Source organism: Dasypus novemcinctus, unplaced genomic scaffold (assembly GCF_030445035.2).
Source record: "Dasypus novemcinctus isolate mDasNov1 unplaced genomic scaffold, mDasNov1.1.hap2 scaffold_214, whole genome shotgun sequence".
In the NCBI taxonomy this organism is placed as follows: Eukaryota; Metazoa; Chordata; class Mammalia; order Cingulata; family Dasypodidae; genus Dasypus; species Dasypus novemcinctus.
In genome coordinates this window covers 3,179-147,357 of record NW_026688186.1, presented here as the reverse complement: position 1 = coordinate 147,357, position 144,179 = coordinate 3,179, and the positions used below count along the sequence as shown (strand labels likewise).

General features: G+C 43.8%; 1 long non-coding RNA gene across 3 annotated transcripts; it reads right to left on the bottom strand.

Annotated features, from left to right (window-relative positions):
- Positions 1–68,208: 68,208 nt before the first annotated feature.
- LOC131277642 (uncharacterized) lies at positions 68,209–124,255 on the bottom strand. 3 transcript variants are annotated; one of them, XR_011648208.1, is made up of 5 exons: positions 123,804–123,946; positions 111,268–111,353; positions 85,676–85,746; positions 84,194–84,311; positions 83,981–84,110 (listed from the first exon to the last, which is right to left on the bottom strand). It is a non-coding gene; the product is annotated as an uncharacterized lncRNA (long non-coding RNA). The 3 variants fall into 3 exon arrangements; XR_009184780.2 differs by lacking the exons at positions 83,981–84,110; positions 84,194–84,311; positions 85,676–85,746; positions 123,804–123,946 and adding exons at positions 68,209–68,704; positions 124,174–124,255; XR_009184779.1 differs by lacking the exons at positions 83,981–84,110; positions 84,194–84,311; positions 85,676–85,746 and adding an exon at positions 68,209–68,704 and having other exon boundaries at positions 123,804–123,938.
- Between the last annotated feature and the right edge of the window lie 19,924 nt (positions 124,256–144,179).

Here is a 144,179-nt window from a genome sequence, read left to right as displayed (position 1 = left end):
GTCTGAAATAAATAATCCATCTTGCAGGAAATATTAAAGGAAGATTTAGAGCCTGAAAGAAAAAGGAGGAGGCAGACTTGGCCCAGTGGTTAGGGCATCCGTCTACCACATGGGAGGTCCACGGTTCAAACCCTGGGCCTCCTTGACCCATGTGGAGCTGGCCCACGTGCAGTGCTGATTTGCTTAGGGAGTGCCATGCCACACAGGGGTGTCCCCTGTGTAGGTGAGCCCCATGCACAAGGAGTGCACCCCATAGGGAGAGCCACCTAGCACGAAGGAAAGTACAGCCTGCCCAGGAGTGGTGCCACATACACGGAGAGCTGACACATCAAGATGACACAATAAAAAGAAACAGATTCCTGTGCCGTTGACAACAACAGAAGCAAACAAAGAAGATGCAGCAAGTGGACACAGAGAACAGACAACCAGGGTGGGGGGGAGGGGAAAGAAATGAATAAATAAATCTTTTTTAAAAAAAGAAAGAAAAAGGAGAGAGAGACTTGGAGAAGAGTATAAAAGAATAATAGGAAGAAAAACCAAAGGAGTAAAAAGACAAACCAAAGTATAATAGGATATATGAAAACTGAAGGATAAAATGGTGTGGAAATCAATATTGCATTTACATAATATTATTGAATTTGAATGTATTAAACTCACCAATCAAAAGATATAGCTGATAGGATATATAAAAAAACATGAGCCATCCATATGCTGCTTACAAGAGACCCAACTTAGACAAAGATATTCCATGTAAATACTAACCAAAAAAGAGCAGGGGTAGCTGTACTATTATTGGACAAAACAAACTTTAAATGCAAAAAAAAAGTTATAAGAGATAGGGAAGGCCTTTAATTTTAATAATAAAAAGGAAAAATCGACCAGGAAGATATAACAGATATAAATATCTATGCACCTAACCAAAGTGCCCCAAAATACATGAGACAAACTCTGGCAAAGCTGAAGGGAGAAAAAGACATCTCTACAGTAATCATTGGGGACTTCAACACCCCACTCACATCATTAGCTAGAACAACTAGACAGAAGATCAACAAGGAAATAGAAAACTTAATATGATAAGCAAGTTAGACCTAACAGACATATAAAGAATGCTGCATCCAAACTCAGCAAGTTATCATTATTTTCACATGCCCATGGATTCATCTTGAGGAAAGACCACATGTTAGAACACAATGCAGCTCTCAAAATATAAAAAAACAAAGCACATTCTCAGATCATAAGGGAATGAAACTAGAAATCAATGAGACAAGAAAAAGGTAAATTCACAAATGTGTGGAGACTAAACAACACACTCCTAAATAAGCAGTGGGTCAAAGAAGAAATTGCAAGTGAAATCAGTAAACGTATTGAGACAAATGTGACAAAACAACTTATCAAAACTTATGGATGACGGGCGGGGCAAGACGGCATCTGAGTGAATGCACCTCATAATCTCTCCTACAAAGCAGCAGCTTAGTAAGGTCGGAGTCCTGCTGGACTGGGCTGTTTCAGGGACTAGCAGGGGAGGAAGTGTCTGGGTGTTGATTTGGTGAGACAGTGACAGAAGAGATTCTTGTGAGAGGTGGAACTTTGGGTTTCTGACACAGAGGTCAGAATTTGTAGGCATAACCCTTCCCCCTAGGGCTGGCAGCCTGGCTGCGGGGATCCCTGAAAACTCTGTTGTGCTGCAGGGTTCCCAAATCCTGAGTGGGCTGTTTCAGGAGCTAGCAGGGCAGGAAGTGCCTGCATGTAGATTTGGCGAGACAGTGACAGAAGAGATTCTTGTGAGAGGTGGAATTTTGGGTTTCTGACATGGAGGTCAGAAGTTGAGGGTGGGACCCCTCCCCCTAGGGCTGGTGGCCCAGCCACAGCAATCCCTGAAAACTTTGTTGTGCTGCAGTGTTCCAAGGCCCTGTGTTTACCAGATGCATGGTTCCCAGGTCTGTATCCCCTAAATCCTGGTAGCCCACGCTCCAGAGACTCACACACCTTGAGTCTGCAATATCATGGAATTCCCATTCCTGAATCCACTGTGGCCTGAGGTCCATCTGAGGTCCTTGATCACCCTAGATGTCCAGGTTTTTTGTTTTTTGGTTTTTGTTTTATCTCCTTGAGTGTGGAGGAGTGTATCAGCTGACTTGGGAAGAGTCTGCGAAGAAGGCAGAGGTGAATCTGCTGAGAAAGATGAATTTACCAAAACGTCCTGGGATAGGAAACTTGGTCTGGGAGAAGGTGGAGTCAGAAAATCAATTAGGCCTCCATTGGCACATCTAAGGGGGAGGGACTCTAGGACATGCTATCCAAGCTTCCAATAGAATATTTGCAATTTCTGGTGAGGTGTAGGTGCTCTCACGCTGGAAATAAAGAGTCATTGTCTTCTGTGCTGAGTTGGTTCAACAAGGACCCACTTAAATCTCCTACTGGACCTCTCAGGCAGCTTTCCTGCTGCCCTGGGAGAGAAGAGAGGAAGGGAGAAAGGGGGAATGTCAAATCCCTAGGCATTTTATTTAACTGCACAGAAGATTCCTAGCTTGAAACTTTGTTGTTGTTGTTTTTGTTTTTGTGTTGTTGTTTTTTTTTTTGTCGTGGTTGCTACTATTACATTGTCTCCTGGTTTTGTGTCCCATTTTATCCCACAAGGCCCTTTTTCATTTATTTAGTTTTTTCTCTTTTTCTTTTTCTTGCTTGTTTCCCCTCCTTTTCTTTGCCGCCCCCTTTTTTCCTCTTTTTCTTTTATTTTCTTTATATAATAGGTGCTGCAGGGAGCACTTCACATTTGCTGTGTTTTCTCATCCTCCATTTCCTCTTTTCTATATGCATTGATTTTGGCCACCTACACTATCCCCTTCCCTCTACATTGTTCTATCCTCCACCATCTACTGTCTCTCTTATATTCCACTTCCCATTCTTTGGCCCCCAAATCATCTGAATTTCTATTTCTAATACTTTATTCTGTTTTCTGTCTTTTATCCACTCTTTTTTTTCAAATGTATTTCTCACCCTTCCACTCCCACCTCGGTTGTCTGTTCTCGGTGTCTATTTTGCTGCATCTTCTTTGTCTACTTCTGTTGTTGTCAGTGGCACAGGAATCTGTGTTTCTTTTTTGCTTGCATCATCTTGTTGTGTCAGCTCTCTGTGTGTGCAGCACCATTCCTGGGCAGGATGCACTTACTTTCGCTCTGGGCAGCTCTCCTTATGGGGTGCACTCCTTGTGCAAGGGACTCCTCTATGCGGGGGGCACCCCTGTGTGGCACAACACTCCTTGCGTGCATCAGCACTGCACATTGGCCAGCACCACATGGGTCAAGGAGACCCGGGGTTTGAACCGTGGACCTCCCATGTGGTAGACGAATGCCCTAACCACTAGGCCAAGTCCGCCACCTATCCACTCTTGATATTGTCTTTCTTTTCTCTTTCTCTCTCTCATGAAAACACTGACCTGTTAACTCATACTATATTCCTCCCCATATGCAGTTGACTGTCTCATTATAGGTACTCTACTTACTGCTATAACTCTACACAACTTACATGAGTCTAATATCCATTCTGCTAGATCTCACATTGCTCTATTAACATTTATTACCAATACTACTTTATACATTTTCTTTTCTTACTCTTTTTCCTTTCCTTGGCCCTAATATTTTCCTTCAAATTGAACTTGCCCAGAAACAAGAAAATAGAGTAAGAAAAACAAAGAGACAAAGAGAAGACATAACACACACAAACAACACTAATTAATCCCCATGACTAGACAAAGAAGCTAAGGAACTGATTAAACTCATCAAGATAAAATGATAACCAGATGGCAACAAGAAACTACAAACCAAACAAATAATCAGAAAAACATGGCCAAATCCAATGAACAAACTAAAAAACAGGAAGAGGAGCAGAACATCGGATGTAATTAAAGATCTCAAAACACATATTAGAGACCAACTTAACGAAGTAAAGGAAGAGATTAACAATATGAAGAAAACACTAGGAGAAAATACAGAAGAAATTGCAGTCATATGCAAAAAAATAACAGATATGATGGTGATGAACATCACAGATCAAGAAATCAAAAATACACTCTCAGCAAACAGCAGCACATTAGAAGAGGCAGAGGAGAGAATTAGTGACATGGAAGACACTGCATCTGAAATCAAAGAGATAATAGAACTGAATAATAAAATGTTAGAAAAAATACAGCTGGGACTTAGGGACCTGAATGACAATGCAAAATACACAAACATATGTATTATAGGCATCCCAGAAGGAGAAGAGAAGGGAAGGGGGAAAGAATGGGTGTTGGAGGAAATAAAGGCTAAAAACTTCCCAAATCTACTTAAGGAGATGGATGTACATGTCCAGGAAGCAAAACACACCCCAAACACCATAAATCCCAAAGGCCTACCCCAAGACATGTACTTGTCAAATTTTCCAATGCTCAAGAAAGAAAAAATTCTAAAAGCAGTGAGAAAAGAGAACCATCACCTACAAGGGAGGCTCCATAATATTAAGTGCTTGCATAAAATAAACACAAAAATAAAATCTGGGGAAAAAAAAAGATTAAGTGCTGCTTTCTCATCTGAAACCATGGAGGCAAGAAGGCAGTGGTATGATATAGTCAAGGTACTAAAAGAAAAAAATTCCAACCAAGAATACTCTACCCAGCTAAGCTAGCATTCAAAAATGATGAAGAGTTCAAAATATTCACAGATAAACAGAAATTAAGAGTATGCCAACAAGAACCCTGCCCTTCAAGAAATACTAAAGGGAGTTCTGCAGGAACAAAGAAAAAAAGAGGAGAGGCAGGCTTGGAGGAGACTGTAAAAGCAACAAAAAAGACAAAAAGAGAAGGAAGAAAACAAAATATGACAAACAAAAGTCCAAACAAAATATGGTTAACATAAATAATTCCTTGAAAGTAATAACACTGAATGTCAATGGATTAAACTCACCTGTCAAAAGACTCAGACTGGAAGACTGAATAGGATATATGACCCATCTATATGCTGTCTACAAGAAACACATCCTAGACCCCAGATTCAAGGAGGTTGAAAGTGAATGGCTGGAAAACAATCTTACAAGCAAACAATAACCAAAAAAAGACAGGTGTAGCTATATTAATATCAGACAAAATAGACTTTAAATGTGAAACGATTGTGAGAGAAAAAGATGGATACTACATATTACTGAAAGGGATAATCTTTCAAGAAGAATGAACAATGATAAACATTTATGCTGCTAACAGGGCACCTCCAATTATGTGAGGCAAACACTGGAAAAACTAAGTGAAAGAATAGATGCCTCTACAATTATACTGGGGGACTTTAATACACCACTATCAACTTTGGACAGAACATCTCAAAAGAGAATCAATAAAGAAAACAAAAACTTTGAACAGTATATTACAGGTGCTGGACCTGACAGACATATACAGATCATTACACCAGAATACAGCAGGATATACATTTGTCTCAAGTGCACAGGGATCATTCTCCAAGATAGACCATATGTGAGGCCACAAAGAAAGTCTCAATGAATTCAGAAAGATCAAAATCATAAAAAAATAATTTCTCTGATCACAGTGGAGTGAAGCTGGAAATCTACAAGGACCAGACCCAGATTTCACACCAAGATATGGAAATTAAACAGCACACTCTTAGAAAAAGTTGGTGAAGGAGGAACTCTCAAAAGAAATTAACTACCTTGAAACTAATGAAAATGATAACACAACATACCAAAACTTATGAGATGCAGCAAAAGCAGTACTGAAAGGGAAATTTATAGCCATAAATTCATACATCAAAAAAGAAGAGCAAAAATGGAAGAACTAACTGCACATTTGGAGGAATTAGTAAAAAAAAACCAACAAAGTAACCCCACAGGAAGAAGAAAGAAAGAACAAAGATAAGAGCAGAACTAACTGGAATAGAAAATAAGTAAGCAATTGAAAAGATAAACAAAACCAGGAGCTGGTTCTTTGAGAAGATCAATAAAATTGACAAACCCTTAGTTCAACTAACAAAGAAAATAAGAGAGAAGATGCAAATACACAAAATAAGAAATGAGAAGGGAGATTATCACCACTGACCCCACAGAAATAAAGACGATCATGAGAGGATACTTTGAAAAACTATATTCCAACAAAAATGACAATTCAGAGGAAATGGACAAATTTCTAGAAACACATAAGCAGCCTATACTGATGAAAGAAGAAACTGACAAGCTCAACAAACCAATCACAAGAGATAGAATCAGTCACTAAAAACCTCCCAACTAAGAAGAGCCCTGGGCCAGACGGCTTCACTGGTTAATTCTACAAAACATTCCAGAAAGAAAAATGCCAATCTTGCTGAAACTCTTCCAAAAAATCGAAACAGAAGGAATATTACCTAACTCATTCTGTGATGCCAACATTATCCTAGTGCCAAAGCCAAAGAAAGACACCACAAGAAAGGAAAATTACAGACCAATTTCTCTAATGAACCTAGATGCAAAAATCCTCAACAAAATACTTGCTAACCATATTCAACAACACATTTAATGAATTATACACTGTGACCAAGTGAGATTCATTCCGGGTATGCAAGGATGGTTCAACATAAGAAAATCAATCAATGTAATACACCATATAAACAGATTGAACGGAAAAAAAATCACATGATTATATCTATAGATGCAGAGAAAGCATTTGACAAAATACAGCACACTTTCTTGAGGAAAACACTGCAAAAGATCAGAATATAAGGAAATTTTGAGAACATGATAAGGAGTATATATGAAAAACCCACAGCCAGGGAGTGGTGGGATGGGGGCAGTGGGGGTGAATGGGGACCTCATATTTTTTTAATGTAATATTTTTAAAAAATGAATTAATATATATATATATAGAAAATAAAAACCCACATCCAACATCATTTACAATGGTGAAATCCTAAAATCTTTCCCTCTAAGATCAGGAACAAGACAAGGATGCCCACTATCACCTCTTCTATTTAACATTGTCTTAGAAGTACTTACTCGAGCACTGAGGCAAGAACGAGATATAAAAGGTATTCAAATTGGAAAGGAAGAAGTCAAAATTTCATTATTTGCAGATATCATGATTCTATACATAGAAAACCCTGAGAAGTCTACAACAAAGCTTCTAGAACTCATAAATGAGCTTAGTAAAGTTGCAGGTTATAAGATCAATGCGCAAAAATCAGTAGCATTTCTGTACACCAATAATGAGCAAGCTCAGGAGGAAATCAAGAAACAAATACCATTTACAATAGTCGATACAAAAAAACAAATACCTAGGTTAAATTTAACTAAAGATGTAAAAAACTTATACACAGAGAACTACACAACACTGTTCAAGGAAATTAAAGAAGACCTAAATAAATGGAAGGATATTCACTGTTCATGGATAGGAAGACTAAATATTATTAACATGTCTATCCTTCCAAAACTGATCTACACATTCAATGGATTCCCAATAAAAAACAACACAGCCTTCTTTAAGGAACTAGAAAACCTAGCTATGAAATTTATTTGTGCGGTCACCCCTCGGCTGAAGTGTGGTTTGCTGGCCTGGCGGGGGAGCAGCCACGGTAGGCCTAATTCCGCTGCCCCCATAATAGGGTGGTTGGTCGGGCCCACCGCCACCCCTGAAGGAAGCTCGGGCATGGGCGCAGAGTGCCCATGGGTCTCCCCTTCTCGGCAGCCATGCTTCCGCGGCCGCCCCTCCTCCCGGATGGCGCCACCCAATGCCTTGTGGGGCGGCACCCTTCTTCTTCCTTCTCCCTGCGCAGGCGCAGGGCAGAAAATTCCAGTCTGCCCTTTTCCCCTCCCCCAACAGCAGCAACAGCCAGGCGTGGGCGGAAAAATCCAGTCTGCCCTTTTCCCCTCCCCCGACAGCAGCAACAGCCAGGCGGTGGGCGGAAAAATCCAGTCTGCCCTCCACCCCAGCAACAGCAGCCACCAATCCCTAAACCCTGCCCCTTCCCCCAGCAACAGCGACAGCCAATCCCTAACCACCACCCCTCCCCCGTCCAGTACCACCCACTGACCTTTCACCGGCAACCAATCAGAACAGGGCATGGCTTCGACCAATCAGCCTTCCCCAGCCCCTATAAAACTGTTGCCTCTCCCTCAATAAAGGGACTTGCGTGTTTACCTTGTCTCCGCGGTAGTTCTTCTGCCGTGCGCCCTCCAGTCCTGAGAGCCCCTGACAAGGGCCTGGCCTCCCTTGTCCCCAGTTCGTCGCCTGCTTCTCCGGGCGACCCCTTCGTCGCCGGCTTCGCCGGGCGACCCCGTCAGCCAAACCGCGCGACCCCTGTGAGACCGATCCCTCATCTGCTGCCAGACCGACCCCTCGTCCCAAGTGGGACCGACCCCTCGTCCCAAGCGGGACCGACCCCTCATCCAGAGCTGGACCGACCCCTCGTCCGCAGCCAGACCCCACCTCTACCGACCGAGCAAGCCGTCGCAATTTGGAAAGGAAAGAGTCCCCAAAAAGCCAAAGACATATTGAAAAAGAAAAATGAAATTGGAAGAATCACACTACCCAACTTCAAAACATTCTACAAAGCTACAGGAGTGAAAACAGCATGGTATTGGCACAAGGAGAGACACACAGACCAATGGAACCAAATTGAGAGTTCTGATAGAGATCCTCATATATATAGTCATATAATATTCGATAAAGCCACCAAACCCTCTCAACTGGGAGAGAATGGCCTATTCAACAAATGGTGCCTGGAGAACTGGATATCCATATGTAAAATAATGAAAGGATTACCAACTCACACCTTATACAAAAATCAACTCAAGATGGATCAAAGACCTAAATACAAGAACCAAGACCATAAAGACTTTGGAAAGCAGTGTAGGGAAGCATCTACAGGACCTTGTAATAGGAAATGGCTTCATGGGCTTCACACCAAAAGCACGAGTAGAAAAAGAACAAATAGATCAATGGGACTTCCTCAAAATTAAAGCCTTCTGTACCTCAATGGACTTTGTCAGGAAAGTGAAAGGAGAGCCTACATAATGGGAGAAAATATTTGGTAACCACATATCTGATAAGAGACTTATATCTTGCATATAAAAAGAACTCCTATAGGGGTTGAATGGGACCTTATATTTTTTTAATGTAATTTTTAAAAATAAATAATTAAAAAAAAAGAACTCCTATATCTTGAAAATAAAAAGACAAAAAGCCCATTTTAAAAATGGGGAAAAGATTTAAAAAGACACTTCTCCAAAGAAGACATACAAATGGCTAAAACACACATGAAAAAATGCTCCAAATCTCTAGCTATTAGGGAAATGCAAATCAAAACTACAATGAGATACCATCTTACTCCCATAAGATTGGCAGCTATGAAAAAAACGGAAGACTACAAATGCTGGAGAGGATGTGGAGGAATGGGAATAGTCATCCACTGCTGGTGGGAATGCAGAAGGATCCAGCCATTCTGGAGGACAGTTTGGCGGTTTCTCAAAAAACTAGGTATGGATTTGCCATATGACCAAGGAATTCCACAGCTAGGTATATACCCAGAAGAACTGAAAACAAGGACACAAACCAATATATGCACACCATGATCATAGCAGCATTGTTCACTATTGCCAAAAGCCAAATGCCCATCAAAAGATGAATGGATAAATAAAATTTGGTATATACATACAAGGAATACTATTCAGCTTTAAGAATGAATACACTACAAAGGGGGAAATGGAAAGGAGAAATGAGTTTATATGGCTACGAGTTTCTAAAAAAGAGTCTGGAGGCTGGCAGAAGGTTTGCCCTCATGCACAACTGAGCAGAGTCAGAGAGACAGATAAAGCAGATACAACCCCCAGATATTGGTTCCTTTGAGGGCTAAAGAGACCCATGGGAGTTATGGTCATGGCCGATGGGGTTAACTACCAGGGCAGATGGCCCCTCTTTGGAAATGGTGTTTATGTGTGATGAATCTGGACTCAGATGGGATCTCCCTTCATAAGACTTTCATGCTAATGTGCTGGAGGTGCAGTTAATGTTGGGGTTTAAGATATATTTAGGGGATTTGAATCTCTGGACTGACAATGTGATAGCCAGATCCTGAGCCTCAACAGACTCCAGCACCTACAATCTGATTTATTGGACTTACCACACTCAGCTAAGATGGAGGTGAAGAAGGACAACCACCACACCATGGAGCCTAGAGTGATTACAACTGAAAATGGGAGGATTGCATCCAGCATCCAGGTGGAATCTGAGCCTCCTCTTGACATAAAGGTGCAATGGACACAACCAATCCAGTGTCCACATAGAAGAGGTGGCATTGGATTGGGAAAAGTGGACATAATGGACAAAGGGTATGGGGAAAGGCAGGAAGAGATGAGAGGTGGAGGCGTCTTCGGGACATGGAGCTGCCCTGGATGGTGCTTCAGAGGTAATCACTGGACATTGTAAATCCTCACAGGGCCTACATGATGGAATAGAGGAGAGTATGGGCCATGATGTGAACCAATGTATATGAGGTGCAGAGGTGCCCAAAGATGTACTTACCAAATCCAATGGATGTGTCATGATGATGGGAACGAGTGTTGTTGGGGGGGCGGAGAGGGGGGGTGGGGGGGTGGGGTTGAATGGGACCTCACATATATATTTTTAATGTAATATTATTACAAAGTCAATAAAAAATAAAAAAATTTAAAAAAAAAAGAATGAATACACTACAAACACATGTGATAACATGGATGAATCTTGAGAACCTTATGTTTAGTGAAGAAACCCAGGCATTGAATAACAAATACTACATGACTTCAATGACATGAAATAAGTAAACAAAGCTGCCTCAGAGAGCTAGAGACTGGATGATAGGCTTTACAGGAAATTGGGGGTAGAGGAAGGATGTAAGCTGACACCTACATGGGTGAAATTTATAATAAACTGGAAGTATTTGTACAAGGAAGGGATAAAATGGGGGCATAGGGTACCTTTGGGTGGGGTTTTGTGGGCTAGAGGGGGACTAGGTATGGGAGAATGGGTAATATTGCCCAAGAAATTGAGGGGAGGCTGGGGGAAAATATGAACATAGGAGATTGTCAGATATTTGGTTGAGAGTATAATGCTGAGAAAACTCTTTCAAAAATATAATAAGGAAGGTTACCTGTTTAAGATGTTTAAAGGAGATAATCTGATACAGGACAGGTTCCTAGGGAGTGTGTGAGTGCTCATTTTGCCATAGTGAGTTATATCATTGGATAGAGACCCATATAATGAGAGTGAAGGTATACCCACATCCTGGGGAGGACTGATGTTCTCAAATAGAGGGAATTGTATCTCTCGAGAGGAATGGTGGCAGTTGAGCATGTCAAGTCCTCAACATTGTTGCAAGTATCTCTGAACATGGCCCTTTAAGCAATGAAGATTGACGGTAACTGTGAGCCCTGAGGGGAGGGGGAAAGAGGTATTCAATAGACGGAATCAATGTAGCTATGTGTGCAATAGAAGTGTTCACAAGATTATGGAAAGATGGATATAAGACATGTTAAATTACACCAAAAATGTAGAGGGGCTGATAGGCTAAAATGCAATTCATAACGTAAAACATAAGATAATTAAAAATTTAGAAAATTGTATAGTCTAAAATATAAACCACAATGTAAACCCAAATGTTACCATGTTTGAAAGCTATTGTCTCAGTATCTGTACACCAGTTTCAGTAAATATAGTATGAATATTAAAAAGATTATTGCTGTGGAAGGGAAAAGGTTTTATGTTGGATATGTTGGAGTACTCTATATTGTATATATGAACTACTGTGATCTAAAACGTTTGTGAAGATAAGCTTAATAATTAGGGGAAAAAAAGAAAAAGAAAGGACGTAGACACTAAGGAAAAGATGGAAGAAGTTACCATGCCAATTTGCATACAGGACAATACTTACTGCAGTGATGGAAGGCAAAACATCAAAAATAAAGCTTTTGCATTTTTTAATTTTTTGATACCCCAATTTATTTTTACCTTAATTTTTCTAAATTAATATGTACTCTATATCTAACCTTTAAACTCATCACTATATTCCATTTTACTATTAATGGAATGTGGCAATATATCATGCTTCATTTTGAAAAAGTTTTGGATCACAGAGAAGATCAACAATGGCAGGGGAGGAATACTGGTGTGGGATATTATTGACAGGGTTGGCAGGGATGTTATTGACAGGTTGGCAGGGAGTTCTCCAGGGCATATATCTAGGGTACATATAAATGTTTGGATATTTTCATAGTGGTTATAGTTAATAATGACAACTGAGGAAGTGCTGAGTTCCAAGCCAGGGGAGCTCTATCACATTTCCTAAAGGAATGGCATTAATCCCCCAAGTGCAACAGCAAAGACCAAAAAAGAAGGATGGTCCAACAATGAGCCCTTAATACTAATGACTATGCATATGAGCCTGTGCACCTGAAATAAGAACTAGATGCAGAGCTGCAGGGTGCCTAAGAGTTACCTCCTGAGAACCTCTCTGTTGCTCAAATGTGGCCAGTCTCAAAGACAAACTCAGCATGTAAATGCACTGCCTTCCCCCCAGCATGGGACATGACTCCCAGGGATGAGCCTCCCTGGTGCTGAGGGATTACTACTAAGTACCAGCTGATGATGTAACTAGAAAATGACCTTGAATAAAAGGGTCAACTCAGACCACAGAATATCTCAGCCTACATATAATATCAGGAGTTAAAAATGCTTTTGACCTTAAATAAAAGGGAAAATAGAAAGGACAAATGAGCTTATATGGCTATGGGTCTCCAAAAAACAGTTGTGATGTTATCAGAGGAGTCACACCTATGTACACCTCAGCAGAGTCCCAGAGACAGATAAAGTAGATACAACCCCAATATTGGTTCTTCTGAGGGCAACAGAGACCCAAAGGTTCTATGGTCATGGTGGATGGAGTTCAGTGCCATGCCAGTTGGCCCTACTTTGGAGTTTGTGTTCTGGTGTGATGGAGCTGGACTCAGATGTGATCTTGCTTCACAAGCCTCTCTTGTTACTTTTACTGGACCTGTGGTTGGCACTGGGGTTTAGTGTGTACTCAGGGGTCCTGAATCTCTGGACTGCCCATGTGATAGCCAAGCCCTGAGCCTCAACAGACTTGCAACTCCTACACTCTGGTTTATTGGACTTACCCCACTCAGCTAACATGGAGGTGAAGAAGGTCAACCACCACACCAGGGAGCCAAGGGTGCCTTTAACTACATGCAGGAGAATTGCATCCATCATCCATGTGGAATTTAAGCCCCTTCTCAATACAGACGGAGAGAGGACATAACCATTCCAGGGTCTGCAGGATGGAGGAATAGAGTATGGATTAGAGTGGACTTACTGATATTCTATTCATGAACTATTGTGATTAGTAATCAAAGATAATGTGGCACAGGTGTGGAGAAAGTGGCCATGGTGGCTGCTGGGGGTAGGGAGTGTGAGGAAGAGATGTGATGTGGGGCATTTTCAGGACTTGGAGTTGTCCTGGGTGGTGCTGCAGTGACAGTTATCAGACATTGTATGTCCTCCCATGGCCCACTGGGTGGACTGTAGGAGACTGTGGGCTATGGTGTGGACTACTGACCATGAGGTGCAGCGGTGCTCAGAGATGTATTCACCAAGTGCAATGAATGTCTCATGATGATGGAGGAGGTTGTTGTTATGGGGCGAGGAGTGGGGTGAGGGGGATGGGGGTATGTATGGACTTCATATTTTTTTAATGTAATATTAAAAAAAGACAAAAAATTTAAGTAAATATAAAAAAATAAAATAAAGTCAACTATATGCTTCACCAAAAAAAGAAAAAATAGCAATTTTCCAAAGAGTATCCCCACATCCAATGACTCTTTTGTCTAATAATCCCTCTCCCCATATCAATTATCACTAGATTGACTTAAAATAATTAAAATATATAGCACTGTGAAATGTAGTTTTGCCTATTTTGGAACTTTAAATCTGAGTTGTTGCCAGAGCTGTATTTTGTTTATTTTGCTTTCATACATTCTGCTGTACAATTACAGCACACTTTGTGTATCAGGTCTTCTGTTGATGGACATTTGCCTTGTTTTTGTTTCTGACCACTGCCAATAATTCTGCAATAAACATTGTGATCCATGTCACACACACACAAAAAAAACTTATGAGATACAGCAAAGGCAGTCTTGAGAGGGAAACTTATAACCCTAAATGCCCATATTAAAAGTGAAAAAGCTAAATGCAAAGATTTAACTGAGCAACAAGACAAACTAGAAAAAGAACAACAAACCAATCCTCAAAGCAAGCAGAAGAAATAACAAAGAGTGAAGTAGAAATAAATGAAACTGAAAAGAAAAAAGAACTTTAGAGAAAATCAAAATCAAAAGCTGGTTCTTTGAAAAGATAGGTAAAATTTACAAACCCCTACCAAGATTAACAGAGAAAAGAGAAGAGGCAAATAAATACAATCTGAAAAAAAGGGAAGAACTATGACTGACCCCACAGAAGTAAAAAGGATCCTAAGAGGATATTATGAGAAACTGTATGTCAACAAACTAGACAACCTAGATGAAATGGGCAGATTCCTAGAAATGCACAAACAACTTACACTGACACTATAAGAAATGCAAGAACTTAACAAACCACTCACACTTAAAGACATTGAATCCATCATCAAAAACTTCCCATCAAAAAAAAGTCCAGGACCAGATGGCTTTACAGGTGAATTCTACCAAACATTTCAAAAAGAATTAACACCAATCCTGTTCAAATTCTTTCAAAAAATTCAAGAGGGAAAATTACCCAACACTTTTTATGAAACCAACATCACTGTAAAATCAAAGCCAAATAAAGACACCACGAGGAAAGAAAATTATAGACCAATTTCTCTATTAAACATAGATGCAAGAATCCTCAACAAAGTATTTATAAATAGAATTCAGGAGCATCTCAATAGACTTGTACATTACAACCAAGTGGGATTTATTCCTGGTAGGCAAGGCTCATTCAACATAAGAAAATCAACCACATTACCAAACTGAAAGGAAAAAGCACATGATCATCTAAATTTAAAAAAAACATCATAAAAAATCGGAAAAAGCATCTGACAAAATCTGGCATCCTTTCTTGATAAAAACATTTCAAAAGATATGAATAGGAGGAAAATTCCTCAATATGATAAAAAGTATATATGAAAACCACACAACCAACATCTTAGTGGGGAAAGGTTGAAGGCTTTCCCTCTAAGATCAGGAACAAGACAAGATGCCCACTAGCAACCTTGGTATTTAACATTGTACTAGCTCTAGCTAGAGCAAGAAAAAGAATACAGTAAACACATCCAAATAGGAAAAAGAGGAAGGAAAGCTCTGTTGGGAGCAGTCAATACGAATATACACTGAGTTCAGCAATGCCCACAACATGGCCACCAGAGCAGAGCCCACTTCCTTGTTCTCCCCCCCTGCTCCTTTGTTCTCCATTTCCGCCACTGCCCAGACTGATAAGATAGTGCCCAGGCGCAAGGCATGAAACTGAAGTCTGCCTTCTATCTCAGCAACAGAAATAGCCAATCCCTAGCTTCCACCTCCACCCACCGCCCTTCCCCTTCCCAAGAGTATATATGCTTTGTTCCCTCAATAAAAATTTCACAGCTTGATCAGAACACTGTCTTGCTGTCATTCTTCGTGTCTCTTGTCCCACCATTCTTTCTCGGCAGGTTTCGAGCCCTCGTTACCGTCCCTCGGGCCGGGACAAATCTCTATTTGTGGATGACATGATCCTATTTTTAGAAAATTCAGAAATGTCTACAAAACAAAGCTACTTGAGCTAAAGAGTTCAGCAAAGTGGCAGGATACAAGATCAATATGCAGAAATCTATAATGTTTTTGTACATTAGTACTGCATAATCTGAAGAGGAAATTGGGGGGAAATTCCACTAACAATAGCAACAAAATGACTAAAACACCTAGAAATCTATTTAACCAAAGAAGTACAGGACCTATAAGCAGAAAACTACAAAACAACACTAAAAGAAATGTTAGAAAGACTTAAACAAATGGAAAGATATTCCATGTTCATGGATTGGAAGACTATTATGAAGATGTCAATCCTAACCCAACTGATTTAAAGATCCAATGCAATACCAATCAAAATTCCAACAGCTTACTTCATATTAATAGAAAAGGCAATTACCAAATTCACTTGGAAGGGAAAGTACCCCTGAATAGCCAAAAGTATTCTAAAAAAGTATAGTATAGTATACTATACTATACTATAGCATAATATAGGAGGAATTTCACTGTCTGATCTTCAAACATATTACAAAGCTACAGTGGTCAAAACAACATGGAAAAAAAAAAAATTCACCATCTACCAAAAAAAAAAAAAAAAAACAACATGGTACTGGCATAAAGAGAGACACATTGAACAGTGGAATAGAATTGAAAGTCTAGAAATAAACCCTTACCTCTATGGTCAACTAGTTTTTGACATATCTACTAAGTCCATGTTAACAGGAAAAAACAGTTTCTTCAACAAATTGTACAGGGAGAGCTGCATATCTATAACCAAAAGAATGAAAGGGGACCCCTATCTCATTCCCTATACAAGAATCAACTCAAAATGGATCAAAGACCTAAATATAAAAGGCAGGGCCATAAAACGACAGAAGAAAATGTAGGGAAATATCTTAAAGACTTCATGGTACATGGTGATTTCTTGGAACTTACACTCAAAGTACACACAACAAAAGAAAAAACAGATAATTCAGAACTACTCAAAATTAAATACTTTTGCTTCTCACAAGACTTTGTCAAAAGAGTGAAAAGGCAGCCAACTCAATGGGAGAAAATAATCAGAAATCACATATTTGATAAGGGTTTAATATCCATGATATATAAAGAGATGTTACAACTCAACAATATAAAGACAAATGACCCAATTAAAAATGGGCCAAAGACATGAATAGACATTTGTTCAAAGAAGAAATACAAGTGGCAAAAAACATATGAAAAAGTATTCAATGTCAGAGAACTAAATGTTGGAAAGAATGTGGATAGAAACACTTATTCACTGTTGTTGGTAATGCAGAATGTAGAGCCACTGTGGAGTTCAGCAGGTCCTAAAGAAGTTGAATATAGATTTCCCACATGACCTGGCAATACCACTATGGGGTATATACACAGAAGAACTGAGAGCTGTGAGAGCAGTGACGTGAAGAGACATCTGCACATCTATGTTCATAGTGGCATTATTCACAATTGCCAGAAGCTGGAAACAACCAAGGTGTCCATCAACTGATAAATGGATAATTGAACTGTGGTATATTCACATAATGGAACATTATGCATCTGTAAGAAGAAATGAAGTCATAACATTGACAACATTGATGAACCTGGAGGACAGTATGTTGAGTGAAGCAAGCCAGAGAGAAAAGGACAAATACAGGAAAATTGCATTACAATGAACTAAAGTATTATGTAATATAGTGTATGATTCCATTTATATAAAATGTAAATAGAAATAAATTTGTAGATGAAAGAAAAAAGTATTTGTGCAAAATAAGCCAGAAAGGGGAGCTGTGGACAACAAAGAAAGCACAGAAAGATTGAGGGGTGGTGGATTTTATTTGTTTGTTTTTTATTATTATCCCTGAGATAAAGAAACTGCTCTAGGGAAACGGACTTGGCCCAGCGGTTAGGGCGTCCATCTACCACATGGGAGGTCCGCGGTTCAAACCCCGGGCCTCCTTGACCCGTGTGGAGCTGGCCATGCGCAGTGCTGATGCGCGCAAGGAGTGCCGTGCCATGCAAGGGTGTCGCAAGGAGTGCGCCCGTGAGGAAAGTCGCCCAGCGTGAAAGAAAGTGCAGCCTGCCCAGGAATGGCGCCGCCCACACTTCCCGTGCCGCTGACGACAACAGAGGCGGACAAAGAAACAAGACGCAGCAAATAGACACCAAGAACAGACAACCAGGGGAGGGGGGGAATTAAATAAATAAATAAATCTTTAAAAAAAAAAAAAAAAAAAGAAACTGCTCTAATGATGACTATAGTGTCTGGATATCTCCAGAACCCTTAGGAGCCCTTAAATTTGGGATAGTACCTACTTTGGCAGTCAATAAGATCCTGCTGATATGTGCAGAAACTCACTTTGAAGCTTCTTAGCTTTATAAACTCATTTGTCTTGACCTTTCCCCCCTTTTGGTCAAGGGCTTTTCCCAGTTGCATTGCTAGTTGGTGCTTCGTAATAATCCCTTGGTGCCAGACAGGCTCATCCCCAGGATTCATGTCCTACACTGGGGGAAAATAATGTATTTATACACTGTTTGGCTTAGAAAGAGGCCACATTTGAGCAAAAAGGAAGCTCCCAGAAGGAAACTCTTAGCACCCTATAGTACAAGGTTAGGTTTCAACTTAAGAGTAAAGGTTCTTATAGTCATCAATATCAAAGACCCATAAGTAGGCCATCCTCTTTCACTAGTCATTGCCCCTGTATTTGGGGGATTCTTGCTGACCTATTAGAGAATGTGGCAGAGCTCCCCAGGATGGGACTTGGATATTCCTTCAATTATATGAGTCTCCACCCACCACGGCAATGCCCCATGAACATCTGAACACATTTATATGCCTTTTATGTATGCCCAGGTGAGCCTCCTCCTATTTATTCCCCATCACTGACACCCCATACAAATGATCACCCCCTGCCACAGATAGAAAACCACAATTGCTGGACAGGATGCAGAGAGAAATGAACAGTTGGTTTTTCACTGTTGGTGGGAATGCAGAATGGTACAGCCCCTATGGAGGACCATTTGGCGGTTCCTAAAGAAGTTGAATATAAACTTGCTACATGACCCTGCAATATCACTACTAGGTATATATCCAGAAAAAACTAAAAGCACTAACACCAACAGACATCTGCACACCAAAGTTCACTACAGCAGTATTCGCGATTCCAAAAGTTGGAAAAAACCCAAGCGTCCATCAACTGATGAATGGGTAAATAAATTGTGGTATATTCACATAATGGAATATTACATAGCTGTAAGTGAAACCATAAAGCATATGACAAGCATGAATCTAGAGGACATTATGTTGAGTGAAGCAAGCCAGACACAAAAGGACAAATACTGTATGATTGTGTGACTATGAACCAAATATATTGTGTAACATATTGTTTGATTAAAAAAAATTAATATGCATCCAGTACATTTATTTGAGAAATGGTATCTTTATCCAACAGTGTTTTCCTTTTTTTAAAATTATTGTTTACATATTCAATTATTAAAATGTATAAAGTTAAAAAAAAAAGTGAGGTTACACTGAAGAGTTGAAAAATCAGAGACTTTAAAATGTGATCCCAGGGAAGCGGACTTTGGCCCAGTGGTTAGGGCGTCCGTCTACCACATGGGAGGTCCGCGGTTCAAGCCCCGGGCCTCCTTGACCCGTGTGGAGCTGGCCCATGCGCAGTGCTGATGCGTGCAAGGAGTGCAGTGCCACACAGGGGTGTCCCCCGCGTAGGGGAGCCCCACGCGCCAGGAGTGCACCCATAAGGAGAGCCGCCCAGCGCGAAGGAGGGAGCAGCCTGCCGAGGAATGGCGCCGCCCACACTTCCCGTGCCGCTGACGACAACAGAAGCGGACAAAGAAACAAGACGCAGCAAAAAGACACAGAAAACAGACAACCGGGGGAGGGGAGGGGAATTAAATAAATAAAAATAAATCTTTAAAAAAATAAAATAAAATAAAATAAAATGTGATCCCAGTACTGGTAATGCTACAGCATAGATGTATCATATATTGAAAATATTGTATTAAAAGAACTTAGTCACAAAAAAAAGTGATCCTTTACTCAAGAAAAATAAGTACCAAAAAAGATATAGAAAACAAGCTTTTTTTAGCATAATAAAATCGTGTGTGAAATATATGAATATGGATAAAGTTGCATATATGCCTGTTTTCTTTGAAATTGAACAAATGTATGTTAACAAAAGATGGTAACAATATCACTTATGCTAAGTGAAGAAGCCTGACACAAAATACTATAAATTGTGTGATCCCATTTATATAAAAGGTAAATGTAAATCAATTTATAAAGTTGAAGTTCAATTAGTAGTTATGTAGGGCTGGGGAGGACTGCTAAGGGTTGTGTGTTTTTTCTAGAGTACTGAAAATGTTCTAAAATTTTTGATGTTGAGAAATGCATAATATTGTGATAATACTAAAAGCCACTGATTATACACTTCAGATAGATTGTATGGTATATGAATATATCTCAGTAAAACTTAAGTAAATAATTGTGTAAGAACAGCAAAAAAAAAAATAGCAGCGGTTCAGCAGGGGAAACAAAGAGATCAAGGGGTGAGGAATTTCCTTATTTTTTCTTTATTATTCAAATAATGAAAATGTTCTAATGATGGTTGAGGTAATGAATACACAACTATGTGATTATACCAAATACCACTGGTTGTGCACTTTTTTTGGTTGTACACTTTAAATGAATTGTTTATTAATGTATACTAATAAAGTTGATTTGTTAAAAACATATAAGCATGTATCAATAAAATTAGTTTTAAAAAAAAGAAAAATTCTTCTAATCCTCATCCAAAGATTTCATTGTTAAGGTTTTAGTATAAAACCTCCCCAGATTTTTCCACTGAGCAACATTGTATTCCTCCTCGTCACACTTAGGATCGGCTGAGTGACAGTGCGTTAGGAGAATGGCACAGTCATCTGTGCCCAGCAGCTCTGCCTGGCTTTCCCCCTTCCAGGGTGACAATCGTGTGAAAACCACCTTCAGAAGCTCAGGGGGAAGCGCAGGGGTCAAAAGAAGGGGGTGGGGGTGAGGAGGTCCAGCACATCTGTCTTAACTAGAGCAGCTGCTCCACAGCTCTGAACTGCTTCCCTGGAATGGAACCAACTCTTCTAAGAGGCTGAGAACAGTAAGCGCAGAGGCTTCCTCTGCAGCCGGCTCCTTTAAGGTCAGCTGGGTGACGGCTCTTGGCAGACACAGCAGGGCTAGAATGGTGTCCCCAAGGCACCTGGGTCACTCCCTCTGCCAAGCAGAGGTGCCCTGGAGCTCCTGAAATGCTCAGCACAGCCCTGGGCTCCCTCAGCAGCCCCTAGTAGGTGCCCTTTCCCACTCTGTGCAGTGCACCCTAGCAGTCACCCAAATCCGGTGGCCCCTGTTGGCCAGCCAACCTCCTCCGGCCCTCGCAAGCTAGCATCTTAGCAAGACACACAAACCATTTCCACCCAGCATTACTCCAACAAATCAAAGTTTTAAGAAAAGCTTTAACCCACTACCAAAAGGAAAAGCCTCCCTGGGGCCATGGGAGCTCTGAGGAAGGTCCTGGCTCAGGCTGTCCCAGGGCGTCCAGGGCAGCACAGCCAGGAGGGGTGCGATGGGAGCCGGCTCCTAGACCACAGACCTCACCTGCCGCGTGCACTCCCAGAAAGCTGAAAGGAGTAAAACGGGAGGAAGAGAGAAAATGAAAGTCTCAAGTGGCTCACCAGGGCTTGGATCCAAAGAATGCAAAAGCCCACGATGAGGAAGAGCGCCACCCGCAGACCTCTGGGTTGGATACACACTTTTAGTTGTAAACTGTTGAGGTCCCTGCAAAACTCCCGGGCTGGGCAGAAACCTGCCCCCAGGCCCCTCCCAGGAGAGGGCCCCATTCCTTGTGCTCCCTGAGGGCACACACCGGGTGTCAGCCCTGCTCCCCGCCCCCCGGGCCTTCCCAGGGCCCCTCCCCAGGGAGCAGATCAGTTCCCCTGTAAAAGTCACGCTGTGGACAGGCACCAGCTGGCCCTATCCAGGGGAGAAGAAAGAGTAGCAGCCTGGGCCTGGAGGCAAATGTGAAGTGGAGGGCCTGGGAAGGGAGAGCTGAAAGGGGAGGCCCCCAGGAACCTGGGAGGGTAGGCAGGGAGGGCAGGGGGCAGGGCTGCAGGTTGGACAACGGGGAAACAGGGGGCATGTGGGGAGGGAGGGGGCTGTGGGCAGAGGAGGGGCCATGGGGGGAAGAGGGATGGGGAGGAAAGGGACTGAGGAGGGGGAGGAAAGAAACGGAGGAGGGGGAGGGGCCATGGGGGAGGGACCAAGGAGGGAAGGAGGGACTGTGGGGGGAGGGACCCTGGGGCAAAGGATGGGGGAGGAGGGACAGTGGGGGCGTAAATTGTAAAGAGGAGGAGGAAACGTGTTGGGGGGTAGTGGGGGGTGGGAAGGGACCAAGACTGGGGACAGGTCAGTTTGGGGGGAGGAGGAACCGTGGAGGTAGGGGTACTGGGGGAGGAGGGGCCATGCGGGGAAGGAGGGACCATGCGGAGGAGGGACGGTGGCAGGAAGGGACTATGGAGGGCAGAGAGCCCTTGAGGGGAGGAACAGTGGGGGGGAGGGACCATGGGGGCAGAGGCCCCTGGGTAGGAATAGTGGGGTGGAGGGACCATGGGGGTAGGGAAAGTAGGGGGGGTAGGGAAAGTGGGGAAGGAGGGTCCGTGGGGGAGTGTGGGCTCCCCCCCCCCAGGCCCACCGCGCTGGGCCTGGACCACCGAAAGGCCACCCCCGGCCCGCGCCGCCCGCGGGAAGCAGCCCCCACAGGGCCCCGCCCTGCCTGGTCCCCACCGGCCCCGAAGGACCCCGCCCCCCGCAGGCGAGGCAGGACCTCCGTGGGCGCGGGAACGGGCGCCGCTCACGCGACAAGGGGGTTCGCTCACCCTCGTCTGCGCCTACGGGCCCCGCCTGCGCCCGCCCGACGCCACGTGGGGGCCCAGACTTACCGCTGCGCGGGCGGGACACGGAGTTCCCAAGGGCGGGCGAGCGCTACCCGCAGCGCCCCCGTGCGCCCCGACACCGCGTCCCTCCTGCCCTGGGGCTCGCAGGGGTGCCGCGGGAGCGCGCAGCAGGTCCGCGGGGCGCGCGCCCAACCGCCGCCAGCTGTTAAAGGGGCCGCAGCACGGAGGCCCTGCGGGACTTGAGGGCCTGAGAGCCCGAGGGCCAATCAGGTCTGGACCGGTTCCCCGACTCCGCCCCCGAAGGGGGCGTGGACCACCTCCCTGACGGACAGCGCGCAGCAGCCAATCGACGCGCGGTCCGGCTGGCGCTAAGGAGGGCGATCTCCCCCTACGGCGTGAGGGCGGCTCCTGACTGGTGGGCAGGGGATCCCCGCAAGTGGGGGTGTCCCCACCCACAGTGCACCAGAGGCGGCCTGGGCCCGGGCGTGGGTCACCGAGGCCGGCTGCTTGGAGCTGCTGGAAGCGCGGTGTGAGGTGCCTCTGGCCCGGCGCAGCCGAGCCCGGCCCCGAGCGAGGCTGTCGTCCCTGCTCCTTTCTCCCGGAGCTGGGGGCTGGCTCCTCTGAGGAGCCTGAGGAGTGCTGGCCCCTGGCCTGCGTTCTGGGGAGAATTTATTTCCCAAATTTATTTTATTCGTACATGTTAATAAATCATACAATACATCCAAAGAATACAAGCAACGGTATTTGGTATATCGGAGTTGTGCGGGCATCACTTCATCATTAGGAGTGCATTATCATTATTTCAATAATAAGAATAAGCAAAAAACAGACTTCTTCATCCCTCACTCTCTCTGTTCCCCTGCCTTACAGAGCTGCTATTTCTGGCCATTCTAGCACAATTATTTATTTATTTAGTCGTTTTATTCAGACATGTTCACATACCATAACATCTAAAGTGCATAGTCAGTGGCTTTTAGTATAATTCCAATGTTGTGCATTCATCATCACAAAACCTTTTAGAATTATTTCATTACTCCACACCCCTTAGCATGCCTTCCCTAGCCATCCATAACCACTAATCAAAGGTCATCTTTATAAATTGAATTATATTTACATTTTATATCAATGGAATCATGAAGTATCTTTTTAATTTTATTTTGTACATTTAATAATTGAAACTATAAACAATAGTTAATTAAAAGAAAACAGTTGAATAAAAGCATACATTTCTCAAATGTACTGAATACACATAAATTTTTTTCAAATCATATAATATGTTACACAATGTATTTGGTTCATAGTAATGCAATCATACAGTATTTGTCCTTTTGTGTCTGGCATGCTACACTCAACATGTCCTCCAGGTTCCTCCATGCTGTCAAATATTTTATAACTTCATTTCTCCTTGCAGCTGCATAATATTCCATCGTGTGTATATACCACAGTTTCCTTATCCATTCATGGGTAGGTAGATAATGGGTTTGTTTCCAACTTTTGGCAAGTTTGGATAATGCCTCTATGTACATAGGTGTGCAGATGTCTGTTCACATCACTGCCCGCAGTCCTTCTTGGTACTTTCTTTAAGCATGCACATACCCGCTGTATTAGTCAGCCAAAGAGGTGAATTACTGGGGCTTCTCCTGGCTTCCAGAGGAAATCTCGTTCTGAATGGGAGTTTCTAGCCAGGGTCTTCCAGCAGCCATTTTGGGGGCACCGAAGGACACGTGTTTAATGGTGGCGGCTTTCTGCCAGGTTCCAGATCCGCTATCAATTCCCTGTTTCACTAGACTGCCTCAGATTGCCACATGTGCAGCCTTAAAGCCAAGGAGCCATAAGCCATACTGAAGCCATGACTCAGAGGGAACCAACTGTGTTTCAGAAGCAGTGCTGCTTAGCATAGATTTTGGATAAAGAGTGTTACATGGTAAAATGACTATGTGAACAGAGAAGAAAGGAGAAGAAGTTTTGACCTACTTCCCCATATTCATTGTCACATGACAGAACACAGCCGTGTTCAGTATATCGTAGCAGTGTTTTCAGACTAAGTTCAGGTCATTTTCAACATTATTCAATTATTCTATGTTAGTGAGATTTCCCTAATTCCACAGAAATCTGAAACATTTTTTATGCACAGGGACTATTTTTATAATTTTTTTTTAGTTTTTAAAGAAGCTTTAGATTACATAAATGTTACATAAAAATATAAGAAATTCCAATATGCCCCACTCTGTTCACCTCCCATATTTTCCCACATTAACAGCATCCTTCACTAGTGTGGTACATTTGTTAAACTTGATGAACCCATACTGAAGAATTGCTGCTAACCATGCACTAAAGTTTACAACATAGGTTACACTTTGTCCTGCATAATTTTGTAGATTATGACAAAATATACAATGGCCTGTATTCATCACTGCAATGCCATGTAGGACAATACCGATGTCCCCAAAATGCCCCCAAATTCCACCTATTCTTCCCTCTCCCCTCTTCAGAACCTTTGGTGGCCACTGCCTTTACATGAATGAAAAGAGCTCTTCAATTGCTAGAATAATAAGTCTTAGTAGAATAATAATGAGTCAATTTTAGTCCATTGTTCATTCAATACCAATTAAAATTCCAACAGCCTACTTTACAGAACTAGAAAAGGCAATTACCTAATTCAATTGGAAGGGAAAGTATATGTGAGAAACCAAAAGCATTCTAAAGAAGAAGAGAGACAGGGAGGAATTACTCTGCCTGACCTTGAAACATTACAAAGCTACAGTTGTCAAACAGCATGATACTGGCATACAGGTAGACACATCAATCAGTGGAATAGAATTGAAAGTCCAGAAATAAGCCATCATCTCTATGGCCAAATGGTTTTTGACAAACCTACCAAATCCATGTTAATGAAACAAAACAGTCTCAGCAACAAATAGTGCTGGGAGAACTGGAAATCTATAACCAAAGGAATGAAAGAGGACCCCTATCTTACTCCCTATACAAGAATCAACTCAAAATGGATTAAAGACCTAAATATAAAAGACAGGACAATAAGACTACTAGAAGAAAATGTAAGGAAACATCTTCAAGACCTAGTGATCAGTGGTGGTTTCTTGGACCTTACATCCAAAGCACACACAACAAAAGAAATCATAGATAAATAGGACCTCCTCAACATTAAACACTTTTGCACCTCAAAGAACTTTGTCAAAAGGCTGAAAAGGCAGCCAACTTAATGGGAGAAAATATTTGGAAATCATTTGTCTGATAAGGGTTTAATCTCCAGGATATATAGAGATGTTACAACTCAACAATAAAAAGACAAATGACCCAATTAAAAAGTGGGCAAAAGATTTGAATTGACATGTGTCCAAAGAAGAAATACAAATGGCAAAAAAAAAAAAACACATGAGAAAATGCTCAACATCACTAATAATTAGGAAAATGCAAATCAAAACTACAATAAGGTATCATTTCACACCTATCAGAATGACCAGTATTAAAAAGACAGAGAACTAAAGTCATGGAGAAGATGTGGAGAGATAGGAAAACTTATTCATCAGTGGGAATACAAAGTGGTACAGTCACTGTGGAGGACTGCTTGGCAGTTCCTAAAGAAGTTGAATATAGGGAAGCAGACTTGGCCCAATGGATCCACCTACAACATGGGAGGTCAGCGGTTCAAACCCTGGGCCTCCTTGATCTATGTGGAGCTGGCCCACGTGCAGTGCTGATACATGCAAGGAGTGTCCTGCCATGCAGGGGTGCCCCCCCCCCGCATAAGGGAGCCCCATGCACAAGGAGTGCACCCTATGTGCAAGGAGTGCACCCCATAAGGAGAGTCACCCAGCATGAAAGAAAGTACAGCCTGCTCAGAAATGGCACCACACACACATGGAGAACTGATGCAGCAAGATGACACAACAAAAAGAGACACAGATTCCCATGCCACTGACAACAACAGAAGCTGACAAAGAAGAACATGCAACAAATAGACACAGAGAACAGACAACTCGGGGGGGAAGGGGAGAGAAACAAATTTTAAAAAAAGAAAACATCAAATGGACTATTATTCCATCATAAAAAGAAAAAGAAGTTCTGATTCATGTGACAGCAGAGAGAACCTTGAAGACAGCTTGTTGAGAGAATTAAGCCAGAAACAGGTGGACAAATCTTATATGATCTCACTAATATGAAATAATTAGAATAAGGGAACACAGAATGGGGAATCCTTTATTTTATTCATGATGGTTCTATAAACCCACAACTTGTGAAAAATTCAGGATCTATCAATTACTGAATTCCTAAATAACTTCCAGTTTTAGGTATCTGTAATAAAGGCACAGCACTTTCTGGTATCAAATATGCCAAGGCTGATACTATAAATACTTCAAAGCTGGTTGTTTTAAGGATTGGAAACTTATTGCCTCAGGTTTGGAAGCTAGAATTCCAAAATAAAGATCTCAACAGAACACACCTTCTCCCTGACATTGCAATATTCTGCTGCTGCTTGCTGTGGACGTGGGGTTCCTTATCTGTAATCTCTGCCTCTATCACATGGTTCCACCTTTTCTCTTTTGTGACTACTGGCTTCCCTGATTTGGGGCTTTTACTGATTTTGTGTCTCTGAGTTTCCTTTGCTTGTAAGGACTCCAGTCTTATGGCTTAGGGGCCAGCCTGACTCCATTTTGCCACATCTAAAGAGGAATCTTCAAATGAATTGTGATGAATACCTACCTTAACCTTTAAAAAAAAAAGTGCCCTTATGTTCCAACTCACCGGTAGGCCATCAACAGCTTATGTGAGTGCACAAATGAACAATCCTTGGGAATAATGTAATGCACCAGCACCTTTTAAATAAAGGTCTCAGAATTTTGTAGCTTGCAGAATCACAGACTGTTTTATCTCTTTCCTGGGTAAAAGGCTTGTTCTGCTGGTGACTGGAGAGTAGTTTTGAAGGACTCTAAGGAAAGACAAAAGGGCAGGTGTAAAATTTTAAACTGACCCTTTACAACAAGCTGGAATTCTCTCAGCTATGTATTGGTTTGGTAGTAAGGTGTTGCTGTTAGCAAAAAGAATGGGGATGAGGGGCCCAGGTGGACCACACATCCTTCAGTAAACTTGCTTTGTTTAGCCAGTGGCCTTTTAAAGGTAAATTGAACCTGGCACTGGCAAAGTTGAACCAAACTATCATGCAAAATATTGTACAAACAAATGTTATCATCTTATTGCTGGGAGTGTGTCACCTAAGGTCAGGGATGGAAGCCAGTGGTTTTATTCTTGCCTTTTGGAAGGTACTGGTTTTTTTTTTTGTTTTTTTTTTTTTATTGACTTTGTAATAATATTACATCAAAAATATATATGTGAGGTCCCATTCAACCCCACCCCCCCCACCCCACCTCTCCCCCCCCCCCCCAGCAACACTCGTTCCCATCATCATGACACATCCATTGGATTTGGTAAGTACATCTTTGGGCACCTCTGCACCTCATAGTCAATGGTCCACATCATGGCCCACACTCTCCTCCATTCCATCCAGTGGGCCCTGTGAGGATTTACAATGTCCGGTGATTGCCTCTGAAGCACCATCCAGGGCAGCTCCATGTCCCAAAGACACCTCCACCTCTCATCTCTTCCTGCCTTTCCCCATACCCATCGTCCACCATGTCCACTTTTCTCAATCCAATACCACCTCTTCTATGTGGACATTGGATTGGTTGTGTCCATTGCACCTCTATGTCAAGAGGAGGCTCAAATTCCACATGTATGCTAGATGCAATCCTCCCATTTTCAGTTGTAATCACTCTAGGCTCCATGGTGTGGTGATTGTCCTTCTTCAACTCCATCTTAGCTGAGTGTGGTAAGTCCAATAAATCAGATTGTAGGTGCTGGAGTCTGTTGAGGCTCAGGACCTGGCTATCACATTGTCAGTCCAGAGATTCAAATCCCCTAAATATATCTTAAATCCCAACGTTAACTGCACCTCCAGCACATTAGCATGAAAGTCTTATGAAGGGAGATCCCATCTGAGTCCAGATTCATCACACATAAACACTATTTCCAAAGAGGGGCCATCTGCCCTGGTAGTTAACCCCATCGGCCATGGCCATAACTCTCATGGGTCTCTTTAGCCTTCAAAAGAACCAATATCTGGGGGTTGTATCTGCTTTATCTGTCTCTCTGACTCTGCTCAGTTGTGCATGAGGGCAATCCTTCTGCCAGCCTCCAGACTCTTTTTTAGAAACTCGTAGCCATATAAACTCATTTCTCCTTTCCATTTCCCCCTTACTTTAGGTCAAACAGCATTTTAAAGTCATGTTATTTTATGTAGACATGGATAGTCTGCTGATCCGCATTGAACCTTCCGTATAAGGTCCTTTTCCAGTTGCATCATCAGTTGGTATTTGATAGTGGTCCCTCGTTGCCAGGGAGGCTCGTCCCCGGGTGTCATGTCCCCCGTTGGAGGGAAGGCATTGCATTTACATGCTGAGTTTGGCTTCGAGACTGGGGAAGGTACTGTTTTGTTGTAGAGCTTGCCTTTCATCTGGGAGAACTTCTAGGCCCAGCTCCTTAGATACAGCCTGACTCTGCCAGTTGTCTAATCTCTAGAACTGTAAAAGTGAGCTGTTATGCATGGGTGAGAGAAGAGAAGGGACCTATATGAGGGTATGGCAGCATGCAACAGTTTTCCATGTACTTGTCCTTTCAGCCTTGATAAAAATCAGGGGCTTTAGGGGACACCCCACCCCCATCCCCACCCCCAGGAAAACAACAAGAAATTGGATTCTAAATTTAAACTGGAAAAGAAAACAAGAAGTTGCTATAAAATAGTTCTATGGTGTTATATATTTCAGAATTCCAACAAGAAATATGAATATTTCTCATTCTAATCCTGTGATTTTTGAGAAAACTCATGTTTTAAAATTTGAATTTTTAAAAAGATTTTTTGCACATATGACTTGTGCCCTATTACAACCAGTTGATCCTTGTTCAAAATGTGTTCCATAGACCAGAAGCCTCACCAAGTTCTGAGAGATTGTAGAAACACCTCACCCCAGACTTTTGAATCATAATAGGAAGTTTCCCCAGGTGATTTGCTGCAACCTGTGCGGGTGAACTGAGAACCTGAGGGGAGGTGACAGGAGCTGAAGAAAGATACATAGAGACAAAGACAAGATTAGAGGGGATCAGGTGGGCCAGGGCTAGTTGATGGCAAAGCCAAGGCCCTGAGCTGGCACCACAAGCTTTATTTAAAGCAGTTAAGGGAAGCAGACTTGGCCCAGTGGTTAGGGCATCTGTCTACCACATGGGAGGTCCATGGTTCAAACTCTGGGCCTCCTTGACCCATGTGGAGCTGGCCCACGTGCAGTGGTGATGCCCACAAGGAATGCCATGCCACACAGGGGTGTCCCTGTGTAGGGGAGCCCCACATGCAAGGAGTACATCTGTAAGGAGAGCTGCCCAGTGTGAAAGAAAGTTCAGCTGCCCAGGAAGTCCACTGCACACACAGAGAGCTGACACAAGATGACACAACAAAAAGAAACACAGATTCCCATGCCACTGACAACAACAGAAGCAGACAAAGAAGAACAGGAGGCAAATAGACACAGAGAACAGACAACTGGGGTGGGGCAGGAAGGGGAGAGAAAAAAATAAAATAAATAAATCTTTAAGAAAATAATAACGCAGTTAACTAGGTCATTGTTCTCAGAGCAGGGGCTATCAGGCACGAAGTTCTTTGAGGAGGATGTTCTTAGAGTTCCCTCTTGTCAGAACATCAGTTCCTTTCTGCTTACTTGCAGATACAGACATGTTTGACCACACCCCCACCTCTCTGCACACATTGATCCTCCCTCACAACGTGGCTTGAACCCCGCACATTACTTCAGGGACCCCTACATGATTCACGTGCATATTAAAATTTGAGAAGTACAGTCCTCTATGTTTTTGTGCTAAAAATCTCACATGGGTGCTATCTATTAGCCCTCAGAAGCACTTAACAATCCACCTCAAGGCTGAGATTTTTGTATAAAAGGGGCCTGAACCTCTGTTAGAGGTTTCTCCCTTACAAGGTGTTTAATAATGAACTGATCACACTGTTTACAAGGGCTAACAGTGACTTGAATTCCTGTGACCTAGAACAGCCCCCATCCAGAGCCTACATGTTCAGATACAGTTCATTTACCCACCAGAATAGACAAAGGAGCCACGTGACACCACCAACCCCTCCCACACTCCTAGAATTCACTACCACTAGCAGACCACACCCCTGGCCATCCCTATTGGCCCTCGGTCTTACCCAAGCCCCAACCCTCCCATTGGCTAAGCATGTCCCTGCCTATAGATGTACTGCATAGATTCATGACCCCCTCTGCCAAATGCGGACTGAAGTCTCTCTCCAGTCCCCTCCATTGGGAGAGCTTCCCAATCAACTTCCTTCCGGCAATCCTGTCAGTCTCCATGTCTCAGTGAGCTCCATTTTTTCTCTAACAACCTCCATCAAAGGATTAAACGGATGAGCTAGCATATAAAAATAGCATCTAGGTTCTTAAATACTTAATTGGTGTGTAATAAATATTAGCTATCCCTATTGCTAATATTCTGTCTCTAAAGAAATTTGGTGACAATGTCATCCCTAAATCATGAATGTATATTTAAATCAATGATACTTTGCTCCCTAATGATTTAAAAGTTGAATTGACATTTTAAATGGGATGTTTTTTGACAGTAAAACTAATCTGAAATATTATGAAACTAATCAGTGGAAATGCATAAATTATATCTTTAAAAAGTAAAACCCATGCCTATCTCATAGTTGGGAGAATGTTTACCATGCTTATGTCAAACAATAAGAATACATTTGTGTGTGTGTGGAAATGAGTTCATTTAAACTTCTTATTTAAATTAGCTTCCTCCTATTCATGAGTGAATTCTGTGAGAGCTTATTGGTTTTTGCTCCTATCATCATGTTAGGAAATAGTTAATGTAAGTCCTTTGGTTTGAGAAGTCTAGTTTCTTATTTTTATTTTTCTGAGCTTGGTTGAAAGCATAGTTTTATAATTGGAGTGAAGGAGGAGAATACTCTCATATACACTGTGATGTAAGGACATTGTGAGAAGAAGTGCCCTGGATTGGACAAAACTTTCTGAACAACACCAGCAACAACAATAGTAGCCATCATTTAGTGTGTGCTTACTCTACTCTTGTCACATTGTGGTTGAGGAAATTGAGGCACAGGAGTTGTAAGTCATTCAAGGTCACATGGCTAGTGGGTGTAGGAGCTGGGACTTGAATCCAGGCAGTCAGGTTTCAGTTTGCTCCTCAGTGCTTCCTGAATGCATCACTTTGAGTTGCTCCTCATAGTGGTACAGGAGACCCTGAGCCCAAGGATGTTTCTGTGCTCTCTGGGCAGGCAGCCAGGTGCACATATGGATGAGTTTTCACATGCTGCAGTGACAGGATTACAAGGGCTTCCATTTCTTCATGGGTGTGCAGTGCTCCTTGGTGTGCAGCTACTCAGCCCCATGAAGAAGGAGAGGGCAGGCTTCCTCAAAAGTCCAGGAGGCTCTCTTCCTAGAGGAGCCCACACCAAAGCTTGATTTGTTTCCATCCTTCTCTCCCATTTCTCAGCAAGTTCTGTTCTTTCCCCCAATTTCCCAATAAATTATTTTTACTGGCCTAAAAATTAATGCTGGGAGAAGAATCAGCATTTCAGATTGGAAAGGGCCCTTCAGGGAGCCCTGATGCTTAAGATCCTGTCCTTGCATGCCTTCCTGGACCTTCTGACATTGCATTTGTTCAGGAATTTTTACAACATTAGACCAATTAATAGGAGATAATTTTAGGATTCAGATATTAGTTCCACTGATTCTGAAACCTCTTCATCCTGTCGTGTCAGCTTCCTCAATTGGAGAATATAAGTGGTACTCACTGAGCATTTTAGGAATTGTCAGCATAAGTTACTTCCCTCACCAAAGTCTATTCCCACATGTTTGGGCAAAAAGGCTACTGATGTCTGCCAGGGTTCAGGCTTCCTGGGTTCCTTGCTTCCTGGGGCTCATTTCTCTCTGGGCTCAGCTGCTCTACTCTGTTCTTACTTCCCAGGCTCCAGCTCAAAACTCCAACTTTCTCTTCTATCATGTCATTTTCTCTGTGAGTCCCTACCCACCAAGAGGGTGGGACTCAATGTTATACTGACATGGCCCAATCAAAGCCTTAATTATTACTTAATCAAGTAACAGTAAAACCTCTGAATCCAATCCAACCTAATATGCCCAGAGAAAGAGACCAGTTCACAAACATAATTCAATATCTATTTTTTAAATTCATAAACAATATCAAACTGCTATACTACCTAAGATTATAGTGGATAAATGGACACTGTAATTGTTACCTAGACATGCCATTTACAAATGGCCTACAATTTATATCTTTTAAAACAGAGTTCACCAACCAATAGAATACTTACTGAGATTGTTCACAAAAAGCAACCACTTTCACCAAGCCCAGTGGAGGATGTTGGGGGGGGGGGAACAAATGAATCTCTTAGTGTCTGGTCCTTATCAGTTTTTAAGTATAGAATTACAATATGACCCAGCAATCCCTCCAATAGGCATATATGCAACAGTATTGAAAGCAGGGACTCAAACCAATATCTTCATACTAGTGTGTTCACAATTGCCAGAAGATGCTGTCAACAAATTGTCCATCAACCAATGTCTGGATAAACAAAATGTGGCATATACATATACACCCAAATGCAAGGTGTTAATAAGAGGGTGATATACTGGGAAAAAATACACCCTAATATAAAATATGGACTATTGTTAATACTACAATTATAATACTCTTCTATCAATTGTAACAAAGTACCACACTAATGCAATGTGCTAATAATAGAGGGGGATATAAGGGAAGACTGTATTTGTTACATGATTTTTCTGACAACCTACTTATCTAATTAAAAATTTAAATTAACAAAAAGCCAAAAAATATTTCCAATCATGTTTCACCTAGTTATTTCATATATTTTCTTGCATTTTATGTTTTTGTTTCATGTTTAGCTCAATGATCCTTTGAGTTAAATTTTGTGCAGAATTTAAGTATATATTGCATTAATCTGTTATGATTAAATTGGGTAATCTGTGGTTCTTTCTCCATTATGTTGGTCACTCAAGAGTTCATAACACATATACATTTTATTATTACTATCAGTTTTCACTCTAAAACTGCTATACTTTTCATCTACCTCTATTTCAAGTTGTGCTTTTTCTCACTTCTCTGTTTGGTGCAAATGACCTTTCAGTGTACTTGCCCTGATTACATTAAATTTGTCTCCCTTAGTCAATATCTCATTAACAGGAATTGTATAGGCAGTTCTCTGAAATCAGAGACTATTGACCGAATTGTCTGCTTTCAAGTGCTGTAAATAAAAACAGACATTTTCAGGTCAGAGTTAACTCATTCTGCTTGCAATGGCATATATTTCTCTTGATGTAATGTTCTGACCAGTTCTTTTCTTTATTTGGAAATCTGCTTATACTTGGCCTGTAACTGTAGTCTGACCTCTGCCAGGCTCTTGGCCCAGACTTTTTGATAATGAAAGAGTGGCAGCAATCTGCAGGTCAGAACCACATGAGCTTAGTATCCTGCTATTCCTTTGTTCCTCACTTCCTAGGTTTTTCTCTGTCTTTCTCATTCTCCCAGTAGCTGCAGTCTTAATCTAGTGTTTCCCAACACGGTTCATATCATAGCATAGATTGGAGTCCTCTGGATTTGCGGTGCATCAACAGCAAAATATACTTTATCTTCAACAGCTCCTGTTGAAAGTTCCATCACCATAGTGTTCTAAGGTAGTGGTTCTCAACAATTTTTGCTCCCCCCCCCCCAGGGGCCATTTAGCCATTTATGGAGGCACTTTTAGTTGACATAATGCTGGGCTGGTGGGAGGAGCTACTACTGGCATCTAGTGGGTAGACAGAGGTCAGGGATGCCAGGAAACACCCTAAAACACTCTGTACATGCCCCACAACCAGGAATTTTCTAGTCCGGGGTGCCAACAGTGCTGAGAGTGAAAAAGCCTGTTGTATGGGAAACCCAACTCTCCATATGGTCCAAGCATCCACCACAAGGATGGCTGCTGTTTCTGCATACACCCCTTACCTCTGGCCTAGAGTGGGGGGTTATTCACCTTGCTCTTTTCAGATAATTATTCTTTCCTATTTCCTAAACAGAGGCATAGACCAATGTTTGAATCTCATGTCACCAGATGATATCACCCACTGCCCTCACTTGCTGTTGACTGTAGGCCCCTCATTTTTTATTTCTTTCCCCTTTTTCCCCCTGTTCCCCCCATTGTCTTCTCTCTGTGTCCATTCACTGTGTGTTCTTCTTTGTCTCCTAGCATTCTTGTCAGTGGCACCAGGAATCTATGTCACTTTTTATTGCATCATCTTGCTGCATCAGCCCTTGGTGTGTGTGGCACCACTCCTGGGCAGGCTGCAACTTTTTTGCATGGGGCAGCTCTCCTTGAGTGGCACACTCTTTGTCATGGGGTTCCCCTATGTGGGGGACACCCCTATTTGGCACAGCACTCTTTGCATGCATCAGCACTGCACATGGGCCAGCTCATCACACAGGCCAGGAGGCCCTGGGTTTGAACCCTGGATCTCCCAAGTGGTAGGCAGATGCTCTATCAGTTGAGCTAAATCTGCTTCCCCCCTCATTTCTGAATTTCCAGAACTGACACTCTGTTACTCTCTCCAATACTCCTCACATCTCAACTGGTCAATACACTGTCCTTTCAATTCTTTACTCTTCTCCTCCTGTGATCTTGTCTCCACACTCTGCAGCCATGCATTGCATGATCCTTTCTTGAATCTTCTCATTATTGGTAGCTGCTGTCCCTCCCCAATACCGATTTCATGCATCCTACTGCAGACCACCACCTCACATGACATATCACCTTAAAGTTTGGAACATGACCTTAAAATGGCTTCATGGGCATTTACTTTCCTAGAAGTTCTCCTGCATCTCATAGTAACCAAAAGACAGCTTGAGTTGTCAAACTAATTGCCTGTAAAATAAACTTAAAATGAACAACTGTTAAAAGGGACAAAGACAGTCATTATATACTGATAAAGGGGGCAATTAACAAGGAGGCATAATCAACAAAGAGACATAATCATACATATATGTATCTAATGGCAGAGCCCCATAATATATACAGCAAATACTGACAGATTTGAAGGGATAAATAGATATTTGTACCTTAACAGAATTGGATTCAAGGAATAAATTGCAAATTTAAGAGGGAGCTACTGCTTTTTAAACCATTCATTTTCACTGGTCTTAAGACATTATAGATCATTCTCTTTGAGACTTTCTCATGAAAGGATTCTCTTCAGCCTACATAATTGAATTATTTCCAAGATACAACATCCTATAGAATCAAAGCAAAGCAATTCTAAATTCATAGTCAACAGTGAAAAACAATTGATTTGGAATATGTTCATAAAAAAGACAAAGGGACAGTGACCTGCCAGAAAAGCAATCCATTTTGGAATAAAAAACTGCCAAAAGCAAATGATCTGCCATGAAAAGGAGTTCCTTTCCCCAAAACATTTACAAATGAACCTTCAAGCATAATATACTTTGCAACCTAAACATTATAACAATACAATTGTAGTAGAAAAGAACATTGTTTTAGGTTCCTAAGCTACTTAAAGCTTATACCATGAAATGGTTAGATTTCATCAATGGGAATTTATTGGCTTACAGTTTTGAGCCTGAGACAATATCTAAATCCAAGTATCTCAAAGTGATGCTTTCCTCCAAAGACCTCCTGCCAGCAATCTTTGGCTCCTCTGCCACTTGGCAAAGCCCATGGTGCATCTGCTGGTCTCTCCCTTCTTTTCTAGGTTTCACTGATTTAAGCTTCTTGTTTCCATGGCTTTCTCTCTTTGTCTGAATTTCATTCTCTTGTCAAGGACTCTAATAATAGGATTAAGCCTGATCCTGAATGAATGTCTTAATTAAAGCAGTCTCCTGAAAAGATCCTACTTACCATTGATATGGTTTACCTCCATATCAATGGCACAGATTAAAGAACATGTTTCTCTGGGGGTACATACAGCTTCAAAACACAACACCACACCCTTAGGACCCCCAAAGATGTTACTTGCCATATACAAAATACATCCATTCCATCAAAATATCCCCAAAGCCTTAAATCATTTCAGTGTCAGCATTAAGTACAAAGTCTCATCAAAACTGGTAATAGCTGCTTAATAAATAAATAATTGTGCAAGAATAACCAGAAATAGCAGCTATGTACACAACAGGGGAAGCATAGAGAGATAAAGGGGTGAAGAATTTGTTAGCTTGTCTTTTGTTTATTATCATTATCAAAAGAATGAAAATGCTCTAATGATGATTGAGGTGATGAATGCACACCTGTGATTATACCAAATACCATTGACTGTACACTGGATGAATTGTTGCTTTATTAATACATATCCATAAAATTGCCTTGTTTAAAAAAATCAGTTATAGGTGTGTTCTGTCCTGGGGCATAATTCTCTGTCTGTGGACCTGTGAAAATGAGAACAAGTTATCTGCTTCCAGTGCAGAATGGAAGGACAGGCATAGGATATGCATTCCTATTCCCACAGGGAGAAACTGGAAGAAAACACAGGGTTCATGGGTCCCAAACAATTCTGAGACACAGCAGGGACTCCTTCATCAGATTTTGAGGTCTGAGGGTCTTCTATGGAATGATATTTGGCCTCTGGGACTAATGGAGCAGCAGTCCCACCCTTTCCCATGCTCTCCCCAAACACTGGGGAGGAGGCTACACACTTGAAGCATCATGGTCATGACCAAACACTGCAATCCCAGAGCACAGGATCAGTGCTGTCAGAACACTGGCTAATGGTCATGCTCTCCCCAAAGCCATACCTATGGAAATATCTTCTTAAAACATTGAACATATTCTCTTTAAAATGTGGGACAAGGATGAGAAGAGAATATTCACTAACACTTCTAGTCATCATTATACTGGCAGTCCTTAGATAGAGCAAAAAAAATTAGAAAAAGAATTTAAGGGCATAAGATTTAGAAAGGAAAAAATAAAATTGCTTGTATATTATTTGTCAATTTACATAGAACCATGAAAAAATCTACAGGAAAATATGAGAACACAAGGTAGTTGAGTGAAAGAATAATACAGACAATTATGTTTTTCTGTATCCTAATGACACAAACAGATAAATCTAACCGAAGGCATGCAAGATTGAAGGTAAAAAAATGTAATACTTTATTAAGGGAAATTAAAAGAGGTCCACAATAAAGAGATACATGATTTTATGATTCAGAAGAATTCAGATCTGTTGCTGGAAAAGCTACACCCAGGCCCCAGTGCCTGAAGGGAATCTTGCTCAAGATCTGCAGCCTCAGCCTGGCCAAGAGATCACTTCAGAGGGAGCACCTAGACCTGGGTCTCCCGTGGGACCTTAGGTCTGAGGTAACTGTCTGCTGTCCTCTCCCCAGGTCTCTACTGTCATCTGCTTCTCCTACCCTAACCATCACCCTGCCTGGGGTTCCACCTGGGACCCTTCTCATTTGTCCCTCTGTGGGGCACCTGGTCACACCCCATGCCTTAAAATTCAGCTGCTCACATTCACATACACTGTCTTTACTACCCATCTGTTTTCCACACACAGGCATTCCCCCATCATTTCATTATGGAAAATTTCCAACACGGAAAAATTGAAAAGATCATGGAGAAAACAGTCCTAGATCCACCTCTTAGACTCCCGTGTCCTTGTCATGTAACCCATCTACCCCTTGATGTGTGGTGCCTTCCAAAACCAGGGCAGTGGCCAGCACACTGTGCTGAAGGGAATCTGTGACCTGTGACTCCATTACACCCACTTCTGTCACTGTTTCTCTCTCATACACATACATGGCCACAGTGACAAATCATGTGCCTCCCACTTTATTTTTCCTCTCTTCTCCATAACACATGGTTGAGATTAAGTAATACCCTTGGGCCCCCTAAACATGCTTAATCTCAGTAGTCCAGCAATTCAGAGCATTGCCTGAAGCTTGTCCTTGAGGCCATGAGGCTGCATCTGCCCACCCCTGTATTTATGGGGTGGCAGTCCGCTGCTCACCTGCATTGAGGAGTAGCTCTAGTGGTGCACAGTGTTGGTGGAGCTCAACATTGAGGTCCAAAGAGAGGGTGAAAACTCCTTGGACTTCTCCCTGCTAGGAGGAGAAAGAGTGCACATATATCTGTAAAGAACTCTTGCTTTGGGGAAAGCTGAAAGATAGTCTCTGAAGCCAGCAAATCATGCTACAAAGCATCACTATGGTGTTTTGCCTTTTATCTGCAGAACTTCAGAAACCATCAGTCCTGGGAGTCTGTTTGGGCCCTAGTGAGTTTACTGCACCACATAAAAGTCCTACACCAAAGCTTCATGGGGCTGCTCGTGTCATGGGATGCAGCAAAAATATGTCCCCCACACCCTTACCACCCCTACCTCCACTCCCCTGCCCCATTGTCCCTTAGGCTGGCTTATTTACAAGTGGGTGCAGTGACCTGTTCTGGACCCCATGACATCATCAAGGAAGGAAGACAGAGAAGAGCATTCAAGGTAATTCCAGCTTGAGTCTGCAAACCTTTTGGAGACAGGGCCCAAGACAGGAAGTGGGAGAGGGATTATCTTGAAGGAGGAAGCCAGGAACCATGGGCCATAACCCACTGAAGGTACTGGGGGAGAGTATGAACTACAATGTAAACCACTATTCATTTGGTGCAGCAGTGCTCCAAAATGTATTCACCAAATTCAATGAATGTGCCACGATGATGGAAGAGGTTGTTGGTGTGGGAGGAGTGTGTATGTGGGGGGTTATGGGAAGCTCTTACATTTTTTAATGTAACACTTTCTGTGATCTATGTGTCTTTTAAAAATAGACAATTTAATCTAAAAATTATATTAAAAAAAGACATGATCATCCTATTGGGGCTACTTTTAAAATTAATTAATATTTTTTCATTACAAATTTTTCTTCTATCAGATGTCATTACCATTTTTTTTCTTTCTGAGAGAAGTTGTGGGTTTACAGAGAAATCATACATGATATACAAGATTCCCATATACCATCCAAATATTAACACCAAGCATTGGTGTGGAAAATATATTACAATTGATAAGAGCACATTTTTATAATTGTACTATGAACTATAGTCTATGGTTTAAGGTCAGGTTTGTTGTTTATGTAGTGCAGTTCCCTGGAGTTCTGTAAAAGTTTTATTTTTTTACCATATACAAAACTTTACATTTCTTCTTCTAACCACATTCAGATGGCTATTTCAGGGTTCTTAATTACCTTCACAATGTTGTGCCACCATCAACACCATCCACCACCAAAACAGTTATATCATTTCCAAATAAGAGCTGTGTACATTTTAACCCACAATTTCCATTCCCTCTCCACACCTCATCTTCTGGTATCCTATATTCTAGATTCTGACTCTGTAAGTTTACTTATTCTAGTTTCATATCCATGAAATCATACAACATTTGTCCTTTTCTGTCTGGTTTATTTCATTTAACATGTCTTCAAGCTTCATCCACACTGTCTCATGTTTTAGTTCCCTAGACTGCTCAAAACAAATACCATGAAATGAGTTTGCTTAAACAATGGGAACTTATTCACTCATGGTTAGAGTTCAGAAAAATGTCTGAATCAAGGCATCATCAAGGTGATGCTTTCTTCCTGAAGAGCAGCTTCTGGCAATCATTGACTCCTCTACCACATGGAATATGGTGGCATCTGCTGGTCTCTCCCTTCTTCCAGTTTTTGTTGATTTCAGCTTTTTGCTTCCATGGCTTTCTCTCTCTCTCTCTGTATTCATTCTGTTCATTAATACCCATCCTGATTGATGTTGGTGACACCCTAAATGAAGTAACCTTAACAAAAATCCATAATTACAGTGGGCTCACACCCACAGGAGTGAATTAGATTTAAGAATGTGTTTTTCAGGGGCACATACAGCATTGCACCACCACAGCCCATCCTCTGGATCTGCTAAAGACATGTTCTCCCCATATGCAAAATACATTTATTCCATCCCAATATCCCAAAAACTTGAAATCATTTCAGAAACAATGCTTATTACAAAGTCTCATCAGAATTGGTTATGAGTGTGGTCTGTCCTATGGCACAGTTCCCCTCCTTCAGTTGACCTGGGAATCCTAATTAAAAAGTTATCTGCTTCCAATATACAATTGAGAGACAGGCATAGGATAAACATTCCCATTCCCACAGGGAGAAGTTGGAAGGAAAATAGGGATTAGAGTTTCCAAGCAATTATGAAACCCTGAAGGGCACACTCTGAGAGTCCTCTATGGAAAGATGTCTTGTTCTATGGGCCTGATGGAGTGGAGGACAACCCTTCCAAGTGTGTGTGCAGTGAAAATGCTCTACCCAAATACTAGTGGTGAAGACACCACCCTCTCCACCACTGAGATGGCATCTAGGCTGTCAGCAATCTTGGGACATAGGTTCCAACTTCCTAGAACACTGGGGCGATAACACTTTTCCCGAACAGTGGGCTGGAAGGCGTGCCCTTTCCAATGCTATGGCAGATGCACATTTTCTGCACACATGGTGTGTCCACACTCTTGGTCTGAATTGTGTTTGGTCCAGAACTCAGCTTCCATGGTTCTGCCCTTGAAGTGATTTTAGTCTTCAATGTCTCCCTTTTAATCCAGGCTGGCAGTGGCTCCACTTATACAGATCTTGCAAAAAATCTTGTTGGTCTGCATGTAGTAAACAGGGTTGAATCCATCAAACAAGACTTTTCACAGTTTTTTCCCAAGTAACTACACTGCAAGTCCTGACTTGCCCTGGAATGTCTGTCTAATTGGATTCATGTTCAGTTAAACCCTCACATGGACACTGTTCTCTAGGGACTTGCTTTATGGAAGCCCAGGCTTTTCCAAGCCATCAATTTCTGGTTTCTTTATGCTTAAGAATTTGGTTATTAGCTTTTCCATTTCCTCTTATATTTTACTATAAGCTGCAATGAAGGGTAAACTGTCCTTTCTATACTTACCTTGGAAAACTCTTCAGCTAAATATCCCAGCTCAGTACTTTCAAGTTCTGCCTTCCACCAACATCAGAAATTAATTTTGCCAAGTTCTTTGCCATTTTGAACAAGGATCACTATAAATCCAGTTTCTAATAACATTTTCAAATTTCTATCTGAGGCCTCAAAGGAAGTGTATTTAGTGTCCATATTTCTAGGAACAGACACTAGAAAGTAACCTTTAAACTTTTTCTAGCAAGTGCTGCACAGTTGTATGAGCCTCTAACCATTACTCAATTCCAATGCCATTTCCACATTTTTAGAGCTTCCAATAGCAGCACTCCACTATCCTGGTACAAAAATCTGTTTTATTTTCCTAGACTACTTAGTGCAAATATCATGAAGTGGGTTTGGCTTAAACAATGGGAATTTATTTGTTCATGGTTATAGGAATATGTTCAACTCATGTAATCCATCAAGGCTATGATTTCTTCATTAAGACTACTACAGTGATTCTTGGCTCCTCTGCCCATGGAAAGGCATATGGTGGCCTCTCCTGATCTCTTCTTTTTCTTCTAGGTTTCATGACTCCAGCTTCTTCCTATCATGGCTTTTTTTCTCTCCATAATGTGTTCTGTTTAAAAAGGACTGCAGAAATAGGAGTAAGTTCCACCCTGATTGAGATGCATCACACCGTTAACTGAAAGAACCTCATCAAAAGGCCCTACTTACTATGGATATGCATCCATAGGAACAGATTGCTTTTAAGAGCTTCTTTTTCTGAGGTATGTACAGCTTCAAATCTTCACAATGCATGTATCAAATCTGCAATTCTTTTTATGACTGAATAATATTCCATGGTATGAATATATCACATTTTTTCCATTCACCAGTTGATGGACACTTGGGTTACTTCCAACTTTTTGCAATTTTGCATAATGCTGCTATGAATATCATTGTGCAATTCCATTCATTTGGATTTATATCTAATAGTTGGACTATGGGGCATGGTAGTTTGAGAATTTTTAAACCCTAGAAAATCATGTCCTTAGAGCTAATTAATTCCCTGTGTGGAAACCAATTGTTGGTGGGATCTTTTGATTAAATTACTCCATTAAGGGCCTTTGATTAGATTGTGTGACCCAGGGTGTGTCTTAATCCTCCTACTGGAGTCCTTTATATATGGAGGAATAAAAGGTCACTGATGGAGGAAAAAACTGCAGAGACAGGGAAATGACTCCAGAAGCTAAAACCAATGCCCAGCAGAGAGAACAGCCAAAGATGGAGTAGTCAGAAGCTGAAAGAAACGTGTGCCTGTTTTATTAACCTTTTCAAAGACCCAAGTTTTAGTTTCTATTGTTTTATTGTATTCTATTTCATTAATCTCAATAAACAATTGTTCTATTGTTTTATTATATTCTATTTAATTAATCTCTGCTCTAAACCTTGTTATATACTTCCTTTGACTTGCTTTGGTTTAGCTTGATCTTCTTTTTTTTTTTTTAATTTTTTTTTTTAACTTTTTTTTTATTATTTTTTTATTTTTTTATTGACTTTGTAATAATATTACATTAAAAATATACATGTGAGGTCCCATTCAACCCCACCCCCCACCCCACCTCTCCCCCCCCCCCCCCCAGCAACACTCGTTCCCATCATCATGACACATCCATTGGATTTGGTAAGTACATCTTTGGGCACCTCTGCACCTCATAGTCAATGGTCCACATCATGGCCCACACTCTCCTCCATTCCATCCAGTGGGCCCCGCGAGGATTTACAATGTCCGGTGATCGCCTCTGAAGCACCATCCAGGGCAGCTCCATGTCCCAAAGCCTCCACCTCTCATCTCTTCCTGCCTTTCCCCACACCCATCAGCCACCATGTCCACTTTTCCCAATCCAATGCCACCTCTTCTATGTGGACATTGGATTGGTTGTGTCCATTGCACCTCTATGTCAAGAGGAGGCTCAGATTCCACATGGATGCTGGATGCAATCCTCCCACTCTCAGTTGCAATCACTCTAGGCTCCATGGTGTGGTGGTTGTCCTTCTTCAACTCCATCTTAGCTGAGTGTGGTAAGTCCAATAAATCATATTGTAGGTGCTGGAGTCTGTTGAGGCTCAGGACCTGGCTATCACATTGTCAGTCCAGAGATTCAAATCCCCTAAATATATCTTAAACCCCAATGTTAACTGCACCTCCAGCACATTAGCATGAAAGTCTTATGAAGGAAGATCCCATCTGAGTCCAGATTCATCACACATAAACACCAGTTCCAAAAAGGGGCCATCTGACCTGGTAGTTAACCCCATCGGCCATGACCATAACTCCCATGGGTCTCTTTAGCCCTCGAAGGAACCGATATCTGGGGGTTGTATCTGCTTTATCTGTCTCTCTGACTCTGCTCAGTTGTGCATGAGGGCAATCCTTCTGCCAGCCTCCAGACTCTTTTTTAGAAACTCATAGCCATATAAACTCATTTCTCTTTTCCATTTCCCCCTTACTTTAGTTCAAACAGCATTTTAAAGTCATGTTATTTTATGTAGACAGGGATATTCTGCTGATCCACATTGAACCTTCCGTATAAGGTCATTTTCCAGTTGCATCATCAGTTGGTAGTTGATAGTGGTCCCTCGGTGCCAAGGAGGCTCATCCCCGGGTGTCATGTCCCACGCTGGGGGGAAGGCACTGCATCTACATGCTGAGTTTGGCTTCGAGACTGGCCACATTTGAGTAACATGAAGGCTGACAGGAGGAAATTCCCAGGCACAATGTTGCTCTAGGCCTTGTTCTTATTCTAGGCTTATCAGCTCACAAGCACAGTCACTAGGATCAGGGGCTCACCGTTGAGCCCTCACTCCCTCCCGGTCCCCGCCGCTGCACCCGGGAGACCGTCGCTGCTCCCCTAGGGACCACGACAGAGCACCACTGGCCAGGAACCCAGTACCCCCCCTGCTGTGGTTTTTAATTGTTGCCACTATGAGTATATCCAAACATTACCATGCACCCTGGACATATGTTCTGTACAGCTCCCTCTCAGCCATATATCACCTGTCATTGGTATCCCATACCAGTATCCCTCCATTGCCATTGTTGAAACACTCTGTGATCCAGAACTCCCCGAAATTTGAAGCCCAATATAATGTCATGGTCCCTTACTAGGGAATGGCATATAGCGAGGGATTTAAAGGTTAGATAAAGAACTTGGATAAAGTTAGATAAAGAACTTAGATAAAGAATGTTGACTTGAAAAAATTCTACATCCTATCTTTTTTTTTTTTTTCCCCCCTAATTATTCAGCTTCTCTTCACAGGAGTCCTAGACCACAGCAATGCATATATATAATATACAGCACTCCCATACATCCCCCACAAAAACCTTTTTCCTTCCAGAGCAATACACTTACACCCTATTCACATCATATTTACTTAACGTGATGTACAGAGTCTGAGACATTAGGTTTCTAACAAGGTGACATCTGTGCTTACATTATGGTGCATACTTTAGGATACACAGTTCTTTACATTTTTAGTTATCCTATGTTTTACATTATGGTTTACATTATCAGTCTGTCATCTCCTATATGTTATGGTGTAATATTACATGTTTTATATCCATCCTTGTGTACTCTCAAGAAACTCCTCTCTTACCCCCCATTTACCTTGGTTCCACACATTTAACGTCCATTTTCCCTTCCACCTTGGTGCCCACAGTGACAGCCAACCTCCGTTTCCTGAGGAGCCACTTCCAGAGATAGATGGAATAGTGTTCAGGGCCTAACTTGCTCAACTGCCCCAATGCCCTGGGAGCCACCCTTTCTCTCGAGGGATACAGTTCCCTCTATTTGGTGGCATCAGTCCTCCCCCCAGGATGTGGGTCCACCCCCACTCTCACTACTTGGGTTTCTACCCCATGGTGACACCCACTCTGGCAGAATGAGCATTTAGACATTCCCCAGGAGCCTGTCCTGCATCAGACCCTCCCCTCCGAGCATTCTAAACAGGTAACCCTCTTTATTATATTTTGATATGATTTTCTCGGCATTTTACTCTCCACCAACACCTAACCCTCTCCTGTGTTCGTATGCTACCCCTCCCTCCCCCCACTTTTGGGCAATGTCACCCATCCGTCCCTCCCCAGCCACCCTCAAACCCGCAAAGCCCCAACCAAAGGCAACCCCTTGCCCCCCTTTTATCTCTTCTTTGTGTTCATACTTACCACCATCTCGTCTTAAATTCCACCCCTGCAGACATCGGCTCATATCCTTCCTCCACCCTCCGATTTCCTGTAAGCCTATCGTTCAGTCTCTTGCTATCTAAGGCAGCTTGTTTATTTCATATCATTGAGGTCATGTAGTATTTGTCCTTCAATGTCTGGGTTGCTTCACTCAACATAAGATTCTCAAGATTCATCCATGTTATCACATGTGTTTGTAGTGTGTTTGTTCTTACAGCCGAGTAGTATTCCATTGTGTGTATATACCACATTTTATTGATCCACTCATCTGTTGATGGGCATTTGGGTTGATTCCAACTTTTGGCAATAGTGAACAATGCTGCTATGAACATTGGTGTACATATATCTGTTTGTGTCCTTGTTTTCAGTTCTGCTGGGTATATACCCAGCAGTGGTATTGCTGGGTCATATGGCAAATCTATGGCTAGTTTTTTGAGAAAACGCCATACTGTCCTCCAGAACGGTTGTATCCTTCTGCATTCCCACCAGCAGTGGATGAGTGTTCCCCTTCCTTCACATCCTCTCCAGCACTTGTATTCTTCTGTTTTTTTCATAGCTGCCAATCTTATGGGTGTAAGATGGTATCTCATTGTAGTTTTGATTTGCATTTCCCTGATAGCTAGAGATTTGGAACATTTTTTTCATGTGCTTTTTTGCCATTTGTATTTCTTCTTCGGAGAAGTGTCTGTTTAAGTCTTTTTCCCATTTTTTGAATGGGTTGTTTATCTTTTTATTTTCAAGATATATGAGTTCTTTATATATGCAAGTTATAAGTCTCTTATCAGATATATGGTTGCCAAATATTTTCTCCCATTGTGTGGGTTCCCTTTTTACTTTCTTGACAAACTCCTTTGAGGTGCAGAAGGCTTTAATTTTGAGGAAGTCCCATTTATCTATTAGCTCTTTTGCTGCTCGTGCTTTTGGTGAGATATTCATAAATCCATTTCCTATTACAAGGTCCTGTAGATGTTTCCCTACACTGCTTTCTAAGGTTTTTATGGTCTTGGCTCTTATATTTAGGTCTTTGATCCATCTTGAGTTGATCTTTGTATAAGGTGTAAGATGGTAATCCTCTTTCATTCTTCTACATATGGCTATCCAGTTCTCCAGACACCATTTGTTGAATAGGCCACTCTCTCCCAGTTGAGAGGGTTTGGTGGCTTTATCGAATATTATGTGGCTGTATATGTGAGGTTCTATTTCAGAGCTTTCAATTCGATTCCATTGGTCTATGTGTCTCTCCTTATGCCAATACCATGCTGTTTTCACCACCGTAGCTTTGTAGTATGTTTTGAAGTCAGGTAGTGTGATTCCTCCAATTTCGTTTTTCTTTTTAAGTATGTCTTTGGCTATTCGGGGTCTCTTTCCTTTCCAAATAAATTTCATAGTTAGTTTTTCTAGTTCCTTAAAGAAGGCTGCATTGATTTTTATTGGGATTGCATTGAATGTGTAGATCAGTTTTGGTAGGATAGACATCTTAATAATATTCAGTCTTCCTATCCATGAACAAGGAATAGTCTTCCATTTATTTAGGTCTTCTTTGATTTCCTTGAACAATCTCATATAGTTCTCGGTGTATAAGTTCTTTACCTCTTTAGTTAGATTTATTCCTAAGTATTTGATTTTTTTATTTACTATTGTGAATGGTATTTGTTTCTTGATTTCCTCCTGATCTTGCTCATTATTAGTGTACAGAAATGCTACTGATTTTTGCGCATTGATCTTATAACCTGCGACTTTACTAAACTCATTTATGAGTTCTAGAATCTTCGTTGTAGATCTCTCAGGGTTTTCTATGTATAGGATCATGTCATCTGCAAATAATGAAATTTTGACTTCTTCCTTTCCAATTTGAATGCCTTTTATTTCTGGTTCTTGCCTCAGTGCTCGAGCAAGTACTTCTAAGACAATGTTAAATAGGAGTGGAGACAGTGGGCATCCTTGTCTTTTTCCTGAGTTTAGAGGGAAGGAGTCTAGGATTTCTCCATTGTAAACAATATTGGCTTTAGGTTTTTCATATATAGTCTTTATCATGTTCAAAAATTTCCCTTGTATTCCAATCTTTTGGAGTGTTTTTATCAAGAAAGGGTGCTGTATTTTGTCAAATGCTTTTTCTGCATCAATAGATATAATCATGTGATTTTTTTCCTTCAATCTGTTTATATGGTGTATTACGTTGATTGATTTTCTTATGTTAAACCATCCTTGCATACCTGGGATGAATCCCACTTGGTCGTGGTGTATAATACGTTTAATGTGTTGTTGAATACGATTAGCAAGTATTTTGTTAAGTATTTTTGCGTCTAGATTCATTAGAGAAATTGGTCTGTAATTTTCCTTTCTTGTGATGTCTTTGTTTGGCTTTGGTACTAGGGTAATGTTGGCATCATAGAAGGAGTTGGGTAATGTTCTTTCTGTTTCGATTTTTTGGAATAGTTTCAGCAGGATTGGTGTCAGTTCTTTCCGGAATGTTTTGTAGAATTCACTTGTGAAGCCATCTGGCCCTGGGCTCTTCTTAGTTGGGAGATTTTTAATAACTGATTCTATCTCTCTGCTTGTGATTGGTTTGTTAAGATCATCAATTTCTTCTTTCATCAATATGGGCTGCTTATGTGTTTCTAGGAATTTGTCCATTTCCTCTAGATTGTCATTTTTGTTGGAATATAGTTTTTCAAAATATCCTCTTATGATAGTCTTTATTTCTGTGGGGTCAGTGGTGATATCGCCTTTCTCATTTCTTATTTTGTGTATTTGCACCTTCTCTCTTTTTTTCTTTGTTAGTGTTGCTAAAGGTTTGTCAATTTTGTTAATCTTCTCAAAAAACCAGCTCTTGGTCTTGTTTATCTGTTCAAGTGCTTTCTTATTTTCTATTTCATTTAGTTCTGCTCTTATCTTTGTTATTTCCTTCCTTCTTCTTCCTGTTGGGTCACTTTGTTGTTGTTTTTCTAATTCCTTCAAATGTGCAGTTAGTTCTTCAATTTTTGCTCTTTCTTCTTTTTTGATATATGAATTTATGGCTATAAACTTCCCTCTCAGTACTGCTTTTGCTGTATCCCATAAATTTTGGTATGTTGTGTTATCATTATCATTTGTTTCAAGGTAGTCATTGATTTCTTTTGAGATTTCCTCTTTGACCCACTGTTTTTCTAAGAGTGTGCTGTTTAATTTCCAAATTGTGGGGTGAAATCTGGGCTTCTGTCCCTTGCAAATCTCCAGCTTGACTCCACTGTGGTCAGAGATAATGTTTTGTATGATTTCAATCTTTCTGAATTCGTTCAGCCTTTCTTTGTGGCCTAGCATATGATCTATCTTGGAGAATGATCCATGTGCGCTTGAGAAAAATGTATATCCTGCTGTGTTTGGGTGTAGCGATCTATATATATCTATTAGATCCAGCTCCTCTAATATACTATTCAGATGTTTTGTTTCTTTGGTGATTCTCTTTTGAGATGTTCTGTCCAGAGTTGATAGTGGTGTATTAAAATCCCCCACTATAATTGTAGATGTATCTATTCTTTCACTTAGTTTTTCCAGCGTTTGCCTGACGTATTTAGAGGCACCCTTGTTAGGGGCATAGATATTTATGATTGTTCAATCTTCTTGACAGATTTTCCCTTTCACTAAAATGTAGTATCCTTCTTTGTCTCTCACAATTGTTTCACATTTAAAGTCTATTTTGTCTGATATTAATATAGCTACTCCTGCCTTTTTTTGGTTATTGTTAGCTTGTATGATTGTTTTCCAGCCTTTCACTTTCAATCTCCATGCGTCTCTGGGTCTAAGATGTGTCTCTTGTAGACAGCATATGGATGGGTCATATTTCCTTATCCAATGTCCCAGTCTGAATCTTTTGATAGGTGAGTTTAATCCGTTGACATTCAGTGTTATTACTATCAAGGAATTATTTGTGTTAGCCATATTTTGATTGGATTTGTGTTTGTCATATTTTGTTTGTATATTTTTTTTTGTCTTTTTTGTTATTGTTGTTGGTCTTATACTCTCCTCCAACTCTGCCTTTCCTGTTTTCTTCTTTCCTCCTGTAGAACTCCCTTTAGAATTTCTTGAAGGGGAGGTTTCTTGTTGGTATACTCTTTCAGTTTCTGTTTGTCTGCGAATATTTTGAACTCTCCATCATGTTTGAATGCTAATTTAGCTGGATAGAGTATTCTTGGTTGGAAATTTCTTTCCTTTAGTACCTTGACTATATCATACCACTGCCTTCTTGCCTCCATGGTTTCAGAAGAGAAATCAGCACTTAATCTAATTGAGCTTCCCTTGTATGTGATGTTTTTCTTTTCTCTTGCTGCTTTTAGGATTTTCTCTTTGTCTTGAGCCTTGGATAATTTGACAAGTATATGTCTTGGGGTGGGCCTGTTGGGGTTTATGACTTGTGGAGTGCGCTGTGCTTCTTGGATATGTACATCTGTCTCTTTCAGTAGATTTGGGAAGTTTTCAGCCATTATTTCCTGCAGCACTCCTTCTGACCCCTTTCCCTTCTCTTCACCTTCTGGAATGCCTATAATACGTATGTTTGAGCGTTTTGCATTGTCATTCAGGTCCCTAAATCCTAATTGGATTTTTTCTATCTTCTTATTGACCCCTTCTACTATCTGTTTGATTTCTGAAGTACTGTCTTCCACATCACTAATTCTCTGCTCTGTCTCTTCTAGTCTGCTGATATTTGCTGCTAGTGTATTTTTGATTTCTTGAACTGTGGTGTTCATTCCCATTATATCTATTATGTTTTTTCGTATGTCTGCAATTTCCCCTCCAAGTGATGTCTTCATGTTGTTAACCTCTTTCATTACTTCATCAAATTTGTCGGTGATAAATGTTCTGAGATCTTTCATTGCTTGTGCCAAGTTTTGCTCCCCTTCGTGATTATTGGTTTGTTGATTGGATTCAGCCATGTTTTCCTGATTACTGGTTTGGTTTGTAGATTTTTGTTGCTTTCTGGTCATCTCTTTATCTTGACGGATTTAATCAGTTCCTTAGCTTCTTTGTCTGCTCTTGGAGGTTAATTAGCTGTTATTTTTGCATCGGTGTTATATCTTCTCTTTGTCACTTTTTTCTTCTTATTCTAGTTTCTTGTTGTTGGTTAAGTTCACTTCCCACCGAATTGACGTCCAGACACCTTCCAACCAGCAAAAATCCCCGAAACAGCGCGGTCCCAAAGAGCCTTCAACGCTGCCCAGCCGCCCCCTGCAGAGACACTACCAGGCAAGCTCACGCAGCCACCATCTTCTCTGTTCTTCTGATCTTCTTTTTCTCTGATTCTTCCAGTTTTGAGGTTAAGTCTCTAATATAAAATCTTTCCTCATTTTTAATATAAGCATTTACAGCTTCATGCCAATTTTAAATGTAAGCATTTAGAGTTTTTTGGTTAGATTTAGTCAATTTTATTTCACCATTTTTGTTCTTACACCTTACAGAGCATTACACAATTACTTTTTTTTTCATTTTCTGACCTGCAAACAGATACCTTATGTGGAAATATTTTTTTTAATATTACAAATTAGGTATTTCCAAAATGCAACAACTACATATAAGACAATTCACAAAGTGGAATTTACTAGGACATGTACTAAGAATTTAGAGCAGCCAATCAGTAGAAATCTGACTAAATTTGGCAATCAGGAAAATTCTGACCAAATTTAGCAATCAGCTATTTATATATTTAAAAACAAACCTAATTAATCTTCCAAACAAGAAGCTTGAAACTTTTTGTAAAATCCACATTGGAAGATAGGAAGTGATCATTTAAACCTATATCCAGCCTTAATAGTGTTAATCCCAAATACTAGGTTATTTCCAGTCTGCCACTGAATAAGGAGCATCTCAGTTTGTCTGACCCCATGTATCAAACTCTTACGCTATTGGGTGCATAGAAAGGTTAAGTGATCATTAATTAAAAAGCAAAACAAAAATTCATTAAATGTCTGTACTATTCTTCCAGCTCATCTGCAATTCCAAGTCTGCAACATGTGTCACTTAGCGACAAGCTACATTTTCTATTACATATATTTATGTTACCTGTGAGTATGTATGTGTACACACGCACACAAAGATACTATGTAAAAACTGGCTATTAAAACTCTCTGCAATTGGAAAGCATCTACAGGACATTGTAATAGGAAAGGGCTTTATGAACTTCACACCAAAAGCACGCGCAGCAAAAGAACAAATAAATAAATGGGACTTCCTCTGCATCTCAAAGGAGTTTTTCAGGAAAGTGAAAAGAGAGCCTACACAATGGGAGAAAATATTTGGTAACCATATATCTGATAGGAGACTTATATCTTGCATATATAAAGAACTCCTATATCTTGAAAGTGAAAAGACAAACAGCCCATTTAAAAAATGGGAAAAAGATTTGAACAGACACTTTTCCAAAGATGATATACAAATGGCTAAAAAACACATGAAAAAATGCTCAAAATCCCTAGCTATTAGGGAAATGCAAATCAAAACAACAATGAGATACCATCTTACTCCCATAAGACTGGCAGCTATCAAAAAATCAGAAGACTACAATTGTTGGAGAGGATGTGGAGGAATGGGAACACTCATCCACTGCTGGTGGGAATGCAGAAGGATCCAGCCATTCTGGAGGACAGTTTGGTGGTTTCTCAAAAAACTAGCTATGGATTTGCCATATGACCCAGAAATTCCACTGCTGGGTATATACCCAGAAGATCTGAAAACAAGGACAAAAAACGATATATGCACATCAATGTTCATAGCAGCATTGTTCACTACTGCCAAAAGTTGGAATCAACACAAATGCCCATCAACAGATGAATGGATAAATAAAATATGGTATATACATACAATGGAATACTACTCAGCTATAAGAACAAATAGAGTACACGTGATAACATGGATGAATCTTGGAACCTCATGTTGAGTGAAGCAACCCAGGCATTGAAGGACAAATACTACATGCCCTCTCTGATATGAAATAAGTAAACCAAGCTGTCTCAGAGAGCTAGAGACTGGATGATAAACTTTAAGGTAGTTGGAGGGTAGAGGAAGGTTTTGAGCTGACAGCTACTTGGGTGAAATCTATGATAAGCTGGAGGTAAGTATTTGTACAGGGAAGGGATAAAATCGGGGCATAGGGGTAACTTAGGGTGGTGCTGCATGGGCTTTAGAGGCACTAGGGATGGGAGGATGGGTCAGATTGCCCAAGAAATTGGGCAGAGGGTGAGGGGAACATTTGATCATGGGAGATTGTCAGGTATGTAGTTGAAATTGTGGTGCAGAGAAAACTCTTTAGAGAATGTAATATGGAAGGTTGCCTGTTTTGGATGCTTAAGGGCAGGGGGCATCTGACACAGGGCAAGCTTCTGGGGAGTGTGTGAGTGCTCATTTTGTCATAGTGGATTATATCATTGGGTGGAGACCCATACAATGAGAGTGAAGGTATACCCACATCCTGGGGAGGACTGATGTTCTCAAACAAAGGGAATTGTAACTCTTGAGAGAATCGGTGGCTCCCAATAGGTTAGGGCAGTCAAGTAGATCAAGCCCTCAACATTTTTGCATGTATCTCTGAATATGGTCCCTCAAGTAATGAAGATTGATTGTCATGGTGGGCCCTAAGGGGAGGGGAAAAGAGGTGTTGAATACATGGAATCAGGGTAACTGTGGGGCAATGAAAGTGTTCCACAAGATCATGCCATGATGGATATAGGTCATGTTAAATTATACCAAAAATGTATAAAAGTCTATAGGCTAAAATATAAACCATAATGTAAAACATAAGATAACTAAAAATTTAGAAAAGTGTATAGTCTAAAATATAAACCATGATGTAAACCCAAATGAAACCATGTTTGAAAGCTCTCATTTCAATATCTGTACATTAGCTGCAGCAAATATAATATGAACATGTAAAAAGATCACCGTTGAGGAAGGACAAAGGGTTTGACGTTGGATATGTGGGTGTACCATATATTCTATATGTGAATTACTGTGACCTAAAACTTACATCAAGAGAAAATTAATAATCAGGAAAAAAAAAAAGGAGGTAGATACTGAGGAAGAAATGGAGGAAATTGCCTTGCCACTGTACATACAAGGCAACAGCTATAGCAGTGATGAAAGGCAAAATGTCAAAAACAAAGCTTTTTCATTTTTTTGATGCCCCAATTTATTTTTCCTTTATTTAATTTTTCTAAATTTCTATATATTCTATACCTAACCTTTAAACCCATCATTATATTCCATTTTCTTATTAATGGAGCCTGTCAATATATTGGGCTTCCTTTTTGAATAAGTTTTGGAATACAGAGAGGTTCAACTATGGTGGGAGAGGAGCATTCATGTGGGGTGTCATTGGAGGGCTGCACACAGTTGGGAGGGAGTTCTCCAGGGCATGTCTACAGGGTACATAGAAAGGTTTGGATATTTTCATAGTGGTTTCAGTTGGAAACTACAGATGAGAGAGTGCTGACTTTCTGACCAGGGGAGCTCTATCACACTCCCCAGTGGAACAAAAACAATCCCCCAAGTGCAATGACAAAGACCAATAAAGATAGAAGGTCCAACGATGAGCCCTTGATACTGATGGCTCTGACTATGAGCCTGTATGCCTGAAATATGAACTAGAACTATAGCTGTGGGGTACCTAAGAGTTACCTCCTGAGAGCCTCCATGTTGCTCAGATGTGGCCACTCTGTAAGCCAAATTCAGCATGTAGATGCACTGCCTTCCCCCAGCATGGGACATGACTCCTGGGGATGAGGCTCCCTGGCATTGAGGGATTACTACCAAGCACCAGCTGATGATGTAACTACCAAAAGACCTTGAACAAAGAGGTCAACTCAGACCGGCAGAATATCTCAGCCTACATGTAATATCAGGTGTTAAAAACTGCTTTTTTACTTTGGATAAAAAAGGGGGGAATGGAAAGGACAAGTGAGTTTATATGGCTAAGAGTCTCCAAAAAAGAGTCAGGAGGTCATCGGGGGTGATGCTTATGCATGCCTCAGCAGGGTACCAGAGACAGCCAAGGTAGATGGAAACCCAGGTGCTGGTTCTCCTGAGGACTGCAGCAACTCACAGTTCTATGGTCAAGGCAGATGGCTCTGGAGTTCAGGACCATGTTAGTTGGCCTGACTTTGGAGTTTGTGTTCCTGAGTGTTATGGAGTTGGACTCAGATATAACCTTTCTACTCATGCCTCTTCTGTTACTTTTACTGGACCTGTGGTTGGCACTTGGGTTGGTGTATACTCAGGAAACCTGAAACTCTGAACTGTCCATGTGATGGCCAGGCCCTGGGCCTCAGGAGACTTGCAGCTCCTACCCTCTGGTTTCTTGGACTTACCCTGGCCAGCTGACAGGGAGGTGAAGAGGGTCAACCACCACACCAGGGAGCCAAGAGTGCCTACAGCTGCAAGCAGAAGAATTGCATCCATCATCCATGTGGAATCTAAACCTCCTCTTGAGGTAGAGGGGACTGGACATAGCCATCCCAGGTCCACAAGACACAGGAACAGAGTATGGATTAGAGTGGACTTACTGGTGTTCTGCTGGGGAACTATTGTGATAAGTAAGGGAAAAAACTGTAGTAGTGATGTGGAGAGGGTGGCCACGGTGGCTGCTGATGGTTGGGAGAGGGAAGAAGAGATATGGTGTGGGGGAATTTTCAGGATTTGGAGTTGTCCTAGATGGTGCTGCAGGGATGGGTGCTGGACATTGTGTGTCCTGTCGTGGCCCACTGTGTGGACTGGGGAAGACTATGGACTACAATCTAAACCACTGTCCATGTGCTGCAGCGGTTCTCCAGAATGTATTCGCCGAGTGCAGTGGATGTGCCACAATGAGTCTGTTGATATGGGAGGGGTGGGGTGGGTGGGGTGGGGGGTATATGGGGACCTCATATTTTTTTAATGTAACATTTAAAAGAAAATAAAGAAGAAAAAAAATTTTAAGTGCAAAAATTCACTTTCAATTGAGGCTTTGGTTCCTATGCCTTGGGGTTTTTTGACTTCACAACTGAAAAATACTACTAACATTTCACTTCCTTAAGACAAACTTTCATTGCTTGTTCAATAAGTTGCCCAGTCAAAAAATGGCTATATGGAAGTAAAAAACCAAGCCCAACCAAAACATACAAACAAACAAACCAGCCAATTCAGTACAATTTCTCTCTACAATTTGAACAGGCAATTTGTAGAAGTCATTGCTAACTAGATTAGAAAATCTGCAGTGCTTTCCAATTTTTCTCACCTACCTTACTGTCCATGTTCATATTTCAAACTGCACCAACAGAGCCCAGATTTCAGGGGTTGGCTGCTTGGCAGTCTTAGCTGCCTTTGTGACAGGCTTGTGACAGAGGCCCTTTCTCTTACTAAAGTGTTACTGGAAGTTTTCTATAAAGGGGGAGGGTTGCAAGAGAGCAAGGAAAGATGTTGGAGACTCAAACCATGAAATATGGGTCTCCTGTTGGATTTAAAGGCCATTATAAATTTCTGTCCCACAGTTATGATATGAATAATGGCCAATGGGAGCTGTAAATCTGGATGCAAACAATGTTCCCTACACATATGATCCTGCCATCTGCTGTGAAAGATTCAGAGATGATTTTGGAACAGGCTTTCATTATCAAGGAATTCCTGAGCTTTTTCTCTCCCTTTGAAGAGGAGGAGGTAGTGGAGGCAGAAGATGCATGCATGCTTCCTGGAGGAAAATCAAAGCTTTCAGGAGAACTAGAGTCTGCATGGGTTGATTTCAAATCAATGCTACAACTGATACACTGGAAGAGTCAGGTCTCAATTTGTTTCTTTTGTGCCTTTTCTTTGGCAATTTTCAGTACATCCTGAGCTTTGTATGATCCAGTTCTTAACTCTGAAGCACATTTTTTGTACTTAACTGGGTGTTTGATGTACTTGCTTGAGCAACTTGGCACTACTCTGTCTCTGTCATGAGCAAAATTTGAAACCTTAACCACAGAATAATCCATGACTGTGCTTGGAGAGATGAGGGTGGACTTGGACTGACTGGGGGACGTGTTGTCCTGGGCAGGAGCATGTGGCATTGGAGATGAGCTGGGCAATCAAATGTCTACAACTGTTGTGCCAGCTTCCAGGGGTGCTGAAGGTCTCTCCTCCTGAGTTCCATGTAAGGCCTGCCAGGGCCATCAGGCAGCACCCAAGCTCATGCCCAGTTTGGGGACAGGCCTGTGCTGTCAGGTGAGTGGTGTGAGGGCCCAGACTCCTTATGGCTTGGGGTGGCTGCTGGCCTCTAGTAAGCTTCACATTCACCTGCACCCTTCTGGTTAGGCAGGGGCAGTGTGCCATTTGCAGGTTCAGAGCTTCTCCTGGTGGCTAGAGCTCACCCTCAGGTGTTGTGGGGTCAGTTTGTTATCAGGGAATGAGAATGATGCAGCTGAGGCTGGCAAGATATTGGGCTTTGAGGCTCCTATGTGGCCAAGTATTGGCCAGGTGGGGCTGTGGCAGCCACTCTGTGGTTAGAGGTTAATGTGCAGCCAGGGCCGGGAGTCAGGTGGAAAAAGGGCCATCATGTGGTCAGAGGTAGGGAGCTGGTGAACCATGTGTCCTAGTTTCAGGGTGTCCAGGATTCATAATTCTGGTTGTTGGTTAAGACTGAAGAGAGACCAAGCAGTAAAGGACAGTGGATTGAAGCAGTGGCAACGCCCTCTTCCAACCAGTGGATGTTCTTCCCTGCTCAGATGACCTAACTCTGCCAGGGAAAAGAGGCAGGGCTGTGGAGCTTCTAGTCTCCTCTCCTTCTGACTCTGCCCTGCTTTCAGCAGGAAGTCAAGGAACTGACCCTCTGTGGTCCCCAGAGGCCACTCAAGGACTGTGGGAACCACTGGCCCTGGTCCTGGAATTTCCTGGAGATGAGAACCTTTCAAAGCCACTGGAGCCCAGGTCCTGTCATCTTGATAGCTAATGTGACCAATCAGCAGTTTAGCCCCAGCTCTGCTCTCAGGGCAAAAGAGTGGGGCTTGGAGAGGGTGGTCCTTGGAGGCTGAGAGCAGAGACAGCTGTCCCGGGATGGAAGGAGCCCCTGTGGCCACAGGTGGGGGCAGCTTCCTTCTGGCAGCAGGAGAGGCAGACTTAGAAATATAATGTGCTGCTGTCACCTTCATCTCTTTGTAGTACTTTGAGTTTTCAAATGTCATTGGGTTGCTTAAACCAACCCCTTCTGAGTCCCTCCTCTGCCCCAGGTGCTGTTCTAAGCACTGCCCCTGCCACTCTGCTTCTCCTCTCAAGAGTTCACAGCCCCTGGAGCTGTAAGGACACTGCTAGTGCCCATGTGGCTGGCTGGGGCAGGGCTGGGGTCCAAGCCAGGGCCAAGGCCCATCCTGGCCTGCCCTTGACCCTGAGTGCACCTGTCCCTCCTTGTCCTTTAAATGATCTGACATTGAATCTCTCATGGCTCCCAGCTGGTTCACTTCCAGGCCTGGCCCCACATTGCTGTGTGACCCTGGGCAGGTTCTCCTGACCTCTCTGTGCCTCAGTTTTCCCATCTGTGAAGTGGGGCTAGTATAGGACTTTCATGTTGAGTTGCTGCAGAGATTATCTGGGGTTAACCAAAGGCTCAGAGCTCAGTCTGACAGACACTGAAAGTATGATGAATATTAATTTGTAAATTACTAGTTACTGCTGCCTGGTGTTCCTTCAATGCACCACTATTTGATGTGGGAAGCCATGATCCACTCTGAGGCCCTTCCTCAGCCTTTTCAGTTTTCAGTCTTGAACCCGGTTTCTATTGCAGCCACTGTAAACACAACTGCTAATGAATTGCAATTAGGTGTCCCTGGGGCCAGCCCCTCAGGCCCAGCCTCTAGCCCCCTCATCTCACATGTGCAGGAGGACAGGGGATTGTGACTCCTGCATGGGTCCCACAGGTGGTCAGGGCTGAGCCCAGATGGGAACCCAGATTCCCAAAGTCACTGGAGTCCCTTCCCAGGCCCCTGCCTGCAGGAGCCTCTGCCCACTGATGGGAGGTGTTTGCTTGTCCTTCAAGTCTCTTCAGGGCACCAATATGTTGGTGGAGGGTTCTGGCCTCCATGCTGCCTCCTGGACCCCCATCTGGCCTGGGCCTGGCCTCTGCCCACTGACAGCTGGCAGCAACCTGGTGGACCCACACTGGCCACATCAGGATCATGGCTTATGTCCTGGTGTCATCCATGGAAGTGGGCAGCTGATCCCCACTCAGGAGCTGGAATTCATGATGCCCCATCTGGATCCATCTGGATGCCAAAACAGCAGTGTCCATCATTGCCTTGGACAATCCCAGCCCTACAGGTGGGTCTCCTCTCGACAGGATGATTAGTTCTGTACCAGATGCCATGGCCTCCTCACCTCTTTGTTGAGGGGGCAGAAGGATGGAAGGACCCAGATGTTTACTTTCCCCCATTGTCATCTGATTAGACCCAGAACCTGTGCCACTGAAACAGACACTCTTCCCACAGTTATTACCAATAGATTTTAGTTTATTTTTGGACAGAAAATATGCACATTGCTAAAGAGTAAGGCAGTGTAGAAAGAACTAAAATGAAAGGAAAGAGCTGCTGCCTCTCTACTTCCCCCTCCAGGGCCATCTGGCCTCACCTGTTACCACCTGCCAGGGACCAGCAAATGTGAGGAGGGATTTCACTGGTAAACCACTAGCTTTCTTGTTCTTCCAATATTATTTTTGCCAGGTTTGTAGAATTCCCTGCCCAGGTGTTCCTGCTGACTGCCCAAGCGCTGCGATAAATAAGGACCCTTGGACAATGGCTGTTTCCTGGCTGCTGAACAGTGGATTGGCTTGAACAGTGGGAATTTATTTACTCATAGTTTTTTCAAGGAGAATACCAAAATCAAGAGTGTCATGAGAGTGACGCTTTCTCCCAGAAACTGAAGCACCCTGGAGCTGGTAGCCAGGGACCCTTGGTCCTAGCTCTTCTGTCATATCCCAGTGCACATGGCAGCCTCTGCTGATTTCTTTCTGTTATTCCAGGTTTTGTTGACTTTCACCTTTGGCTGCTCCTGGCTTTCTCTTTCCACGTGATCTTCCCTATAAGACCTTCAGTAACAGGATTGAGACCCATCCTGCTTTAGCTGGACCAGGCCTCAGCTGGTGTAACCTCGTCAGTAGACCCACATGATGGATTAGGTTTAAGAACATGCTTTTCTGGTGAATGTATCTCCAAACCACAAAAGCCAGTTACCCCGCTCTTGCCCCAACCTGTCCCCTGCCCTGTCCTGAAGCTCTATCTCAGATGCCCATTGGCCATGGCCCTTTCGCTTGCTTCCTGAGTCTACAGAACTGTGGACATCTCCCACCTGCTGCTCACCTCACACCTCACCTCTCAGTTGTGGGTTCATGGCTGTGTGCTTGCTGTCTCTTGAAAGGAATAGATACAATACATTCTCCTATGTTTGAACCAGAACTGGGAACTAAGCTCAAGAGTTTTCTCTTCCCTGCGATCACCCTGAACCCCTGAAGCCTCTATCTGGCATTTTCTTTACACCAGATAAATTGCTCCCAGGGTTCCTAAGCAGCATGACCTCCTTATTTTACATTCCCATTTGTAGTTTGAAAGGCTCTGGAGGGTCTTGCACATTACAAGTGACAGTTTGTTGTTGATGGTGTAGGAAATGGAGAGGAGATAACCAAAGATCCCAGGGCTTGGGGTCATGGCAGGAGGCAGGAGAGACAGAGGAGAGGGCACCGAGGGCTGAGAGTGCCAAGGGGACCTTGCCCCATCTCCCAAACCACAGTGGACACCACATGCTGTGGTCACATCAGGTGCCAGCAGGACCAGGTCCCCCAGGAGCAGGGTCTCCCTAATGTGGAGCCAAAGACCCCACTGCTGGGCACTGCCCTGGGAGGGCAGGATGATGGGACATGAGAGGGAGAGGGTGGGCCCCAAATCACAAGCTCTTGATAAAAGCAACCATTTGTGGGACCAGCAGGACCCTGTGGCCTGCACTCCCCTCACCTGTCCCCATCAGCCTCTCTGGGCCCCGTGGACAATTCCTGCATCTGCTCTGCACCCACCCTTACCTCCTCTTATTCCTCAGAGCCCCTAGCTTTCTCCCCCCACTCTGACTTGATGACCTTGTTTATTTCTGTTAAAAACTCCTTCTTTGAATACTGGTATGGGATGTAATTGACAGGGGACACATGGTTGGCAGGGAGTTCTACAGGGCATATATCCAGGGTACATAAAAATGTTTGGATATTTTCATAGTGGCTACAATTAAAAACAACAACTTAGGGAGTGCTGAGTTCCTAGCCAGGGGAGCTCTATCACAGTCCCTAAAGGAACAGCAACAATCCCCCAAGTGAAGAGTAAAGACCAAAAAAGAACGAAGGTCCAACAATGAGCCCTTGATACTAATGACTATGCTTGTGAGCCTGTGCACCTGAAATAAGAACAAGGCCTAGAGCTGCAGGGTGCCTAAGAGTTACCTCCTAAGAGCCTCTGTGTTGCACAAATGTGGCCAGTCTCAAAGCCAAACTCAGCGTGTAGATGTGTTGCCTTCCCCCCAGTGTGGGACATGACCCCTGAGGATGAGCCTTCCGGGTGCCAAGGGATTGCTACCAAGTACCAGCTGATGATGTAACTAGAAAATGACCTTGAATAAAAGGGTCAACTTGGACCAGCAGAATATCTCAGTCTACATATAATACCAGGAGTTAAAAATGCTTTTTGACCTGAATAAAAGGGGGAAATGGAAAGGACAAATGAGTTTATATGGGCTATGAGTCTCCAAAAAGAGACAGGAGGTTATCAGAGGGGTTGCCCTTATACACGCCTCAGCAGAGTCCCAGAGACAGATAAAGTAGATAAAACCCCAGGTATTGGTTCTTCTGAGGGCTACAGAGACTCACAGGTTCTATGGTCATGGCAGATGGAGCTCAGTGCCATGTCAGTTGGCTCTACTTTGGAGTTTGTGTTTCTGTGTGATGGAGCTGGACTCAGATCTGATCTTTGTCCACAAGCCTCTCCTGTTACTTTTACCAGAACTATAGTTGGTGCTGGGGTTTAATGTATACCCAGGGGACCTGAATCTCTGGACTGACCATGTGATAGCCAGGCCCTGAGCCTCAACAGACTTGCAACTTCTACACTCTGGTTTATTGGACTTACCCCACTCAGCTAACATGGAAGTGAAGAAGGTCAACCACCACACCAGGGAACCAAGTGTGCCTACAACTGAAAGCAGGAGATTTGCATCCAGCATCCATGTGGAATCTAAGCCCCCTCTTGATATAGATGTGGAGTGGATGCAACCATTCCAAGGTCCACAGGATGGAGGAATAGAGTATGGATTAGAGTGGATTTACTGATATTCTATTCATGAACTATTGTGATTAGTAATAGAAGAAAATGTGGCACTGGTGTGGAGAAAGTGGCCATGGTGGCTGCTGGGGGTAGGGAGTGGGAGGAAAAGATGTGAGGTGGGGGTGTTTTGGGGACTTGGAGTTGTCTTGGGTGGTGCTGCAGGGACAGTTACTGGATATTGTATGTCCTCCCATGGCCCACTGGGTGGACTGTGGGAGAATGTGGGCTATGACATGGACCATTGACCATGAGGTGCAGTGGTGCTCAGAGATGTATTCGCCAAATGCAATGAATGTATCATGATGATGGAGGTTGTTATGGGGGGAGGAGTGGGGTAAAGGGAGTGGGGGAATATAGGACCTCATTTTTTTAATGTAACATTAAAAAAATAAAGACAAAAAAACCCCCTCCTCCTTTGGGGGCATACTGACCTACTTATACTGCAAGTCTAGAGGCTACAGCTGTTATGGTTTGTGTTGACACGTGTCCACCTATGAAGCCAAGACTAAAATAATGAACATGTCCACCCCTGGAGTCCCCACTTGCCCATTCTCCACCCTCATTCCCTGCCCCCTATCCAGGGATCACTGCTGTGCTTCCTTTCACAATGGATTCCCCTGCACCTTCTAGAATTGCATGGGAGGGATTTGCACAGCACTGCTCTCTCTCTCTTCTCTCCCTGCCCCCTTGGGCTTCCTTCATTAACCCAGCATAATTATTTGGAGATCCATCATGGGGTGTGTATCCTTACTGCTAAGTAGGATTCCACAGTGTGGACAGACCACATGTGGCTCATGCTATACCCTGTCAGGCCTCTGGGTTGGCTCCAACTTTGGGCCTTTGCAGATAAAGCTGCTATGACCCAGAGACACATTAGTGGTGGCAGCACATTTGATCTCATTTCTCTCAGGTAAAAACCTTGGGGTGGAATGCAGGGGTTATGTGGCAGCCATTGGGCCTGGACACGTGGCTGCACCTGGTTCCTCCCTTCCCTCCCAACAAGCCCCCGAGTTGGTCCTCAGGGCCTCTTCTCTCCTGTTGCACCCCAAACAGGCTGCTACCCACAACCCCCACCTCCTTCCCACTTCTGTATTCAGGACCCCTTCCCCATTAGACCTCTCTGACATCCTATTTAAAATTGCTCTGTGCACCCCAATGTGTGAGATCCCCCCACTCTGTGGTGTGACACTCAGCAGGTCTGACATCCTGGTTGTCATCATCACTCTCCCTCCAGCACCTCTCAGGGTGCAGAGCTCTGCTCCTGACCCACACCAGCCATCCTGAGGCTCACTGACGGTAGGAAGCACTCCCTGGGGCTGTTGATTTCTAGGGCTCCCTTTGCAGCTCTCCAGACCTGATACACACCTCCGCCTCCTTCCCAGCCCCGTCAGCTGTGGGTTGAGGCAGCACCTGCCTCTGGTCAGGGAGGCCTTCCTACAGGGCTCCATTTGTGTCCCTTCTTCTGCCTGTGTGCCCTGAGGAGGACGGAGGAAGAGAGTCTTAACTTTCCTGAGCTGGCAGCAGTAGCTTTTGGGTGTGTTAATTCAGAGAGAGGAGAGTGGAGGAGCTTCCTGTACTGGGTGGGGTTGGCAGCTCCCTCTGTTGCTCTTGCTGCTCCCTGGGTGCCTGAAAGGCCATTGCTGTTCCCTCCAGGCTTGGGGCCTCCCTCCTGCTTTGCCCCACCTGGTGAGACCAGGTCAGCTCCTCCTCTGGCTCATCAGGCCTTCGTGCCAGTGCTGGCAGCTCCCCTCAGGCAGGAGCATCCCTGGAGGACCCCCAGAGGCCCTTGGGGTGGAGAGGGCAGAGGCACCTCCTGGAGGACAGGTTGTGGCTCTCTTCCTGCTCCACAGAGTTTCTTTCTCCTCTAGGGAAGCATCTTCAAGAGCAGATGCTCTTTCCATCCTTATTAAAAATCACTCCCTGCTGAGATGGACAATCCAAGACATGTTTCACTAGCAGATTTTTTTAAAAAGAGACAACCTTGTGACTTTGAGTCCATTATGGGTTTTCAACCAGGTTTTATCAAGGAGAAAATGTGGGCCCCATTCCTGCTCTTTTGTTTTTACTGTATATGGAGGGGAGGAGACCTGTGAAATGTCAGGTGAATGCCTCTCTGGTACATCCTGCCAGCTGTGGACCAGAATGTGTCACTTTATTAAAGAGTGTGTGTAGAGTTGCTGGTTTACTCACAGTATTGTCTCTGGGGGGTGTTAGTTTATTTCATTGCTTTTTTGTGATTTCCTTCATTTCAGGCTTTTTCTCTTCCTTCCCATCCTGCCTCCCATCTTTGCCCCCCTCTGCTGAATGCCACTGTGTGTGCATTTGCCTGCATGTGCATGTACGCAAAGTGCCACTGTACACACAGGGCCCTAGCTTTGTGCAAACTAAGTTTCTCTCTGTTTCTGAGAAGCCCTAGGTGTCCTCCTCTGTAGCACAGGCAAATACTAATGCTACCTTTAACTTCCAAAATATAGCCCACTCGCACCTGTTCAGGAGGCAGGTTCACATCTGTCATCAGGCCTGTCCACAGGTCACCATCAGCCATAAGCTGGAGGGAGCAGTGGGGGAGGCTGCAGACCTTTCCTTAGTTCAGGACAGCCCATGTGCCCACCCACAGAGCACCAGGGCACCTGGCCTGCTGGGCCCCCCATCCCAGGAGCTTGTAGTGGTCTGAGCAGAAGTGCCCAGTGCCAGCAGAGCAGTCCCCAGATGGGGCAGGAGACCATCCTCACTACAGGAGGATGGTGAGTGAGGAGCAGTGTGTGTTCTTTAACTGATGGCTGAGGAGATTACCCACCTGTGGCTCTTTAAAAGACACCTCTTGGCTCTAGGAGTTGCCACATTCCATGGCTCAGTGCTGCAGCCCTGGCTGTGGTTTGATTCTTGGGTGCCTGGGATGGGGAGATCATGAAAATCACCCTCTACAGACAGGCACTATCAAGATGATTTGGTTCCCTTTACACAGTCAGCCCTTGCCTGGCAGGTGTGGGTGAAGCCAGGGAAGGGGCAGGCATGGGCCATGCCTGAACCGAACCCCAGTTCTGGGAAGTATTTCCCTCTCCAGCAGCCCCACATCCTCCCTGATCTTATTTTGTAATATATATTCACCAACTAATCCATCCAATAGTGGGACCCACCTGCAGACATTTCAAACATGCAACTTTTACATGAAAGAAAAATTTCATTGCTTTTAGTTGCCTCATCCAAGATCCCAGGTCTTTGGTGTTCACTAGTATAAGCACTAGCCACATTTGGCTATTAAATTTCAATTAATTAAATTTTTTTTTTCTTTCAGAGAAGAAGCTGTAAATGTTTTGTAGCTGCCAGCAACTGTTTCCTGTGGAAACCTGGGGTGCCAGCTTGCACAGATCCTGTTCTTTGGGCCTGCATAGCTCCCTTGCTTTGTGTTATTGGGGGCTTCCTCTTTGTGCCCTGCATGCACCCCCCTCCAGTTTGGGGCTCTCTAGGTGCAGTGGCCATGATCTCCCCTTGGGGGTCCCTGTGCCCCCAGGTCCTGGGGACTCTGTGATAGGGAATGCTGTTATATCTTTCAAATTTTTGCAGTTTCTCTCCATCTTATTTTAGGAGTCATTTGTATGCAGGCCCATGTGCCCCTTATAGATAAATTTTCATTTTTTAGGATGTTGTGCTTTCATTTATACATTTGTTGAAAATTTGTGAAATTCATTCTACTTTTTTTGAGAAAGTATAAGAACTGCCCTTTCAAAATAAATAGGAGACACAAGCACAACAGATGATAATTAAGTTTACTAGGCCTGATACGGAGACTTTCATGCTAAGTCCATATCAGAAACCAAAGCCTAATTAAGTTCCTGTCTCTTGTAAAGGGTCCTTCTCCCTGAACCTGAAATTGGGGAGACTCACCAGCTCCCTTTTTTGTTCTGTAGCCTAGTTCCTCTAAGTCAAGGCTAAGCCAAGTAAGGCACTCTGTAAGACTGTATTTTCTTTTTTTTTTAAATATTTATTTATTTATTTCTCTCCCTTCCCCCCTACCCCAGTTGTCTGTTCTCTGTGTCTATTTGCTGCATCTTTGTCCACTTCTGTCATTGTCAGTGGCAAGGGAATCTGTGTTTATTTTTGTTGCATCATCTTGTGTCAGTTCTCCATGTGTGCGGCACCATTCCTGGGCAGGCTGCACTTTCTTTCATGCTGGGCAGCTCTCCTCATGGGGTGCACTCCTTGCACGTGGGGCTCCCCTATGCGGGGGACACTCCTGTGTGGCATGGCACTCCTTGCGTGGATCAGCACTGTGCATGAGCCAGCTCCCCATGGGTCAAGGAGTCCTGGGGTTTGAACTGCGGACCTCCCATGTGGTAGACGGATGCCCTAACCACTGGGCCAAGTCCACTTCCTGACTCTATTTTCTTTCAGACTACCTTGTTCTGCCTATATGAGCCTTGCTCTTGGGCTGAATGCTGCCTAATTCATGAATCACTTAATAAAGGTGTGAAATCCAAAATGTTAATTACCTGGGTATTTTTTTGCACAGGTTCAGTGATGAGAACAGAATCTGAATGCCACTATGAAGGGCTCTGGAGATAAGAAGACAGAAGTAGGTTCCTGCTGAAACCTTTCAGCATGCTCTCCTCTCCACCATCTATAAGGTTCATGAGTGAGTCCCTCTTGGATCTGAGCTCCACTTATTTCTGTCTGTGCTCTCCAGTCTCACTAGCTTTCAGTCCAAAGTTCAGTGGGTCAATCTTTTTAATGAGAAAATTCAAGTTTTGATCCTGAGTCTCTAGCCTTATGGTTCAGTCCACAGTTTCATGTTTGCTATGGCTAGTTTCTTTGACCTGTGCACAAGTTAAGAAGCAAAATGATAAAGATGGATCCTCATTCTCTTAAAATGTTAATTCTCTATCCTATGGCACACTGGCATATTATACATATTCAAATATTATGGAGTTGGAAGCTGTACATATCGAACAAATTGGCAATATCTAACAAAGACAACCTAGAATTTTAATGTTAATTATGAGAAACATTCCAAGTAGACAAAATTACTCATCTCAGAGATGTGCTCCCAAATGTGATATCCCAGCCAGTCAAATGAGATGCCTATTTCAACTGATGCTCAGAGTATGTTAGCAATATTTTTAAAGTTTCATTAAATGATTCTTTGAAAAAGACAAGTGAGAAATTAAAAGCTCATGAGATGTCTATGTTTTCTGTATTTCTGTTTTTTATGTTTGATTAGTAGTTTAAATTGAAAGTATAAACTCTGTGTTTCTGTATGTTTGATGCATGATATTTTCCTACATCTGAATATTATTTCCAAATTAACTTATGAAACTCCTGCAAAGAGCTCTATTCAAATTGACTTAGAGATAAGTAAGCATTTACATATAAATTAACACTCCTAATGTTACAGGGAGCCCCATGCACAAGAGTGTACCCCCTAAGGAGAGCCACCCAGTGCAAAAGAAAGTGCAGCCTGCCCAGGAATGGCACCACACACATGGAGAGCTGACACAGCAAGATGACTCAACAAAGAGACACAGATTCCTGGTGCCGCTGATAAGGATAGAAGCAGTCACAGAAGAACACACAGCAAATGGACACAGAGAGCAGACAAAGGGGAAGGAGGGGAGAGAAATAAATAAATCTTTTTAAAAAAGTACAATATAAGCATAAATTTCATTCTACATGGGTGTGTTCTTCCCAACTCCATGTAATTACTGATCAAATAAACTAGAACTATATCTATTAGAGCTTATATTTTGATTTTATTATTTTTATTTTTATTTTTAGTCTTTATTTTTTTAATATTACATTAAACAAAATGAGGTCCCCATATTCCCCCCATCCCCCTCATCCCACTCCTCCCCCCATAACAACAATCTCCTCCATCATCATGAGACATTCATTGCATTTGGCAAATACATCTCTGAGCACTGCTGCACCTCATGGTCAATGGTCCACATTAGAGCCCACACTCTCCCACAGTCCACCCAGTGGGCCATGGGAGGACATACAATGTCCAGTAACTGTCCCTGCAGCACCACCCAGGACAACTCCAAGTCCCAAAAATACCCCCACATCTCATCTCTTCCTCCCACTCCCTACTCCCAGCAGCCACCATGGCCACTTTCTCCACACCAATGCCACATTTTCTTCAATTACTAATCACAATAGTTCATGAATAGAATATCAGTAAATCCACTCTAATCCATACTCTATTCCTCCATCCTGTGGACCTTGGAATGGTTGCGTCCACTCCACATCTATATCAAGAGGAGGCTTAGAATCCACATGGATGCTGGGTGCAATTCTCCTGCTTTCAGTTGTAGGCACTCTTGGCTCCCTGGTGTGGTGGTTCACCTTCTTCACCTCCATGATTATATTGAAAGAAAAATTATGTTTTCAAGATTGTTACCTTGAAGAGAGTTTCCAAGATCTTTTTGATCATTTAAATACATTTGCAAGATATGTTTTGTTAAAGGAAAATAAAGTTTTGTCTTAAATTTTAAAGTAAAATAAACTGGTTGTTGTAGAAAGAAATGGGAATATGTAGGACAATCATGAGTTGATACAGAAAGTTGAAGGTTTGCAGAAAATGGATTTTATTTGTCATGGCACAGGGTGGCTAAGATTTGATAGGTTTATAAGATTTTTAAGAGTTTTCCCATCAGACAATGTCTTCATACAGTGCTTCATACAAAATCACTTCATACCGTGGTTTTCTCTCTGTTCAGTTAAAGTTTTCTTGTATTATCTGTCTGTTCTTAATAAGAAGTTATAAAAGGTTTTCCTTAACTGAGTGTCTTGTTTAGAAGCAAACTTTCTGTATCACCTCTGCTGTATATTTACCTTATCATCCTCTCTTGTTGTAGAGAATAAACCTCACTTTTGAAATAATTATGTTTATTTTACAATCATGCTACCTCCTATCTTTAGTTTTACAACTTTTTATTTTGTTAAGTTTTTATTGAAGATTATCATTCATATGTGAATATCCATAAATAATAAGTGTATAGTATAAGTTGTGAACTTACAAAACAAACATGAATATCATCATACAGGGCTCCTATATATTACCCCAACAGCAGTACCTTGCATTGTTATGAAACAATTGTTACAAACCATGAAAAAGCATTGTAAAAATATGACTACTAATAAATATAGCCAATATCTTACATTTGGTGTATTTTTCCCCCAACTCACCCAGTTAATGACACCCTGAATTAGTATTATGTACTTATTATAGTTCATGAGAGAACATTTTCATATTCTGTTAGCCACAGTCCATCTTCTACCACAGGATTCACTGTGTTATACAGTCTCCTGTTTTGTACAATCCACTAAAAGTGTATACTCAGTGGCTCTCACATCCATTGCAAAGTTGTGCTATCATCACCTCAGTCAATTTTAGAACATTTTCACTACTTGAGAAGGAAAAATCCCGTATCTCCTTATACCCCTTATTATTGTCCCTTAGAATTGATATAATATCTTTGCCATTGCTGCAAATATTACAATATTATTGTTAACTCTACTCTGTTATATGCAGATGGTCTCTTCTTGCACATGGTACTTTTTATAATACTTTTTGCACAGGGAGCCCATTTGCCATCTTTGGCAGCCCTAGGTGGGCTGCTCTTGAAGTTACTGGCAACCTACCCTTAGTTCCTGAAAATAAGCATAGCTCAAACAAAAGGACAGGTGAAATTTTCCGTGTGTAATCATCCAGGGGGCACTCCATCCTTGTAGCAGTTCCCCCTCTGTTTATACCCTCTCCTTACTCTTGAGGAGGTTTAGCTTCTGGAGCTGCTTCCTGCTGACTGTGGATGTTGTGACAGGTTCCAGTGGAGGAGCAGAATCTTGCCCTAGCTATGTTAAGGTATATTTGACTGTCAGCACACTGACAACAGAATCGTTCATAGCTCTGGGCTATGATCATTTGCAGTTTAATAGCTTCTAAACTTTTACTCATGAAGTACACCAAGCAGTTAAGAAGGCAGGGACCACATTTTAAGAGCATGATACCAATTATTAGGGGACTTATTATGGGTAAGAACCATGATAATTTAGGCATAGAGTTTTTGATGGATTCTCATATCGATTATGCAGGAGGATTGGTAATGTTATGAAGCTAAATGGCTTGGGTGTTTAGCCCTAGCTGCACTGATGTATTTAACCATGTGCAGCAGGAGATATTGGCTACTGCACATACCCCTCTTTGTTCTGCCAGAAGATGATCTAAGGCCATCTCATTATGCATGACATTTACTGTGTCTATAGAAACTCGAATTGTTTTGAGAATTGCATCAGTGATATTGACACGTTCTTCTACTGTGGCTGTTAGGTTGCCTCATGATAGGCAAACCTTCCATAGGGAGTTGATAATCTTATGGTTAACCCTAGCCCAGCGACTTCATATCTAGGGTAAGTTTATTTCTGGTATGGCTAGTGGGCTGGTAAATAGAGATACCATGATTCAGATATCCTATAGTATATTGGCTCCTTATCCAAACATTGTTTACACATTCAGACTTGGGGATCAAGCAGTCCTCCTTCTAAGCCTTCAAAAGGCATTTGAAAATGTATCTTTTTGGTGTACACAGGGCTTTCTAATTGGTTCTTTATAAAATTTGGATTTTTTTAAAAGACTCTGCAGCTGCCTATTGTTTTAATTAGGTCACAGCAGACATTAGATAGGGGACCCAGTTTGTAAGGTAACATGATTCACAAGGCAAGTAGGAGCAAGAATTTTTCTAAGCAGCCCACATCCTTGAGTTTTTATATTTTAGCTCCCACCTTGGATTTAAATAAGTATAGGATAGGTAAATAAAGGCTCCAACTTTTTTGTTCCCCTTTTAGATATTGGCTGTAGCAGTTTGATATTATTGATGAATTTCAATTCTAGGCATATCAGATGATACTGGATTCATAGGTTTACTTAATTAAGGAATTACAGAAACCTCTTCTGCCAGTAGGGCATTGAGTCCCCACCCACCAAAGAATGATATTTAATCAATTACCTAACTTCATATCTTGAGGAAAGAGAAAACTAAACCTAACATTAGTAGGAGGAAGGAAATAATAAAGATCAGAAAGGAGACAAGGGAGATAAAGCACAGAAAAACAACTGAGAGGATCAATGAAACCAAAATTTGGTTCCTTAAAAAGATTAATAAAATTGACAAACTTTTATCCAAACAAAGAGAAATGAGAGAAGATGCAAATAACTATTTAAGGAATGAAAGTGGGAACATTAACACTCATTTGGCAGAAATTAAAAGGGTTATAAGAGAATACTATGAACATTCATATGTCAATAAACTAGATAATTGAGAAGACATGAACAAATTCCTAAAACATAAAAACAACCTGCTCTGACTCAAGAAGATATAAAAGATCTTAACAGACCTATAAAAGCAAAGAGATTGAATAATAATCGAAAATGTCCCATCAAGGAAAGGTCAAAGTCCAGATGGCTTCAGGGAGAAGTGTACCAAACATTCAAACAAGAATTAACACCAATTCTTCCCAAACTCTACCAAAAAACTAAAGTGGTAGGAATTCTTCCTAACTCATTATTCCATAAGGCTACTATTGTTCTGATACCCAAATCAGATAGACACATCAAAAGAAAACAAAGAACCACTTCCATATGAATACAGAAGCAAAAACTCCCAACAAAACACTAGCAAATCAAATCAAACTACATATATTATAAGGATTATACTCCATGACCAAGGGTGACTTATCCCCAGAATGCAGTGGTGGGCCAACCTAAGAAAATCACTCACTGTAGTAACACACATTAAAAACAATGGAGGGAACAATCTATGATCACTTCAATAGCACTGAGAAGCCTTCTGATGAAATCTACCATGATTTCATAATAAAATTGCTCAGAAAAATAGGAATGAAAGGTAACAACCACAACAAGTAAATACAAAAAACTCACAGCTAACATCAAAGTCAATGTGAGAAACAATGAAAGCCTGCAATGAAAGAATGAAACCTGAGGTCAGGAACAAGACAAGGATGCCCACTGTTACCACTTCTATTCAAAATTAAAATGGAAGTTCTAGCCAGGGTTATTAGGCAAAAAAAGATAAAGGCATTTAAATCAGAAATCAAAAACTACCACTATTCACAGATGGTATGATCGTTCATATTGAAAATCCCAAAAAATCCTCAAGAAATCTACTAGAGGAAACAAATTCAGAAAAGTTGCAGGGTATAAGATAAACACTAAAAAAAAAATCAGTTTTGTTTTTCCATACCAGGAAAAAACACTGTGATATGGGCATTAAACATCAATTGCAGCAGCTGCAATACCTACTCTGCAGTTCATTGACATCACCCAGGATAACTAAGAAGGAGGTGGGGAAGGACAACCACCATACCAAGGAACCAAGAGAGTCTACAACTGCAAGAGAGTCCCATCCATCAGCCATAAGGGATTGAAGTCTCCTCTCAATTAGAAGTGGAGTAGGTATCCCCATTCCAGAATCGTCAGGATTGGGGAATAAAATATGGATGAGAGTGGACTTACTAATATTCTACTATGAACTTACTGGTATTCCAGCAATGGAAGAAAGTATATCATTGATGTGGAGACAGTGGCTGCTGGAGGTGCTGAAGGCACAGAAAGGGAAAAAGAGGTGTAATATGGGGGCATTTTTGAAACATGGAATTGTCTTTACTGACACTGCAAAAACAGATAGAGGCCACTATATATCCTAAAGAATTGAGTGAGAGTGAGTAGGAAGAATGTAAACTATAATCCATGCTTCGTGGCAATGCTCCAAATGTGTTCATCAATTGCAATGAATGTACCACATTAATGAAAGAAGCTGTTAATGTGGGGAAGGGTGGGAGGTGTGTGGAATGGGGCATTTGGGAATCCCTTATACTTTTTGTGTAACATTTTCTGTAACCTAAGTACATTTGAAAAAATAAAAAAATCTTTAAAACATTCCATTCACAATAGCCTCTAAAAGAATAAAATACCTGATAATGAATTTAAATAAAGAGATGAATGACCTATACACTGAAATCTGCAAAGCACTTAATTAAATTTGACCTAAATTATGACCTAATTAATTTTAATTAATTAAAGATGATCAAAATAAATGGCGAGTCCTTGTTTCAGATTTAATATTGTTACAATATCAGTACTATCTGAAGTGATCTGCAGATTAAATGCAATACCCAAACTGGGGGGAAGGCAATACATTTACATGCTGAGTTTGGCTTTGAGACTGGCCACATTTGAGCAACACAGAGGCTCTCAGGAGGTAATTCTTAGGCACACTGCAGCTCTAGGCCTTGTTCTTATCTCAGGTGCACAGGCTCACAAGCATAATCATTAGTATCAAGGGCTCATTGTTGGATCTTCCTTCTTTTTTGGTCTTTGCTATTGCACTTGGGGGATTGTTGCTGTTCCTTTAGGGACTGTGATAGAGCTCCCCTGGCTAGGAACTCAGCACTCCCTCAGTTGTTTTTAATTGTAACAACTATGAAAATATCCAAACATCTTTATGTACCCTGGATATATGGATATATGCCCTGTAGAACTCCCTGCCAACCATGTGTCCCCTGTCAATAACATCCCACACCAGTGTTCCTCCTCTGACATTGTTGAACCTCTCTGTGATCCAAAACTTCTTCAAAAATGAAGCCCTATATTGCCAGGTTCCATTAGTAGTAAAATGAAATATAGTGATGAGCTTAAAGGTTAGATATAGAATACATATTAATTTAGAAAAATTAAGGTAAAAATAAATTGGGGTACCAAAAAATTTAAAAATGCAAAAGCTTTATTTTTGATGTTTTGCCTTCCATCACTGCAATAAGTGTTGCCTTGTATGCAAACTGGCAAGGCAACTTCTTCCACCAAGGGATTACTACCAAGTACCAGCTGATGATGTAACTAGAAAATGACCTTGAATAAAGGGGTCAACTCGGACCATCAGAATATCTGTCTACATATAATACCAGGAGTTAAAAATGCTTTTTGACCTAATAAAAGGAGGAAAGGAAAGGACAAATGAGTTTATGTGGCTATGAGTCTCCAAAAAGAGCCGGGAGGTCATCAGAGTGGTTGCCCTTACGCACACCTCAGCAGAGTCCCAGAGACAGATAAAGAAGATACAACCCCAGGTACTGGTTCTTCTGAGGGCTACAGGGACCAACAGTTTCTGTGGTCATGGGCAGGTGGAGTTCAGTGCCATGTCAGTTGGCTCCTAATTTGGAGTTTGTGTTTCTGTGTAATGGAGCTGGACTCAGATCTGATCTTTGTCCACAAGCCTCTCCCTGTTATTTTACTGGATCTGTAGTTGGTGCTTGGGTTTAGTGTATACCCAGGGGACCTGAATCTCTGGACTGACCATGTGATAGCCAGGCCCTGAGCCTCAACAGACTTGCAAACTCCTACACTCTGGTTTATTGGACTTACACCACTCTGCTAACATGGAGATGAAGAAGGTGAACCACCACACCAGGGAGCCAAGAGTGCCTACAACTGAAAGCAGGAGAATTGCATCCAGCATCCATGTGGAATCTAAGCCCTTTCTTTATATAGATGTGGAAGTGACACAACCATTCCAAGGTCCACAGGATGGAGGAATAGAGTATGGATTAGAGTGGACTTACTGATGTTCTATTCATGAATGATTGTGATTAGTAACTAAAGAAAATGTGGCATTGGTGTGGAGAAAGTGGTCATGGTGGCTGCTGGGGGCAGGGAGTGGGAGGGAGAGATGTGATGTGGGGGCATTTCCAGGGGTTAGAGTTGTCCTGGCTGGTGCTGCAGGGACAGTTACCAGTCATTGTATGTCCTCTCATGGCCACTGGGTGGGCTGTGGGAGAGTGTAGGGCTATGGTGTGGGGCCATTGACCATGAGGTGCAGTGGTGCTCAGAGATGTATTCACCAAGTGCAATGAATGTCTCATGATGATGGAGGAGGTTGTTATGGGGGGAAAGTGGGGTGAGGGAGATGGGGGTTTATAGGGACCTTGTATTTTTTTAAGGTAACATTAAAAAAATTTTAAAGACCAAAAAAATGAAAAAAATAATAAATGCAATACTGCCAAAATCTCTGCAACCTTTTTTTAGGAATGGAAAAAGGTGATCCTCAAATTCATATGGAATAGCAAGGCACCAACTAGCCAAAACAATCTTTCAGAAGTCTCTAACTATATAATAAGCACACACAACAAGATATCATCCCAAATTATACAACATAACATAAAAAGAACTGGAAAAATCTCATCTATTCTCCAGGGGAAAAAATCAGCCAATACAGTCCCAAATGAACCAGAGAAGGAATTATGCATCAAAGCAGTCTCTGCTCAATAAGAAAGGTAAATACTCTTGAAATGAAAGAAAAGATAGTTCTCAACAAAGAAACATAAACAACAAAAATGTAAAAGGAAACTTTAGACCTATATATAAAATATCCAAAATTCAAGGAAAACTAACAAGATGTGGCAAAGTAAGGAGTTCCTAGAGTCAGCTCCTGCTACAGGGCAGTTAGTAATCACATGGTGCTATCTAAAGCACCTGTTTGGGTAATCCAGGAAGCCAGAAGAGCTTCATGCAACATCCTTGAAAGAACAGAAGGAAGGAGACTGCCCATCTGCAGAGAAGATTCAGAAGTAGAGCACCCCATGCCCTGGAAGCTGGTGCCCATCATCCAGTGGAGGCACAAGCCACCTCGAGAGCTATTCTGCAGCTGGAATAGGAAGCTCCACTTCCCAAAAATGGGGAAGGAAAACATAGTTGGGCACCAACTTCAGCTACTGATGAGTAAATTGAGAGGGCTACAGTATATAATTCTAAGAACAGCTAAAGTTTGAACCTGAACAAGTCAGAAAGAGGCTGGGTGTCACCATCTTAACTCCACGCTGGGCACAAGGGGAAGCAGGACAGAATAAAAATCCCAGTGCTGGTAGGGACCAGCACCTTTCCATCCAGATCAGATTGCAGCTCTAGCATAGGACCCAGCCTCACCTCCAGCAGGGAGGAAGCTGGGGGACCTGCATTAGCCTCTTTGGGAAATTACCAGCCAAGTTGAGATGTCAGAGAATATCCTACCATAGCAGCACAAGCTGCCCCAAGAGCTATCCTCTGGCTAGAAATGGAAGCTCCTTTTTCCCAAAAACAGGAGAGGAAGAGAGTTGGCCACTGATTTCAGCTACTGATTAGTAAATTCAGTTTGCTAGAGTCTAACCCTAAGAACAGCTAAAGGATGAACCTGTCCAAGTCAGAAAGAGGCTGGTGGCCACCATTTTAACTCCACCCCCAGCAGAAGGGGAAGCCAGGCTGACCAAAATCATGGTTGAACATAGGGACCTGTTTCTTTCACCCAGATCAGCCTGCAGTCCTATTCTAGGCTTCAGCCCCACCTCTGGCAGGGGGGAATCTAGTGGACCCTGCACTAGCCTATCCAGGTAACTTCAGGAACCTTTAGCTGACATGGGCTGAATAACTGGAAGTCTACCAGGACAACTGTGGTCATCTTGGACCTGCAATACATAGATTGCTGCCCATGCCTGCAGCTCTGTCCCTGCCCCAGGCAGGGGTGAAAGGGGCATGAAGCTTCATCAGTTTCACTGGGCAGCCACAGTCACAGCCTGCATAACTTGAATTATTCCACACAGCTGTGATTCTGTCCCTACCCCTGGCAAAGGAGAAAGTTGAGAGAAGCTTCATAGGTCCCTGGGTAATGAGGGCAGCTTAAGCCTCCACAGCTTAGAGTACCAACTACATCCTTGGCTCCTACTGCACAACCAGCAAAGGAGAAAGGGCAGAAAGCCATAAACTAAAGAGGAAAAACTACACCCAGAATAAATACTCTACTACACCAGATGCCAATACAACAAAAAATTATAATCCACACCAAGGAACAGGAAGATATGGCCCAGTTAAAGGAACAAGATAATGTTCCAAGTAACAGAAAGGACTTGAGACAACTAATCATAGAAGTTCAAACAGGGAAACGGACTTTGGCCCAGTGGTTAGGGCGTCCATCTCCCCGGGCCTCCTTGACCCGTGTGGAGCTGGCCAGGCGCAGTGCTGATGCGCGCAAGGGGTGCCGTGCCACGCAAGGGTGTCCCCCGCGTGGGGGAGCCCCACGCGCAAGGAGTGCGCCCGTGAGGAAACCCGCCCAGCGTGAAAAGAAAGAGCAGCCTGCCCAGAAATGGCGCCGCCCACACTTCCCGTGCCGCTGACGACAACAGAAGCGGACAAAGAAACAAGACGCAGCAAATAGACACCAAGAACAGACAACCAGGGGAGGGGGGGAAATTAAATAAATAAATAAATCTTTAAAAAAAAAAAAAAGAAGTTCAAACAAATCTCCTTAAATTCAATGAGATGGCTAAAGAGATTAAGGATATTAAGAAGACACTGGAGGAGCACAAAGAACTCGAAAGCATACATAGCAAATTAGCAGATCTCAGAATGAAAGGTGCAATAAATGAAATTTAAAAACATTGAAATCATATAAAGCAGATTTAAGAAGGCAGCAAAAAGGATTGGTAAGCTGAAAGAAATGGCCTCTGAAAGTGAACATAGAAAAGAACAAATGAGGAATGGAAAAAATTGAACAAGGAAACAGGGACATAAATGACAGCAAAAGATGTACAAACATACATGTCATGGGTGACCCAGAGAAGAAGAAAAGGGAAAAGGGGCAGAAGGAATATTTGAAGAAACAATGGTAGAAAATTTCCCAACCCTATTGAAGGACATAGATATCCATGTCCAAGAAGCACAATGTACTCCCATCCAAAAAAATCCGAATCAACCAACTCTGAGACACATACTAACCAGAATATCTGATGCCAAAGACAAAGAGAATTCTGAGACCAACAAGAGAAAAGCAAAGCATGACATAAGGGATACCCAATAAGATTAAGTGTTGATTTCTCTTCAGAAACCAGGGAGGCAATAAAACAGTGGCGTGATATATTTAAGATACTAAATATAGAAGTAAAACTTCCAGCCAAGGATCTTATATCCAGCAAGACTGTCTTTCAAAACTGAGGATGAGATTAGAATATTCATAGATAAACAGAAACTGAGAGAATTTCTAACCAAGAGGCAAGATTTTCAAGACATACTAAAGGTTACGCTAGACCCTGACAAGAAAAGACAGGACAGAGAGGCCTGGAAGAGAGTCTAGAAATGAAGATTTTATCAATAAAATTAAAAGAGGAAAAGAAGGGTGAAAATAAAATACGGCAGATAAAACTCAAAAAGTCAAGAAAAAACTTAACCAATGATGTAAGGCACTTGTATTCATAAAACTGCAACTCAATATTAAAAAAAAAATTAAAAAAAGTTCTAAATAACTGGAAGAATATTCCATGCTCATGAATTGGAAGACTAAATATCATTAAGATGTCAATTCTACTCAAATTGATATACAGATTCAATGCAAGCCTGATGAAAATTCCACCAGAATTTTTTTTAATTGAAAACACAATTATCAAACTTATTTGGAAGGGTAAGGGATCCTGAATAGCCAGGAATATCTTAAAAAAGAAAAGCGAAATCTCACCTCCAGACTTTAAATCATATTTCCTAGATATAGTGGTTTAAAAAAAGCATGGTACTGCCATAAAGACAGACACATAGACCAATGGAATCAATTTGATGGTTCAGAAACAGACCCTCACATGTATGGTCAAGCCATTTTTGACTAGCCTATCAATCCCACACATCTCAGGCAGAATAGTCCATTCAACAAATGGTGCTGAAAGAACTTGATATCCATAGCCAAAAGAAGGAAAGAGGACCTCTATCTCACACCTTATCCAAAAATTAACTCAAAATGGACCAAAAACCTAAAAATAAAAGCAAGAACCATAAAACTTCTAGAACAAATGGTAAGAAAGTATCTTCAAGATGTGGTGGTACATGGTAGATTCTTAAAGGAGATAAGAGGAGGACTGAGATGGACTACTGATGGTTAATGTACATAAATTTTAATTAGCTTTGCTGTGAAAGTGTGGAAATGTATAGAGCGAATGGTAACACATAGCGAGTAAAAGCTAGTTTATAAATGGGGATGTGGTGGAAAATGGTAATCTAGATATGAAATGCCAATTGACAGAATGCTAAAGAAATAATCTAGGAACCCTGAATAGCACAGCAAACCAAGAAGTAGATGAGAATTGTGTTTGATGGTACAAATGCAAAAGTGTCCTTTGTTAGCTAAAGCAAATGTACATCACTACTGTAAGGTGGTGGGAATGTGGAGAAGTATGGGAAAAATACAACTGGAGTGACCTATGGACTCTGATTAGCAGTAATAATATAATATTGTTGCATCTATGCCAAAGATGTACTGTGTTGATAATGGGGCAATATGGAAAATGTATGCCAAATGTACACTATGGTCATGGTAACAATCAGATGATATTAACTTATCTGTAACAAATGTTCAGATAGAGGGGTGTTGTTTGGGAATTCTGTACATGTGCATGATTGTTTTATAAGTTTACAACTTCTGCCATAAAATTATAGTTAAAAAATAATAATAGGGTAGGTTGGGGGGGAAATACACCAAATGTAACATAAGAACAACAAGATTTTGACAAAAATCTTTCATAATTTGTAAGAAACATCTCATGAAAATGCAAGGTGTTGGTGGAGGGTTGATGTATGGGACCCCTGAATGATGTTACACGTTTGCTTTCTAACTTCACAATTTTTACCATACTTATTTATGAATGATCATATATAAATGATATAAAGATAATAATAGGGTGGGTTGGGGGAAAATACTGTGGTTAGTAGTAATATTGTGACAATGCTCTTTAATCATTAGGTTAAAATGTTTAACAATTCAAGGTATTGGTGATAGGGTGAGGTATGAGAGTCCTGTATCATGTTATATATATTTGTTTTGTAAATTCACAATTATTATTATACACTTAATGTTTATGTATGCTTATGTATGAGTGGTATACTCTAATAAATTTTTAAAAAATGTTTTAAAAAGCATGGGACCCACTGAGTCCATCACTCTCCTTTCTGGGGAACAGGATTGGAAGGAGACTATCTGGGGAGTCAGGCAAGCTAAAATTAGATTCAATTATAAAACAAAGTTGAAAAATTAGGTATTTTTTTATCACCAATTTACAGATGAGGAATAGGTACAAAGATCTCAAAGTACTTTTCCTGAAGTGACCCACCAAGTACATGTCAGGATCTAAGTACAGGGAAGTCTGACTTAAGGTAAACCACTGTGGAAATGACTTCACAAGAGTCACAATTCCATCCAAGTTGGGCCTCCCTCAAAGCCCATGGTGAGCCTCAACTACATTCAAGGGCTGCAAATATGATGGTCTGAAACCACCTACCCAACAAGGAGGGTCATCATAGAGATGGTGGAAAGAGCCACCGTCTCCACCCTTTACACTTTATTAAATAAAGTGAGTGCATGGTGACTGTTTAGGACTGTTTAGGTGATCCAGTGAGCAAGAGATAAAGAATCAGCAAATACAACTTGAAGAAGAGGGGTCAATGGTAGGATAACAGAGCAGGTAAGAAAGATGCTGTGAGTGGATGAAGTTCAACCTGCTGCCCACATAGGATGTCCCAGGTTTGGTTCCTGGTGCCTCCTAAAAACAAACAAGCAAACAAATGAATAAACCAACTCAAGGGAGCCTATGTAGGCTCAATGGTTCAGTGCCAGCTTCCCACATACAAGGTCCCAGGTTCAGGTTCAATGCCCAGTCCTGGTACCTCAAAAAAAAAAGGTTACCTAAGTCAGAGAAGACAAGACTTGAGCTGGGGATCAAAGGAGGAGGAGGAAGCAGGCAAATGGTGAGGGGCTATTTCCACATCAAGAAGGAAGAAAGAGCTTTATCACTCAATTACCTCCAAGGGAGTTGGGCATGACAAAAAAAAAAAAACATTAAAAATGTGCAAAGTATTTACATAGACATTTCTACAAGGAAGATATACAAATGGTAAATAAGCATAAGAAAAGATGCTCAAGTCCATTAGCCATTAGGGAAAGGCACATCAAAGCATGATGAGCTGTCCTTCACACCCACTCAAAAGGCTATTATTTTTTAAATTGGAAAATAGCAAGTGCTGGTAAGGATGCATATAAATAGGAAACCTCATACACTGTTGGTAAGAATATAAAATAGTGTATTGGCTGTGGAAAACAGCTTGGCAGTAACTCAAAAAGTTAAACTAAAATTACCAAATGACCTGGCAATCCCACTTCTGCATATATATCCAAAAGAATTGAAAGCAAGGATTCAGACAGGTATTTGTATGTCAATGTTCAGAGCACAATAAAGAAAGGGTAGAAGCCAAATAACTACCAGCAGATGAATGGATAAACAAAATGTGGTGAATACATACAATGGAATATTATTCAGCTCTAAGAAAGAATGAAGTCCTGATGCATTCATCAACATGGATGAACCATCAGGACATTACATTCGGTAAAATAAGTCAGACACAAAAAGACAAATATTGTATGATCTCACTGATATGAACTAAGGATAAGAAGCAAACTCACAGATTTAGAATCTAGAATATAAGTTACCAAGGGATACAATGGGTTAGAGAATGGAAAACTGATATTTAAATTGTGCAGAATCTCTATTTAGGTTGATTATAAATGTTTGGGAATGGATAGTGGTGATGGTAGGACCTTACTGTGAATTATATGTTTGTGAATATGGTTGAGAGAATTTGTTTAAGGTCATGTACGTTACTAGAAGGAAAGCTAAAAGCCTAAAGGTGGGATTGTTTAACTAAGTGAATGTGTTATGGATGATGGACTGAGGTTAACAAATATAAGATTGCTCTTTCATGAATTATAACAAATGGATGACACTATTACACATTGTTAATAATAGGAAGGTAGATGGAAAAAATACACCTAATGTAAACTAAGGATTATAGTTGTCAGTAATATCTTATATTCTTTCATCAATCCTCACAAAGCTGACACACTAATGCAAAGAGTCAACAATAGAGGGATACATGGGAACATTGTATTTTTTACATGAATTTTCTGTAAACATACAACTTCTCTCATTTAAAAAAATTGTAGTAATTTAAGAAAGCATTATGCTAAGTGAAAGAAACTAGATGCAAAGTACCATATATTCTATGATTTCATTAATATAAAATGGAAAGATAAATTTATAGAGATGAAATTTATAGTGGTTATGGAGGGCTGGGGAATGATAGAGGGATTGAGAGGTGACTTCTAAGGAGTATAGGGCTTTCCTTCTAGGATTAATGAAAATGTCCTGAACTTGATTGTGGTGAGGAATGCACACATCTGTAATTATAATAAAGTACACTTAGGATAGCTTATATGGTATGTAACTATATCTCAATAAATGCTTTTAAAACTTGGAGCACACATTGTGGAGGTTCTTGTAGTGCAATGTAATAGCCTTGCATTTTACTATAAACTGGGAAAGTGTGGGGGTTTCAGTAAAGAAAAACAAGGGCCAAGACTTGTCTTAGGTTTTAACAGGATCATTCTGGCTGCTAGGTAAGAATGGACCACAATGGCAAGTAGGTCAAAAGGCAGACTAGTTAGGGAGCTATCACAGCAGTCCAGGCAAGTGATATGGTGGATTAGATAGAGCAGCAGCAGTTAGGGAAACCAGGTGGTCGGGTTCCACACTTATTTGAAGTAGCTGTTGCTGGATTACTGTGGGGTAAGAAAGTGACACAATCCCAACTCCAAAAGACAGAGGAATGAACAAACAGGAGGAATGCACCTATGGATAAGTAGACTATTATTATTCTAATAATGGAAGAACATAACATTGATATAAATACAGTGGACACAAGAGGTTCTGAGGGGAGGGAGAGGGAAGAATAGGCATTACATGGGGCATTTTTCAAACACTGGAATAATTTTGCATGATACTGCAATAACAGATACACGTCATTATACATTTTCTCAAACTTATAAAAATGTGCTGTGCAAAGTGTGAAACAATGCAAACTATAGACCATGCTTGACAGCAATGCTTCAATATGTGCTCATCCCATGAAACAAATGGACCACACTAATGAATGAAGGATAATGTATATGGGGAAAAGTGTGTTAGAGGGAGGGAGTAGGGTATATGGGAACCCCCTATATTTTTGATGGAACATCTATGGCAACTAAAGCTCCTTTAAAAATAATGAAAATAATTTTTTTTTTAAATTGTGACACTGAAGCAGAAGTATCAATGGGGTTGTGATGTTAGGCAAGAGAAAGACTGGGGTATCATCAAAACTAGTTGATATTTGAAAACATGGAAAGAGATTCTGAAGAGAGAGTGCATTGAATGAGATCCATAAAAAATAAAAATGATACATGGCTCTTCACCAAATTTTTTTTTAAAAGATATATTTATTTAATTTCCCCCCCTCCCCTGGTTGTCTGTTCTGTTCTTGGTGTCTATTTGCTGCGTCTTGTTTCTTTGTCCACTTCTGTTGTCGTCAGCGGCACGGGAAGTGTGGGCGGCGCCATTCCTGGGCAGGCTGCTCTTTCTTTTCACGCTGGGCGGCTTTCCTCACGGGCGCACTCCTTGCGCGTGGGGCTCCCCCACGCGGGGGACACCCTTGCGTGGCACGGCACTCCTTGCGCACATCAGCACTGCACATGGCCAGCTCCACACGGGTCAAGGAGGCCCGGGGTTTGAACCACGGACCTCCCATATGGTAGACGGACGCCCTAACCACTGGGCCAAAGTCTGTTTCCCTTCACCAAATTTTAAAACTACAGACCTGAAAAAAAGAAACTATAAAAGCAAACTACAGACAGAGAATAATATTTGCAAACTTAAGTATGACAAAGAAAGAACACATACCTAGACTATCTGAAACTGATATCTGGAACAGCTATCTACAATATTGGGAGTGGATGTGGCTTGAGCTGTTGAGCGCCTGCTTCCCACAAGAGGTTCTGGGTTCAGATCCAAGTACTTGCTAAAATAAACAAAAACAAAAAGCAAGCAAACAAAAAAATTTCAGGGGAGCCCATGTGGCTTGGTGGTAGAGGGCTGGCTTTCCACTAATGAGGTCCTGGGTTCAACCACTGAGCCAAATACCAAAAAAAAAAAAAAAAAAAAACCCCACAAAAACACAGATATCTAGAATAAATCAAAAGAATTTCCAAAATTCTCAAAATTCAACCATGAAAAAACAAATCCTGGGAAGTGGCTGTGGCTCAGTCACTTGGGCTCCTGTCTACCATATGGGAGGCCCTGGGTTCTCATCCCAGGGCCTCCTTGTGAAGGCAGGCTCACCCACAGGCTGAGGATCGCTGCCTCACCCACAGGTACTGCGGAGAGCCAACTCAGCCAGGTCACGCGACAAAGGAGGGAGACAAGCAAAAAAACCCACAGAAGAGTGTGCAGAGAATGGACACAGCAAGCAAGCTGCGAGGGTGGAGGGGAAATTTAAAAATAAAAAAAAACAATCCAATTTAAAAATGGGCACTATATATGTGCAAACATTTCACCGTAGTAGATGAATGGATGGGAAATAAGTACAAGAAGAGATGCTGGATATAATTAGTCATTAGAGAAATGCAAACTATACCATTATGATATGCAACTACACACTATTAAAACAACTAAAACATAAGGTGACAATACCAAATGCTGGTGAGAATGCAGAAAAACTGAATCACTCATACATTGCATAAGGGAATATAAAATGGTACAGTCACTCTGAAAACTAGTTAGCAGTTTCTTACAAAACTAAACATAAACTTACCATACAGCCCAGTGAGTGCACTCCTGCACATTAATCACATAGAAATCAAAACATATGCCCAAACTAAAGCCTTAGTTTGTTGTTTGAAATGATCTGATCAAACGGATAAATCTCTAGCTAGGCTAACCAAACATAAAATAGAGAAGATAAAAATTACCAATACCAGGAATGGAAGAGGTGTCATCACTACTGCTTCCACAGACATTAAAAGGATAATCAAACAAGACTATGAACATCCTTAGGTCCAATAATTTTATAACTTAGATGTAATGACTCAAAAGTTCTTGAGAGATGCAAATTATCAAAACTCACACAAGAATAGATCATCAGAATAACCCTACAGCCATTAAAATTTTGAATCAATAATTAATAACATTCCAAAAAACAAAGGACCTGGTTCAGACAGTTCAAAAGCAAATTCTACCAAACATTTAAGGAAAAATGAAACCAATTCCCCACAATCTCTTTCAAAAACAATGCAAAGGGAACATTTCCTAACTCATGAGATAAGGCCAACATTACCCCAATGGCAAAACCAGAAAAAGATATTAAAAGAATGGAAAAGCACATACCATATTTCTCATGAATATAAAAACAAAATTTTGTCCCATTGCCTGGGACTGTCCAGCTGACTAGGGGTCTCCTAGAAGGAAAATTCACATAACAGGACATATTACAAATGCCTATAATGATCCCTTCCCAGAATCTTATTATTGTGTATTTTGTAGGAAAAACACTCATTTTAATAAAAATCAAATGTTGAAAAAGGTACACAATGAAAGGTAAGCCTCCCTCTCATCCAGCCCATTCCCTCCATTCTACCTCTGCCCAGACACCCACTTACCAATTTCACACACCTCCTTGCAGGATAAGCCATCCAGACACAAGTATATATGCCTGTGTCTCATTGCACACCCTATGTTTTACAAGTTTTTTTAACTTAAATCATTCAGTCATTAAGTCAACCTTTCTTAAAGAAATGCTCAAAATAGACCTAATAGCTTGACCATGTAACATAAAGTCACATCAGGATACTCTTAGTGAGAGGGGGTGACATGAAAAGGCAGGACAACGGACATAAACCAGGACTGCCCTCAACAAGGGGGAGCACACAGTCATCCTGGAGCCATCCATCTGTTTAACGGCTCTGTGGAAACCCAGTTCATGGACTTTCTTTAATTGACAAATCAGTGATCTGGAGTCCCCCAGCTCCACCCAGATGAATGCACCACCACCCGCTCCAGCAGCAGGAGGTCCAGCATGGAGCCTAGAGTGATTACAACTGAAAATGGGAGGATTGCATCCAGCATCCAGGTGGAATCTGAGCCTCCTCTTGACATAGAGGTGCAATGGACACAACCAATCCAATGTCCACATAGAAGAGGTGGCATTGGATTGGGAAAAGTGGACATGGTGGACGATGGGTATGGAGAAAGGCAGGAAGAGATGAGAGGTGGAGGCATCTTTGGGACATGGAGCTGCCCCGGATGGTGCTTCAGAGGTAATCACCGGACATTGTAAATCCTCACAGGGCCCACTGGATGGAATGGAGGAGAGTACGGGCCATGATGTGGACCATTGTCTATGAGGTGCAGAGGTGCCCAAAGATGTACTTACCAAATCCAATGGATGTGTCATGATGATGGGAATGAGTGTTGTTGGGGGGGGGGAGAGGTGGGGTGGGGGGGTGGGGTTGAATGGGACCTCACATATATATTTTTAATGTAATATTATTACAAAGTCAATAAAAAAAATATGAATGGAAAAAAAAAAAAAAGGATGAGACTCAGCACAGGTCTGCACCCTCCCCAGTGCACAGGACTAACACCTCCTGCAAACATTCCCAGGGTACAGAGCTCAAGGCTGCCTAGCACCTGAGCAGCCACAGCCATCACCAAAGGCCAGGCTGAAGGAGCCTGGACACCACCTGCCAAGGCCTGCAGCCTGGAGCTGAGCATCATGGGAGGGAGGGCTGGGGCAGCTTTCAGCACTGCCCATGTACAGGACCCACCCAGACCTCAGGGCCCACCCAAGGCCTCCAGACTGGGGATGGCCCCACCCACTTCCTGCTTCAGGCACCCAGGGTTCAGCTAGTGGATCATCGGAACCATTCCTCAACTTCTGAGTGTTTTTCTTCAATCTTTAACATTCTTCATTAAATATTTCAGCCCTTTCAGCTTTTCACTTTATCTACTTAAGCATTATCTTGTCACCCTATTTCTTAAGAGATTATACTTCAATTTTGAGCTGTATTTCCATTTTTCTTATTTCTTCTCATTCACTTTTTGAGTTTTTTTAAATTTATGATATCTTATCATGTATTATTTCATTTTCTTAATGCCTGTTCTCTACTTTTCAGAAAGTATACTTTAGTACATAATATAGATCATGACAAAGAGCTTTCATTCATTTGTTGTGGATTACTCTGCACCTACTCCTTTTCTCCCTGTATTACTTTGATACTTGAAAATAACAATGTTTTTTTCTCTTGGTTTTCATGATTAAAAAAATTTCATAGACAGAAGTGAAACTGAAAATAGCTTTCTAACAACACAGCTCTGTTTCTCTTTCTACACGTTTTATGAAATATTTTAAAATATGGAAGCTTTCTTCCTGATATTTTCAGATTCTATATTTCCACCACTCTTCCAAGAAGGGTCTTCACTCAGTTCATTACCTCTACTGCACCTTTCCTTGCCTATTTTCTTTCTCCACATGACTACTGAATGTTCCTTTTACATGTACTCCTCTCTTGAGAAACATTACCACGTTGCCAAAATCTAGTCATTCTCTATACGTCTATAGATTTTCAAAATCAATGATCTATAAAAGTCTATATATATTCAAAAGCAATATGTATACGTTATTTCAATAAGTTATACTATATTTCATTTCTGAATTAGTCTTGTTTTTGTATATTTAATGTATTGTATTCCTACAATCATTAGATTTTAATTTTTTATATTTTATGACTACAGTTATTTTCTATTTAGTTTTAAATGAATCTATTTACATACACATTTGGTGTTAGCAATCATGGTTCATATTCAGCAAATTCTGAAAATTATTTATTGCTTTAGATACATAATCAAATAGGTTCAGCATCATTTATATCTGGACTACAATATTACCACCATATGGCTTGATACCTATCATCAGACACACACATGGTCCTCAAGGATTCTGGCTAATACTTGTTCTTACTCCAATTAAAATACTGTTTTATAAATAACCTGAGGAAAGAAAAATTCATTTAATAGGGTTTATTGAATTTTTAAAATTTAAGAACACATCAAAATATTTCAGGCATAGTCTATCATGATCTTATTATTAAACCTTGAACATATGGACATCAGCAAGAATTAAGTTCTTCAAAACCACAAAAATGTAGGTATCCTACAACTAACTCACATTCCAGGATTTCAGAAATGCACTCACAGGATGCCTATAATCTGGAGACTTTCTGCTGCTCACTACATGTATGGTCATTTGTGAAAGTCATTCTACTCTGTTCACAGCTGCATTTTAAAACTCCATGGCTAACATTACACTCAATAGTGAAATACTGAAGATATTTCCCAAGAGTTCATGAACAAGATAAGTTAACACACTTTCATCACTGCTTTTCAACATTGTACTAGCCAGAGCAATTGGGTAAGAAAAAGAAATAAAGTCATCCCTACTGGAATGGAAGAAGGAAAGCTATCCCTATAGATGACATACTCCTTTAAATACACAATTCCAAAGAAGCCACAACAATACTAATGCAACAATAAAGGCATTAAGCAAACTTGCATAGTAGGAGATAAAGGCACAAAAGTCACTTTCATTTAAACAGCACAGCAAAAAAAAAAGTCCATTCAATTAGCTGCTAACAAATAAAATAGCTAAAATGAATTTAATGAAAGGATAAAACACATGAACACTAGCAAACAACTGAATGAAACTAAAGAAGACCTAAACATATGGCAAGACATCCATTGTTCAACAATGATAAGACTGTATTGTTCTAATATCAATACTACCCACAGGGAACTACAGATTCAATATAATAGTTATAAAAATCCCAGCAGCCATTTTTGTTTACAGAAATGGAAAAACCAATTCTCCAATTTAAATGGCTTCAATAAGTATCTTTAATAGAGAAAACAATCACCTTTCTCCCTTGTGAGACTGTGATAGACTAATTTATATAATATGAGGAGGGCTTTCATTGAGATCTGGTTGACTTGGGTAGGAATATGTGGGATTCTCTGAGGGATATTGGGGTTCACAGAAATTTGAGTCCTAATTCTCCCTGTTAATGGAGGACAAAATTTTCCTGTAAATTTCATGGGGACTCAGAGGCAAGGATGTGGAATATGTCTGAATACAGAGCTGTGTCTCCACTGGCGTATTTTCATTCAGGCTGGGTGCAGTTTTTGGTTCTCAGAAGGAAATAGAGGTCTCTGAAAACACAATAATTGACCAAGTCCCCTCCTCTTTATATGCTAAATCACAGGATCTGCAGTGAGTTAAGCACGAGCAAGGGTATGAAAATTCACTCAACATCACTAGTGACCAGTAAAATTAATAAGAAAACTAGAAGGTCTCACTGCTACATCTTCTGAAGTGCACATGATCTGGGAGAGGAAGGACTGAAATAGGAAGGTGCACACTCCAGGCTGCTGAGGGAACTGTTTAGCTCTTTAGTCAGGGAAACACCTGTTGTTGACCACCTCTAGAGAAGTTCTCACATCATTCTACTTTTCAACTCCAGAATTTCTATTTCCACTAAATTTATACTTTCTAGCCCTTTATTGATTTTCTCTACGTGGGGAGACATAATTCTCGTGTTTTCCTTTCACTCACTGAGCAGATTAAAAATTTGTAGATGCACTAATCTGGAAAATGGTGTCGATGGAAGTGGGTACTGCTCATCTCTTTTGAAAAAAAAATGGGAGAGAGGGGGCAGGGGCCTAACTTGAGTGAGCTGTTTTGGGAATCCAAGGAACAGGAGGCAGCAGGCATCATTCAGGAGGGAGGTGGACAAAGAGATAAAGAGCTCAAAGGAAAACCATGAGGTGCTAACCCCTGTGGTTGGAAAAGGTGGTGGGCAAGCCCCACCCTCAAGGCAAATAGCCTCCATGGACCCCCTGGCCCTCAAAGGCCAGCTGAGGGGGAGGGAGCATTCCCTGGGAAGAAGCAGGTTTGCTGCAGGGTGGGCAGTGGTTTCTCTTCTGTGGGTTTGGAAACCTCAGCCCCCTTTTAATCTCAGGGAGGATGTCAGCCAGCACTGAGGTGGCCCTGGGGAGAGTGGAGGGGGAATCTGCTTAGGCAGGCTGTCACACCCAGCCACCCTGGGAGAGAGGAACTTGATCAAGGAGGGGCAGGGATGGGCACCCAACTAGCCCAGCCCCTGAAAGCTGTTAGAAAGTCCAACTCTTAAGGGAAACAGGGCCAGGAAGAACCAGACAAGCTTCCAAAAGCCTGTTTAGCTCATAGAGCTGCTGCAGCACAAGAGGGAAGCCCCTGCCTTGCATGTAGGTGCCTGGTTGGAGCCCTGGTACCTACCTCCTGAGTGAAGGGATCCAGAGAGAGTAGGCGAGCACCTCATGATAGGGACATAAGGCTGAGATTCTATTGTTTTTTTAACCGTTTCTTGGATTTTTTTCTTTGTCCTTTATTTCACTTGGTAAAACTGGATGCATCACCTGTGGAAGGCAGGCTGTAGGTGACTGACTGATGAACACCAGCAGCCTATGAGGTCTCTGGGGGCCTAAGAGGGAAGGCTGCTCTTCCAGGGTGGCTTCTTTGTTACTCTTTTGTTTTCTTTGTTCCTTGTTCCTTTTTCTAAACTTATTTTTCAACCTATTTTATTTCTCTTCCTTTTGTTTTTCTGCCTTCTGATTTCTGTTGCTTTTCTTTCATTCTACGAGTTCTTCTTTGGTCTTCATTTTTTCATTTTCTCTCTTTCCTTCTACGGTCTTCTGATGCGCTTGGCATTTTAATTCATTCTATTTTTTTCTATTTTCATTCTTGTTTAATTTTTTCTATTCCAACTCTTTTTATTCTTATTCCTTTGTATTTTTTATGGTTTTTTACTTATATTCCTTAGTTTCCTAGCTCTTATGCAGTTCCTCTTTAAATTTTTTGCATTATTATTACTATTATTCTTACCTCTTTCCTTTCCTATGGGTCTAGCATTTTTTTGCCAAGGGAATAGAGACAACTGGGAGGATATTCTAGAGGACCAAACATCAAAAAACAACTAAAAAAAAAAAGATTTTTTTTCCTCTCCCCTCCCCAGCCCCCATTTGTCTGCTGTATCCATTCGCTGTGTGTTCTGTGACCTCTTCTATTCTTAGCAGCAGCACCAGGAATCTGTTTCTTTTTTATTGCATCATCTTGTTGTGTCAGCTCTCCGTGTGTGCAGGCTGCACTTTCTTTTGTGCTGGGTGGCTCTCCTTATGGGGCACACTCCCTCCACGTGGGGCTCCCCTACTTAGGGAACACCCCTGCATTGCACAGCACTCCCTATGTGCATCAGCACTGTGCATGGACCAGATCCACATGGGGCAAGGAGGCTTGGGGTTTGAACAGTGGACCTCCCATGTGGTAGGTGGATACCCTATTCATTGGGCCAAACCCACTTCCCCCAAAAAAACAGCCTTGAGGACTGCCAGGAAAAGGGATGAAGAAGGTAGGTAGAGACTTACAAGCCTACAAAAAAAAGCACCCAGAAGGCAGGTACCTATCTAAAGGAGGGGCTCTGGATATTTATAGAACAGGAAGGTGCTCTGAGTCATCTGGAAGGTACTGGAAAGATAAAGAAAACCAGGAGTTGCTCACCCCTGTGGCTGGGAATTGCACATGTACCCCACAATCCCGGCAAGTAGCCACATGGCCCCTGGCTTGCTGCTGCCAAGGGACTGGGAAGGGGTGTTCCCTGGGAGGAAGAGGGGTCTGGCAGATGATGCACAGTGGTTTCTTTGTGGTGAGTTTGGCCAGCTCAGGCCCCTTGGAATCTTGGAAGAAACCCAAATCTGCCTGGGAGAGGGGAGGTGGGATCCCCTCAGGAAGGCTGTCACACCCAGATGCCCTCCTGAGGAGAGAAAGCCAATAGACTAGAGAGGGGCTGGCCACAACCGCCTATCAGCAGGACTCTAGCAAGTACAGAAGTCTACAAACACCTGGGGAAGGTGGCACCTAGCTCTCTAAAGACCCATGAACTTAAGGAGACAATTTAGCTCAGTGGAGGGAGTTCTGCCTTGCATTTATGAGACCCCTGGTCTAAGGTGTGACCCAACTGGTTATCAGGCATCAGCTAGCAGTTTATAACAAGGAATATGCTGGCACTCTTTCTGATTTAAGTGCTCTTGGACCTGTTATTTCTTTGCTTTAAAAAAGTCCCCCTTCTTTATTTTAACTTTTTAAATTTTAATCACTAAAACTGGGTCCATCACCTGCCTGCAGAAGGTAGGCTGCAGGGTGAATGATGAACACCAGCAGCCTGAGAAGCTCCTTAGGGGCCTAAAGAGAAGGCTGTCTTTCCTCAGTTGTTTTGTTGTTGTCATTGCTGCTGTTTTTTTTTTTTTTTTTGTGGTGTTCCCCTCTCTTTGTCCCCCCAATTTTACTTTTACTGATTTTTTTCTACCTACATAATTTCTTTTCTTTCCTTCATTTATCTATCTTCTGTTTTCTGTTCTTTTTCATGCACCTTGCCTATTTTGCTTGGTCTTCAATTTTAAAAAATTTTTTATTTCTTTTTCACCTCTCTACTCATCATTCCAGGCTTTTAATTCATTCTTTTTCTCTATTTTTTCTCATTTCATTTTTTTATTCCACTTTTTAAAACTTATTCCACTGTCCTTAAGATTTTTCACTCATGTGGAGTATTTATTTTCCTAGGTCTTGTATGACCCCTATTCTACCTTTTATTATTATTACTGCTATTATTATTCTTTTCCTCTTATTATCTCTTTCCTTTCCTCTGGTCATATTTTTTTTTCAAGACAACACAGACAAGGAAATACAATAAGAGGAATGAAGTGTCAAAGTGAAAACTTACAACATGCAAAAACAATAACAAAATAAAACACTAGAGCAGAAAGAGAAGCTAACCAACTGAATAAACCCATCAAGATAAACACATGCCTAGACACCAACAAAAAAGTATGGCCCATACTAAGAAACAGGAAGACATGGCCCAGGCTAACGAACAAATTGAAAAAAAGGAGGAAATATAGAACATGGAACTAATCAAAGATGTCCAAATATCATGAGTCAACTTAAAGAAGTGAAGGAAGAGATTGAGGATATTAAAAAGAAACAGGGGGAAGTGGATTTGGCTCAACAGATACAGCATCTGCCTACTACATGGGAGGTCCAAATTTCAAACCCAGGGCCTCCTGACCCATGGGATGAGCTGGCCCATGTGCGGTGCTGATGTGTGCAATGAGTGCTGTGCCATGCAGGAGTGTCCCCTGCATAGGGGAGCCCCATGCAAAAGGAGTGCACCCCATAAGGAGAGCTGCCCAGTGCAAAAAAGTGCAGCACACCCAGGGTGGTGCCACACACATGGAGAGGTGATGCAGCAAGACGATGCAATGAAAAGACACAGATTGCTGGTGCCACTGACAAGAATACAAGTGGACACAGAAGAACACAAAGCAAATGGAACAGAGAGGAGACAACGGGGGCAGGGGAGGAAGGGGAGAAAAATAAATAAAAAATAAATCTTAAAAAAAGACACTGGGAGAATATACTGAAGAAATTGAAAACATACATACATAAAAAGATAATGGATATGATGGTGATTAATGGCACAATGCAGGAAATCAAAAATACACTGAAAGCACAAAACAGCAGATGTGAACAGACAGAGGAAAGACTCAATGATGAGGAAGGCAGTACATCTGAAATCAAATAGCAAAACAGAAGGATGAAAAGACAAAAAATCCAGCAGGGACTTAAGGATTTGAATTGCAGAAACATATGCACTGTAGGCATCCCATAGGGAAAAGAGAAGGAAAAGGGGACAGAAGGAGTGCTGGAGGAAATGATGGCTGAAAACTTCCCAACCTTACTGAGGGAAAGGGATGTACATGTCCAGGAAGTACAGCACAACCCAAAAAGTATAAATCCCAACACCTCTGCCCAAGACATATACTTGTCAAATTGTCCAAAGCTCATGACAAAGAGAATACTGAAAGTAGCAAGGGAAAAGAGATCCATCACATACAAGGGAAGCTCAAAAAGATTAAGTGCTGATTTCCCATCTGAAACCATGTAGGCAAGAAAGCAGTGGTATGACAGAGTTAAGGCGCTAAAAGAAAAAACTTCCTGCCAAAAATTCTCTATCCAGAAAATCTGGCATTCAAGAAATGAAGACTTCAATATATTAACAGATAATGAGAAATTAACAGCATTTGTCAATAAGAAACCTGCCATTCAAGAAATACTAAATGGAGGGAAGTGGACTTGGCCTAGGGGATAAGGTGTCCATCTACTATATGGGAGGTCCATGGTTCAAACCCCGGGTCTCCTTGACCTGTGTGGAGCTGACCCACATGCAGTGCTGATGCGCACAAGGAGTGCTGTGCCACACAGGGGTGTCCCCCACATAGGGGAGCCCCAGGCACAAGGAGTGCACCCATAAGGAGAGCCACCCAGTGCAAAAGAAAGTGAAGCCTCCCCAAGAATGGTGCTGCACACACAGAGAACTGACACAAGATGATTCAATGAAAAGAAACACTGATTCCCATGCCACTGACAACAACAGAAGCAGACAAAGAAGAACACACAGCAAATGGACACAGAGAGCAGACAATGTGGGGATTGGGGGGAAAGGGGAGAGAAAGAAAATAAAAAATAAATCTTAAAAAAAAGAAATACTAAAGGGAGTTCTTTAGGATGAAAGGGAAAAAAGGAGAGAGGTGGAGGAGACTATAAGAATAAAAAGATAAGAAGTGAAATAAAAACAACATATGGCATATATAAGTCTAAAAAAATATGGCTAATATAAGTAATTCACTGACAGTAATAACATTGAATGTTACAGGCTTAAACTCTTCAGTCAAGACACACAGATTGGCAGAATGGATAAGGAAATATGAACCATCCATATGCTGTCTACAATAAACTCATCAAGGACCCAGGGATGCAAGGAGACAAAGTGAAAGGATGGAAAGCAATTTTACATGCAAACAATAATCAGAAGAGGGTTAGAGTAGCTATACTAAAAACACACAAAATACACTTTAAATGCAAAACTATTATAAGAGACAAAAAAAGACACTATATATTTAAAAAAGGAGAAATCTATTGAGAAGAAAGAACAATCATAAATATTTATGCACCAAACCCGGGAATCTCAAAATACATGAGACAAACAAGGGAAATAACTAAGTGGGGATATACATGCCTCTATAATTACTCTGGGGAATTTTAATACACCATTATCACCATTAGGCAGAATATCTCAATGAGAATCAATAAAGAAGCAAAGACCCTAAATAATACATTAGAGGACCTGGACCTAATTGGCAAACACATAATACACTCAAATACTGTGCAATATACAATCTTTCTGAGAGCACATGGATCATTCTCCAGGATAGACCATATTGTAGGCCACAGAACAGCTCTCAATGAATTTGGAAAGACTAAAATTACACAAAGTAGCTTATCTGATCACAAAGGACTGAAACTGGAAATCAGCAAGGGGCAGAGAAGCAGATTAGGCACAAAGACATAGAAGTTAAACAATATACTCTTAGACAATCAGTGGGTCAAAGAGAAATTTGCAAAGAAATCAGTAATTACCTTGAAATGAATGAAAAAATAACACAACATAGCATAACCTATGGGATGCAGCAAAGCTGTACTGAGAGGAAAATTCACAGCCATAAATGCTGATCTGAAAAAGAAGAAAGTGCTAAAATCAAAGACCTAACTGCACACCTGGAGGAACTAGAAAAAGAACAACAAGCTAACCCCAAAGGAAGTACAATGGAGGAAATAACAAAGATTAGTGAAGAACTAAATGAAATAGAAAATTAGAAAAGACTAGAAAAAATAAAGCCAAAAGCTGGTTCTTAGAGATCAATAAAATTGACAAACCCTTAGATACACTAACAAAGAAAAAAAAAGGAAGATGCAAATATATAAAATAAGAAATGAGGAAAGGGAAATCACCACTGACCCCACAGAAATAAAGTGTATCATAAGAGAATACTTTGAAAAATTATACACCAAAAAGAATAATATAGAGGAAATGAGCAAATTCCTAGAAACACGCAAGTAGCCTACACTGGTGAAAGAAGAAAAATGAACTCAATAGACCAATCACAGGTAAGGAAATAGAATCAGTCATCAAAAACCTCCCAACTAAGAAGAGCCCAGGAGCAGACAGTTTCACATGTGAATTCTACCAAACATTCCAGAAAGAACTAACACCAATCCTGCTTAAACTCTTCCAAAAAATAGAAGTAGAAGGAACATAACCTACCTCAGTCTAGGATGTCAACATTACCCTAATACTAAACCCAAAGATGGTACAAGAAAGGACAATTACAGACCAATCTCTAATGAATCAGATGCTAAAATCCTTAACAAAATACTTGCCAATCATATTGAACAACACATCAAGCAAATTACACACCATGACTAAATGGGTTTCATCCTAGGTATGCAATGAGCATTAAACATAAGAAAATCAATCAATAAAATATACCACCTAAAGAGATCAAGGAAAAGAAACACATGATCATCTCTACAGATGCAGGAAAAGCAGTTGACAAAACACACCCTTTCCTGATTAAAACACTCCAAAAGATAGGAATAGAAGGAAACTTCTTCAACATAATATAAGGTATTCAAGAAAAACCCACAGCTAAATCATAGACAATCATGAACTCCTAAAAGGTTTCCATCTAAGATTGGACACAAGAGAAGGATGCCCACTGTCACTGCTCTTATTTAACATTGTGTTACAAGTACTTGCATGAGCACTGAGGCCAGAAAAAGATTTAAAAGGCATCAAAATTGGAAAGGAAGAAGTAAAAAGGGGCGGTGGACTTGGCCCAGTGGTTAGGGCATCTGTCTACCACATAGGAGATCCGAGGTTCAAACCCCAGGCCTCCTTGACCTGTGTGGAGCTGGCCCATGCACAGTGCTGATGCGCGCAAGGAGTGCCGTGCCATGCAGGGGTGTCCCGGTGTAGGGAAGCCCCACGTGCAAGGAGTACACCCCATATGGAGAGCCACCCAGCGTGAAAGAAAGTGCAGCCTGCCCAGGAATGGTGCCACACACACGGAGAGCTGACACAACAAGATGACACAACAAAAAGAAACACAGATTCCCATGCCGTTGACAACAACAGAAGCGGACAAAGAAGACGATGCAGCAAATAGACACAGAGAACAGACAACTGGGGTTGGGGGGGTGAAGAGGAGAGAAATAAATAAATATATATATATATATTTTAAAGTAAAAGTTACACTATGAAAAAAAAAGTTTCACTATGTACAGATGACATGATCCTATACAGAGAAAGCCCTCGGAACAAAGCTTCTAGAACTTACAAATGAGTTCAGTAAAGTCAAAGGTTATAAGAATAATGCAAAAAAATAAGTAGCATTCCTCTACACCAATAATGAGCAATCTGATGAGGAAATCAAGAAAAAAAAATACCACTTACAATAGAAACTTAAAAAAATCAAATATCTAGAAATAATTTAACTAAAGAAGTAAATGACTTATACATAGACAACTACAAAGAACTGTTAAAGAAAATCAAAGAAGACTTAAATAAATGGAAGAATATTCCCTGCTCATGGATAAGAAGACTAAATATCATTGAGATGTCTGTCCTACCCAAACTAATCTACAGATTTAATGCAATCCCAATAAAACACAGCGTTTTTTAATGAATTGGAAAGACTTACTATGAAATTTATTTGGAAGGGCAAGAGTCCCTGAATATTCAAAGACATACTGACAAAGTAAAATGAAATTGGAGGAATCACACTACCTGACTTTAAGGCATACTACAAAGCTACAGTGGTCAAAATTGCATGGTACTGGCATAAGAAGACTTAATAACTAATGGAACTGAACTGAGAGTTCTGATATAGATCATGGCATGTACAGTCATTTGATCCTCAGCAAAGCCACCAAGCCCACTCAACTGGGAGAGAATGGCCTCTTCAAGAAATGGTGCTTGGACACTGGATATGAATACCCAAAAGAATAGCCATCTCACACCTTATACAAAAACTAACTAAAGATGGATCAAAGATCTAATTATAAGAGCCAAGACCATAAAGACCTTGGAAGGTAAGTAGGGAAGCTTCTATAAGACCTTGTAATAGGAAATGTCTTCATGAACTTCAAACCCAAAGCATGAGAAGCAAAAGAAAGAAATAGATAAATGGGACTGCCTCAAAATTAAAACCATTTGCACCAGAAAGAAGTTTGCGATGAAAGTGAAAAGACAATGGTAGAAAGTATTTGGTAACCAAATATCTGATAGGAGCCTAATATCCAGCATATGTAAAGAAATCCTATATCTCAAAAATAAAAAGACATGGGAAAGGGACTTGGCCCAGTGGTTAGAGTGTCCGTCTACCATATGGGAGGTCCGCGGTTCAAACCCCGGGCCTCCCTGACCTGTGTGGAGCTGGCCCATGCACAGTGCTGATGTGCGCAAGGAGTGCCCCCCCACACACAGGGGTGTCCCCCGTGTAGGGGAGCCCCATGCGCAAGGAGTGCGCCCTGTAAGGAGAGCCAACCAGCGCAAAAGAAAGTGCAGCCTGCTCAGGAATGGTGCCATCCACACTTCCCATTCCACTGACGACAACAGAAGCGGACAAAGAAACAAGACGCAGCAAATAGACACAGAGAACAGATAATCGGGGGAGAGGGGAATTAAATAAATCTTTAAAAATAAAATAAATAAATGAAAAGACAAACAACCCATTTTAAAAATGGACAAGTGATTTGAACAGACACTTCAAAGAAGCAATAAAAAAGGCTAAATAGCATATGAAAAGAGGCTCAACATCACTAGCTATTAGGGAAATGCAAATCAAAACTACAATGAGATACCATCTTACTTCTATCAGACTGGCGGACATTAAAGAAATCAGAGGACTAAGGTGTTGGAGAGGATGCAGAGTAATGGATGCCCTCATGTACTGCTGGTGGGAATGTAGAATGGCCCAGCCATTTTGGATGACAGTTTGGGATTTCCTCAAAAAACTAACTGTAGTTCTGTCATAAGACCCGTCAATTCCACTGCTGGGTATATATCCAGAAGAACTGAAAAAAAAAGACAAGAACTGATTATGCACAACAATGTTCATAGCAGCATTATTCACTATTGCCAAAACTGGAATCAACCCAAATGCCCACTAAGAGATGAATGAATAATCAAAATGTAGTCTATACATACAATGGAATATTATTCAACTGTAAGAAGGAATACAGTACAACACATGGGATAACATGAATGAATCTGAAGGGCCTTATGTTGAGTGAAGCAAGCCAGGCATTGAAGGACAAATATTACATGACCTCTTTGATAAGAATTAAGTTAAGTGAGCCAACTCAGGGAGCTAGAGTCTGGAAGATAGGTTTACAGGAAATAGAAAGGGAGAAGATTGTGACCCAATGCCCATAGGGGTGAAATCTATGATAAGGTGTGAGTAGTTGTGCAGTAAAGGGATATGACAGGGGTGTAGGGATACTATTGGGTTGGGTGGTACAAGCTTGACAGGGAGCTAGGGTAAGGAGGATGGGTGGGATGGTCCATGGAAATGGGGGAAGGGTTGGGGAAGGTAGCAGGTGAACACTGGGGATTGGCAGGTATGTGGTTGAGACTACAATGCTGAGAAAATTGTTTTGGCAATATGACAAGGAAGGGCTACTGGTTTAGGGTGCTGGATAGAGGTACATTTAGAACAGGGCATACCTGAGTAGTCTTCTAGAGAAGGTGCAAGTGATGCTTTTGTCATAGTGTGTTGGATCAGTGGGGGAGACCCACATAATGAGTGGAAAGGAGTTAAATTCCCATACAGGGGAGTCTTGATATGTTCTCAAACACAGGGGAGTGTGTCTCTGGAGAGTATGGGTGGTTCCTAATAGGGGAGGACAGACTACTGTGTCAAGCCATCAGCATTGTTGCAAGAATTACAAATCTTGTCCTTCAAAGAGTGAAGCCTTGTGGGCACAGTGGGTCCTGAGGGGAGGGAGAGGGAGGAAAGGGATCAATGGAAGAGTAGGTATTTAGGGGGCAAAGGAAGTGTTCTGTATGATCTTGCAATGATGGATATAGGCCATGTTAAGTTTCATCAAAAATGCATAAAGGTATATGGTCTAAAATGTAAACCATAATAGAAACCACTGACCATAGTTTGCAGCTATGTTTTAATATTTGTACATCAGTTGCAACAAATGTACCATCCATATGTAAAAAAGTTTCTTAAAAAGGAAAGGTGAAAAAGGGGGGGGGGATGTTGGGTATATGGGAGTCCCCTATATTCTGTATGACTTTACATGACCTAAAACTGCTTTGAAGACAAAATGAAAAAGGTAAAATACTGGGGAAGTAATGGAAGAAAATGTAACTGTACATATAGGATAACATATATTACAGTGATGAAAGGCAAAACTTAATTTTTTAACTATTTTTCATTTTCTAAATACCCCTTTTTTAACCCTATTTTAGTTTTTGTTTTCTTAAATTGTTATGTATTTTACTTATGATGTTTAAACCTTTCGTTATTATTTCATTTTCCTATTAAGTGAATTTGAAAATATTCTTGGCTTCATTTTTGAAGAAGTTTTAGATAACAAAAGGGTTACACCTATGGTAGGGGACGACCACTGGTGTGGGGTGTCTGTGATGGGGGATATATGGAAGGAAGTTCATGTGGGGATATATACAAGGCATATAAATATGTTCAAATGTTCATGGGGCATTGCCACAGTGGGTAGAGATTCACACAATAACTGAAAGAATATTGAAGTCCTATCCTTGGGAGCTCTGCCACATTCTCTAATGCTACAGCAACAATCCCCCAAGGAGCAAGGACTAGTGAAAAAGGATGGCCCATTGATATACCCTTGAGATTGATGACTATGCTTATGTACTTTTTGCTCTTAAATTTGTAACTTAGCCTAGTGATGTAGGATACCTAAGAGTTATTTCCTGAGAGCCTCCATGTTACTCAAATGTGCCCTCTCCCTAAGCCAAACTCATATAAATGCATTACTTTCTCCCCCAATGTGGGACATGACTCCCAGGAATGAGACTGGACACTGAACTAAAGGGAGGGAAAGGTAAAGATACATGAGTTTATATAGCTAAGAGACTTCAAAGTAAGCCAGGAAGCCATCAGAGATTTACACTTAAAATGTCTCTGCAGGATGTCATAGACTGCTGAAGCAGATGTTACCACAAATAGTGGGACACTTGAAGGATCCAGAGATACCCAGCTCATATGTTCAGGGCAGATAGCTCCAGAGATTGATGCCTGGCCACTGGGTCCTCCTTTGGAGTTTGTGCTCCCAAGTGTGACAGAGTTGGACTCAAATGTGCTTCTCTACACATGCCTCTTTTATCTCTTTTATTTGAACTTATAGTTGATGCTGGAATTGGTAGGTGTACATCCAAAAGACTTGAATTTCTGGATGGTTCATGTGTCAGCTGGGCCCTGAGACTCAGTGGAGGTGTAACACCTACTCTCCAGTTCATTGGCCTCACCCAGGACAACTAACAAGGAGGTGAGGATGGACAACCACCATACCAAGGAACTGAGAAAGTCAACAACTGCAAGCAAGAAAGTCTCATCTATTAGCCAAATGAGTTCAAAGTCACCTCTCAGGTAGAGCAGGCATCACCATTCCAGAATCCTCAGGATTGGGGAATAAAATATAGATTAGTGTGGACTTACTGGTGTTCTACTATAGATGTACTGTGGTTCTATCAGTGGAAAAACTATTCATTGATGTGGAGACAATGGCCACTGGTGGTGCTGAAGTCAGGGAGAGGGAAAAAGAGGTATAATATGGGGGCATTTTCAGGACTTGGAATAGACCTGAATGACATTGCAATGACAGATACAGGCTGTAGCATTTTGATATTATGGATGAATTCCAAAAAGAAATATCGGATTATGTATGGAAACTGATCTTTTTTGGGGGGCATATTAAATTATGTTGGATTCATAGGTTTACTTGATTAGGTAATTATGGCACTTGTGCCATAAGGGCATTGAGTCCCCACCCTTTGATCAGCAGGGACACACAGATAAAAGGCAAGGCAAAGGACAGAGTTAAGCATTCTTAATGTTGTAGTTTCGATGTTGCAGTTTGATGCTGAAGCTGGAGCCCTGGGAAGCAAGGAACCCTGAACCCAGAGAGAAGCAATACCCTGCAAGGGAAGAAACACAGGAAGCCTGAACCCTTGCAGATGTCAGCAGCCATCTTGCTCCAACACGTGAAAATAGATTTTGGTGAGGGAAGTAATTTATGCTTTATGGTCTGCTATCTATAAGCTCCTACCCCAAATAAATACCCTTTGTTAAAAAAAACAATTTCTGGTATTTTACATCAGTACCCCTTTCCCTGATTAATACACAGACCATTATATATTCTGCCATAGCCTACAGAATTGAGTGTGAGAGAGTATAAACTACAATGTAAACTATAACCCATGCTTAGTTGCAATGCATCAAAATCTGTTCATCAATTGTAATGAACTGTGGCACACTAGTGCAAGAAGTTGATAATGTTGGGAACAGTGGGAGGTGTAAGGAGTAGGGCATATGGGAATCTCTCATATTTTTTAATGTAACATTTTATGTAATCTAAGGATCTTTTAAAAATAAATTTAAAAAGGACACAAAGGCCTCTGAGCTGACTACAAAGGAGTATCCAGGGATCTACCATCCCCAGAAAGAGGAGAGAGAGGGGCACTGCCTAAGGCTGATAGCTTCTGACCCACAGTTCTGGTCTGCTGTGTCCCACCAGCCCTTCCAGGCTACCTTGGGACACTAAACAGGACTGGAGAAATCCAACATTCTCAATCTCCCTCTCTTATAGCTGGCACTGATTGTTGAGGATGTACCTTCCCAGAAAACAGGGAAGAGAGGGACAAGATCTAAGGCTGACTCGGGTTTTGACCCACAAATTTGGTCTGTTGTGTCCCACAGGCCCTTCCAGGCCAGGGAGGCCTTGCCATTGTTTGCCTTAGGAGGCTGCAAGAGAGTAAAGAAATCTGACCCTCTCAATCTCCTCTATGAACAGGGACTGATTGTTGAAGATGGAGAAGGGAGTGGAATTATTTCTTAGCCAGAAAATGGGAGGGGGCTGCCAGAGAAGGCTAGAGACTTTTTTTATAAGAAAGTTCAAATTACAAGGCTCTTAGGCTCCAGGTAGGACCCTTTCAGATTGATCCAGGCTGTGTTACAGCAAAAACACTCTAAACATGCATTGAACTGAGAGGACTGTCAAAGAGTGCCATCTGTTGGCAGAACTAGGTAGTACATATGAGAAAATAAAAAATAAATGAGGCATTTTCTGACCTTTATAGCTTTCCTCCCAAGGCCCTAGGAAGTAGGTCTGCAACCCATTACTGGGTGCAGAGCACACCTTTGAGCAACTAACAGGGACAAGCCTAATGATCCAGGTTGAATCAAGAATCAAAGAGCAACAGTAACACACAGCCTCCTGCCACTAAATCCCAACAAAAGACAAAGAAATTGAGCATCTGAGTAAACTACATACTAATCAGGTGCCTAGAATCAGCAAAAATTTATGAGCCAGAAGAAGAAAATGGAAGACATAACCCAGGAAAAGGAATATATCAAAGTCCCAGAAGAGATGCAGGATTTGAGAGAACTAATTAATAAGATGTGTACCAATTTCCAAAATTAAATTCATGAGTTGAAGGACAATATGGCTAAAGGGATGAATGACATCAAGAAGACGTTGAGCAAGCAAAAAACAGAATTTGAAATGTGGAACAGAAAAGCAACAGAGCTCATGGGAATGAAAGACACGATAGGTGACATCAAAAACACATTAAAGGTCTACAACAATTTCAGGCAGACTTGAAAGGACAGAAGAAAGTATAAGTGATACCAAAGACAGAACAGCTGAAACTGAAGAGAGAAAAGAACAGAGGGAGGAAAAAAATGGGGAAAAAAATTGAGCAGAGGCTCAGGGAGATGAATGACAACAGAAAACGGACAACAACATACATGTCATGGGAGTTCCAGAAAGAGAAGAGAAGGGAAAAGGATTAGAAATAATATTTAAGGGAATAGTAAAAATTTCCCAATGCTCACAAAAGGAATGACCCTGCATGTCTAAGAAGCCCACCTTATCCTAATCGGAATAAATCCAAATAGACATACTCCAAAAGATATATTATTCAGAATGTCAAAAGTCAAAGATAAAGAGAAAATTCTGAGAGCAGTAAGGCAAGCAAATCAACATATACAAGGGATGCCCAGTAATAGTATGGATTTCTCATCAGAAACCATGGAGGTAAGAAGACAGTGGTATGATGCAATAAGGAGACTGAAAGAGAAAAACTACCAGCCAAGAATTCTGCATCCAGCAAAACTGTCCTCCAAATATGAAGGTGAGTATAAAATATCCACAAACAGAAACTAAGAGAGTTTGTAAAAGAGAATCCAAATTGCAGGAAATAATAAGGAAGCCATAGAGCCTGAAAGAAAAAGAAGAGAAAGGCCTGGAGGAGAGTAGGGAAAAAAGAAGAGCAGAAAGGATAACCAAGAGAAAAAAGACACCAAAATATGACATGACACATGAAAACCAAAGAATAAAATGTAGGAAGTAAACAATGCATTTACAGTCCTATCATTGATTGTTAATGGATTAAATGCACCAAACAAAAGATATAGATTGACAGGATGGATAATAAACACATAAGCCATCCATATGCTGCTTACAAGAAACTCACCTTTGACTCACAGATACAAACCAGCTATAAGTAAAAAGTTGGAAAAAGATACTCCATGCAAATAGTAACCAAAAAAGAGCAGGGACAGCTATACTATTATTGGACAAAGCAGACTTGAAGTGAAAAAAAGTTATGAGTCAGAGAAGGCCATTATATATTAATTAAAAGGACAACCCACCAGGAAGATATATTTATGCACCTAACCATGGTGCCCCAAAATACATAAGACAAACTCTGTCAAAACTGAAGGGAGAAACAAGCATCTGTACAATAATCACTGGAGACTCTAATACACCACTCACATTATGAGACAGAACAACTGGACAGAAGATCAACAAGGAAACAGAGAACTTAACAATAAATGAGTTAGACATAATGACACACAGAATGCTGCATCCAAATCCAGCAGGTTATACATTCTTCTCACGTGCCCATGGACCCTTCACCAGGATACACCACATGTAGGGCACACTGTAGGTCTCAATACATATGAAAAGACTGAAATTATACAAAGCACCTTCTTAGATCATAATGGAATGAAATTGGAAATCAAGAATAGACAGGAAAAAGGTAACTTTGCAACTGTGTGGAGTCTAAACAACACACTCTTAAATGATCAGTAGATCAAAGAAGAAATTGCAAGTGAAATCAGTAAATGTATAGACAAATGAAAATGAGAACACAAATTATGAAAACTTAAGGGATACAGCAAAGCCAGTCTGGAGAGGGAAATTTATAGCCCTAAACACCTATATTAAAAAAGAAGAAAGCGCTAAACTCAAAGACTTAACTGAACACCTAGAGAAATTGGAAAAAGAACAGCAAACCAATCCTCAAAGAAAACAAAAGGAAAGAAATAATAAAGATTAGAGCAGAAATAAATGAAATTGAGAACAACAACAACAACAAAAAATAGATAAAATCAAAACCAAAAGTTGGTCCTTTGAGAAGATCAGTAAAATTGACAAATTGCTAGCAAGATTAACAAAGAAGAAAAATAGGCAAATAAATACAATCAGAAATGAAAGGAGGGAAGTAATGACTGACCCCACAGAAATAAAAAGAATCAAAAGACGATATTATGAGAAACTGTATGCCAACAATGACAACCTAGAAATGGGCAAATTCCTAGAAAGGCACAACCAACCTACACTGACACTACAAGAAATACAAGAATTAACAAACCAACCATATTTAAAGAGACTGAATCCATCATCAAACACCTCCCAACAAGGAAAAGCTCAGGGCCAGATGACTTCAGAGATAAATTCAACCAAACATTTCAAAAAGAATTAACAACAATCCTGTTTAAACTCTTCCAACATGATGAAGAGGAGGGAAAATTACCCCACTCTTTTTATGAAGCCAACATCTCCCTAACACCAAAGCCAGATAAAGACACTACACGGAAAGAAAAGTACAGACCAGTCTCTTCAATGAACACAGAGATGCAAAAATTCTCAACAAAATATTGACAAATTGAATCCAGCAGCATTATTGAAGACTTACACATCACGACCAAGGGGGATTTGTTCCTGATTGCAAGGTTAGCTCAACATAAAAAAAAAACCATCAACATAATACACCACATTAAAAAAAATTGAAGGGGAAAACGGACTTTGGCCCAGTGGTTAGGGCGTCCGTCTACCACATGGGAGGTCCGCGGTTCAAACCCCGGGCCTCCTTGACCCGTGTGGGGCTGGCCCATGCGTGGTGCTGATGCGCGCGGAGAGTGCCATGCCATGCAGGGGTGTCCCCCGCATGGGGGTGTCCCCCGCGCAAGGAGTGCGCCCCGTAAGGAGAGCCGCCCAGCGCGGAGGAGGGTGCAGCCTGCCCAGGAATGGCGCCGCCCACACTTCCCGTGCCGCTGACAACAGAAGCGGACAAAGAAACAAGACGCAGCAAAAAGACACAGAAAACAGACAACCGGGAGAGGGGAGGGGAATTAAATTTAAAAAAAAAAATTGAAGGGAAAAAACACATGGTGATCACAATAGACACAGGAAAGGCATTTGACAGAATCCAGCATTCTTTCTTGGTAAAAAAAACACTTCAAAAGGTATGAATAGAAGGAAAATGCCACAATATGATAAAAGGCATATATGAAAAACCCACAGCCAACATTGTACTCAGTGGGGAAAGGTTGAAAGCTTTCCATCTAAGATCAGGAACAAGACAAGGATGCTGGGAAACGGACTTTGGCCCAGTGGTTAGGGCGTCCGTCTACCATATGGGAGGTCCGCGGTTCAAACCCCGGGCCTCCTCGACCCGTGTGGAGCTGGCCATGTGCAGCGCTGATGCGCGCAAGGAGTGCCGTGCCACGCAAGGGTGTCCCCCGCGTGGGGGAGCCCCCACGCACAAGGAGTGCACCCGTGAGGAAAGCCGCCCAGCGTGAAAAGAAAGAGCAGCCTGCCCAGGAATGGCACCGCCCACACTTCCTGTGCCGCTGATGACAACAGAAGCAGACAAAGAAACAAAAGCAGGCAAAGAAACAAGACGCAACAAATAGACACCAAGAACAGACAACCAGGGGAGGGGGGGAAATTAAATAAATAAATAAATCTTTAAAAAAAAAAAAGACAAGGATGCCTACTATCATCATTGCTATTCAACATTGTACTACAAGTTCTAGCTAGAGTAATTAGAGAAGAAAAAAAATTAAAGGCATCCAAATAGGAAAAGGGGACATAAAACTTGCACTATCAGCAGATGACATGATCCTATGTTTAGGAAATTCTGAAATGTCTACAACAAAGCTACTTGACATAAGAAATGAGTTCAGCAAAGTGGCAGAATACAAGATCCACATGCAGAAATCACAGTTCTTGTACAGTAGTACTGCATAATCAGAGGAGAAATCAGGGGGAAATTCCATTTACAATAGCAACAAAAAGACTCAATATGTAGGCATCAACTTAGTCAAAGAAGTACAGGACCTAGATGCAGAAAACTACAAAACAGTGGTAAAAGAAATTTAAAATGACCTAAACAAATGGAATGACACTCTGTGTTCATGTACTCTAAGACTAAATATCATGAAGATGTCAATACAACCTAAACTGATTTATAGACTCATTGTAATACCAATAAAAATTCCAACAGCCTACTTGACAGAAATAGAAAAGGCAATTACCAAATTCATTTGGAAGGGAAAATGCACTCAAGTAACCAAAAGCATGCGCGCTTCTTTTTTAAGAAGAGCAACATGGGAGGAATTTCAATGTCAGACCTTGAAACATATTACAAAGCTACAGTGGCCAAAACAGCATGGCACTGGCATAAAGAGAGACTCATTGATCAGTATAATAGAATTTAGAGTCCAGAAATAACCCCCCACCTCCATGGTCAACTAGTTTTTCAGACACCCACCAAGTCCATGTTAATGGGGAAAAAGTCCCTTCAATAAATGGTGCTGGGAGACCTGGATATAACCAAAAGAATGGAATGGAACCCCTATCTTACATCCCATACAAGAATCAACTGAAAATGGATCAGAGACCTAGATATGAAAGCACCATAAAACTGCTTGAAGAAAATGTAGGGAAACATCTTAAAGACCTTGTGCTACATGGTGGTTTCTTGGACCTTACATCCAAAGCACACAAAACAAAAGAAAAAACGGATAAATGGGACCTCCTCAAAATTAAACACGTGTACACCTCACAGGACTTTGTCAAAAGGGTGAAAAGGCAGCTGCCTCAGCAGAAGGAAATACTTGGAAATCACATGTCCAATAAGGGATTAAGATCCATGATATGTAAAGAGATGTTACAACTCAAAAATAAAAAAAGACTCAATTAAATGCAAAAGACATGAATAGATATTTGTCCAAAGAAGAAATACAAATGGCAAGAAAACATGTGAAAAAATGTTCAATATGAGTAATGATTAGGGAAATGCAAATCATACCTAAGAGATATCTTTTCACACCTATCAGAATGGCCACAATTAAAAAGTCAGAGAACTACAAATGTTGGAGAGGATGTGGAGAGATAGGAACTCTTACTCACAATTGGTGGGAATGCAGAATGGTACAGCTCCTGTGGAGAACTGTTGGGCAGTTCCTAAAGAAGTTGAATATAGAGCAGTGGACTTGGCCTAGTGGTTAGGGCATCCATCTACCACATGGGAGTTCTGTGGTTCAAACCCCGGGCCTCCTCGACCCATGTGGAGCTGGCCCATGTGCAGTGCTGATGCACACAAGGAATGCCCTGTCACGCAGGGGTGTCCCCCACATAGGGGAGCCCCATGTGCAGGGAGTGCGCCCCGGAAGAAGAGCTGCCCAGTGCAAAAGAAAGTGCAGCCTGCCTAAGAATGGTGCTGCACACATGGAGATCTGACACAACAAGATGATGCAACAAAAAGAAACACAGATTCCCGTGCCGCTGACAACAGACGTGGACAAAGAAGACTATGCAGCAAATAGACACAGCAGACAACTGGGGCAGGGCGGGGATGAGGGGAGAGAAATGAATAAATAAAAATGCCAGTGACTCAGCACTATCACTATGGGTCTACACCCAGAATTGAAAGCAGTGATACAAATACACATCTGCACACTCATGTTCATAGCAGTGCTAGTCACAATGTCAAAAGCTGGAAAGAACCCAGGTGTCCATCAACTGACAAATGGATAAACAAACAGTGGTATAGTCCCACAATGGAATATTATGCAGTATTTAAGAAGAAATGGGCAAGCGGATTTGGCCAGACAGATAGGGCATCTGCCTACCACATAGAAGGTCCAAGGTTCAAACCCAGGGCCTCCTGATCCATGTGATGAACTGACCCATACACAGTGCTGATTTTCCCAAGGAGTGCTGTGGCACGCAGGGGTGTCCCCCGCATAAGGGAGCCCCACGTGCAAGGAGTGCACCCCATGAGGAGAGCCACCCAGCACAAAAGAAAGTGCAGCCTGCCCAGGAGTGGTGCCACACACATGGAGAGCTGACAGAACAAGATGATGCAACAAAATGAGGCACAGATTCTGGGTGTCGCTGACAAGAGTACCAGTGGAAACAAGAAGAACACACAGCAAATGGACACAGAGAGCAGGCAACTGGGGGTGGGGTGTGGAAGGGAAGAATAATAAATAAAAAATAAATCTTAAAAAAAAAAAAAGAAGTCCTAAAACATTTGACAACATCAATGAACCTGGAGGACATTATGTTGAGTGAAGCAAACCAGACACAAAAGGATAAATACAATAAATAGAGGATCGCTATGAACTAAATATATTATATAACATATTGTATGATTCCATTTACATAAAATGTAAATGTAAATCAATTTACAGAGGGGAAATAAAAGTATCTGTGCAAGAATAGCCAAAAAGGGGAGCTGTGAACAGCAGGAAGCACAGATGGAGAAGTGATGGATTTACTTTTTAAATTATTATTCAAATTAAGAAAATGCTCTAGTAATGATGGAGGTGATGAATGCACAACTATGTGATGCTGCCAAACACCACTGGTTGTGCGGTGAACTGTATGCTTTGTTGATACATATAGATAAAAATGATTTTTTAAAAAAAATGACAAACAGCACTTAAAAATGGGAAACTATGTAAATAACACTTTCACCAGAGAAGAAACATTCAATTCTTTTCAGCACTAGGGAAATACAAATTAAAATCTGCTATGACATCATATAGACATAGTAAAATGGCTAAAATCAAGAAAGATAATACCAACTGTTTAAGAAGATGTGGAAAACCGGGAGCCCTCATACATTTCTAGTTAGAATGCCAAAAGGTGCTACCACTTTGGGAAACATTTTGTCAGTTTCTTAAAAATATAAACTGGGAAACGGACTTGGCCCAGGGGTTAGGGCATCTGTCTACCACATGGGAGGTCCGCGGTTCAAACCCCAGGCCTCCTTGACCCGTGTGGAGCTGGCCCATGCGCAGTGCTGATGTGCACAAGGAGTGCCCTGCCACGCAGGGGTGTCTCCCGCATAGGGGAGCCCCACACGCAAGGAGTGCGCCCCACAAGGAGAGCTGCCCAGGGTGAAAGAAAGTGCAGCCTGCCCAGGAATGGCGCCACCCACACTTCCCCTCCCACTGACGACAACAGAAGTGGACAAAGAAACAAGATGCAGCAAATAGACACAGAGAACAGACAACCGGGGGAGGGGGGATTAAATAAATAAATACATCTTTAAATATATATATATATATAAACTTACATCATTGTTGCTAGTTCCACTCCGAGATATCTATCCAAGACAAATTGCTGTACCATGATTCCCACAGCAAGTTCTGGCCATCAAAACTGGGGAAAAAATACAAATGCCTATCAACCGGGGCTTGGATAAGAGAAGGTGGTACATCGTAAATAGCTCTGCAGCTCTAAGGAGGTAATTTCATTCAACTAACTTCCACAGAATAAACAAGTTATCCGTGTCTGGAAAAATGCCAAAGACTGAAGCAGGCCCCAGGCCCCCGGCCGCCCGCAGGCCCCGTGAAGGCAGCCCCCAACCGCACAGCGGGAGCTTTGGCGGCCGCGTGGGCCAGGCGCATCCTCAGCACAGCGCGGGGACCGCCGCTCGCCCGCTTTTCCGCGCTGCCGGCGGCGCCCGCAGCCCCGCGCCCCGCGCCCTGGCCCACCCCGCCGCCCCCGCACATGTACCGCACAGGTACCGAGCTCCGAGCCAGGAGCAGGCCTGCGTCTGAGAAGGCACCGTGCGCTCCGCCTGAGGGTTCCGGGCCGGCGCTTGCTGCCGGGCGCGGAGCCTCGGCCCGGCCCAAGCACCAGGACACCGCCGGACTGGAACCCCTGAGGGTCCGAAAGGTGCAGCCGGCGCGCCGCTTGCTGGGCGGGGCCTCAGGGGGCGGGGCTGAGCGGTGGGGAAAGCGTCTGCGCGGCCGGCAGCCGGGCTGAGCGCCCGCCACGCCCTTGCCAGGAGCCCCACCCCCCTGCCGCGGCCCGAGGCGGACCCGCGCATGTAGGGCTCCTGCGAGCTCCCGTCCCACTAGACTTCAGGGCCCCTACCTGCGTCCTCTGGGAGGAGGGTCTCCCCACCCCCGAGATCCGGCCAGCGCCTGGCAGCCACGTGGATCCCCCTGGCCAGGAATGGGGACGCCTCTTGGGAGGAGCTGCCAGCCACCACCCCCCACCCCCCACCCCCCACCCCCTGTTGTGAGATAAATATTCTTCTACATCACAGAAGACTGAAGCTCAGGGTGCAGCACAATAAAGGGCAGCAGGAGGTGCGCTGGGTGGGGGGGAACGGGGAATCTCATTGTAAACAGATGGTTACTGGCCCCTTTTCAACTAACAGGTCATGATTCTAGGACCCAAGATTATAAAAATAGTTAAAATGAACAGAATTATTGTAGTTTCCCAAGATACGCAGGATTTTAAAGTGGAAAATCTTCAAGGGAAATTAAGACCTATGAAATGCTATGGTTATAAGTGAATCAACACTTGGAATATTTTAGAGCAATACTTGGGACAAACTATCAGTAATTCATCTTTTAGGACTTGTGTAATCACTCCAAAGAGATTATTCCTGTAATGTCAAAAAACTATCATATAAATGGAAACTTTAAAAAAAATTTTTTATTTAATTGTCTTTTTTTACGCTACCTTGAGCACAAATGTTACATTAAAAATATGAGGTTCCCACCCCCCTAACCCCCCACTATACTATGCAAATAAAGAGAGACAGAATGAGGATTAATGGCTGGCAGGGGTTGAGGGGAGTGGGGAAGGTGGAGTAACTCCTTTTGGGTCTATGAGCTTTCCTTCAGAATGGATAAAAATGTTCTGAAATTAGATAAATTTTATGCACAACATACTGAATGTACTAAGTGCCACAGAATGTACTGTCAAAATCTTTAACTTTATGTTATGTCACTTTCACCTAACAAAAAATATACAGATAATGTGAAGTGGAGGAAAAAGAAACTCTCATAATTATAATGCTCTTATAGTGCTTGAAAGGAACACTTTCTTTCTACTATATCTCTCACCTGCACAGTTCTGAGTTGTCACCTGCTGATGGTAGAGTTCCATGCCATCCAAAAGGACAAGGTGTGCCTACATTGCAAAGGAACCACAAAAATCCTGACTGGTTCCTGTTCAAGGAATAGGTTTCTCTAGTTCTAAAAATGACTAAAAGCTAGGGTATTAAGTTAAACAAGTATTATCAACACAGACATACTCAAGATGAATTAGGAGGAAAAAGGAATTTTGCAATTGAGCAAGTCTCTTGCTAGACTTCATTACTAGTATCAATTAAAGCATTTTTTCTTTTCTGCTCTAGTACAGAACCTGGTCAGAGGGTTTTTCTCCTAGCTCACTTAAGCTTCCCCTCTTCTATTAGTGCCTTTGCAGGGTTCTCTCTGACCACATGAACCTTCCCTGCCATTCTTTATCTCCCATTTCTCCCCTCCTCCCTCCAGTTCCTCCTCCCCCTCCTCCCCCTCCTTCTCTTGCCTCTTCTCTCTCTTCTCTCAGGCTTTTCTAAACCACAAGAGGCCATGGCCTCATTTCCATTGTCATAGAACCCTCAAATCCCAAAGAACTGCAGAATCACTCATCAAAGTTGGCAAGTTTTTTATTTTACTTGTGTAGAAGACATGATCTTTTTTGGTTATTGTTAGCATGGAGTATCTTTTTCAAAGATTTCACTTTCAGGCAGTTTTTATCCCTGGATCTAAGGTGAGTCTCTTGTAGGCAGCACAGGGATGGCTCATGTTTTTCCATCCATTCTGTCAGCCTGTATCTTTTTTTTTAAGATTTATTTTATTTATTCCTATCCTCTTACCCCTCCATTGTCTGCTCTCTGTGTCCATGTGCTGTGTGTTTTTCTGTGTCTGCTTGCATTATCTGGCAGCACTGGGAAACTGTCTTTTTTTGTTGTTCCATCATCTTGCTGTGTCAGCTCTCCATGTGCAGTGCCACTCCTGGGTGAGCTGCACCTTTTTTTCACATAGGGCAGCTCTCCTTGTGGGGTGCACTCCTTACACATAAGGCACCGCTATGCAGGGGCATCCCTGCATGGCAGAGCACTCCTTGAGTGCAGCAACACTGCACGTGGGCCAGCTTACCACACAGGTCAGGAGGCCCTGGGGATTGAACCCTGGGCCCTCCATGTGGTAGATGGATTCTCTAGCAGGTGAACCATGTCTGCTTCCCAGCCTATATCTTTTGACTGGGGAGTTTAATCTATTCACATTCAATGTTATTACTGTAAATGCATTATTTACTTCTATCATTTTATTCTTTGGTTTTCATATGTCATGTCTTATTTCTGTCTGTATTTTCACTCTCTTGATTATCCTTTCTGCTATTCTTTCTTTTATAATCTCTTCCAAACCTCTGTCTCCTGTCTTTTTCTGTCAGGTGGTAAGGTCTCCTTTAATATTTCCTACAAAATGGAATCATTTTTATGAATTCTCTTAATTTCTGTTTTCTTTGTATTTTAAATGCACCTTTCATATTTGAAGGCCAATTTTGGTGGATAAAGATTTCTCAGCTGGCAGTTTTTCTCTTTTAGTATCCTAATTACATCATGCCATTGTCTTCTCTTCTTCAAGTACTGATGAGAAATCCACAAAAAAATCTTTCTGGGCATCCATTGTATGTGATAGTTTGCTTCTCCATTGCTGTTGTCAGAATTTTCTCTTTATCTTTGACATTTGGCAATTGGAGTAGTCCTGTTAGACCTACTATGAATCTGAATAGACCTGTTGAAGTAGGTCTATTCACATTTATTCTGATTGGGGTACACTGTGCTTCCTGGACATGCAAGGTCATTACTTTCATAAGGGTTGGGAAATTTTCAGCTCTTATTACCTCAGATACTCTTTCTACTCCTTTCCCTTCTCTTCCCCTTCTGGAACTGACATGACATGCATGTGGTTGTGTTTTCTGTTATCACTCAACTCCCTGAGCCCTTGCTCAATTTTTCACATTCTTTTCTCTTTCTGTTCTTTTCTTTCTTCCATTTCTGCTGTTCTGTCTTCTGCATCACTTATTGTTTCTTCTGTCATTTCAAACTTGCTGTTGTATGCCTCTAATGTTTTGTTGTTGTTTTGTTTGTTTCCTCTTAAAGAGGTACTGACAATTGAACCCAGGACCTTGTGCATTGTAAGCAGATGCCCAACCACTGAGCTACATCTGCTCTGCAGTGAGAGTTCATTTTTTCATTTGTTGTTTTTATTAGGTGCCAGGGATCAAACCTGGGACCTTGTACATGAAAAGTAGATCCTCAACCACGTGAGCTACAACTGCTGCCCTCTAATTTGTTTTTTATCCCACTATTGTGTCTTTCTTTACCCTGAGTTCTGTTACTTTTCTTTTTTTTTTTAAGAGCCTTTTTGTAATGAATAATTTTATTGTTGTGGGTGAGTTTGTTCAGTCCTCAAGCCTCCTAATTCCTGTCTTTACTGTCTTTTTTTTAATTATTTATTTATTTATTTTTAAATTTACATTAAAAAAAATATGAGGTCCCATTCAACCCCACCGCCCCCCCCCACTCCCCCCACAGCAACACTCTCTCCCATCATCATGACACATCCATTGCACCTGGTAAAGTTCATCTCTGAGCATCACTGCACCCCTTAGTCAATGGTCCACATCATAGCCCAGCCTCTCTCACGTTCCATCCAGTGGGCCCTGGGGGGATCTACAGTGTCCCGTAATTGTCCATGAAGCACTATCCAGGACAACTCCACGTCCCGAAAATGCCTCTGCATCTCATCTCTTCCTCCCGTTCCCCACACCCAGCAGCCCCCATGGCTACCGTTCCCACACCCATTCCACATTTTCTCTGTGGACATTGGATTGGTTGTGTCCATTGCACACCTATGTCAAGTGAGGGCTTAGATTCCACATGGGTACTGGATGCACTCCTCCCGCTTCTAGTTGTAGACACTCTAGGCTCCATGTTGTGGTGGTTGACCTTCTTCAACTCCATGTTAGCTGAGTGGAGTAAGTCCAATAAATCAAAGTGTAGGAGCTGAAGTCTGTTGAGGCTCTGGGCCTGGGTGTCATATTATCAGTCCAGAGATTCAAATCCCCTACATATATCTCAAACCCAGCACCAACTACAATTCCAATAAAGTGTTACTTTTCTATTCAGGCTTCCAAATTCTTCTTTGTGCTCACTTGTCTTCTTGATATCTTTTATCTTTTTATCCATATCATCTTTCAATTCATTAATTTGATTTTGGAAGTTTGTATGCATCTCCTTGGTTAGTTGTCTGAAATCCTGTGTCTCTTCTGGGGACTTTGATAGATTCCTTTTCTTGGGTCATTTCTTCTCTTTTCTCAGAATGACTTGTAACTTTTTCCTGATGTCTAGGCATCTGATTTGAATCGTGAGTTTACTCAGATGCTCACTTTCCTTTCATAGGGATTTAGCGGCAGGAGGCTGTGTGTTACTGGTGTCCTTGATTCTTGGTTCAACTTGTTCTGGGTCTTAGGATAGTCCCTGTTAGTTGCTCAGATCTGGGCCCTGAGTAATGTGTTGCAGACCTGCTTCCTAGGCCCTTGGGGAGGGAGACTGTAAAGACCAGAAAATGCCTCTCTTGCTTATTTGTGCTCCTTATATGCTTTTCCTTGGTCCAGCCATGGCACTCTTTGTCAGCCTTCTCAATTCAAAGCCTGGTCAGAGTGTGTTTACATCCACCAGACCAGATCACAGTGATAGAGGATCCTGCCTGGAGGCTAAGAGCCCCCTAATTCAAACAGTCATTCCTGGTCTATAGAGAGGGCAATTAGTCCCCTGCTGGCTCCCAGACAAACAATAGCAGGGCCCCACCCAGGCTGCAGGAGCTCAAGGGCACAGCAGACCAAAGTTGTGGGTCAAAAGCAGCCAGCCTTAGGCTTTGTTGCTCTCTCCTCACTTCTGGGAGGTGGGTCCCCCTTTGTAGCCATTGGCCCTGAGGCCTGAGAATTCAAAGTGTCTATATGGTGGGGGTGGATACTGGAAACTGCAGCATGTACTCATAGTTTTGCCACCATGGTTCTTTTCCATTGCCCCTCTATCTCCTGGGTGGTGTCCAGGCTTCCGCTGGGGTCCTGACCCCTAGAAGTTTCTTTCCAGGCCATTTCTGCCTGTCCTCTAGCTATTTTTCTGGAAGAGAAGAGAGTCCTCTGTCTTGCTAATCTGCCATCTTCCCAGAAGAATCATTGTAAAGTAATAGAAGCCATTTGAGTTCACAAGATTTCAATAAAGATAATAATAATGAATATGTATTCAGACTATTTGTACCCCATCTTTCCATAATGGTTTTTTAGTATATGCACAAACACATATTTATAGAAATAATTATAAAATTCTCTTGAAACTAAAGCACTAAAGAAGTTAAAGCCATAAAGAAGGCAAAAGTAAACATTCTCACAAAGAGAGTTAATACAAATTGCATCAAATTTGACTGAATTAGTGTTCAGGGCAAAGTGAGAATTGTGGACATTTGAAATACTGATTTCCAAAGTGATTTTTCACTTAATGATTTTTTGATTGCTTTCTGGGTCCCATTGGAAAGGTGAGTTGTCAGAGGGAATCTTTGGTGTTGGGGATTGCATAATGTCCCCCACAAAAGGTATGTTCAGGTTCCAACCCCTGGTCTGTGGGTGGGAACACTTTTGTAAATAGGACCTTTGAATATATGGGCCTTAAATCCAGTGTCGCTAAAGTCCTTATAAGCAAAGCAAATGGATGTGGAAAGGAAGCTCTGGGAGCAGCCTGAAGCTGGAAGTCAACAGAACCCAGAAGAGAAAGGAGAAGATGCAGCCATATGCATCAGCACATGACAGAAAAGCCAAGGAGCACCAACATGGCTGGTGAGTTCTAAGTACTGACTCTGGGAGGAAGCAAGCCTTCTGGCCTCTGAAACCTTGAGTCTGTAAATCCCTGTTGGTAAGCCAACCCATTATATGGAATCCATTACAGCAGTGAGGAAATTAATGCAGGAGTCATGGAGGAAACTGAGAGTACACAGTTCTGACCCTCAGCCCCTTCCATCAGGGCAGCCATGCTTTTATCATTTTTGTTAAATATTTCTCAGGCTAAAAAGCAATTACATATTTGTTTTTCACAGAGAAGGAAACATACCATTCTTAAGAAAAAGTTTTCCTGATGCAAGAATGCTGAAAGTGATAGCTTTTACAGGGATAATTAAATAACATATAACTGTTATTAGAGACAATTAATAAAAAAGAACAATAATAAAAAAGATAACTTTTTTTTTTTAGCAAATAAGAACCCTTTCTTGGTAAATAAAAAACAAAACTATAATTTAAAGACATTGTGGCAGGAGGTTAAACTGTGCTCCAGGCATATAATATTTTAGTGGTCAGTGGAGAATGAAGAAGCCAATATATATGACTTACGTCAAGGATTCTGAACCTTTCAATTATTGAATTCATTACAGTCTCCCAACAGAAAGGTTCGATCTTTATTGTACATGAAAATCTTGTAGGAAACATATTTAAAATACTATTTTCTATACCTTATACTCAGATATTTTTATCTGTGATTTGGTGTGGAGAACCAGAAATCTGCATTTTATTTAAAATATATTAGTTTTCTTGATTAGATACATGAACATAATGAAAAATATCTATCTAGAATAATCTCACAATCACTACTGTCCCATAAGCCTAGTTTACTCTTTCAAATTATTATTATTATGAATTTCTTAACTCTATCCAGAAAGTTTGCCCTAAGGTAAGAATTCATTTTAAACACAACCCTTTTTTCCTACTATTATATGTATTGGATGTTTTGAATTGTACCACATTGATTGCATTCCTTTTCCTATATGGATATATTGTCATTTCCTTTTCCTGTGTTTTCCATGGGGTTAAAATGCAACATCCTTAATATATAAAATCATGTTTCATTTGGTACCAACTTAACTTTCATGACATGTACATATACTTTACCTATACCGCTACAAACAGAGAGGGAGATTTCATAACAATAAAAGGATCAACCTAAAGGAAAGATATGACATCTGTAAATATATGCTCATTTAACACCTAAGATTCCATTTAATACCTAAAGTAAAAAAAAAATTTGACTCCTATCTGAGGGATATCCCTGTCAAGGGGGGGAGGGGGAAGCTTGTTTTCGATTGATCTGCCAAACTCAGATCCTTACACTATGCTCCAAAATTCAGAGCACTTATCCTGACTGTTTTAATCATACGTTTACAAAGTTTGGGCCACCAAGAGCATGTTCTCCCCCTGAATGTAAAGCATATACTAGTTGATATCCAATGATTGTTTTGGAGTGTATGAACAAATGAATGACTGAATGAATGGATGGCTCACCAGGCAGAGGTGAAGAAATAGGAGAGTAGAGCATATTGTCAGAACTTTAGGTTTTCCCAAATGCTTTTGGTAACATTTCCCAAACTGAATACCTTCAGATGTTAGTAGCTATTCAGTGAAAAACAGGAGTTCAGCACTCAAACTTTATCTTCTCTGTTCCTTATTTGGATATCCTCAATGCCCATTACTGTGTTTATTTTTTTAAATATACTTTTAAATTTTAAAAAAAGATACTTAGACCACATAAATGTTACAAAAAATATAGAGGGTATTCTGATATGACCCACTCCGAACCCTTTCCACATTTTCCCACATTAACAACATCCTCCATTAGTGTGGTACATTTATTACAATTGATGAGCACATTTTGGAACATTGCTGCTAAAGTATATTACAGTTTACATTATAGTTTACACTCTCTGCCCATCACTGTGTTTAAGTTCATTTCCCCATGTTCACAAACTTATTAGACCAGAATTTTATTAATATCTGAAAGAAGTGTTCCTTGGAACACTGTTTAGAATATGCTGACCTTTAGTGTAAGATAATTCTGTTGGGGGATTCACAGATGAGTTGTAGAGGTGGATAATGTCTAGTTTGGAGATTTCTGTTCTAAAATGCTGGATTTGAATTTTATTATGCAAACTATATAAATAATTGAATAGTTTTAGATAAGAAATATTTTGAATTTTATACCTGTCCTAGCTGCAGTGTAGAAGATAAATTGGAAGGAGGATGGACCAGAAGCAGAGAAAATATTTGGAGGCTTGTGACAATAATCCAGGCTATCAGTGATGAAATAATGGACTAAGTCTACAGTGAGAAATGAGGAGGTGGTGTGGAATCGAGAAGATATATTTAGGAAATAGTATTGACACATCTTCAGACTAATATTATTTCAGAATGATAGAGTGGGAAATATAAAGGAAATCATCTGGTTTCTGGCTTAGAGAATTGGGCAGGAGGTGGTGGCATTCATACTGAAAAAGAAAATGGTTTAGACCTGTGGAGTAACAGCCTTAGTTTGAGAGATTTATGAAAGACAAGTGAGAAATTCACATGTGGGACTCAGGAGAGAGAACTGGGCTAGATATGAAAAGTTAAGAGTCCTTGGCCTCCTCCTTGAAACAGTAGGTTTGGATGTGGTCATTGAATAGACTACGGTGAATGAGAAGGAAAGTGAGAAGATTGAACCTTGTGGAGCATCAATATGTAAATGGGGAGTGGGGCAAGATGGTGGCTGAGTGAGTGCACCTGACAATCTCTCCTGCAAAGAAGCAGCTGGGCAGCATTGGAAATTCTTCGGGACCAGGCTGTTTCAGGATTTTGCAGGGCAGGAGATGTCTGGACATTGATTTGGTGGGAAGGTAACAGAGAAAATTCATATATAAGATAAAATTGAGGCTCTATTACATGGAGGTGGGGACTGCATGTGGGACACTCCCTCCTGGGGTGGGTGGAGCTGTGGCACTGGTGCTGCAGTGGTGATTCCTGGAGGCTCTGTGGTACTGGGGAATTCATAAGCCCTGAGTGCGCTATTGGGAGCTAACAGGGCAGGAGGCCTTCGAAGACCGATTTGGGGAGACAGACAGGAGTTTTATTGTGAGGCAGGGATTTTTGATTGCAGACACAAATAATAGCACTTCTGGCTAGAGCCCCGCCCCCAAGGCCAGTCTGAAGTGGCTTAAATTGCTCACAATAAAGAGACATCACCAGGAGGCTGTTTCAGGGACTGGCAGGGTGGGAGACGTCTGGAAGCCGATTAGGGGAATATTTTGTGAAGTGTGGGAATTTCGGTTTTGGACTCTGATATCAGTGTTTCTGGCTGGAGCCCCGCCCCCTGGGCCTGGCTACTGATCTGCAGCATCATTAAATTGGCTGTAGTGTAGAGGCGCCCCCAGGTGGCCATTTCGAGGGCTTACAGGGTGGGAGGTGTCCTGAAGTTGAATTGGTGATACAGCCACAGAAGAGACCCAAGTGAGAGGGTGAATTGTGGGGTTCTGACACATAGGTCAGAGTTTGTGGATGTGACCTCCCCCATAGGGCTGGCTGGTCCTATCCCAGCTGCTGGGATCCCTGAAGGCTGTGTTGCACTGCGGTGCTCCCAGGCTCCCTGTTAACCAGATTTGAGGTTGCCAGGTCTGAATCCCCTAAACCCTGGTGGCCCAGACCCCAGAGACTCACACCTCTTGAGTCTGCAATATCACAGATTTTCCATCCCTGAATCCATCACGCCCTGAGGTCCATCAGAGGTCCTTGAATGTCCTAGGCCTCAACATTTGCGTTTTTCTTTTTTGTTTTTGTTTTGTTTTGTTTAGTTTATTTTTATTTTATTTTTTATTGTCCTGATTGCTAACATTGCATTATCTCCTAGTATTTTCTCCCATCGTATCCCCCAAAGTCTTTTTTTTTTTAGTTATTTAGGGGAGTTTTTGTTGTTGCTGTTGTGGTTGTTCTCTATCTTTTTTTCTTTTCCTTACTTGTTCCCCTCCCTTTACCCACCCCCTTATTCTTTCTTTCTTCTCTTTTTTTTTCTCTCTTGTCCCTCATTTTCTTCTTATTTTATTTTATCTTAAGTGTAAAATAGGTGCTGCAGGAAACACCTCACTTTTGCTGGGTTTCCTCATCCTCTGTTGCCTCATTTCTGTGTGAATTGATTTTGGTTAACTACACTATCCCCTTTCCCCTGCATCTTGATATTATCCATCATCTACTGTCTCTCCTATATTCCACCTCCCTTTCTTTGATCCCCAAATTGTCTAACTCTTAATTTCTAGTACCTTTGTTTTGTTTTCTCTCTTTTATCCACTCTTGAAACTACTGCCTTTCTTTTCTCTTTCCCTCTCTCATGAAAACACTAGGTTTTTAATTCATACCATATTCCTCCCATGTTCAGTCGACTACCTCATTATAGATACTTTACCTACTGCTATAACTCTACACAACTTACATGAATCTAATATCCATCCTCCCAGATATCATATTGTTGCTCTGTTAACATTTATTACCAATAATACTTTACACAATTTCCTTGCTTACACAATTGCCTTTTCCTGGCCCTAATAGTTTCCTAAAGTGAACTCAGCCAGCAATAAGAAATTAGAATAAGAAGAACAAAGTGACAAAGAGAAGATATACACTTATGCAAAAACAAGACCTAATTAATCCCCAGGACTAGACAAAGAAGTTAAGGAAGTGATTAAACCCATGAAGATAAAATGATGACCAGACAGCAACAAAAATCTACAAACCAAACCAGTAATCAGGAAAACATGGCTGAATCCAATGAACAAACTAAAAACCAGGAAGGGGAGCAGAACTTCACACAAGTAATTAAAGATCTCAGAACACATATCACAGACAAATTTAATGAAGAGGTTAACAATATGAAGACAACACTTGGAGGGGAAATTGCAGACATATGCAAAAAGATAACAGATATGATGGGAATGAACACCACAGTTCAAGAAATCAAAAATACACTTGCAGCAAATAACAGCATATTAGAAGAGGCAGAGCAGAGAATTAGTGATGTGGAAGACAGTACATCAGAAATCAAACAGATAGTAGAAGGGGTCGATAAAAAGATAGAAAAAATCCAGCTAGGATTTAGGGACCTGAATGACATTGAAAAACACACAAACATACGTATTATAGGCATCCCAGAAGGAGAAGAGAAAGGAAAGGGGTCAGAAGGAGTGTTGCAGGAAATAATGGCTGAAAACTTCCCAAATCTACTGAAAGAGATGGATGTACATATCCAAGAAGCACAGTGCACCCCAAACATCATAAACCCCAACAGGCCCACCCCAAGACATATACTTGTCAAATTATCCAATGCCCAAAACAAAGAGAAAATTCTAAAAGCAGCAAGAGAAAAGAAAACCATCACATACAAGGGAAGCTCCATAAGATTAAGTGCTGATTTCTCACCTGAAACCATGGAGGCAAGAAGGCAGTGGTATGATATAGTCAAGGTACTAAAATGTTGTGGGCGATTAAGGCAGCATGCATAGAATCTACCTTTCAGCAATGCTGGTAACATGGCCGCCCGAACTGATACAACAATAGCTTAGGTCACCCTCCCCCCTTCTTTACACAACCAGTTCCCGCCAAAAGTTCTTACCTCAAATCTGCCTCTTGCCCTAGCAACAGCAGCGGCCAATCCCAGACTGCCACCTATCCTTACCCACCCCCCCTTCTCCCTAGAGTATATATGCTCAGTCCCCTCAATAAAGTTTTGCAGCTTGATTACAATACTGTCTTGCTGTCATTCCTTGTGTCTCTCTTGTCCCATACCATTCTTATCCTCCTAGGATCCGGAGCTCCCATTGATCGTCCCACTGGCCGGGACAAACTGGCGCCCAACGTGGGGCCCAAAACCTCTGAGGGATAGAACACTGCACTAAAGAAGAGAGCGCTCTCACTCACCGCACCCGGGATCGCCATGAGGGAACTCGCTCGTGAGACAGATCCGTCACCCGAGATCGCCACGGGGGACTCGCTCGTGAGACAGATCCATTGAGAAATCACCCAGTGTCAGCAAAAGAAGAAAGAAAGAAAAAAAAGAAAAAAGTGAAAAGGTAGGCTCCCCCTCCCCCACCATGGACAAGGAACTTCCCATATATAGTTTATATATGAAACAATTGAAAGAGGCACTCAAGGCATGAGGAACTAGAGTTAAGAAAAAGGATCTTGCGGTCACCCCCTCGGGCTGAAGTGTGGTTTGCTGGCCTGGCGGGGGAGCAGCCGCGGCAGGCCAAGCCGCTGCCCCCATAATAGGGTGGCTGGTCGGACTCACCGCCACCCCTGAATGAAGCTCGGCATGGGCGCAGAGTGCCCTCGGGTCTCCCCTTCTCGGCAGCCATGCTTCCGCGGCCGCCCCTTCTCCCAGATGGCGCCACCCGATGCTGTGGGGCGGCACCCTTCTTCTTCCCTCTCCCTGCGCAGGCGCAGGGCAAGAAAATTCCAGTCTGACCTTTTCCCTCCCCCGACAGCAGCAACAGCCAGGCGTGGGTGGAGAAATCCAGTCTGCCCATTTCCCCTCCCATGACAGCAGCAACAGCCAGGTGTGGGCGGAAAAATCCAGTCTGCCCTTTTCCCTCCCCCCGGCGGCGGCAACAGCCAGGCGTGGGCGGGAAACTCAAGTCTGCCCTCCACCCCAGCGGCGGGTGGCCACCGGTCCCTAAACCCTGCCCCTTCCCCCAGCAAACAGCAACAGCCAATCCCTAACCACCACCCCTCCCCCATCCGGTACCCGCCCACTGACCTTTCACCGGCAACCAATCGAGAACGGGGCATGCTTCGACCAGTCAGCATTCCCAGCCCCTATGGGACTGTTGCCTCTCCCTCAGTAAAGTGGACTTGCGTGTTTTACCTTGTCTCCGCGGTAGTTTTTCTGCCGTGCGCCCTCCAGTCCTGAGAGCCCCCGACAAGGGCCTGGCCTCCCTTGTCCCCAGTTCGTCGCCCTGCTTCTCCGGGCGACCCCTTCATCGCCTGCTTCTCCGGGCGACCCCTTCGTCGCCGGCTTCGCCGGGTGACCCCATCAGCCGAACCGCGCAACCCCTTGTGAGACCGATCCATCGTCTGCTGCCGGACCGACCCCTCGTCCCAAGTGGGACCGACCCCTCATCCCAAGCGGGACCGACCCCCTCGTCCAGAGCTGGACCGACCCCTTGTCCACAGCCAGACCCCACCTCCTACCGACCAAGCAAACCGTCGCAGGATCTCACATGCTTTTTTGAATTTTTGTTAAAAACCTGCCCTTGGCTCCCTCTAGAAGGTACCATAGATCATAAGTGTTGGAAAAGGGTCGGAGACTGCCTACAAGACTATTACAAAACTTTTGGGCCAGAAAAAGTCCCAGTTACATTTCTTACTGGAGTCTTATTTCTGAAACCATAAAAGTCCATTTTTCTGCTCCAGACATTCAAGAACTTTGCAAAAAGGGAAAGGAAGCTTTGAAGGAGCACTCTTGTCCCACTTCAGCATGCAGCTCAGTAATAATTAATATGCCTGAAAGCCCCCTTAACAAAAACCCCAACGAAAGTAGGCCAAATACCCCAACCAGTCAAGCTAGTCTATTGCCCGATCAAGCCAATTGTTTGGAAAAGACCCCGATTCCCTTATCGTTCCATACACTCAGGATCAAATCCATTGGCTCTCCCAAACCAACAATGAATGGGCTATTGCATGCTTTTCATTTCCAGGCAATATTGATAACTACTACCCTGGCGATCCATTAATTCAGTTCGCCAAAATCCATCAATTCACCTTCCCTAAAGTCACTAAAACAAAACCCATAGACTCGGCCACCTTAGTCTTTACTGATGGATCAGCTAATGGGACTGCAGCTTACGTCATTCAGGGTCAAGCCTTTTCCGTGCATTTCTCCCTATACTTCAGCCCAACTTGTCGAGCTCTACGCAGTCCTGCAAGTTTTTTTCCCACCTTCAAAACCAACCTTTTAATTTATACACTGATAGTGCATATATAGCCCAGTCTATACCGCTATTAGAAACCACTCCATTTATCAAGTCCTCCTCCACTGCAGTCCCCTTATTCTCACAGCTGCAAAAACTAATTCTCAAACGACAGCACCCCTTCTTCATAGGGCATCTCTGTGCCCACCAAAGTCTACCAGGCCCTCTTGCAGAAGGCAATGCATTAGCAGACGCTGCCACTCAGCTAATATGTCCCAATCTTTGCAACTCTTTTACCTTAGCTTCCCAAGCCCATGCACAACATCACTTAAATGCAAACACTCTCCAACTAAAATTCAATATTACTAGAGAACAAGCAAGGGAAATAGTTAAAACCTGCAAAAATTTGTGTAACCCAATTGCCAGGCCCTCACCTAGGAGTCAACCCAAGAGGACTTATCCCAAACGAAATCTGGCAAATGGATATCACCCATTTTGCCAGTTTTGGGCAACTCAAATATATTCATGTTTGCGTTGACACATACAGTGGATTTATTTTAGCTAGCCTACAATCAGGAGAAGCTTCAAAACACGTTATCTCTCATTTACTACATTGTTTCACTATTCTAGGCCAGCCTCAGCTCATTAAAACAGACAATGGACCTGGATACACTGGAAAAATTTTTCAAACCTTCTGTCAAAAATTACAAATCGTACATAATACCATACAACCCTCAGGGCCAAGGAATAGTAGAACGAGCACATCGCACCCTAAAAAATGCCTTGTGCCGTCTAGCTGATAGCACTCTCGATCTCACAAAACAATGCCCCCGAGATCTTTTACATCATGCTCTCTTTGTCCTCAACTTCCTAACTCTGGATCAAGAAGGGCACTCTGCAGCCGATAGGCACTGGCATCCCAAAACACAAATGCAAGAAGCCACCGTTATGTGGCGCAAACCCCTCAACATCGAAATGGAATGGGCCTGACCCCGTTATCATCTGGGGGCGAGGCTCTGCTTGCATATATGACCAAGAAAAAAGAAGGCCCTCTCTGGCTTCCTGAAAGATTAATAAGACATGTTAATCCTCCACTATCGGAAAAAAAAACCCTCTCCCCTTTAACAACAACCTTTCCAGGGAACAAATCCCCTCCCTGAGAAAAGAAATTTTTTTTTTTCTCTTCCAGCACGTCGCCAACAAAAAAACCGCCAACCTTGCTGTAACCTGCACGGAGAAACCTCATTGGATTTCAAGTTCCACGCAGAGAATCCACATACAGCCTGCAACTTAAAGAAGCTCAGCGTACAGGTTTGCTCCATCACTAAAGCCACATGAATTATTGCCACAATAACTATTGGGCTCCTGCCAATTGGCTTTTTGGCATTGCTGTTTGCAGCCGGATTAGCAACCGTTGCCCCAAAAGATTGGAACCTGCTAGAAAAAACCCTTCTTGCCGTAACGTATTTGTGCATTGTAGGGTGCTTCACCCTGCTAGCTTGCCTTCCTTAAACACCTACAGCCCTTGGTAACATGGCCTTATTAAGCCCACTGCCATTTAAGGCTGTCGCCCTACATTTTTTCCTGCAAAGTGTGTTCAATAACCTAAGCACCACTTCCCTTGAAACTAACCCCCACCAGCCTTGGAATTGGTCCCTAATACGATGGGAAGATTCAAAAATTGTAAATTCCACCATTACCGCGGGGGCACCTTCCTTTATCTTTAATGTCACTACCCTGTTTCTCCCTGGCACTTTCCCCAATGCCAATAGCAGCTCCAGTAGTTCCCGTAGAGGAGGCCGCGCTGGTGTACGCCAAAATCTTAACCTCAGCCAGGTCTACATGTGCCCAGCCTCAAATCCTGGAAAAACCTATTGCAACGCCCCCAATCAATACTATTGTGCATACTGGGGGTGTGAAACATTAGCCACTGATTGGAAACCTAGTACCACCGATCAATATCTTACCCTAACACGGAACTCCCCCTCACTGCAAACCTTCTTCCACTGATGGGCTCGGCCGCACTACCCCAGGGACCTGCATAGGATTAAATATCACTGTACAGCTCCCCAATAACCTTGCTTGGACAATTGGTCAAACCTGGGGTATCAGGCTCTATGTATCAGGGACTAACCCAGGGAGTCTTATCATGATAAAAAAGGAAGCAGTATGGCAACCATCAATCGCCATTGGGTCAAATATAGTGCTCGCTCCCCCTCCTCGCCAAGCTTCATCCCCATCCCCTCAAATCGCAACTACCCCTCCTCACAAACCCACCAATCAAATCATTTCAACCCATTCTTCCTTTGCTACCAGCCTAACACTGTTGCCCTCAAAAACTTCCATGGAGCCTAAACCAACTTTTTTTTTTTAAAGATTTATTTATTTATTTAATTCCCCCCTTCCCCCAGTTGTTTGTTCTCTTTGTCTATTTGCTGTATCTTGCTTCTGTTGTCATCAGAGGCATGGGAAGTGTGGGCGGTGCCATTCCTGGGCAGGTTGCACTTTCTTTCGCACTGGGCGGCTCTCCTTATGGGGCGCGCTCCTTGCGCGTGGGGCTCCCCTACGTGGGGGACACCACTGCGTGGCAGGGCACTCCTTGCGTGCATCAGGACTGTGCATGGGCCAGCTCCACACGGGTCAAGGAGGCCCAGGGTTTGAACCGCGGACCTCCCATGTGGTAGACGGACACCCTAACCACTGGGCCAAGTCCATTTCCCCCTAAACCAACTTATAACCCATTCTGGTCAGTGCTCCAAGCTGCCTTTCTCTCCCTAAACTCCGCCCAGCCTAACTTTACCCATAGTTGTTGGTTATGTTTTTCTGCCAACCCCCCTTTTTATGACGCTGTCGCCCTTAATACCTCATTTAATACTTCAAACGATGATAATCCTCCCCAATGCTCTTGGAATACAACAAAAATCGGCCTCACCATGCAATCTGTTATTTACTCCGGACATTGCATTGGTACTATCCCCTCCTCCTTTAATAAGGTCTGTGCACAGTCATCCTCTCCACCAACAGGTAAATTCTACATTCCCCCAACAAGGGTAAAATGGCTATGCTCTTCCACAGGGCTTACTCCTTGTGTATCAGCAAAAGCCCTCAACAAGACTAAAGAAGTGTGCCTCTTAATAGCTGTGCTGCCCTGCGTCATCTTCCGTAGAGGAGAAGACCTTTATCAATACTGGGATGCACAACCTCCAACCATATCAAGGAACAAAAGAGAACTTGTTATGGCTGTCACTATTGCCTCTCTTTTAGGTATTGCTGGCCTAGGTACTGGAACCGCCACTGTCGTTCTCCAAAAGCAAGGTTTGTTCCACCTGAGAGCTGCTATAGATGAAGATTTAGCACGCATTGAAAACTCCATCACCCATCTCGAAAAATCCCTTACATCCTTATCAGAAATTGTTCTCCAAAACAGGAGAGGCCTAGATCTACTTCTCCTTAAGCAAGGAGGACTTTGTGCCACACTAGGTGAGGAATGTTGCTTTTACTGACCATTCTGGCTTAGTCAAAGATTCCATGTCCAAACTTAGGGAAGGAATTGCTAACCGCAAATGTGAGCGAGAAGCCCAAGGAGGTGCCTCCTGGGGATTCAACGGAATCCTTTCTTACATTCTCCCCATATTAGGTCCCTTAATAACCATACTCCTTGTAATATCCTCTGCACCTTGGGCCATAAAAAGAATTATACAACTAGTAAAAGACGAAATTGATTCCGCTCTTAGCAGGCCTATTCAAGTGCACTATCACCGGCTTCACCTCGCTGATCAAGGTATATCTCTAAACTAACTAACTGCTGCCCACCTTCACGGGTGAAGAGCCCTCTCCTACAGGAACAGCATATAACTCGAAATTATGCTTTGATTGGTACCACTGGGTGCGAGGCAAAGCACTGCAAAGGAGGGTCAAAACAATTAAAGGCCATTTTCGAGCTCCTTGAGAAGCATGCCTCATTAGCATAGGGGTTCGCTCTGCGCAAATAAGGGTTCACTCTCCACGAATCCTACCCCAAATTCCCCTCCCCAGAAAAACAGAGTCACAAACAACATGGGGAATGAGGCCTCTACTTCCCCCAGCAGGTTAATGCCAAAAGAGTGCTCGATGAGCATTCTTCCTCCATCCTTTTGAAAAACAAAGGGAGGAGATGTTGTGGGCGATTAAGGCAGCATGCATAGAATCTACCTTTCAGCAATGCTGGTAACATGGCTGCCCAAGCTGATACAACAATAGCTTAGGTCACCCTCCCCCCTTCTTTACACAACCAGTTCCCGCCAAAAGTTCTTACCTCAAATCTGCCTCCCACCCTAGCAACAGCAGCAGCCAATCCCAGACCACCACCTATCCTTACCCAACCCCCTCCTCCCTAGAGTATATATGCTCAGTCCCCTCAATAAAGTTTTGCAGCTTGATCAGAATACTGTCTTGCTGTCGTTCCTTGTGTCTCTCTTGTCCCATACCATTCATTCCCTCCTAGGATCTGGAGCTCCTGTTGATCGTCCCGCTGGCTGGGACACTAAAAGAAAAAAATTTCCAAACAAGAATACTCTATCCAGCTAAACTAGAATTCAAAAATGAGGGAGAGGTCAAAATATTCACAGATAAACAGAAAGTGAAAGAGTATGCCAACAAGAAACCTCCCCTTCAAGAAATTCCAAAGGGAGTTCTGCAGGAAGAAAGGAAAAACAGGACAGGAAGAGTTGGAGGAGAGTGTAAGAGCAACAAAAAAGACAACAAGAGAAGAAAAAACACAAATAAAATATGACAAACACAAGTCCAATCAAAATATGGCTAACATAAATAATTTCTTGAAAGTAATAACACTGAATGTCAACGGATTAAACTCACCTATCAAAAGATTCAGACTGGGACATTGGATAAGGAAATATGACCCATTTATATGCAGTCTACAAGAGATACATCTTAAACCCAGAGACTCGTGGAGAATGAAAGTGAATGGTTGGAAAACAATCTTACAAGCAAACAATAACCAAAAAAGGGTAGGAGGAGCTATATAATATCAGACAAAATAGGCTTTAAATGTGAAACAGTTGTGAGAGACAAAGAAGGACATTATATATTAGTGAAAGGGACAATCTGTAAAGAAGAACGAACAATCATAAATATTTTTGCTCCTAACAAGGGTGCCTCTAAATATGTGAGGCAAATGCTGGAAAAACTAAGTGAAAGAACAGATGCATCTACAATTATAGTGGGGGATTTTAATACACCACTACCAACTCTGGACAGAACATCTCAAAAGAGAATCACTAAAGAAATGAAGTATTTGAATAGTATATTAGAGGAGCTGGATCTAATAGACATATACAGATCATTACACCCAAACACAGCAGGATATACATTTTTCTCAAGTGCACATTTATCATTCTCCAACATAGACCATATGCTAGGCCACAGAGAAAGGCTTAATGAATTCAGAAAGATCAAAATCATACAAAATAATATCTCTGACCACAGTGGAGTGAAGTTGGAAATCTGCAAGGGCCAGAGGCCCAGATTTCACAAAAAGATATGGAAATTAAATGGCACACTCTTAGAAAACCAGGGGGTCAAAGAGGAAATCTCAAAAGAAATCAATGACTACTTTGAAACAAATGATAATAACACAACATACCAAAATTTATGTGATGCAGCAAAAGCAGTACTGAGAGGGAAATTTATAGCCATAAATTCATGCATTGAAAAAGAAGAAAGAGCAAAAATTGAAGAACTAACTGCACATTTGGAGGAATTAGAAAAAAAAAACAGCAAAGTAATCCCACAAGAAGAAGAAGGAAGGAAATAACAAAGATAACAGTAGAACTAAATGAAATAGAAAATAAGAAAGCACTTGAAAAGATAAACAAGACCAAGAGCTGGTTTTTTGAGAAGACCAATAAAATTGACAAACCTTTAGTAAGACCAGCAAAGAAAAAATGAGAGAAGATGCAAATACACAAAATAAGAAATGAGAAAGGAGATATCACCACCGACCCCACAGAAATAAAGACTATCATAAGAAGATACTTTGAAAAACTACATTCCAAAAAAATGACAATTCAGAAGAAATGGACAAATTCCTAGAAACACATAAGGAGGCTATATTGATGAAAGAAGAAATCGGTGATCTCAACAAACCACTCACAAGTAAAGAGACAGAATCAGTCATTAAAATTCTCCCAACGAAGAAGAGCCCAGGCCCAGAAAGCTTTACACGTGAATTCTACAAAACATTCCAGAAAGAACTAACACCAATCCTGCCGAAACACTTCCAAAAAATTGAATCAGAAAGAAGATTGCCTAACTCCTTCTTTAACGCCAACATTACCCTAGTACCAAAGCCAAACAAAGACAAAACAAGAAATGAAAATTACAGAACAATTTCTCAAATGAACCTAGATGCAAAACACTTAACAAAATACTTCCTAATCATATTCAACAACACATTAAACAAATTATACACCACGACCAAATGGGATTGATTCAAGGTATGCAAGGATGGTTCAACATAAGAAAATCAATCAATGTAATACACCATATAAACAGATTGAAGGAAAAAAAAGACACTAGGCCTGTCCTCTCCGGGAGACAGGCCTCTGCAGGCCTTTCTGGGAGCAAAGGCCGAAGGCCCCAGGCCACCAGTGGGAAAGGCCGGGTTTGCCCTCACATAAGGTGGACGTGATGGCGATGGGAGACAGCATGTCTGTGACCATGGCCGTGGGAGAGACCTGCAGGGCAACGCCGGCCGGCCCTAGGTAGGCCCCCGCTTGAGGAGGCCTCGGGGACTTTGGTGGGCAAGGAAACCCCTCTTCAGACGGGTCTGGCTGGCAGCCTGGCCCAACCCAGACCCTTGGCCTGGGTCAGGTGAGCTATGGCATGGAGAGGGGGCTCTCCCAGCAGCCCCAGATCTGGCCCAGGGGTCCCTTCCCCCACAGCCCCTTCTGCAAGGGGCCCTGCCCCTCCCCCTGCCTTAGAACTCAGCCCTCTGCCCCCCAGCAAGTGTGAGGAAGGAAGTATTCCTATCCTACAGTGGCCCCTAGCGGTGGACGTTTAGCCTCTGACTTTGGGCAAGGGAGCCGCTCTCTTGTTCCTGGAGCTTCTTCTGTCTCTTGGCTTTTCGCCAGACAGACGGGAGGGAACAACTGTCCAGGACAGCATAGCAGAGCTTCTCTCCTGGCCCAGTCCCCACCCAGCAGGCTCCACCCACGTCGGCCACCCCTTCCGTCACGTCCCCGTGGCCTCCTGGTGGCATTCGGTGTATACATTTTGGAAGCCCGCTTCCCCCAGCGCTGGAGGTTTTCCTGGCAGTGGACGCGCTGCCCGAAGTGCATCGGGTGGGTTTCGGCAGGATGCCTATTGGCCTCATCTGTCCCGGCACTGCCACCGGGGACCACTCCCGAGTGCAGAAAGCGCCTCCCCGCCCCCTCCCCCAATCCCTCACCACCGTCTTCCCTCTCCCGGGCTTGGGCACCTCGCGCCAGTGGCCACTGTCTCCAGAGCAACCAGGAGGGGCGGGGTCGGGGCGAGTCTGCCGGGGGCGGGGTGAGTGGCGCCTGCGCGCCAGGGCAGCGGTGGGCGTGGCCGGCCCAGCGGACCGGAGCGCCTGTGCTTTGGTCCCGGCTTTGCGGCCGTCACAGAGCGATCTACGGCGGCGCGGGAGGCCTGGCGCTTGCCCCTGCCCCAGACCCTCCCCCACCCCTACCCCGGGCGCCGTCTCGGCGCCCCGAAAGGAGGGGCTGAGGAGGGAGGCAGCGGATGGGGCGAGAGGGGGCTTAGATCCCACAGGGCTGCTGGATGCGGCTCTCCCGCTGGCAGGTGTCGGCACTTTTGCTTCCCTGCGCGGTGAGGACCGTGTTCTCCTCCCTCTCAGCTGACCTGGGCCGGTCCAAGGAACCTGAGCGCAGGTGGTGCACCTTTGCTGGGGCTCAGGTCCCAGCTGGCACGGGGCCTGTCCAGAGACACGCAGAAGCCTGTCTCCTGAGCATGCACGCACCCAGTGCCAGGCTCAGCCGCAGCCAAAGTGACAGAAGAAGAGGCATGTGTAGGGAGGCCCCCCTGCAACCGAATCCCCCCCTCCCCCGCGTGCGAGAGCACGGATTCCCCAGTAGAGCCCACTGGCAGGGCACTGAGGCCCGGAGCCACCTGCCATCAGCAGCGTAGTCCTGGGTGTCCCCGCAGCCCTCAGGAGCACCAGGGCCTGGGGCTTGATCGACCAGGCAGCTGCGCCTCGGCGAGAAGGGCTATCTGCTTCGCTTTGGAAATCTGGACAGTATCCCTGCGGCATTGGCCGCTACGGTAGCTTGGAACGGCAATGAGTAGGAACATCACCTGGTTGCGTGGCGTGCTCTGGCAGAGGGAAGTGTGCTTAAGATGATGGGTTCTCACTTTTTTTCCCCCCAAAACGGACGGTTACGACTCGAGTCAAGGCCCAAACAACCCATACGTCCGCTTTGGACGGTCACGATGGCCGCTTAGAATATACCCGGTCCATGGAACCCCTGGACCTGTAAGCCCACTTGACCGCAGTGCCTGCCTCAAGTGAGCAGAAATGATTTCCACGCAAGTGTCTCACCACCCAATAGGTAAGCAGTTTCGTTTTGCGTCCCCCGGCCCCAGAGCCGAGAGAAATGCTCGTTCGTTCGTCCGGTCCCAAAAAGGTGGGCGAGAGGAGAAAGGGCAGGCCGATTGCTCAGAGTCGTCGGGGTGCTCTGGGGCCCCTCTCGTCCCACCAAAGAAACGCAGAGAAAGAGAGGTCCTTGACAAGGGAGAGGGAAGACTCTGGGCCTGTGCTCTCCGGGAGACAGGCCTCTGCAGGCCTGGCCGGGAGCCCAGGCCGAAGCCCGCAGGTCACCGGTGGGAAAGGCCGGGGTTCCCCTGACACAAGGTGGAGGTGACGGCGATGGGAGACAGCATGTCTGTGACCATGGCTGTGGGAGAGACCTGCAGGGCAACGCCGGCCGGCCCTAGGTAGGCCCCCGCTTGAGGAGGCCTCGGGGACTTTGGTGGGCAAGGAAACCCCTCTTCAGACGGGTCTGGCTGGCAGCCTGGCCCAACCCAGACCCTTGGCCTGGGTCAGGTGAGCTATGGCATGGAGAGGGGGCTCTCCCAGCAGCCCCAGATCTGGCCCAGGGGTCCCTTCCCCCACAGCCCCTTCTGCAAGGGGCCCTGCCCCTCCCCCTGCCTTAGAACTCAGCCCTCTGCCCCCCAGCAAGTGTGAGGAAGGAACTATTCCTATCCTACAGTGGCCCCTAGCGGTGGAAGTTTTGCCTCTGACTTTGGGCAAGGGAGCCGCTCTCTTGTTCCTGGAGCTTCTTCTGTCTCTTGGCTTTTCGCCAGACAGACGGGAGGGAACAACTGTCCAGGACAGCATAGCAGAGCTTCTCTCCTGGCCCAGTCCCCACCCAGCAGGCTCCACCCACGTCGGCCACCCCTTCCGTCGCGTCCCCGTGGCCTCCTGGTGGCATTCGGTGTATACATTTTGGAAGCCCGCTTCCCCCAGCGCTGGAGGTTTTCCTGGCAGTGGACGCGCTGCCCGAAGGGCATCGGGTGGGTTTCGGCAGGATGCCTATTGGCCTCATCTGTCCCGGCACTGCCACCGGGGACCACTCCCGAGGGCAGAAAACGCCTCCCCGCCCCCTCCCCCAATCCCTCACCACCGTCTTCCCTCTCCCGGGCTTGGGCACCTCGCGCCAGTGGCCACCGTCTCCAGAGCAACCAGGAGGGGCGGGGTCGGGGCGAGTCTGCCGGGGGCGGGGTGAGTGGCGCCTGCGCGCCAGGGCGTCGGTGGGCGTGGCCGGCCCAGCGGGCCGGGGCGCCTGCGCTTTGGTCCCGGCTTTGCGGGCGTCAGAGAGCGGCGTACGGCGGCGCGGGAGGCCTGGCGCTTGCCCCTGCCCCTCCCCCACCCCTGCCCCGGGCGCCGTCCGGGCGCCCCGAAAGGAGGGGCTGAGGAGGGAGGCAGCGGATGGGGCGAGAGGGGGCTTAGATCCCACAGGGCTGCTGGATGCGGCTCTCCCGCTGGCAGGTGTCGGCACTTTTGCTTCCCTCCGCGGTGAGGACCGTGTTCTCCTCCCTCTCAGCTGACCTGGGCCGGTCCAAGGAACCTGAGCGCAGGTGGTGCACCTGCGCTGGGGCTCAGGTCCCAGCTGGCGCGGGGCCTGTCCAGAGACACGCAGAAGCCTGTCTCCTGTCTCCTGAGCATGCACGCACCCAGTGCCAGGCTCAGCCGCAGCCAAAGTGACAGAAGAAGAGGCATGTGTAGGGAGGCCCCCCTGCAACCGAATCCCCCCTCCCCCGCGTGCGAGAGCACGGATTCCCCAGTAGAGCCCACTGGCAGGGCACTGAGGGCCCGGAGCCACCTGCCATCAGCAGCGTAGTCCTGGGTGTCCCCGCAGCCCTCAGGAGCACCAGGGCCTGGGGCTTGATCGACCAGGCAGCTGCGCCTCGGCGAGAAGGGCTATCTGCTTCGCTTTGGAAATCTGGACAGTATCCCTGCGGCATTGGCCGCTACGGTAGCTTGGAACGGCAATCAGTAGGAACATCACCTGGTTGCGTGGCGTGCTCTGGCAGAGGGAAGTGTGCTTAAGATGATGGGTTCTCACTTTTTTCCCCCCAAAACGGACGGTTACGACTCGAGTCAAGGCCCAAACAACCCATACGTCCGCTTTGGACGGTCACGATGGCCGCTTAGAATATACCCGGTCCATGGAACCCCTGGACCTGTAAGCCCACTTGACCGCAGTGCCTGCCTCAAGTGAGCAGAAATGATTTCCACGCAAGTGTCTCACCACCCAATAGGTAAGCAGTTTCGTTTTGCGTCCCCCGGCCCCAGAGCCGAGAGAAATGCTCGTTCGTTCGTCCGGTCCCAAAAAGGTGGGCGAGAGGAGGAAAGGGCAGGCCGATTGCTCAGAGTCGTCGGGGTGCTCTGGGGCCCCTCTCGTCCCACCAAAGAAACGCAGAGAAAGAGAGGTCCTTGACAAGGGAGAGGGAAGACTCTGGGCCTGTGCTCTCCGGGAGACAGGCCTCTGCAGGCCTGGCCGGGAGCCCAGGCCGAAGCCCGCAGGTCACCGGTGGGAAAGGCCGGGGTTCCCCTGACACAAGGTGGAGGTGACGGCGATGGGAGACAGCATGTCTGTGACCATGGCCGTGGGAGAGACCTGCAGGGCAACGCCGGCCGGCCCTAGGTAGGCCCCCGCTTGAGGAGGCCTCGGGGACTTTGGTGGGCAAGGAAACCCCTCTTCAGACGGGTCTGGCTGGCAGCCTGGCCCAACCCAGACCCTTGGCCTGGGTCAGGTGAGCTATGGCATGGAGAGGGGGCTCTCCCAGCAGCCCCAGATCTGGCCCAGGGGTCCCTTCCCCCACAGCCCCTTCTGCAAGGGGCCCTGCCCCTCCCCCTGCCTTAGAACTCAGCCCTCTGCCCCCCAGCAAGTGTGAGGGAGGAACTATTCCTATCCTACAGTGGCCCCTAGCGGTGGAAGTTTTGCCTCTGACTTTGGGCAAGGGAGCCGCTCTCTTGTTCCTGGAGCTTCTTCTGTCTCTTGGCTTTTCGCCAGACAGACGGGAGGGAACAACTGTCCAGGACAGCATAGCAGAGCTTCTCTCCTGGCCCAGTCCCCACCCAGCAGGCTCCACCCACGTCGGCCACCCCTTCCGTCGCGTCCCCGTGGCCTCCTGGTGGCATTCGGTGTATACATTTTGGAAGCCCGCTTCCCCCAGCGCTGGAGGTTTTCCTGGCAGTGGACGCGCTGCCCGAAGGGCATCGGGTGGGTTTCGGCAGGATGCCTATTGGCCTCATCTGTCCCGGCACTGCCACCGGGGACCACTCCCGAGGGCAGAAAACGCCTCCCCGCCCCCTCCCCCAATCCCTCACCACCGTCTTCCCTCTCCCGGGCTTGGGCACCTCGCGCCAGTGGCCACCGTCTCCAGAGCAACCAGGAGGGGCGGGGTCGGGGCGAGTCTGCCGGGGGCGGGGTGAGTGCGCCTGCGCGCCAGGGCGGCGGTGGGCGTGGCCGGCCCAGCGGGCCGGGGCGCCTGCGCTTTGGTCCCGGCTTTGCGGGCGTCAGAGAGCGGTGTACGGCGGCGCGGGAGGCCTGGCGCTTGCCCCTGCCCCTCCCCCACCCCTGCCCCGGGCGCCGTCCGGGCGCCCCGAAAGGAGGGGCTGAGGAGGGAGGCAGCGGATGGGGCGAGAGGGGGCTTAGATCCCACAGGGCTGCTGGATGCGGCTCTCCCGCTGGCAGGTGTCGGCACTTTTGCTTCCCTCCGCGGTGAGGACCGTGTTCTCCTCCCTCTCAGCTGACCTGGGCCGGTCCAAGGAACCTGAGCGCAGGTGGTGCACCTGCGCTGGGGCTCAGGTCCCAGCTGGCACGGGGCCTGTCCAGAGACACGCAGAAGCCTGTCTCCTGAGCATGCACGCACCCAGTGCCAGGCTCAGCCGCAGCCAAAGTGACAGAAGAAGAGGCATGTGTAGGGAGGCCCCCCTGCAACCGAATCCCCCCTCCCCCACGTGCGAGAGCACGGATTCCCCAGTAGAGCCCACTGGCAGGGCACTGAGGCCCGGAGCCACCTGCCATCAGCAGCGTAGTCCTGGGTGTCCCCGCAGCCCTCAGGAGCACCAGGGCCTGGGGCTTGATCGACCAGGCAGCTGCGCCTCGGCGAGAAGGGCTATCTGCTTCGCTTTGGAAATCTGGACAGTATCCCTGCGGCATTGGCCGCTACGGTAGCTTGGAACGGCAATCAGTAGGAACATCACCTGGTTGCGTGGCGTGCTCTGGCAGAGGGAAGTGTGCTTAAGATGATGGGTTCTCACTTTTTTTCCCCCAAAACGGACGGTTACGACTCGAGTCAAGGCCCAAACAACCCATACGTCCGCTTTGGACGGTCACGATGGCCGCTTAGAATATACCCGGTCCATGGAACCCCTGGACCTGTAAGCCCACTTGACCGCAGTGCCTGCCTCAAGTGAGCAGAAATGATTTCCACGCAAGTGTCTCACCACCCAATAGGTAAGCAGTTTCGTTTTGCGTCCCCCGGCCCCAGAGCCGAGAGAAATGCTCGTTCGTTCGTCCGGTCCCAAAAAGGTGGGCGAGAGGAGAAAGGGCAGGCTGATTGCTCAGAGTCGTCGGGTGCTCTGGGGCCCCTCTCGTCCCACCAAAGAAACGCAGAGAAAGAGAGGTCCTTGACAAGGGAGAGGGAAGACTCTGGGCCTGTGCTCTCCGGGAGACAGGCCTCTGCAGGCCTGGCCGGGAGCCCAGGCCGAAGCCCGCAGGTCACCGGTGGGAAAGGCCGGTGTTCCCCTGACACAAGGTGGAGGTGACGGCGATGGGAGACAGCATGTCTGTGACCATGGCCGTGGGAGAGACCTGCAGGGCAACGCCGGCCGGCCCTAGGTAGGCCCCCGCTTGAGGAGGCCTCGGGGACTTTGGTGAGCAAGGAAACCCCTCTTCAGACGGGTCTGGCTGGCAGCCTGGCCCAACCCAGACCCTTGGCCTGGGTCAGGTGAGCTATGGCATGGAGAGGGGGCTCTCCCAGCAGCCCCAGATCTGGCCCAGGGGTCCCTTCCCCCACAGCCCCTTCTGCAAGGGGCCCTGCCCCTCCCCCTGCCTTAGAACTCAGCCCTCTGCCCCCCAGCAAGTGTGAGGAAGGAACTATTCCTATCCTACTGTGGCCCCTAGCGGTGGAAGTTTTGCCTCTGACTTTGGGCAAGGGAGCCGCTCTCTTGTTCCTGGAGCTTCTTCTGTCTCTTGGCTTTTCGCCAGACAGATGGGAGGGAACAACTGTCCAGGACAGCATAGCAGAGCTTCTCTCCTGGCCCAGTCCCCACCCAGCAGGCTCCACCCACGTCGGCCACCCCTTCCGTCGCGTCCCCGTGGCCTCCTGGTGGCATTCGGTGTATACATTTTGGAAGCCCGCTTCCCCCAGCGCTGGAGGTTTTCCTGGCAGTGGACGCGCTGCCCGAAGTGCATCGGGTGGGTTTCGGCAGGATGCCTATTGGCCTCATCTGTCCCGGCACTGCCACCGGGGGACCACTCCCGAGGGCAGAAAACGCCTCCCCGCCCCCTCCCCCAATCCCTCACCACCGTCTTCCCTCTCCCGGGCTTGGGCACCTCGCGCCAGTGGCCACCGTCTCCAGAGCAACCAGGAGGGGCGGGGTCGGGGCGAGTCTGCCGGGGGCGGGGTGAGTGGCGCCTGCGCGCCAGGGCGGCGGTGGGCGTGGCCGGCCCAGCGGGCCGGGGCGCCTGCGCTTTGGTCCCGGCTTTGCGGGCGTCAGAGAGCGGCGTACGGCGGCGCGGGAGGCCTGGAGCTTGTCCCTGCCCCTCCCCCACCCCTGCCCCGGGCGCCGTCCGGGCGCCCCGAAAGGAGGGGCTGAGGAGGGAGGCAGCGGATGGGGCGAGAGGGGGCTTAGATCCCACAGGGCTGCTGGATGCGGCTCTCCCGCTGGCAGGTGTCGGCACTTTTGCTTCCCTCCGCGGTGAGGACCGTGTTCTCCTCCCTCTCAGCTGACCTGGGCCGGTCCAAGGAACCTGAGCGCAGGTGGTGCACCTGCGCTGGGGCTCAGGTCCCAGCTGGCGCGGGGCCTGTCCAGAGACACGCAGAAGCCTGTCTCCTGAGCATGCACGCACCCAGTGCCAGGCTCAGCCGCAGCCAAAGTGACAGAAGAAGAGGCATGTGTAGGGAGGCCCCCCTGCAACCGAATCACCCCTCCCCCGCGTGCGAGAGCACGGATTCCCCAGTAGAGCCCACTGGCAGGGGCACTGAGGCCCGGAGCCACCTGCCATCAGCAGCGTAGTCCTGGGTGTCCCCCGCAGCCCTCAGGAGCACCAGGGCCTGGGGCTTGATCGACCAGGCAGCTGCGCCTCGGCGAGAAGGGCTATCTGCTTCGCTTTGGAAATCTGGACAGTATCCCTGCGGCATTGGCCGCTACGGTAGCTTGGAACGGCAATGAGTAGGAACATCACCTGGTTGCGTGGCGTGCTCTGGCAGAGGGAAGTGTGCTTAAGATGATGGGTTCTCACTTTTTTTCCCCCCAAAACGGACGGTTACGACTCGAGTCAAGGCCCAAACAACCCATACGTCCGCTTTGGACGGTCACGATGGCCGCTTAGAATATACCCGGTCCATGGAACCCCTGGACCTGTAAGCCCACTTGACCGCAGTGCCTGCCTCAAGTGAGCAGAAATGATTTCCACGCAAGTGTCTCACCACCCAATAGGTAAGCAGTTTCGTTTTGCGTCCCCCGGCCCCAGAGCCGAGAGAAATGCTCGTTCGTTCGTCCGGTCCCAAAAAGGTGGGCGAGAGGAGAAAGGGCAGGCTGATTGCTCAGAGTCGTCGGGGTGCTCTGGGGCCCCTCTCGTCCCACCAAAGAAACGCAGAGAAAGAGAGGTCCTTGACAAGGGAGAGGGAAGACTCTGGGCCTGTGCTCTCCGGGAGACAGGCCTCTGCAGGCCTGGCCGGGAGCCCAGGCCGAAGCCCGCAGGTCACCGGTGGGAAAGGCCGGGGTTCCCCTGACACAAGGTGGAGGTGACGGCGATGGGAGACAGCATGTCTGTGACCATGGCCGTGGGAGAGACCTGCAGGGCAACGCCGGCCGGCCCTAGGTAGGCCCCCGCTTGAGGAGGCCTCGGGGACTTTGGTGGGCAAGGAAACCCCTCTTCAGACGGGTCTGGCTGGCAACCTGGCCCAACCCAGACCCTTGGCCTGGGTCAGGTGAGCTATGGCATGGAGAGGGGGCTCTCCCAGCAGCCCCAGATCTGGCCCAGGGGTCCCTTCCCCCACAGCCCCTTCTGCAAGGGGCCCTGCCCCTCCCCCTGCCTTAGAACTCAGCCCTCTGCCCCCCAGCAAGTGTGAGGAAGGAACTATTCCTATCCTACTGTGGCCCCTAGCGGTGGAAGTTTTGCCTCTGACTTTGGGCAAGGGAGCCGCTCTCTTGTTCCTGGAGCTTCTTCTGTCTCTTGGCTTTTCGCCAGACAGACGGGAGGGAACAACTGTCCAGGACAGCATAGCAGAGCTTCTCTCCTGGCCCAGTCCCCACCCAGCAGGCTCCACCCACGTCGGCCACCCCTTCCGTCGCGTCCCCGTGGCCTCCTGGTGGCATTCGGTGTATACATTTTGGAAGCCCGCTTCCGCCAGCGCTGGAGGTTTTCCTGGCAGTGGACGCGCTGCCCGAAGTGCATCGGGTGGGTTTCGGCAGGATGCCTATTGGCCTCATCTGTCCCGGCACTGCCACCGGGGACCACTCCCGAGGGCAGAAAACGCCTCCCCGCCCCCTCCCCCAATCCCTCACCACCGTCTTCCCTCTCCCGGGCTTGGGCACCTCGCGCCAGTGGCCACCGTCTCCAGAGCACCCAGGAGGGGCGGGGTCGGGGCGAGTCTGCCGGGGGCGGGGTGAGTGGCGCCTGCGCGCCAGGGCGGCGGTGGGCGTGGCCGGCCCAGCGGGCCGGGGCGCCTGCGCTTTGGTCCCGGCTTTGCGGGCGTCAGAGAGCGGCGTACGGCGGCGCGGGAGGCCTGGCGCTTGCCCCTGCCCCTCCCCCACCCCTGCCCCGGGCGCCGTCCGGGCGCCCCGAAAGGAGGGGCTGAGGAGGGAGGCAGCGGATGGGGCGAGAGGGGGCTTAGATCCCACAGGGCTGCTGGATGCGGCTCTCCCGCTGGCAGGTGTCGGCACTTTTGCTTCCCTCCGCGGTGAGGACCGTGTTCTCCTCCCTCTCAGCTGACCTGGGCCGGTCCAAGGAACCTGAGCGCAGGTGGTGCACCTGCGCTGGGGCTCAGGTCCCAGCTGGCGCGGGGCCTGTCCAGAGACACGCAGAAGCCTGTCTCCTGAGCATGCACGCACCCAGTGCCAGGCTCAGCCGCAGCCAAAGTGACAGAAGAAGAGGCATGTGTAGGGAGGCCCCCCTGCAACCGAATCCCCCCTCCCCCGCGTGCGAGAGCACGGATTCCCCAGTAGAGCCCACTGGCAGGGGCACTGAGGCCCGGAGCCACCTGCCATCAGCAGCGTAGTCCTGGGTGTCCCCGCAGCCCTCAGGAGCACCAGGGCCTGGGGCTTGATCGACCAGGCAGCTGCGCCTCGGCGAGAAGGGCTATCTGCTTCGCTTTGGAAATCTGGACAGTATCCCTGCGGCATTGGCCGCTACGGTAGCTTGGAACGGTAATCAGTAGGAACATCACCTGGTTGCGTGGCGTGCTCTGGCAGAGGGAAGTGTGCTTAAGATGATGGGTTCTCACTTTTTTTCCCCCCAAAACGGACGGTTACGACTCGAGTCAAGGCCCAAACAACCCATACGTCCGCTTTGGACGGTCACGATGGCCGCTTAGAATATACCCGGTCCATGGAACCCCTGGACCTGTAAGCCCACTTGACCGCAGTGCCTGCCTCAAGTGAGCAGAAATGATTTCCACGCAAGTGTCTCACCACCCAATAGGTAAGCAGTTTCGTTTTGCGTCCCCCGGCCCCAGAGCCGAGAGAAATGCTCGTTCGTTCGTCCGGTCCCAAAAAGGTGGGCGAGAGGAGAAAGGGCAGGCTGATTGCTCAGAGTCGTCGGGGTGCTCTGGGGCCCCTCTCGTCCCACCAAAGAAACGCAGAGAAAGAGAGGTCCTTGACAAGGGAGAGGGAAGACTCTGGGCCTGTGCTCTCCGGGAGACAGGCCTCTGCAGGCCTGGCCGGGAGCCCAGGCCGAAGCCCGCAGGTCACCGGTGGGAAAGGCCGGGGTTCCCCTGACACAAGGTGGAGGTGACGGCGATGGGAGACAGCATGTCTGTGACCATGGCCGTGGGAGAGACCTGCAGGGCAACGCCGGCCGGCCCTAGGTAGGCCCCCGCTTGAGGAGGCCTCGGGGACTTTGGTGGGCAAGGAAACCCCTCTTCAGACGGGTCTGGCTGGCAGCCTGGCCCAACCCAGACCCTTGGCCTGGGTCAGGTGAGCTATGGCATGGAGAGGGGGCTCTCCCAGCAGCCCCAGATCTGGCCCAGGGGTCCCTTCCCCCACAGCCCCTTCTGCAAGGGGCCCTGCCCCTCCCCCTGCCTTAGAACTCAGCCCTCTGCCCCCCAGCAAGTGTGAGGAAGGAACTATTCCTATCCTACAGTGGCCCCTAGCGGTGGAAGTTTTGCATCTGACTTTGGGCAAGGGAGCCGCTCTCTTGTTCCTGGAGCTTCTTCTGTCTCTTGGCTTTTCGCCAGACAGACGGGAGGGAACAACTGTCCAGGACAGCATAGCAGAGCTTCTCTCCTGGCCCAGTCCCCACCCAGCAGGCTCCACCCACGTCGGCCACCCCTTCCGTCGCGTCCCCGTGGCCTCCTGGTGGCATTCGGTGTATACATTTTGGAAGCCCGCTTCCCCCAGCGCTGGAGGTTTTCCTGGCAGTGGACGTGCTGCCCGAAGTGCATCGGGTGG